This window comes from Dasypus novemcinctus, chromosome 18 (genome assembly GCF_030445035.2).
Source record: "Dasypus novemcinctus isolate mDasNov1 chromosome 18, mDasNov1.1.hap2, whole genome shotgun sequence".
NCBI classification, from domain to species: domain Eukaryota; kingdom Metazoa; phylum Chordata; class Mammalia; order Cingulata; family Dasypodidae; genus Dasypus; species Dasypus novemcinctus.
Genome location: NC_080690.1, coordinates 73839526 through 73983704, shown reverse-complemented (window position 1 = coordinate 73983704; position 144179 = coordinate 73839526). Strand labels below are relative to the sequence as shown.

The following is a 144179-nucleotide window of genomic DNA, read 5'->3' as shown; positions in this document are numbered from 1 at the left end:
ATCCCCAAGCATAGCCCTCCCCTATTCTGAGCTCTGAGACCCCAACCCTGAGCCATTGCCCCAGGGAGAAGAGGGGTCTTACTCTTTGTGAGGTCTCCCAGGAGAAAGCTTGTAGTCGTGAACTGGGGAGCATCTGGGGGGAGAGGATGTGGTGAGGGGCAGGTGGGGCTTTGCCCCTTGCCCCAGGAGTCACAGGAAAGGAAGGGAAGGGTTTGGGAACTTCTCTCCAGACTCCTCTGGGGATAGGGTCCCAGGACCTGCCCTCCTGCTGTCCTCCACTGCCCTCAGGGCTGGGTGGTCCCACCCAGCACTCACAGGAGACCTGGAGCTGGACAGTCCTCTCTGTGGCCCCCTGGGCTCCTTGGGGTCTCACCCAACAGGTGAGGTTGGTGCCGTGGTCCTGGAGCCTCGGGGTGAGGGCAAGCACCGGGGAGTGGTGGGTTTGAGGGTCCAGGGGGTCCAGGGCTGCCCCCATCCAGAAGAAGGTGGGGGAGCTGTCCCCCTCACAGGACCCTGGCAGGCTGCAGGTCAGGTTTGTGGGGTGACCGAATGCCAGAGGCTCCCGAAAGTGGATGTCCGGTTTCTCTGTCAGGGCTGAGGAGGAGAGAGGGGCCCGGGGGGAGGGGGGAAGAAGGGGGGGAGAGACCCAGAGTGTGACCCTGAGAGCAGCCAGCTCCCCAGGGCTGAGCTGGGCCCTGTCCTGCGTCTCCTCAGAGCTGCAGGCACAGGGGCTGCTCTGTGCCTGTGCTAAGGGGAGGGTCCCCATCCCCCAGGGCCCTCTTGGGGCCCTGCCAGTACCTGTCACCCGCAAGTCCAGCCTCTTGTCGCTCTGCTTAAGTCTTTCCTTCCATTTTCCCTCCACTCGGAGTCGGTAGGTGCCCGCGTCGCTCCTTCTGGCGTGCCTGACCTGCAGGGAGCAGGTGTTGGCCGAGGAGTCCTGGAGGAGGAACCGGCCCCGGGTCTCTGCCTTCACCAGCTGGTCTGGCTTGTTTGTGGCCACAGGAAGATCGTAGTAAGTGTTGTCCTTGTCCCAGAACCAGGAGACGTGCAGGGGGCCAGACCACGGGGTCCCGGGGAAGGAGAAGGAGCAGGGTACCAGCGCGCACTGGCCCTCCTGCAGCGACACCGACTCCTGCACGTGCAGCTGGATCTGGGGCGGGGGCTCTGCGGGGACACGGAGGCTCAGCGGCAGCTCCCGCCGCCGGCCCGCCCCCGCCCTCAGCCCTCGTCCCCCTCACCCGCCCACAGCAGGGGCAGCAGCAGGGCCAGCATGTTGGTGTCTGCGGGGCAGGGGCGGTCCAGGTCCCTGGCCAGGGCAGGAAACGCCCCAAGTGCGGGGGGAGGGGGCAGCAGGAAGCGGGTGGGGAGAGAGCTGCGGCCTCCCGGGGAAGGGGAACTTGGGGGCCTCGGGGCTGGGGGTGGGGAGGAGAGGCGCTGAGGCGGGGGTCCTCCTTGCTGGAGAGACGCAGAGTTAAGGAGATGCCGAGTCTCCTCTAGACGTGCTGGGGAGGAACGAGTCCCCTCCCCCGCAGCACTTTAGACACAAGGGGAAGGTCTGGAACTTGCTTCTGGAACTTGCTGTTGTCACCATTCAGGTGGTATTTAAAGTCAGGAGCCCAGAGGGCCAGCTCCGGGGGTTCAGAGCCCACCTTGCCACTGAAATACAGTAGAGGGGGGATATCATTTTAAATCTTCTTAAAGCCACTGAAGAACTGACAGGAAAAAGGATTTCCAGTCCTAAAACTAAGATGGCGAGGGACACCCAGAGAGGGGAATTTCCCACGTGGCAGACTTGAACTTGGGGCTTCAGGGACCTGATCCTCAGAGGGGGACTATACCCAGTAGGGGAGGCACAGAGTTCCAGGTGCCTGCCACCTGCACAGCCACAGGCCCTGTGCTCGTGATTAGAGGGACAGAATCTCACCCAGGAGGTCCCCCATTGCAGGGGCAGCCAAAGCATCTCTGGGTGGTAGGATCAAGGCCCTGCTGGGTGATAGCCTCATTCGCCAGTACCCATGCTCTGATTTTTCTTTCAAGTGGAAACACGGAAGGGGTGGGTCAGGGGAGAGGAAATTGCAGGCAGAAGCCACAAGATGTAGACATAATGACCCGGATTCAACAGAGAGGGAACTTTCCCCATCTCATCTCCCCACAGCAGGGAAGAGCTGGACTAGTAGACTAGCCCACTTCGGACAGCCAGTTGCCCTGCTGAAGTATCTGAGACAAGGCAGTTCTGGGGATTGGATCCACCAATCCAGCCCTGAGTCCAAGCCCCAAATCTTACAGCCCTTTGCAAACTTGCCTTCACCGCCCCCCGCCCCCATCTTGCTTCCCGAAGTTCTTGAGTTTCCCAGGATTGAGCATGGGTCCCTCATGGCTCTGTGTCCCTTGCTGTTATTTTTTGTTTGGTTGATTTTCTCACTGCCCAGAATCCATTTGTTCATCTGATAGCAGCACATTGATTTTCACTCTGGGGGTCTTACTGTCCCACCTTACCGTTAGCCCCACTCCTTGCTCCATGGGTGAGCCTGGGAAATAACACTGGCAGATTAGCATATTGCATCAGATGATCTATTGCTCCTAGATAAAGACCCATGGACAGTTTTCTCTAAAAAGTCCGGTTTCCAGGATTTTTGCACCACCATTGCTGGGGGTCGAATGGTGTCCCCCCAAAAGACACTGGTCCTGAATGCTGGTCCTGTGAATGGAAACTTATGTGGAAATAGGGTCTTTGAAGAAGTTATTAAGTTCAATTAAGATGCGACCCAACTGGATCAGGGAGGGCTCTAGTCTATTATGACAGAGAGGGGTGAAGGCCAGGTGATGACCAAGGCAGGGTCACGTGGATGGCTGGCAAGCCACAAGCAGAAGCCAGGAGAGAGGTGTGGACAGATTCTTTTGTACAGACTTGAGAGAGCCAGGGCACTGCTGACACCTTGACCTCAGACTTCCAGTCTTCTGAACTGGGAGACAGCACATTTCTGTTGCTTTGAGCCACCCACTGTGGCACTTTGTTACGGTAGCACTGGGAAGCTAAGACAACTGTCGAGAAAATAGCTTCTCTGCTTCTCCTGGAGTCCCTAAATGGTAAGCCTGAGCTGCCAGAACCCAATACTTGGCAAGAGCCTGCCTGAGAACAAAGCCAAAGGAGAAAAGCAGAGCTACAGGGTTAAAAATAATGAAGAAAAATAATTTTACTGCCATTGAACAAGCTCTGGAACCTGCTGTGCCTGAAGGTGGTGCCCTTTGGAATTTTAGCACTAAGTGAGCCGACACTTTGCTTTTTTTCCATTAGGCCAGTTTGTGCTACACCAGTGTGCTTGCACTCAAATGAGCTCTGTCCAACAAGCCTCTGTTCTAACTGCCATGATCACTCCCCCTCACCCACACTGCCTCAGCCTGCTTAGCTGCCCAAAACCTTTCCTGGAAGCCTGCCTTCAATTTCAGAGCCCAGAACCCTTCCAAGATATGGGAATCCTGCATTTTATGCATGATTGTTTGGCAAACCTATAACTTCTCTACTAAAACAACAAAACACTTCCAAGGACTTCCTGAGATGCTGACATATGTTTGTGTTTTTAACAAGTCCTTCTTGGAGGCCCAACCATATAAAATTAAATGACCAAAGCCAGTGCCATGGAGCAAAAGAAGTAACCATTTCCATACTTGAAAACACCTGCAAAATTTCTCAGGGAGACCTAAATACTTATTTTTCAAAACAAATTAATTATCTTTTCAGGTGTATAGACAGTCCAGGGTGAGTTTGGAAGTTGAACTAAAGAATAGGCAATAATTACTCTGCATACTAACATAAAGTGAATCCTATGACTGGGACTGAGCAGGTCTTCTCTTTGAGAGTTGGGGACCTAGTAGCACAGTGACTAGAAATACATAGCTAGTATGATACTCCCTGAGTTGTCCCCATACCTTCAGCACATTCCACACAATACTATTGGGTTAATGGATGGTGCTTAGGGAATGCAAGAAAGAGTCCTGAAGTTGGGTGCTATTTGTACTTATGAATCTGGGGTAATGTGTGGCCTTTGATAGCTCAGAGTCTAGTCTTGATCCCACCCCAGTAACAGCACCCTGTTCTTGGTCAATGTTGACCAAGGAATCCCAGGTGGTAAGAAAAAATACTGTGCCTGAGGTAAAAAATATCCCCTGCTCCATCACAGAGTCTGTGCTCACTTCCTGAAAGGAGAGAGACACCTGCACCATCAGGGCCAACTCCATTCTCCAAATGGGCCAGTTAAGGCATGGCGTAGGGTGAGTCTTAATCCTCTTACTGGAGTCCTTTATAAACGAGATGAATATGGAGAGAGAAGAGAAAGTCACAGAAGCAGGAAGCTGAAAAAGCTGAGGAGAAGAGGGAGACCAGTGGATACCACCATGTGCCTTGCCATGTGACCGAAGAGACCAGGATCACTGGCAGCCAGTCTTTGGGAAGAAAGCATTGCCTTCATGGTGCCTTGATTTGGACACTTTTTTCCCTCTTTATTTATTTATTTTTTAAATGCTACATTAAAAAAATATAAGGTCCCCATATACGCCCCTCCCACCCTACTCCTCCCACATCAACAACCTCTATCATCATCGTGGGACATTCATGGCATTTGGTGAATACATTTTGAAGCACTGCTTCACCACATGGATAGTGGTTTACATTGTAATTTACACTTTCCCCCAGTCCACCCTGTGTGCCATGGCAGGACATACAATGTCCAGCATTGGTTCCTGCAGTACCACCCAGGACAACTCCAAGTCCTGAAAATGCCCCCACGTCATATCTCTTCTTCCCTCTCCCTACCCTCAGCAGCTACTGTGTCCTCTTTCTCCACATAAATGCTACAATTTCTTCCATTACTAATCACAGTAGTTCCATAGAAGAATATCAGTAAGTCCACTCTAATCCATACTCTATTCCTCCATCCCATGGACTCTGGGATGGTTATGTCCACTCCACCTCTATATCAAGAGGGGGCTTAGATTCCATGTGGATGATGGATGCACTTCTCCTGCTTGCAGTTGTAGGCACTCTTGGCTCCCTGGTGTGGTAGTTGACCTTCACCTCCCTGTTAGCTGGCTGGGGTAAGTCCAGTAAACCAGAGGGTAGGACTTACAAGTCTGCTGAGGCTCAGGGCCTGGCTGTCACATGGGCAGTCCAGAGATTCAGGTCTCCTGAGTATATACAAACCCCAGCACCAACCACAGGTCCCATAAAAGTAACAGAAGAAGCACGTGTAGAAAGGTCACATCTGAGTCCCAGTCCATCACACTCAGGCACACAAACTCCAAAGAAGGGCCAGCTGACATGGCCCTGATCTCTGGAGTCATCTGCCATGACCATAGAACTTGTGGGTCTCTGTAGCCCTCAGGAGAACCAGTACCTGGCCTTCTATCTGCTTTGACTGTCTCTGGGACCCTGCTGAGGTGTGTGTAAACATGACACCTCTGATGACCTCCCGACTCTTTTTTGGTGACTCATAGCCATATAAATTCATTTGTCCTTTCCATTTCCCCCCTTTTATCCAAAGTCAAAAAGCAGTTTTTAACACCTGATATTATATGTAGGCTGAGATATTCTGCTGGTCTGAGTTGACCCCTTTATTCAAGGTCTTTTTCTAGTTCCATCATCAGCTGTACTTGCTGGTAATCCCTTGGCACCAGGGAGGCTTATCCCTGGGAGTCATGTCCCATGCTGGGGGAAATGTAATGCATTTATATGCTGAGTTTGGCTTAGAGAATGGCCACATTTGAGCAACATACAGGCACTCAGGAGGTAACTCTTAGGCATGTTGCAGCTCTAGGCCTAGTTCATATTTCAGGTGCACAGGCTCATAAGCATAGTCAACAGTATCAGGGAGTTGTTAGAATCCAATAATTGAGGGGAACAAACCTGGCACAGAAGAAATCAAACTCTAAAGGAGTAGGGGAAGAAGGAGGAGAAGGAAAAAGAGGAAGGGGAGAAGGAATAGGAATGGGATAGGGGAAGGAGGAAAGGTAGATTAATTTTTTTGTGATATTAAGTTCAGGAACCAGCTGGTCCTAAAGCCAGTGTATGTCTGAACTTTTCAGTTAAGTGAGCCAAGACATTGCTTTTTATAAAAAAACTTTTTATCCTGCCTCCTTGTGGCTTTTTTGCATGCTATCTGCTCTGTGTCCATTTGCTGTGAGTTCTTCTGTGTCTGTATTTATTTATTTTTATTTCCCCTCCCCCTTTGCAGCTTGCTTGCTGTCTACTCTCTAAGTCCATTCACCATGTGCTCCTCTGTATTCTTGCTTGTCTCCCTCTTTTTCTTTTTCTTTTTTTTTTTTTTTGCGTCACCTTGCTGAATTGGATCGCCACAGCACTTGTGGGCTGGGGGGTGCTCTGTGGTGTCTGCAGGCCAGGCAGTGCTCCACAGCATGCAGTTGAGCCTGCCTTCACAAGGAGGCCCTGGGATGCAAACCCAGGGCCTCTCATATGGTAGATGGAAGCCCAACTGATTGAGCCACAGCTGCTTCCCAAGATTTTGCTTTTTGAATCAGATTTTATTTGCTTGCACCCAAAAGAGTTTTGTCTAACACAACTTCTCCCTTACCATCCTCCCATCACCCACCCTCTCCCACTCTGGATTTACTGATCCCTTTCCCTAAAGCCCAGTTTCAATGTCATAGCTTCCATGGGATTCTAGGAAACACACTGGCACATGGCCATGTTTTTGTAAAAGATTTTTTTTCATGTCTTAATGTCACCCATCAAAATAAAATTGTAATGAGAAGTGGATGGGCTCAACAAGCTGGGCACCCACCTACCACATGGAAGTTCCCAGGTTTGGGTCCCAGTACCTCCTAAAGAAGATGAGCATACACTGAACCTGTTGCAACAAGCTAGATGGCCACACCCGCTGCAATGAGTTAGATGCCCAGCGAGTAGATGCCACAAATCAGCAGATGCTGCATTCCATGGGGAGTAGATGTGGCTCGGGCCATTGGGCACTCACCTCCCATGTGGGAGGTCCCAGGTTTGGTTCCCTATGCCTCTTGGAGAAGGTGAGCAAACAGTGAGCAGACAGACAAGAGAACCACCTGGGAGAGGGGGGATAAATAAAAAACAAAGTAAATAAGTCTTTTAAAAAAATAAAATTGTAATAACCAATACTGCTATGGTGGGGGTAAAGAAGAAAACATTTTCACATTCAAGACATTCAAGACCAACTATAGCATTTACCTCAGGGATAGAAATGTACATTTATTTTAAACAAACTGATGAAGTATAGAAATGGAGAGAAGATCAGTGCTTTCCATGGGCAGGATGGGGTAGGGGTAGATATGACTGCAAAAGTATAACCAAAGGGAGTTCTTTTGTGGTGATTAAGGTGGTAGTTACACAAATTGATGTATGTGATAAAATTGTATAAAGTTGCAACACAAACACACACACACACCTGGGTGCATGCTAAGAAATGGTGAACTCTGAATAAGATCTAAAGACAGTTAACTTTCACTTTCCTGGTTCTGAGATTGTACTACAGTTATACACCTGCCACCAATGGGGGAAGCTGGGCAAAGTGTACCCAGACCTCTTTGTACAGTTTATGGAAAATCCTGTGAGTCTATAATTATTTTCAAATTTTTAAAAATTTAATCATTGTTTGAGGTGTAGAAACAAGAAGTTTGGGACTTGTCTGGATTCTGAGATTTAAAAAAATAGACTACAATCACTTTACATTTTAAACTAATATGAGTATTAAGATTCACTTTTGTGACCAAGAGAGAAGAGATTGAGGGACAGGGACCGGGGCACTTCCAGTGGCAATGGGAGGGGCAGGGATCGGAGCAGGTTTTCAGTTAGAAGAGTTGTAGTTTCAGTAACATGGTGGCAGAAGACAAATGGCCATTAAAGACTCTCTGGGTTGGAAGTAAATGGTGAACTTTAGCAATAATGATGTCTAGTACTCAATTTTAAGTTGTTTCCTCTCTTGCGAAACTATTCTCCTCTGGTGTCTCCAAGCCTCCATAAAAGACTTTACACTCATTAGCCTTGTGGAAATAACATGAGGGAATTCAGAAAATGCAGCTTTGTTTCCATTTGGTGTGACAAGCAGAATGAACCGACCAACACAATTTCCTTAAATATTATGGGGGAGTGTGGCACTGGATTCATTGTACTTATGCACCATGGAAGCTCCAGTTATTTCCCCTGGATAATAAAATCCTGAAAAACTGCAAGCATTTGGAACTCCTGGTTTACCACCAAATTTCCATAGCTGATACTGAAATCTCAGAATACATCAACCTGGTAGAATGCAAATTGGACAGATTGAAAACTGGAGAGAAGGAGCTGGGAGGTTGTGTGATGGAGTAAGATTAGAAGTACTGGAAGGAAATTTTGAAGGACTCCAGTTTGGATAAAATAGAGTACATACCAAAAATTAAATTTTTTTTTTAAAGATTTATTTATTTTATTTAATTTCCCCCCCTCCCCTGGTTGTCTGTTCTTGGTGTCTATTTGTTGCGTCTTGTTTCTTTGTCTGCTTTTGTTTCTTTGTCCGCTTCTGTTGTCGTCAGCGGCACAGGAAGTGTGGGCGGCGCCATTCCTGGGCAGGCTGCACTTTCTTTTCACTCTGGGCGGCTTTCCTCAGGGGCGCACTCCTTGCGCGTGGGGGCTCCCCCACGCGGGGGACACCCTTGCGTGGCACGGCACTCCTTGCGCGCATCAGCACTGCGCATGGCCAGCTCCACACGGGTCGAGGAGGCCCGGGGTTTGAACCGCGGACCTCCCATATGGTAGACGGACGCCCTAACCACTGGGCCAAAGTCCGTTTCCCGCAAAAATTAAATTTAAAATAATTAAAATTTGAAAAACAAGAAACTGTAAGCAGGGAAGACAAGCTCAGGAATTTGGCACCCTGTCAGTGGGCCTTACTTAGGAATTTATGCTCCCAGTGTAATAAAGTTAGACTCATTCATAGATTCTCTACACATGGCTTTCTGCCCCTTTTTATTAGAACCCATAATTAGCACTATATTGATAAATATGTGTCCCACAGATTTAAATCTTTGGTCTATCCATATGCCAGTTGAGCCCTGAATTTCAGCAGAGTTGCAATACCTACTCTGCAGTTCATTGGATTTACCCAGGACAACTAAGAAGGAAATGATGATGGACAATGCCCATTCCAAGGAACAGAGAGTATCTGCAACTGCAAGCAAGATAGCTCCATCCATCTGCCTCATGGGATCTAAACCCCCTCTCAATTAGAAGCAGAGTGGGCATCACCATCCCAAATCCTTAAGATTGGGAAATGAACAATGGACTAAAGTAGACTTATTATTATTCTACTGTAGATTTATTATTCTAGCAATGGATGAACTATTATTATTATTATTTTTTTAAAGATTTATTTTATTTACTTCTCTCCCCTTCCCCCCCCCAGTTATCTGTTCTCTGTGTTCATTTGCTGCGTGTTCTTCTTTGTCTGCTTCTGTTGTTGTCAGCAGCATGGGAATCTGTGTTTCTTTTTGTTGTGTCATCTTGTTGTGTCAGCTCTCCATGTGTGCGGCACCATCCCTGGGCAGGCTGAACTTTCTCTCATGCTGGGCGGTTCTCCTTACGGGGTGCACTCTTAGCGTGTGGGGCTCCCCTACCCAGAGGGCACCCCTGTGTGGCATGGCAGTCCTTGCATGCATCAACACGCGCATGGGCCAGCTCCACACGGGTCAAGGAGGCCCGGGGTTTGAACCACAGACCTCCCACATGGTAGACGGATGTCCTATCCATTGGGCCAAGTCCGCTTCCCCTATGAACTATTATTATTGATGTAAATGCAGTAGCCACCAGAGGTTCTGAGGGAGGGCAGAGGAAAAATAGATGTAACATGGGGGCACGTTCAGGACATTGGATTTGTCCTGCATGACATTGCAGTGATGGATACAGGTCATTGTATATTTTGTCAAAACTTATAAAATTGTGCGGGACAAAGTGTAAACTATAATGTAAGCCATAGTCCATGGTTAGTGGCAATGCTTCAATATGGGTTAATCAATTGTAACAAAGGTACCACACTAATGAGGATGTTGTCAATATGGGAAAGTGTGGGAGGGAGAGGGAGTGGGGCATATGGGAACCCTTATATTTTTTATGTAACATGTATGTAATCTAAAGCGTATTTAAAAATAAAGAAAAATCAAGTACTGAAAAAATTTTTTTGAAAAACAAATGAAAGCATCAAAAGGAGTGCTTGTGTTTACTGTTTCCTCTTACTGGACTCACTTTCCCTAGACACCAGCAAGCCTCTTCTCTCACTTCTTTCATGTCTTTACATAAATGTCACCATCTCTGAGAGGTTCTCTGTGGCCATTCTGAAGAACTTCGACAGCCTTTAAAGTTTCCTACCCTCTGTACCTACTTTGCATTTTTCCTTAGTGTTTTTCACTTTCCAACATGCTATATTGCTATATAGTTTACTTCTTTTCCTTGTTTCTTATTTCTCTCTCCAATTATAATGTAATATCCAGGAGCACTAATTTTCAACTATTTTAGGTTATACTCTATCCCCACCCCCTAGGAACAAGGCTTGGCCCACAGTTGGTGTTTTATAAACATGAATGGGGAAGTGGATTTGGCTCAACTGATAGAGCATCTGCCTACCACATGGGAGGTCCAGGGTTCAAACCCAGGGCCTCCTGACCTGTGTAGTGAGCTGGCCCGCACGCAGTGCTGATGCACACAATGAGTGCCCTGCCATGAGGGGGTATCCCCACATAGAGGAGCCCCATGCTCAAGGAATGAAACCCATAAGGACAGACACCCAGTGTGAAAAAAGTGCAGCCTGCCCAGAAGTGGTGCCACACACATGGAGAGCCGGTGCAGCAAGATGATGCAACAAAAAGAGACAGAGATTCCTGGTGCCACTGACAAGAATACAAGCGGACCCAGAAGCACATACAGCAAATGGACACAGAGAGCATACAACTGCCGGGGGGGGGGGGGGGGTGAGGGGTGGGAAGGGGAGGGAAATAATAAAAAAATAAATCTTAAAAAAAAAACCGAATGGGTGAGTGTCATGTGCAAGGCACTATCCTAACAATTTCAAATGTGCAAATTCATTTAATCTTCCACGGCAGGTTTTTTATTGTCCCCATTTTTCCAATGAGCAAACAGAGGCACAGAGAGGTTAAATTGCTTTTGCAATATTGAGCAGCTTGCAGGTGAGGAGTCTGAGTCCCCACCCAGGCACTCCACATCCTCTCTTCTCAGGTTTGGCCTGGGCTTTGGCATCAGAGCCAGGGGCTGAAGCTCCCTGGGACAGAGATGGTGAGTTGAGAGTGTGGAGCCAACTCCACAGAGGCCCTAGAGTCACTGGAGGGGACCACATTTTTCTGCTGTGGCTGCCAGGCACATTTGTCTCTGAAGCCATGCTTTCCCTCCAGAGAGGAAGGTCACGCACCCACTAGGATCCTGGCCTGGGCTACTGTCAAAACAGCTCTGAACACGTAAAGATCAATTGGCTCATTGGTTTCCCCAGTGGTCCAGTTGCAGGGACCTGGCCAGATGGTGTTCTCTGCCTGTGTAGACAGTGGTACAGATGACGGAACCTGCCAATTCTTACCCGGGAGTTCAGACAAGCCTCTTCAGCATTTCGGTAACTCAGGGTCCCCCTGCAATGAGGGGGGGGTGACACTGGATGATGTCTGAGACCAGACAGAGCCATGGAAGAGCTTATACTCAGAAGTTGGAGCTCCCCTCCCTGGTTCTCTCTTTTCTGGGATTTTCCCCCTCATGCTTCAGTGTCCATACTTGCCCCAACTCTTCCCCTTGGTTCCTTATGCCAAAAAGGTGGCAGGAGTTCCAATAGAGTTTTTTTTAAAGATTTATTTTTATTTCTTTCCCCTTGCCACCCCCTGTGTTGTCTGCTCTCTGTGTCCATTTGCTGTGTGTTCTTCTGTGTCTACTTGCATTCTTATCAGCGGCACTGGGAATCTGTGTCTCTTTTTGTTGCGTCATCTTGCTGCGTCAGCTCTCTTGTGTGCAGCACCACTCCTTGTGTGGACTGCACTTTTCTCATGTGGGGCAGCTCTCCTTGTGGGGTGCACTCCTTGTGCGTGGCACTCCCCTACATGGGGGACACTCCTGCATGATATGGCACTCCTTGTGAGTGACAGCACTGTGCATGGGCCAGCTTACCATACAGGCCAGGAGGCCCTGGGTACTGAACCCTGGACCCTCCATATGGTAGGCGGATGCTCTGTCAGTTAAGCCACAGCTATTTCCTCCAGTAGAGTTTTAGCCACCCAGCTCTACCCTGAAGCTCTGGCTCTCAACTGGGACAAGACCATCACCCTTGGTTGGTCAATATCCCCACATTCTCAGTCACCTCCAAAATCAGTTTGCTTTTATCACCAGGGAGTTCCAAGGCTTGTAGCTTACAGTTGGTTTTATTTCTGGAGGTTCAGTCTTCTGGGAGCCTTGTCCTCCACTTCAGAAGCACAACTCCCTCTCCTTCATTTTGAAGGACAATATCCCAGAGAATAGAATTCTAGCTTTGCATTTTTTTCTTTTGACATTTTAGAGATGTTATTCCACCATTTGAGGGGGTCCCCAATTTGGTTATGTTTATTACTGTGATTCCACCTAAAATAAGTTGCCTTTTTATGTCTTGCTGCTTTTACAGTGTCTTCATTTTCTTCTTTTTTTGTGAGTTTTCATTGATGTACTTGAGTTTCTTTTCCCTTCAAATTCCTTAAATGCATGTAGCAACTAGGGTGTAATATTTGTCCAATCTAGTTGTCTAATAAACAATAAACATTGTATGGAACATATCTGCTCTCTATGCCTAAACTCTTGAAATCCCCTATTCATTTATCTTCTTCATTTTATGCTCTTTCCTTTCTTTATTATTTGTCTAAATTGTATTTGAGGAGGTGGGCTAGTCCATGCACAGGTATATTTTAGGAATGTTGTCTCCTTGATATGGATTGAACTGCATCCTCTAAAAAGACATGTTCAAGCCCTAAGCCCCAGTCCTCTGAGTGTGACCCTCTTTGGGAATAAGGTCATTGAGGATGTTAGGATGAGGTTAAAGTGGATTAGGGTGGGTTCTATTCCAATATGACTTGTGTTTTCATAAGAAGGGGAGGTTTGGATAGGGAGAGAGAAAAGGAGAGAGAGAGACAGAGAGAGAGAGAGATGAGACAATCATGGAATGGAAGCAGAGACTGAGTAATTCTACAAGCAAAAGAATGCTTGGGGTTATTGATGAGCCATCACCAGAACCTACAGATCCTACAGACTTCAGAGGAGGAATGGACGTTGCTGCCACCTTGATTTCAGACCTCTGGCCTCCAGATCTGTTACATTTATGTTACATTAAGTCACTTACTTTGTGGCATTTAGTTACAGCAGCTCTAGGAAACCAAGACACTCCTGAGGCTTAACATCTGAAATGTGTAAAAGCTTCTGATAACCACTGGTCCACCAAAGACGTCCTTTGGGCTTTGGCTTCCTCCCAGACTTCAAGTGAGCCAGAGCCCTGCTGAGAAGTTGAGTTAAACAGACACCCTTTGGCCAGTGTGATTTTTGTATGGTGCATCCATCTTTCCAGGATAGATGTTTTGGTTTTAGCAGGCAAATCCAAAAAAATCCATGGCGTGGGAAATAGGCATGTTAGGTCTCTAAAGAAAGCAATTGGGCAAGTATCCTGATAAACAGTCCCTGAGTGTTGTAGTATCAATGTAGAGGAGACACAGCTAAATCAAGGGGAGCAGTTTCTGCTCAGCTCTAGCTTTTGGTTGTCATGTAGGAATGCCAGATCTTCCAATTTTTTCAAGAAAAGCTGGGGTCCAGGAGCATTCCCAGTATTTAAATGGTGGAGACTAGTTAAAACATTTATAAATATAAGAGGGTGGGATGGTAAGTAGATGTGGCTCAAATTACTGGGCTCCTGTCTACCATATGGGAGGTCCAGGGTTCGATTACCAGGGCCTCCTGGTAAAGGCAAGCTGGCCTGCATGACAAGCTGGCCCGAGCAGTGAGCTGGCCCACATGGAGTGCTGGCCTGCATGGCAAGCTGGCCTGAGTGGAGAGCTGGTGCAGCAAGATGACACAACAAAAAGAGACACAGAGAAGAACCAACACAGATGCAGCAGACTAGGGAGATGAGGTGGCGTAAGAGATTGAGCATCTCTCTCCCACTCCAGGAGGTCCCAGGACTGCTCCCAGTGCCACCTAAAGAGAAGACAAGCAGACACAGAAGAACACACAACAACTGGACACAGAGAGCAGACAATGGGGGGGGGGCAGGAATAAATAAATAAATCTTAAAAAAAAAGGGCGGAATATGGGAATCCTGTATTTTATGCATGGCTGTTCAATACACCCACAACCTCTCTAATAAAAAAATAAATAATTTATAAACACTTGCAGTCAAACAAAATAGAAATGCAAACTAGATACAACCCACCCAATGGAAGCCATTTCTAAGTAGGAGAAACCCTTCTTTTATCCCTGGAGCAACTGCTGATCAACCTCCTCCTTCCTATCCCAGGCGGAGCCCTTTCTTTACAATCACCCCACTTATTTCCCGCCTTACTGGATCAATTATATCCTCAAACAGGAGTGGTAACTTTATTCCCAGTTCCTTATCTCCAGTTTCCATTTTGTCCAAATGGCAATATACAAGGTTGAGATCTTCCAAGTTTGCAGCATCAGATTTTTTGTATTTACCATACAAATCAGGGGTCCCCAGTTCCTGCAGCTTGCCCCCTCCTTTGTAATCATAGAGAATCCGAAGATTCCAGTCCAGCACAATATGCTGGAGGGCTCCTGGGGGCAATGGTGCTCTCCTGGTTGCCATTCGCAAGCTGATGCCCCTTCTGTAAGGTGAGCACAGAGATTTCTTTCCTGCATTTCCCCAGCACTATTACACAAGGGTATTTTGTCTAACACACTTCTCTGAGTGTACAGCAGACGAGAATGGCCCTACAGGACAGAAGCAGTGTAAACTGGATACTAGACATCATGCTGCCAATATTCAACATTCATCCCCACCATGCAAAGGCTTTTACTACTGTCTCTCTCCCTTCCTGTGTTGCTGGGGCTGCCATCTCCCAAATCCTCATCCCGTTGCCTTGTCACTGAGTCTAGGACTTTCAACAGTGCTTCTCTCTCCTCCACCAGAGGGAACCTTAGGATTCATGTTATTTTATTACCTAGAGTCATTTTAGCTTTTGCTTCATCTCATCCTCTAAATGTTGTACATTCAAAATTATCATTAGTAATTTTAGGTGAATTTGTTATACATATATAAATGTAGTATATACATACTCCTGTCTTTGAGATGAATTTGGTAGCCCTTCTTGAAGGTGGAAGGGTTGCTTCTTTCCCCCACTTGAGTCATTTTAGTTATTTCACTTTTTTAAAGATGAACTTCAGGCCCCTGTAGTGGGCCAGGCTGGTTTCTTCCCTGCACTTGGGGCCCTGCTTTCCTGGTAGAGGTTATGGGGACATTTCCTCTTCTGCCGTTCTGTCTATACCTTGTGGCTTCCAGTTGCAACTTCCTTTTCCCTCACCCACCCCATCTTTTTCTCACTCCTAACAAATGGGACAGAAGAGAGGGTTAGGACATGGGGTTGTCCCAGGGCAGGATCTGGACTCCCCACCTCGAGAGATGCCTCTTGAGTTGAGTGGGATGAGGGCCAGAGCAGGCCAGGTGGAAAGGAGCAAAGGAGGCTTTATTTATAAATGATATGACTATATAAATAGAAAATCCAAAAAATATCCAGATATATTTTTGTTCTTAATAATTATTTGGGCTGCTAGATGCAAAATCAAATTTAAAAAATCAGCTGAATTTGTATATCACAGAAAATAAACTTGGAATTCTATAAAAGATACTACTGACTATAGCATAAAACGTTATGATGTACATAGACTATTTTTTTAAAGACAAACCAGATTTAGTTTTAATTAATAATAATTTGTCATTAACAAAACATATATGCCACATCTAATGTTCAGTTACTTTTATCCTGTTCTATGACTTGGTCATAGAATTGGCATTTACTTTGATAATATCTAAAACATTTGGTTCCAAAGTAAAAGAAGGTGCATACAAATCTTTTCAAATAGAAGCAAGTGTCAGAAATATCTACAGCATGAATAATTTATACTCTGAGCATTTGAAAAAAAATGGAGATTTTGACTACATATGTATATATATATTTGTATAGTCAAGAGTTTATACTATACATATTTGAAAAAATGAGATGTTAGCTAAATATGTGTGTATATGCAATAGTTTATACTGTAAGTGTTTGAAAAAAACAGACTTTGGCAAAAACAGCATATTTATTTATTTATTTATTTTTTTTTTTTTTAAGTGTTCAGGGTTGATTTATTTATAATTGACCAAAAGTAGATAAGTTGATGAGAAGGTATTTTCAGGCATGTAAATATGTGACTTTTCCTTTTAACTCTATGAATAGTAATTTTTCTTTTTGCTGTTGTTTTTTTTTTTTTTTTAATTTTTTTATTTTTTATTGACTTTGTAATAATATTACATTAAAAATATATATGTGAGGTCCCATTCAACCCCACCCCCCCACCCCCCCTCTCCCCCCCCCCATTAACACTCGTTCCCATCATCATGACACATCCATTGGATTTGGTAAGTACATCTTTGGGCACCTCTGCACCTCATATACATTGGTTCACATCATGGCCCATACTCTCCTCTATTCCATCATGTAGGCCCTGTGAGGATTTACAATGTCCGGTGATTACCTCTGAAGCACCATCCAGGGCAGCTCCATGTCCCGAAGACGCCTCCACCTCTCATCTCTTCCTGCCTTTCCCCATACCCTTTGTCCATTATGTCCACTTTTCCCAATCCAATGCCACCTCTTCTATGTGGACACTGGATTGGTTGTGTCCATTGCACCTTTATGTCAAGAGGAGGCTCAGATTCCACCTGGATGCTGGATGCAATCCTCCCATTTTCAGTTGTAATCACTCTAGGCTCCATGGTGTGGTGGTTGTCCTTCTTCACCTCCATCTTAGCTGAGTGTGGTAAGTCCAATAAATCAGATTGTAGGTGCTGGAGTCTGTTGAGGCTCAGGATCTGGCTATCACATTGTCAGTCCAGAGATTCAAATCCCCTAAATATATCTTAAACCCCAACATTAACTGCACCTCCAGCACATTAGCATGAAAGTCTTATGAAGGGAGATCCCATCTGAGTCCAGATTCATCACACATAAACACCATTTCCAAAGAGGGGCCATCTGCCCTGGTAGTTAACCCCATCGGCCATGACCATAACTCCCATGGGTCTCTTTAGCCCTCAAAGGAACCAATATCTGGGGGTTGTATCTGCTTTATCTGTCTCTCTGACTCTGCTCAGTTGTGCATGAGGGCAAACAAAAACAGCATATTTAAACAATTCTGTAATAACACCTTTTTTGGTGACTCTAAAGGTACTTCAAATTTCCCAGTGTTTTAAGTCAATACTATATGAATTTGAATATATATCATTACTTTGATGTAATTATACTGACCTATCAGTTAATAAAATATATAATTGCTAAAATATCTGATAAGCAAGTTTTTAATGTACATTAATGTAAATATCATGTTTTTTTATTTTAAAATTTTATATCAATGTTACAATTACACCATTAACACAAAATATTAACTACAATAACAATAAATCTGCTTTGGTCTATGGTTATACTCCCCCTTAATTTTTTTTTTTAAGATTTATTTATTTTTTTCTCTCCCCTTCTCCCCCCGCCCCAGTTGTCTGTTCTCTGTGTCTATTTGCTGCATGTTCTTTGTCCACTTCTGTTGTTGTCAGTGGCACGGGAAATTGTGTTTCTTTTTGTTGTGTCATCTTGTTGTGTCAGCTCTTCGTGTGTGCGGCGCCATTCCTGGGCAGGCTGAACTTTCTTTCACACTGGGCGGCTCTCCTTACCAGGCACATGGGGCTCCCCTGCATGGGGACACTCCTGCGTGGAATGGCACTTCTTGCGCACATCAGCACTGCGCATGGGCCAGCTCCACACGGGCCAAGGAGGCCCAGGGTTTGAACCGCAGACCTCCCATGTGGTAGACAGAAGCCCTAACCACTGGGCCAAGTCCGCTTCCCACTCCCCCTTATTTCTGTTCATTCTTCAGTCTTGAGGAATTTGGGATGATTTCTGTTCTGTTTCAGGTTGAGAAGGGACTTAGATAATAAGGGGCCGAGGAGAGGAATTGTTTTGCTTGCAGTTGAAGATACTCCTTCTTTGGGGGATGGGACTTGTCCATTATTGTTGGTTAGTTAGTTCTCCAGGGCAAGCCTGAAGAACTGGAGAGGAAGAGTTGGCTGCAAATCTGCTGGGTTTCAGGGCAAAATTGACATATGAACATTCCAAAGATTTAAGTCTCTGGGAAATATATTTAACAGGTACATTGAAAATTATAGGTTCAAATGAAGTAGAGCCTAGACTATCTAACAATTTAGAGATATATCTAGCTAAAATATAATGTACACCACCTCTATGGAGGATTTTATGACTCTTTTGAAGTACGTTAAAGATGTAGGTAAATGGAATAACATGCCATGTTAATGGACTGGAAGACCATACTGTATAAATGTCAATTCTATCCAAAATAATCTACAGTGTAAAGGCATATCTCATGCAATCCTCCAGGTGATTTTTGTGGACTTGATAGCTCTGTTGTAAAATCCATATTGAAGGGGAAACTTCCAAGTATAGCCACGATGATCACAATGAAGAACAATGTTTGAGGAGTGGCTCTAAAGGTTACAATGTTGTGAAAAATAGTACAGTGTTGTATTGACACAGGGATAGACCAATAGAAAAAAGGAAAATAATAATAGAGAACCTAGACACACACCTTGACCATAGGAAACTTCGATGTGATAGCGGGGGGCAATACAGAAAAGTGGGAAATCAATAGACTATTCAATAAAATATGTGGAAGTGTGGGGGGATCTACATGAACCCAAAGGAAAGCAGATCCTTCACACATATCATACGTGAAAATTAAGAGCAGAGGGATTGAAGCCCCAACAATGAGAGGTAAAACAATAGTGGTTTTAGAAAATGATGAAGCAGGATATCAGCATGGTCTTGAAGAAAGGAGAAAAAGATTGAAAACTTGAGCTATATTAAAATTAAGAACTCTTCATATATGACACCATGGGGGTAGTGAAGTCATCAGCCACTTAGTACAAGAAGATATCTGAACATGTATAACTAACAAGGAAAGTACTAGGATCCAGAATAAATGAAGAATTTCTACAAATCCAAAAGAGATTGCTGTCTCATCAAAATATAATGTGAGCCACATAGTCAAGCAGCAGGGTAATTTAACATTTTCTAAGTGCCACATTAGGAAAATGTTTAAAAAACAACAAACATAAAAATGATGGAGGATAACCAGCAAGATGGCAGCAGAGCAAGGAGCTCCTAGAGTCAGCTCCCTCTACAGGGCAGTTAGTAATGACCCAAAGCTATCTAAAGCACCTGTATGGGGGCTCCTGGAGCCCAGAAGAGCATCCTGCAACATCCTTGAAAGAATGGAAGGAGGACACTATGCATCTGCAGAGAAGACTCATAAGTAGAGCACTCCAAGCCACAGAGGCCAGTGCCCATCCTCCATTGGAGGCACAAGCCATCTTGGGAGGTGTTCCATGACTGGAATTGGAAGCTCCACTTCCCAAAAAATGGGGGGAGAAAGAGATGGTTGGGCTCCAACTTCAGCAACTGATGAGTAAATTTGGCAGGCTAAAGTATAATCCTGAGAACAGCTGAAGTTTGAGCCTGTCCAAGTCAGAAAGGGGCCGGTAGCCACCATCTTAACTCTGCACCTGGCATGAGGGGAAGTGGGGTGGACTGAAAATCACAGTGCTGGTGGAGATCAGCTTCTTTCCATCAAGATCAGATTGCAGCTCTAGCCTAGGATTCAGCCCCACCTCTGGCAGGGAGGAAGCTGGGGTACCTGTGCCAGCCTTTCTGAGAAAATACAGGCCACACTGCAGAGGCTGGTGATCATCCTATCTGGTGGCACGAGCTGCCCGAGGAGCTATTCTGTGGCTGGAGTTGGAAGCTCCATTTCCCAAAAACAGGGGAGGAAGAGACGGTTGGGCACCGATTTCAGCTACTGATACGTAAATTTGGCTGGCTAAAGTATAACTCTAAGAAAAGTTGAGTTTGAACCTGTCCAGGTTGGAAAGAGACCAGTGGCCACCATTTTGACTCCACCCCCAGCAGGAGGGGAAGCCAGGCTGACTGAAAATCACAGTGACCAGCTTCTTTCACCCAGATCAGACTGCAACCTTAGCCTAGGCTTCAGCCCCACTTCCACCTGGGAGAAGACTGGCACCAGCCTCTCTGGGTAACTGCAGGTACAGTTGGCTGTCACAGACTGAAAAGTTGGAAACCTATCAGTGCAACTGCGATCATTTTAGACCCACAGGGTATAGATTGTTGCCCACACCTGCAGCTCCATCCCCTCCCCAGACAGGGGAGGAAGGGGTGTGAGGCTTCAGCAGTCTCTCTGGGCAACTACAGTCTAGGCCTGCACAACTTAGATTACTCCACACAGCTGTGACTCTGTTCCTACCCTTGGCAAAGGAGAAAGTTGGGAGAAGCTTCATTGGTCCCTGGGGAAATGAGGACAGCTTGAGCCTCCACAGCTTATGCTACCAACTACATCCTTGGCTCCTACTACACAACCAGCAAGGGAGAAAGGGCAGGAAGCCCTAAATAAAGAGAGAAACTGCACCCAGAATAAATATATCTGGTAAGCCAGATGCCAAGACACAAACAAAAAATTATGATCCGCACCAAGAAACAGGAAGATATGGCCCAGTTAAAGGAACAAGATAAGCCTCCAGATGACATAAAGGAGTTGAGATAACTATTCATAGATGTTCAAGCAAATCTCCTTAATAAATTCAGTGAGATGGCTAAAGAGATTAAGGATATTAAGAAGACATTGGATGAGCAAAAAGAATTTGAAAGCATACGGAGAAAAATAGCAGATCTTATGGGAATGAAAGGTGCAATCATGTAATAGCAGATTTGAGGAGGCAGAAGAAAGGATTGGTGAGCTTGAGGAAAAGGCCTCTGAAAACAAACATACGAAAGAACAGATGGAGAAAAGAATGGAAAAACCTGAACAAGGTCTTAGGGAACTAAATGACAGCAAGAGACATGCAAAAATACATGTCATGGGTGTCCCAGAAGGAGAAGAGAAGGGAAAGGGGCAGAAGGAATATTTGAAGAAATAACAATGGAAATTTTCCCACCCTTATTGAAGGACTTGGATATCCATGTCCAAGAAGCACGGTGACTCCATCCGAATAAATAAAAATAGACCAACTCCAAGATACATACTAATCAGAATGTCAAATGCCAAAGACAAAGAGAGAATTCTGAGAGCAGCAAGAGGAAGGCAATGCTCATGGATTGAAAGACTAAATATCATTAAAATGTCAATTTTACTCTATTTGATATAGAGATTCAATGCAATCTTGATAAAAATTCCACCAGGATTTTAAAAATAAATGGAAAACATGATTATCAAATTTATTTGGAAGAGTTAGGGCTCCTGAATAGCCAGAAACATCTTGAAAAGGAAAAGTGCAGTTGAAGGACTCTCACTACCGAACTTTAGATCATATTACCTAGCTACAGTGGTAAAAGCAACATGGTACTGGCATAAAGACCAACACATAGACCAATGGAACCAAACTGATGGTTCAGAAACAGACCCTCACATCTAGGGTCAAGTGATTTTTGATAAGCCTGTAAAAGCCACCCAAATCAGGCAGCACAGTCCATTCAACAAGTGGTGCTGAAAGAACTGGATATCCATAGCCAAAAGAAGGAAAGAGGACCCCTATCTCACACCTTATACAAAAATTAACTCAAAATGGAACAAAAACCTAAATACAAAAGCAAGAACCATGAAGCTTCAAGAAAAATATGTAGGAAAATATCTTCAAGACCTGGTGGTAGGTGGTGAATTCTTAAAGGAGATAAGAGGAGGACTGAGATGGACTACTCATGTTTAATATATGTAGAAATTTTAATTAACTTTACTGTGAAAGTGTGGAATTGTATAGAGTTGATGGTAACACATTATAGTGAGTAACAGCTAGTTTATAAATGGGGATGTGACTGAAAAGAGTAATCTAGGGATGTAAAAGCCAACTGACAGAAAGCTAGAGGATAATGTAGGGACTGAATAACACAGTAAGCCCAGAGGTGGATGAGAATTGTAGTGTATGGCACAGATGCAAGAGTGTCCTTTGTGAGTAGAACAGGTAGATGTACATCATTATAGCAGGATGGTGGGAATGTAGAGAAGCATGGGAAAAAATACAACTAGAGTGACCTATGGACTGTGGTTAACAGTAATAATGTAATATTCTTGCATCTATGCCAAAGATGTACTATGTTGATAAAGGGGGAGTATGGAAAATTGTGCCAAATGTACACTATGTACCTGGTAAAAATTTGATGATATTATCTCATAATCTGTAACAAAATTTCCACCACGGTGTGGTGTGTTGATAGAGGTGTGTTGTAAGGGAATTCTGCACAAGTCCATGATTGTTTTGTAAATTTACAACTTCTGTCATAAAAATATATTTTAAAAAATATATAGGGCAAGCAGGGGAAAATACACCAAATAATAGATAAGGACTATAGTTAGTAGTAAGATTTTGATGATATTCTCTCATAATTTGTAACAAATGTCTCACAGTAATGCAAAGTGTTGTTGGTGGTTTGATGTTTGAGACTTCTGTATGATATTATGTACACTTGCTTTGTAAGTTCACAACTTTTACTATACACTTATTGTTTATGTATGCTCACATATAAATGATATAAAACATAATAATGCAGTGGTTTGGGAGGAAAATATACCAAATGTAAGATACTTTGGTTTGTAATAATATTCTGAGGATGCTCTTTAACTATTAGTTAAAAATGTTTCACAGCAATGCAAGGTATTGGTGGTAGGGTGAGGTATGAGAGCCCTGCATGATGTTATGTATATTTGTTTTGTAAGGTCACAACTATTACTATACACTTACTGTTTATGTATATTTACGTATGAGTGATACACTTCAATAAATTTAAAAAATGAAATAAAAACCATTAGAACTCAGAGAAATTAACTTACAAGTGTTTAAGACTACTGTGAAATTATCTAAGCACATCCAAAATGTATCAATTATGTGAACTAGTAATGAGACCATTTATATTTCACCAGTCTATTTTCTGAGAATGTAGCTACATTGGAAACACAATTTTAAGTCTTCTTAAAATATGCTTTGCTTAATAAATAGAACAAGAATGATCAACTCAAAATGACATCATAGAAACAAACTACAAAATGTACAAAATTTTTAAAAAAGATTTTATTTTATTTCTCTCCCCTTCCCTGCCTCCCGCCTCCCCCCGTTGTCTGCTCTTTGTGTTCATTTGCTGTGTGTTCTTCTGTGTCTGCTTGCACTCTCAGCAGCACTGGGAATCTGTGCTTTTTTTTGTTGTGTCATCTTGCTGTGTCAGCTCTCCATGTGTGCGGCACCACTCCTGGGCAGACTGTGCTTTTTCTGAGTGGGGCAGCTCAATGCGGGGTATACTCCTGGCACGTGGGGTTCCCCTACATGGGGGACACCCCTGTGTGGCATGGCACTCCTTGCACATGGCAGTGCTGCACATGGGCCAGCTCACTACACGGGCCAGGAGACCCTGGGTTTGAACCCTGGACCTCTCATATGGTAGGCGGACACGCTATCAGTTGAGCCATATCCGCTTCCCTGAAATTTTTTAAAATAATAAGTTGATAGCAATAAGAGGTGGCTCCCTAAAAAAGTGAAGACAAAAACAAAATTCTGATAAATATAGCAGCTCTTAAGGCCCATAAAAAGCAATACATCTCTTGTTTTTACAAATGGGTAAAATTACAAAGACGTCACACTAACCATTGGCAAGGATGTAGAAGAACTGGAACTCTGCTGATGAAACTCTAAGTGAGTACAAACATTTTGGAAAATGTTTGACAGTATCTACTAATGCTAAACACTACCTACCCCATGACCCAGTTATTCCTGAAACTTCTAGGATTTACCCAAGGGAAGTGAGTGCACATGTCCACTAAAAAATGTTCTACTAACTTTATTCACAATGACCCTAAACTGGAATTAACCCAAATATCCAACTACATAAAACAAGATCAATAAATAGTGGTATATTCATTCAATGAAATAATGCATGGCAATAAAAAGTCAAACTTGGACAATGTGGATAAATTTTGTAGATGATAATGCTGGGGTCAAAAAGAGGGGTACAAAAGAGTTAGACATTGCATGATTTCATTTCTATGAAATTCTAGAACAGGCAAAACTAATCAAGATGATAAAAGTCAGAATAATGGTTTCTCTCTAAGGGTGGGTGATATAGACTCTGGGAAGGGGTACAGCCTATAACACATTCACAAACCATCTAGAAAATGAAAATACTCCAGGTGTATACCTTGAAACTCCTATGAAAATGAAAGGGACTGGTTTAAGATGGTCCTTGTGAGATGCCAGGGGTCAAATTGCCTTACCTTTGGTTCCCATGGAGACAGAATGATGGACTGCTTCTCAGAGTAGAGATTTGATAAACCACCCAGGCGAAAGCAGTTTGTGCTGTACACCCCCACGAAGCATGGCTTGTGACCACGACCACATTGTCTTTAGTCCCTGCCCTGCCTGGTCCAAGGCAATCTGCCCTGTAGTTTCTGGGGAATGGGAGACAAGGCAAGCTACCTCTTGTTCACCTGAACACTGAGGCAGGGGCTAACCCTAATATACAAATATTAGGATCACTCAGAAAAATAATACAAAATTTGGCACTTAGGTATTTTGGGGGGATGAGAAAACATCACATCAAATCGTAAAATCTAAAATGCTGAGGAAAACCAAAATACAAGACAATTCAGAAAATTTACTTATGTTTTTTAGTGACATAGCATACCTGTATGGCACATCTGTATAAAACATTTCCCCCATTTTTTTGATGGATACCCTTTGATTGCCTCTTTATAGGAAAACAGCTATGTAATTATATATATATATATATATATATATTTTTTTTTTTTTTTACAAAGAGAATAGAAAGAGAAGTCAGTGTTTCCTCTGCCTGGGTGGAATGTAATTTCTTTTATAAAGTTCAGAAACTTCCTTGGGGAGCAGATGTTGCTCAAATGGTTGAGCACCAGCTTCCCACATACAAGGTCCTAGGTTCAATCTCTGGCCCTTGTACCTCAAAATAAAAAATAAATAAATAAATAAATAACTTTCTTTTGAACACATTATTGGGAATGCCTTACATTTTTAAGATAACTGTCAAGTTTGGGAAAACAACTTATAGCAGTTTGATATTGTTTATGAATTCCAAAATAGATATTGGATTATGTTTGTAAACTGGTCTGCTCCTCTGGGCATATTAGATTATATTGGATTCAGAGGTTTCATTTTTACATGATTAAATAATGATTAAGGCTTTGATTGGGCCACAGAAGTAGGACATTGAGTCCACAGGGACTGACCGAGAAACCACACCACAGAGAAAGGAGGTTGGAGTTTTGAGCTGGATCCCAGGAAGTAAGCATGCAGAGGACCAGAGCAGCTGAGCCCGGAGAGAATCAGCCCCAGGGAGAGAGATGAGACTTATACCAAACTACTGCTGATATTGGAGAAGCTGGGGCCACAGAGACTTAAGAGGAAGAGGAAGGCTGAATGTTGGCAGTCATCTTGCTCTAACATGGGGAAACAGACTTTGATGAGGGAAGTAACTTATATTTTATGGCCTGGTAACTGTAAGCTTTTACCCCAAATAAATACCCCTTATAAAAGCCAACAGATTGCTGGTATGTTGCATCAGCACCCCTTTGGCTGACTAATATGCCCCTGTTCAGTTTCTTTCATAAAAGAGCTTGAAGAATTCTGCCAGGTATTTGAAAAGGCCTGAGCAAGTTAGAAGCCCTGTAAACAGAGCTTCGTTAGCTTCCCTGCGGCAGGTCTGCTTCTGCCCTGAGGTTCACCTTCGGGGGTGTCCTCATGAAGAGGCGAGCTTCTCCATTAGACATCCATCTTGGGTGGGCCTGTGTTTCAGCTCTGTCCCACCAGACCTAGGCCCAAGAACTGGATTTTCCCGTGTCAGCAAGCCTACAGGGGCCAAGGATGTGCTCAGTTTCCCTCTACCCTGGTTTTCTGCCCTCCACTGGATTTGGAGCTGAAAATCCCTTCTATGCTTGCTGGTTCTTCGATGGTTATAGGAAAATATTATTTTCCAGACCATTTAGTGGTTTTCAGTGAGAGGATGACCAAATGACCACAAGGAGCCCTGGCTTGTCTTCTCTATCTGGCCTCTCACTCTAACTCCTGATATAACAAGCATCATTTGTTATATGTATGGTGGCTATCCCCAGATTTTCCACTAGACAAGCATCTCACCCTCTCAGGACTTCAAGGAGGACATGTGGTCTCGGAGGGCCTCTCCTCCCCACCCGCAGCCCCGAGGCCCCCAAGTTCCCCTTCCCCGGGAGGCCGCAGCTCTCTCCCCACCCGCTTCCTGCTGCCCCCTCCCCCCGCACTTGGGGCGTTTCCTGCCCTGGCCAGGGACCTGGACCGCCCCTGCCCTGCAGACACCAACATGCTGGCCCTGCTGCTGCTGCCCCTGCTGTGGGCGGGTGAGGGGGACGAGGGCTGAGGGCGGGGGCGGGCGGGGGCGGGCGGGGGCGGGCCGGCGGCGGGAGCTGCCGCTGAGCCTCCGTGTCCCCGCAGAGCCCCCGCCCCAGATCCAGCTGCACGTGCAGGAGTCGGTGTCGCTGCAGGAGGGCCAGTGCGCGCTGGTACCCTGCTCCTTCTCCTTCCCCGGGACCCCGTGGTCTGGCCCCCTGCACGTCTCCTGGTTCTGGGACAAGGACAACACTTACTACGATCTTCCTGTGGCCACAAACAAGCCAGACCAGCTGGTGAAGGCAGAGACCCGGGGCCGGTTCCTCCTCCAGGACTCCTCGGCCAACACCTGCTCCCTGCAGGTCAGGCACGCCAGAAGGAGCGACGCGGGCACCTACCGACTCCGAGTGGAGGGAAAATGGAAGGAAAGACTTAAGCAGAGCGACAAGAGGCTGGACTTGTGGGTGACAGGTACTGGCAGGGCCCCAAGAGGGTCCTGGGGGGAGGGGACCCTCCCCTTAGCACAGGCACAGAGCAGCCCCTGTGCCTGCAGCTCGGAGGAGACGCAGGACAGGGCCCAGCTCAGCCCTGGGGTGCTGGCCGCTCTCAGGGTCACACTCTGGGTCTCTCCCCCCCTTCTTCCCCCCTCCCCCCGGGCCCCTCTCTCCTCCTCAGCCCTGACAGAGAAACCGGACATCCACTTTTGGGAGCTTCTGGCATCCGGTCACCCCACAAACCTGACCTGCAGCCTGCCAGGGTCCTGTGAGGGGGACAGCTCCCCCACCTTCTTCTGGACGGGGGCTGCCCTGGACCCCCTGGACCCCCAAACCCACTACTCCCCGGTGCTTACCCTCACCCCGAGGCTCCAGGACCACGGCACCAACCTCACCTGTTGGGTGCGACCCCAAGGAGCCCAGGGGGCCACGGAGAGGACCTTGCAGCTCCAGGTCTCCTGTGAGTGCCGGGCGGGACCACCCAGCCCTGAGGGCAGTGCGGGTGTGTGGAGAAAGACAATCCCAGGCCCAGGGAGAGCCCCCTAAGGGTACAGGTACCCAGAGAGATGGAGGAAGGACTGGGGAGAAACTAACCTGACCTTACCTGAGCCTGGGGCGTCTCGGCGGAGGGGGGGGGGGGTGTGGGCAAGAAGGGCCCCAGGGCCCCTTGTGCACAGGACCACGCACCCCCCTCCTCCCCACTGAGGCGGGCGCGGATCCTTCTCCCCCAGACTCCCCGCAGAACCTCACCATCAGCATCTGCGGAAACGACACAGGTAGGAAAGGCCCCCCTCTCCCGGGCTGGGCCCCTCGGATGGAGACCACCCCTGTGATGGGACCAGATGCGGGAGGAGCAAGCACGGGCCGCCCCCGCCCCACACAGGGTTCAAGGCCGTGAGCAGACTGCAGGCTTTCCGACGGCCTCTGTGTCTCCGGTCCGGTTCTTACCGGTCACGACGGACCTCTTTGCTCCTCATGCAAGCACGCCCGTCTCCCCACCCAGGGCACAGCTCTGGGGTCCCCCCTCTCCTCCCGCTCCCCGTTGCATTCGCTGAGTCCACCCCCCGAAGCCCCCTGGGGCCCTGCTCTCTTTCTGCCCGACAGCCCAGGCAGGTCCCAGGGAGCCCTGGGGCTGGACGCTTAGGGTCAGCCTCCTTGGGTGACAAGGCCCCGGCCTTCGAGCCCAGCCTGGGCCACGACCACATCGGCCAGGGGAGCTGGCAGGGGGTTGCCGCAGGACCCTGGGAAGGAGAGGGGTGTGGGGATGGCCAGCCCCGCACGGTGCCCTCTCTTCCCCTTTCTTTGGGTCTTTGCATTCTTTGCTCACTCTGCATCTTTGCATCTCCCTCCCTCCCTCTGTGCATCCTCCTACCTCTCCCTCCCTCCCAAGCTCTGAAGAGCCAGAGAAACGGCTCGTCCCTTTCCATCCTGGAGGGCCAGGCTCTCCACCTCTTCTGTGAGGCTGATGGCAACCCCCCTGCGCAGCTGAGCTGGTTCCGGGGGTCACCAGCTCCGAACGCCTCCTGCATCTCCAACTCCAGTCACCTGGAGCTGCCTCCAGTGCGTGTGGAGGATGGAGGCGAGCTCACCTGCCGGGCTGAGAACGCGCTGGGCTCTGCCCTCGTCTCCCTGAACCTCTCGGTGCTCTGTGAGTGTGGGGTCCCCGGGGGCGGGAGCCCGGGTCCTGGGGAGGGGGCGCCTGCCGACCACCCTGCGCCCCCCACAGATCCCCCCCAGCTGCTGGGCCCCTCCTGCTCCTGGGAGGCCGACGGTCTGCGCTGCAGCTGCTCCGCCCGCGCCCACCCGGCCCCCTCCCTCCGCTGGCGGCTGGGGGAGGGGAACAGCAGCGACGCCTACTTCACGGCCACGGCCGAGGGGCCCTGGGCCTCCAGCAACCTGAGTCTCCGCGGGGAGCTCAACTCCGACCTCAGACTCAGCTGCGAGGCCCGGAACGCGCTCGGGGCCCAGAGCATCGCCGTGGTCCTGCTGCCTGGTCAGGGGCCGGTTCCAGGAACTAGGCTGGGGTGGAGAGGTGGTTGCTGGCGCGGACGGCGTGCGCCCTCTCGTGGCTGGGGAGCGTTCGGGAGCAAGTTCCTCCGGGAGACAAGAGCCTGAGTCCTCACAGCCCTTTTCCCCGCAGAAAAACTGGAGTCCAGGGCAGGAGAGTTTCTGGGGGCCCTGGGAGGCGCTGGTACGGTGGTCCTGGTGGTCCTGTGTCTGTGCTGCATCTTCCTTTGCATGTAAGCCTCGGCCCAGGTCAGGGGGAATGCGGGAGGCAGTGGGGGTGAGATCACTGAACCCCAGAAACACAGAGTGGAGCAGATCTAGCAAGGGCTTTTTTAAAAAAGTTTCATTTTATTTTATTGATTTATTCCCCCTCGTTGTTTGTGCCCTCTGGGTCCATTTGCTGTGTGCTGTGTCTGCTTGTCTTCTCTTTAGGAGGCACCAGGAATTGAACCTGGGACCTCTCATGTGGGAGAGTGGCTCTCAATTACTTGAGCCACCTCCACTCCCAGCTTTGTTGTCTCTCATTGTGTTTCCTCTTGGTGTCTCCTTGACGCATCCTCTTGTTGCATCAGCTCACTTTGCCAGCCTATCACACCAGCTTGCTGCCTTGCTCGCCTTCTCCAGGAGGCACCAGGAACCGAACCTGGGCCTTCCATGTGATAGGCAGGAGCTCAATTACTTGAGCCACATCTGCTTCCCCAGAAGGGTCTTGAGTGATGGAAGCTCAGGCTTAGGCGGCCTTGGCCAAGCGTGTGGTCTCTCCCAGCCCCCGGTTGTCCAGGAGGAGCACTGATGCCCTCATCAGGAGGGGCTCCAAATCCAGCTCTAGGGATGCCTCAGTCATCAGTTAAGCATCCTCTCTGGGAGCAGGGGGCAGTCTGCCCCCTTGTGCCTACAGCTGTCTAACCTTAAAGTCCTGGTTTCTTTCCTTAGAATGAATGTCTGTAAAAAGTCAGCAGCTGGGAAAGCAGAGAGTGTGGACGACGAAGACCCTGTCAGGGGTACAGGCACCTGGGTGAGTGGCTTGGACGTTTTCTGGGCACTGGGCATGTCCACTCGGCAAGTCCAGACTGAGCTCCTCAGACATTTCCCAAACCTGCCTTGCCCTGCTCACCTGAGCAGACACATCTGGGAGTTGTCCCCCCTTCTCTTCTCCCCCTTTACCTCCCAGAGCTAAGAAACCATTAAGTCCCATCCAGTGTTCCTCTGAAGTCAAGCTGACACCGGCCTCTGTTCGACCTGCTGGCCACCAAGCCCGTCTCACCTTGCCTGCATGCCCGCCCTCAACACGGGCTGCCAGAACAATCTCCCCCAAATGATGACATTTTAGCTAAGCTAAAGTTCCAGTGCTGGCCTTTGTACCCATGGAGTGAAGACTCCAGCCTACATGCTTTGGCCCGACATTTGGGGTCTTGTTGGGGTCTCGCCCTGGGTTGCTCTGGCCCAGTTCCTGCCCACCCTGCAGGAGCTTGCTCTTTTTCCTGTTGCCTTTTGACTCTGAGCCTTTACATATGCAGTTCCTTCTTCTATCTGAAATGCCCTTCCTTCCCTCATTTTCCCCAGACCACCCTGTCTCATCTCCTCCAGCTCCAAATTCAGTATCCCCTGCAAGACCATTGTCCTCTCCTTCCCCCTCGACTCCCTCCCTCTTCTCTGTCCCCATAGCCCCATGTTGTCCCCGACCATAGGCACTTGGCCTCATAACACAGCTTCACTGCGTTTACCTGTCTCCCCCAGTTTTGCTTGTGGGATCCTCAAGGGACAGGACCAATTCTGCTCCAGCCCCTACAATTGTTTCTCCCTCCATTCCTGTCCAATAACTCGCCTTTCCCCATTCATGATATAGGGCTGTGTTGCCCTGAATGGAATTATCCAAAAATTTTGGTTCATAACCAAGCTGTTCTCCCAGAACAAGCATGGTTCACTTTTATTTTACTTAATTTTTTTTATTCCTAATATGATAAGCACCTGTGAGCATACCACCTAACCTTAAGACTGAGAACACTGAGGATAAGTTGCATATGCCAAGGTCAGGGTGGTGGGTAAGAGCCTGGCCTGGGAGAAGCTTCCTGAGTTCAGGCCTCGGCCCCACCAAGCAGTAGAACCATGAGGAAGTTGCTCCCATGTGCTGCTCCCCAGCAACCACTGTTCTACACCTTGTGTTCCAGGGTTACCGCATGTATGCATATCTGAAATATGCATGGCTTAGTTTAAATTGCTTCTGATCTTACAGTGTCCTGCTCCATGCATTCTCTTTGGACTTGCTTTCTTAGACCTAACCTTTTATGCTGTGAAGATTCATTCATGTTGCTGCACAAAGCGATAGCTCATTCATTTTTCCTACTGTATAATATTTCATTCTATGATGACATCACAATGTGTTTAAACTCTTGTTGATGGGCCTTCTTTGTTGTTTCCGGGAGTTGCTATGGTGAAGATTCTTATTCATGTCTCGTATCCAGACACAGGAGTTTCTCTTGAGCATTTATCTAAGAATCTAATCACTGGGTCACAGGTTTCATGAATGTTCATCTTCATCAGATCATGACAAGTGGTTTTCCATTTACACATCCATCACCTATGTCTATAAGATTCTGTTGGTCCACAATCTCTCCAGCACTTGGTTTTTTCAATTTTTGGTCCACAATCTCTCCAGCACTTGGTTTTCTCAATTTTTTGCCACTCAGTGGGTATAAAATGGCATCTCAATATGGCAGTTACTTGCATTTCCTTGGTTACCAGTGAGGATGAGACTCTTTAGATAACTAATCATTGGCATAAATACTGTCCCCTGGCAATTAGCTTGTCTTTTCATTTTTCTTAAATAACATTTGATGAATATAAGTTCTTGATCTTAATACAATCATGTTAATCTTCTCTTTTCTATTGTGTTCCTTTTGTGTCTTATTTAAGAAAATATTTCCCCCTTTAAGTGCAGAAAGATATTCATGTTCAGTTTCTGCTAAAAGTTTTGTGTTGGGGAGCGGATGCAGCTCAAGTGGTTCAGCATCTGCTTCCCAGGTTTGATCCCCAGTACCTCCTAAAAACAAAAACAAAAGGAAAAAAATCCACCCAACTCTCATTGGGGAATGGATGTAGGTCAGTGATTGAGAGCCTGTTTCTCATGCATGATGTCCTGGGTTTGATCCCAGGTATCTCCTAAAATAAAAAAGTAATGTGTTCTCCTTTTGTTATTTCAGAACTTAATCTTACCTGCAATTGATTTTTGTGTGCGATGTGCAGTGTTGAGCCATATATGTTCCTCTTTCATTTGTAAAATATAGTCCCTCCCTCCCACCCCCACTGATCTGCCATGCCACTTCTGTCAGATATCAAAATTCTGTGTATGTGTGTGTCTGTTTCTGTGGCTGTTATTCCATTCCTATGGCCAAATATACTGTCCCTGTGTCAGAACCACACTATCTATAGCCAGTAGAGTCTATGGATTCAAAAGCAAGTCATGATATTTGATAGAGCAAGACCTCTGACTTAATCTTAAGTACTACCTTGGCTGTTCATAGAACTTTATTCATCCATTTGTATGTCAGAAGCAGATTGTCAAATCCCAGGAAAATCCCTGTTGGTGTTTTGATTGACATCACATTGAATCCGTAGATCAATTTGGGAATAATTTACTTGTTTATGAATTCAAGCCATCCTATCCATGAAAGTAGATATCTTCTCTACTTATCTCTTTTTTTTAAATGTTTTCAAGAAAGGTGTAGAATTTCTGCACACCAGTCTTGCACATGTTGTTATTTTTCTTCCTAGGTTGTAGTTCTTTTTGCTACTGTAAACATTATCTTTGAAAAAGTGCATTTTCTGATTTCTTATCACCAGGGCGGAAATATATATTTTAATATATGGGGTTGCTTTTTACAATTAAAGAATGTAAAAATTCATCTTGGGTGTCATCTGGAATCTTGTTTTGGCAGCTGGAGAATTCTGCAACTCATTCATAATCCTGCTAAACTATTCTTTCTCAGAGACAAAGATGTTTTCTGAAAATTGTGTGAAATCCGTGATTTCAACTGTCCTGTCTTTGTCCAATCAAAAAGGCTAAGTTTGATGCAGATTTAATGCATTTCCTTCAAGAATTAACTCATCTTTTTGGACTTCATGTACTGAACAAGAAGCACCTGGCCTCATGCAAACTCTGCAGATACATTTTTCTTCTAAGAGATTTCAGATTTCAACCAACGACCCGCCCTCCTGAATAATCACTTTGATGGGGAAGTAAGCATATGCTGACCTCATCTTGTAACAGAAGTCCATGAAACACCTTTGTTGCGTGTGGAATATGGATTGTCTGAACTGTACCCAGGCCCTGTGTATCCACCATATGCCAAACCATAGCTTAGCTTTTCTTTTCTTTTTTCTGCATTGATGGGGTTGAATTCTTCTGCTGGAATCATCTTGGGCCTTTACAGTAACTGTGCACTTGCCTCTTCTGAGATGTCAAGGCCTAGGTGCCAGGAACAGTCTTCATTCTCTCACTGGATGCAGCAAAGAGTGAAATGCAATTACACTTAAAATATTTTTTATTTTTTATCTATTTTATTTTATTTTTTAAAAAGATTTAATTATTTATTTATTTCACTCCCCTCCCCCCCCCGCCCCAGTTGTCTGTTCTCTGTGTCTATTCACTGCGTGTTCTTCTTTGTCTGCTTCTGTTGTTGTCAGCGGCATGGGACTCTGTGTTTCTTTTTGTTGCGTCATCTTGTTGTATCAGCTCTTCATGTGTGCGGCACCATTCCTGGGCAGGCTGCACTTTCTTTTGTGCTGGATGGCTCTCCTTACGGGGTACACTCCTTGCGCGTGGGGCTCCCCTACATGGGGACACCCCTGCATGGCATGGCACTCTTTGTGCGCATCAACACTGCACATGGGCCAGCAGCACACAGGTCAAGAGGCCCAGGGTTTGAACCATGGATCTCCCATGTGGTAGATGGATGCCCTTGACACTGGGCCAAGTCTGCTTCCCCACATTTAAAATAGATAAGACATCCTTCCAATCTGCTAATCTCATCTATTAGTCCTAACAATTTGTTCTTAGTATCTTTTGGGATTTGAAATTAGATGGCCATATCATCTGTAAAATAATAACAGTTTATTACCTCCTTTTGTATTATAAGCACTTAATTCCAATTTCTTGTCTTAATCTATTGGCTAACATTCTAGTCAAAGTCTAATACAAATGTTTATGGGCATACTTTATTACTCCTGGTTGGAAGGAAATGTACCCCAAATCTGGCCATTTAAGTGATTTTTATTGTAGGTGTTTTTGGTAGAGGACTTTCATCAGGTTAAGGAAGTTCCTTTCTAATACCAATTAGCCTAAAATTTTTACCATGAATTTCTCTTGACCTTTTCATATGCATCTACTGAAATAATTATATTACTTTTCCCTTTAATCTTGTTACCATGGTGAATGACAGTTAAAGATTTTCTAGTAGGAAAACACTCTAGCATTCCTGAGGAAAAAGCAAATAACTCATTCATATTTTTATGCCCTGCTAGATTCACTTTGCCATTATTTTGTTTAGCACTTTCACATTTATATTCATGGATGAAATGGGCCTATCATTTTGCCTTCACCTCCTATCTTTCTCTGATTTGTGTATTAAGATGATATTCAAGAATTGGGAAATATTCCCTGTTTTTCTATTACCTAGAAGAAAGTATTTGAAATGGGAATTATCTGTTTCTTGCATGTTTGGTAGATGTTAACCCGTAAAGCCATCTGGGCCTGGTGTTATCTCTGTGTGCAATTTTTATGTTTTCTCTAGTAAACTTTATTCTAGGAATCTATTCATCTAAGTTCTATAATTTACTGGCCAAAGGTCTTATTTTTATACTATTGATTTTAATTGAGATTGCTTCTCCTTTTCTATTCCTGATGTTGGGTATTTGTAACTTCTCTCTCTCTCTTTTTTCTACCTAAATCTTGCCAATTGTTTTACCATTCTAGTATTAGTTTTGAAGAACTAACTTTTGGGATTGTTGTTCTTCTCACTATATCTTTGTTTTCTGTTATATTTATTTTTACTCTCATTTTCTTAGCACCTCCTTCCGCTTAGTTTGGTTTATTCTGATGTTCTTTGATTAACTTTTAAAGCTGAATACTGAGCTTATTAACTTACAGCACTCTTCTTTCTTTATAAAAATACCTATGAATAAATTTCTCTCAAACCACCACTTTCACTTCAACCCACAAGTTTTAATGTGTGTCTTTTTAATATCACTCAGCTCTAAAAATTGTTATATCCCTAATGTGATTTCTTTTGCTAATTATTTGGGAGTCTAACAACTTTTCCAAATATATAGGTTTTTTTTATACATCTTTCCATAATGAAATTCTAACAATTGTATTTTGGTCAGAATACACATTTTTGTTTTTTTCTGACACCTATTTTTGAAATTTGTTGAAACTTCATCTGATCCTGGCCTATAATGAATTTTCATAAACATTTCCTGAGTGCTAAAGAAGGTATATTTTAGGGAGCAGTTGAGCACCCACCTCCCACATGGGAGGTCCCAGGTTGGGTTCCTGGTGCCTCATGAAAAAAAAGGAAGTGTGGGCGGCGCCATTCCTCGGCAGGCTGCTCCCTCCTTCGCGCTGGGCGACTCTCCTTATGGGTGCACTCCTTGCGCGTGGGGCTCCCCTACGCGAGGGACACCCCTGTGTAGCACAGCACTCCTTGCGTGCATCAGCGCTGCGCATGGCCAGCTCCACACGGGTCAAGGAGGCCCGGGGTTTGAACCGCGGACCTCCCATGTGGTAGACGGACGCCCTAACCACTGGGCCAAAGTCCGTTTCCCAAGGTCCTGGTTTCAATCCCGAGTCCTCATTAACAACAACAACAAAAAAGAATGTATATTTTATATTCCTTAAATGCTTTGTAAAACAGGCCACAGTTTGTCAACTGTCTTGTTCAAATCTAAATCTTTACTGATAAGTCTTTCTGACCTATCCATACTTGAGGCAGGCGTGTTGACATCTTCTACTATGATGCCATGCTTGTCAGTTTCTTCCTAGAGTTTTATCAAATGTATTCCTTATATTCAATGTGCTTTAAAACTGAAAGAATCTGTAGGGATAGACAAGACCATTATGTGTGACAAAATGTTCAACTTGCTGAGAAGATATAATTCTTCTAAAAGATATAGATTCAATTTTAAAGTTTATTTGGCTAGATCCTAATATAGCCCCACCAGTTATCAGTAAATACCTGATATTTTCCATCCTTTTTGTGTTTCTTCAACTTTTTGTGTCTTTATTCTTTAGCAGTGATTTTTATCAACAGTATATATATATAACCAGGTTTTTAAAAAATCCAATTTGACAATCTCTGTCTAACACCTGTTAAGTTTGCTCTATCTGTGATTGTTGTGTTTATTGCTAAATGTGGATTCATTCCTTTTTCAATTTTTCATTTTACCTTTCACTTTCATTTGGTTCCACTTTTTCAGTATTACATTTTTCACCTTTCTTACTTAAAAAAAGTTAAAATCTCTACATTACACTTCATAAAAACAAGACCGTTAGCCTGCTTTTATCTTTCTAGCTTTCCCCTCTCCTCCTCCCCCATCTACAAGACTGCCACTACCTATGGATTGACAGTTTCTTTCTGGATTATTAAGAACATACTTAATATTTTTCTATTCTTTGGTCTTGCTTTCTTTACAGATAACTACACATTTTACCAAGGTATGTTCTCACCTTTATGTCACAAAATTATTGCAGCATTTCCTGGCATTATTTCTCTTTTAATTTGAATTCTTCCTCCAAATGTGTTTTCAGTAGTCCTTGTGTAGTAAGACTTCTGAGGTCTTGTATGTCTGAAAATATTTTTATGGCCTTACATTTGAATTTCATTTTGGCAGGATATGAATTCTAGGATCAAAGCGATTGTCCTTTAATGGACACTTTAGGCCATTGTTTCTTGCATTCAGAACAATTGTTAAGAAATCTTCTGTCAGTCTAATTCTCACACATTTGTAGGCAGTCTGCTAATTCCTCCTGGAAACTTTTGAAATTTTCTCTTTGGTTTTGATAGTTTTAAGATTCACTATACTGTGCCTGGGTGGGGTTCTTCTTTGCCTTTTTCTTTGCATTTGCAAGGAAAAAGGTTGTTCATCTTTCTTTAATTCTTGGAATTTGATCTCCTTTATATTTCCCAAATATTTCTTTTTTATCTCATTCAGTGACTACTATTATCTGAACGTTAATATTTTCTATTCTATCTGCCATGTGTCTAACTTTATTTCATATGTTCTATTCTTCATTCTTCCCTATTCCCTTTTATGGAGAGACTTCAAACTGCCCTCCCAGCTCATTTTATTTGCTTTCAAATGTATCCATTCTACCCATCATCTCATTCATAAGGTTCTTTACTTCTCTTATAATATTTTTCAAACATAATATTTCCACGTGGTCCTTCCAAGAATTATTCATGAAGAATAATTATTTTTAAACAAGATTAAGAATAATTTCTCACCTTTGCTCCCATGTTACTAGTATCACTGCTTAACTCTCAGAGCACTGTTTAGTTTAAATTCCAGATCAGGTGCTCTAACACTTTTGCTCTGGATAGCATATGGGGTTCCATTGGTTTGTTTTCCTTCTAGGACACTTCTACTCTTCACCTACCCACTGTCCTACCTGTGAACTCATCCTTCTCAGGGTCACCTGCTTTCTACTTGGGGAGGGTGAAGGGCAAACTTCTGGGCTGTGTTAGGCCCACTGAGCACAAAGGAATGTCCCTGACACCTAAACAATAGCCAATCATTCAGCCTCCTGTCACTCCAGGAAAGCAGCTCAGGTCACACCTTCACCTTCAGACCCTTAAAGAGAAGCAGCATTGGGTGGGGGCTGTTCCAGGCTGGGAACCATCAGCCTGGGAAGTTTGGAGAAGAGACAAAAGAGGCAGACCCTGCCGGTTTCTCCTCTTCACCCCAACTTTTGCGCTGTTCTCACATTTGCCTCGGGGACCAGCATCTCACTGACCTGTCCCTGCTCCATGAATTCTGTGAGGGGGAAGTAATGATTGTCCCAAGGCAAAGGTAGAGGGGAGGCGGAGTGGAATCCAAATATTCTGGGGATAACGCATTCTCTCATTGATGAGCCAGCTGCGCCCCACTCTAGGACTGCCTCCTCCATCCTCAAATTAGCCTTTCATTTTCCTCAGAAGTTTAGGTGTATTTCATTTATTCATTCATTCATCCATTCAGTTTTTGTTTTGTTATTTCTTTTCATCCATCCATTTTGTTGTTCTGTAGTTCTGTCCCTAGATCCTCCATGTTTGGATCTTGGGGAACAGAGCCAGTATGAACTCACTATCTTGACAGGAACTGTTGTAGAGCTTTGTTTGTCCTTTTCTTTTATCTTCACCTTTTGTACTGTTGGTAGAAAATAAAGTGGTTAACAACACAGACCCTGGAGTTCAACTTTCTGTGTTCTCATCCTAGATTCACCCACTTCCAAGTTGTGTGACCTTGGACAATTCAGTTAACCTCTCTGTCTTTGCCTGCTAGAAATGGGACAATTGACATGACAACGCTGTTCCATTTCTGGGGGTGAATGCTTATAACAGGGCCTAGCTTACTGAGAGCTCACTGACAATAGTTCTCTCGTATCAGTAACCTCTCTTAGGGGTAAAGTCATGAGGGCAGATATGTTGGACAGTTTCAGTTTATCATATCCTCTTTCGTTAGAACAGCACCGAACTTGTAGCAGGCATTCAGGAAATAGCTCGAGTGAAAGATAACATTGCATAATCCTGATTATTACTCTAATCCTAGTCTCATCTTATAATTGGTGTATTTAGCCCTTTTTCATTTATTGTAAAGTAATTAATGGACACATGCCCATATTCCTTCTTTGGCTATAGTAGGTTCAGTGGATAAAGTTGCTTTGTTATTTCATTTAATCTTTTATTTTATTTTGTACATTTAATAATTGAAAATATAAACAATAATTTAAAAATAAAAAGAAAATACAGCTGAATAAAAACATACATTTCTCAATTAAATATAATGGATACATACACATTTTTTTAAATCATACAATATGTTACACAATATATTTGGTTCATAGTAATGCAATCATACAGTATTTGTCCTTTTGTGTCTGACTTGCTTTGCTCAACATAATGTTCTTTATTCATGTTGTCATATGCTTTACAGCTTCATTTCTTCTTACAACTGCCTAATATGCCATCATGTGACTACACCATAGTTTGTTTATCTGTTCATCGTTGATGGACACTTGGGTTGTTTCCAACTTTTGGCAAAATCATGAATAATGCTGCTGTGAACATAGGGGTGCAGATGTCTGTTAGTGTCACTGCTCTCAGGTTTTCTGGGTATATACACAGTAGTGGTATTGTAGGGTCATGTGGAAGGTCTATATTAAGCTTCTTTAGGAACTGCCAAACAGCCCTCCACAGTGGTTCTACCATTCTGCATTCCCATCAACAGTGAATAAGTGTTCCTATCTCTCCATATCCTCTCCAACACTTGTAGTTCTCTGTCTTTTTAATAGTAACCATCTGATAGGTGTGAAATGATGTCTCACTGTAGTTTTAATTTGCACATCCCTAATCATTAGTGATGTTGAGCATTTTTTCATTTTTTTTTTCCATTTGTATTTCTCTTTGGACTAATGTCTATTTCAAGTCTTTTGCCCATTTTTAAATTCGTTCATTTGTCTTTTTATTGTTGAGTTGTAACTTCTTTTTATATATCCTGGATATTAAACCCTTATCAGACATGTAATTTCCAAGTATTTTCTCCCACCGAGTTGGCTGCCTTTTCACCCTTTTGACACAGTCCTGTGAGGTGCAAAAGTGTTTAATTTTGAAGAGGTTCCATTTACCTGTTTCTTCCTTTGTTGCACATGCTTTAGGTTTAAGGTCCAAGAAACCACCACCTACTAAAAGATCTTGAAGATGTTTCCCTACATTTTTTCTACTAGTTTTATGGTCTTAGCCTTTATATTTAGCTCTTTGATCCATTTTGAGTTGATTCTTGTATAGGGAGTGAGAAAGGGGTCCTTTTTCATTCTAATGGTTAGATTAATAGATATCCAGTTCTCCTAGCTCCATTAGTTGAAGAGACTATTTTGTCCCATTACTATGGACTTGGTAGGTTTGCCAAAACCAGTTGACTGAGTAGGTAAGGGTTTTTTTCTGGATTCTCAATTCTACTCTACTGATCAATGTGTCTATCTTTATGCCAGTACCATGCTATTTTAACCACCGTACCTTTGTAATATGTTTCAAGGTCAGGCAGTGAAATTCCTCCCATGTCACTCTTCTTTTTTAGCATGCTTTTGGCTATTCAGGTACACTTTCCTTTCCAAATGAATTTGGTAATTACTTTTTCTAATTCTGTAAAGTAGGCTGTTGGAATTTTGATTGATATTGCATTGAGTCTATAAATCAGTTTGGGGGGTGGTGGACTTGGCCCAGCGGTTAGGGCATCCATCTACCACATGGGAGGTCCGCGGTTCAAACCCCGGGCCTCCTTGACCTGTGTGGAGCTGGCCCATGCACAGTGCTGATGCATGCAAGGAGTGCCCTGCCATGCAGGGGTGTCCCCCATGTAGGGGAGCCCCATGCGCAAGGAGTGCGTTCTGTAAGGAGAGCCGCCCAGCGCGAAAGAAAGTGCAGCCTGCCCAGGAATGGTGCCGCACACACAGAGAGCTGACACAACAAGATGATGCAGCAGAAAGAAACACAGATTCCCGTGCTGCTGACAACAACAGAAGTGGACAAAGAAGAAGCAGCAAATAGACCCAGAGAACAGACAACTGGGGTGGGGGGGGAGGGGAGAGAAATAAATAAATAAATAAATCTTTAAAAAAAGTAAATCAGTTGGGTAGGATTGACATCTACATGATATTTAGTCTTCCAATCCATGAACACAGGATGTCTTCCCATTTGTTTAGGTCTTCACTGATTTCTTTTAGCATTGTTCTGTAGTTTTCTGCATACAGGTCCTGTACTTCTTTGGTTAAATTAATTCCTAGGTATTTGAGTCTTTTTGCTGCTATTATAAATGAAATTTCCCCCCTAATTTCCTCCTCAGACTGTTAAGTACTAGTGTGCAAAAACATTACTGATTTTTGTGTGTAGATCTTGTATCTTGCCACTTTGCTGAATTCATTTATTAGCTCAAGTAGTTTTGTTGTGGGTACTTCAGAATTTTCTAAATACAGGATCATGTCATGCACAAATAGTGAGAGTTTTACTTCCTATTTAGCTATTTGGATGCCTTTAATTTTTTTTTCTTGTCTAATTGCCCTAGCTAGAACTTCTAGTTCAAATATTAATAACAATGGTGACAGTGGGCATCCTTGTCTTGTTCCCAATCTTAGAGGGAAAGCTTTCAACCTTTGCCCATTGAGTAGATGTTGGTTATGGGTTTTTCGTATATGCCTTTTATCAGATGGAGGAATTTTCCTTCTATTCCTATCCTTTGAAGTGTTATCAAAAAAGGATGCTGGGAAATGGACTTGGCCCAGTGGTTAGGGCATCCGTCTACCACATGGGAGGTCCGTGGTTCAAACCCTGGGCCTCCTTGACCCGTGTGCAGCTGGCCCATGCGCAGTGCTGATGTGCGCAAGGAGTGCCCTGCCATGCAAGGGTGTCCCCCGCGTAGGGGAGCCCCACACGCAAGGAGTGCGCCCCGTAACGAGAGCTGCCAAGCACGAAAAGAAAGTGCAGCCTGCCCAGGAATGGCGCCGCCCACCCTTCCCATGACGCTGATGACAACAGAAGCGGACAAAGAAACAAGACGCAGCAAATAGACACAGAGAACAGACAACCGGGGGGGGGGGGGAATTAAATAAATAAATAAATCTTTAAAAAAAAAAAGGATGCTGGCAGCAAATGGAAACAGAGCAGACAATGGGCAGGGGGCATATGTGGATAAATAAATAAATCTTTTAAAAAAGGAGGCTGGATTTTGTCAAATGCCTTTTCTGTGTCAATTGAGGTGATCATGTGTTGTTTTTTTCCTTCAATTTGTTAGTGTGATATGTAAGTCTTTTGATATGATGTTGGATTTGATTTATAAGTATTTTGTTGAGGATTTTTGTATGTATGTTCATCAGAGAGATTGTTCTGTAATTCTTTTCCTGTAGTATCTTTTTTTTCAAGTTTTTATTTATTTCTCCCCGCCCCCCCCATTGTCTGCTCTCTTGTGTCCATTCCCTGTGTGTTCTTCTGTGTCTGCTTGCATTCTCAGTGACACTTGGAATCTGTGTCTCTTTTTGTTGCATCATTTTGCTGCATCAGTTCTCCATGTATGCAGTGCCACTCCTCAGTGGGCTGCGCTTTTTACACATGGGGCACCTCTCCATGTGGGGCACACTCCTTTTGCGTGGGGCTCCCCTACATGTGGGACATCCCTGCATGGCATGGCACTCCTTGCATGAGGCAGCACTGCACATGGGCCAGCTCATACATGGGTCAGGAGGCCTTGGATTCGAACCCTGGATCTCCTATATGGTAGGCAGATGCTCTATCAGTTGAGCTACATTCACTTTCCTTCTTATAGTATCTTTATCTGGCTTTGGTATTAGGGTGATGTTGGCCTCATAAAATGTGTTGGGAATTGTCCCTCTTCAATTTTTTGGAAGAGTTTAAACAGGATTGGTGTTCATTTTTTTAAAAATACTTAGTAGAATTCACCTGTGAAACCATCTGGTCCTGGACTTTTCTTTGCTGGGAGATTTCTGATGACAGATTCAATCTCTTTAAATGTGATTGGTTTATTAAGCTCTTGTATTTCTTGTAGCATCAGTGTAGGTTGTGCATTTCTAGGAATTTGTCCATTTCACCTAGGTTGTCTAGTTTGTTGGCATACAGTTTCTCATTATATCCTCTTATGATCTTTTTGTTTCTGTGGGATAAGTCATAACTTCCCCCCTTTCATTTCTGATTGCATTTATTTGTATCTCCTCTCTCTTTTTCTTTGTTAGTCTAGTTAGGAGTTTGCCAATTTTCTTGATATTCTCCAAGGACCAGCTTTTGGTTTTGCTGATTTTTCTGTATTGTTTTTTTGTTCCCAATTTCATTTATTTCTGCTCTAATCTTTATTATTTCTTTCCTTCTGTTTGCTTTGGGATTGTTTTTGCTGTTCTTTTTCTAGTTTCTAGAGTTCAGTTAAATCTTTAAGTTTAGCTCTTTCTTCTTTTTAAATATAGGTGTTTAAGATTATAGCTTTCTCTCTCAAGGCTGCCTTCATTGTATCCCATAAATTTTTTTAATGATTTTTTAAAAATGTATTTCCCTCCCCTTCCTTGCTGCCCGCCCCCCCCAGTTGTCTGCTTTGTGTTCATTCACTGTGTGTTCTTCTGTGTCTGCTTGTATTCTTGTCAGCGGCACCTGGAATCTGTGTATCTTTTTGTTGTGCCATCTTGCTGCATTAGTTCTCGGTGTGTACAGCACCATTCCTGGGCAGGCTGCACTTTTTTTTGCACTGGGCAGCTCTCCTTACAGGGTGTACTCCTTGCATGTGGGGCTCTCCTACACAGGGGACACCCCTGCGTGGTATGGCACTCCTCACGCTCATTAACACTGCACATGGGCCAGCTCATCATATGGGTCAGGAGGCCCTGGGTTTGAACTTGGACCTCCCATGTGGTAGTTGGATACCCTATCCATTGGGCCAAATCTGCTTCCCTCCCATAAGTTTTGATAAGTTGTGTTCTCATTTTTTTTAAAAATTTATTTAATTTCCCCCCTCCCCTGGTTGTCTGTTCTTGGTGTCTATTTGTTGCGTCTTGTTTCTTTGTCTGCTTTTGTTTCTTTGTCCGCTTCTGTTGTCGTCAGCGGCACAGGAAGTGTGGGCGGCGCCATTCCTGGGCAGGCTGCACTTTTCTTTTCACACTGGGCGGCTTTCCTCACGGGCGCACTCCTTGTGCGTGGGGCTCCCCCACGCGGGGGACACCCTTGCGTGGCACGGCACTCCTTGCGTGCATCAGCACTGCGCATGGCCAGCTCCACACGGGTCGAGGAGGCCCGGGGTTTGAACCGCGGACCTCCCATATGGTAGACGGACGCCCTAACCACTGGGCCAAAGTCCGTTTCCCCTCATTTTCATTTGTCTCAATATATTTACTGATTTCACTTGCAATCTCTTCTTTGACTCACTGTTTCTTTAGGAGTGTGTTGTTCAGCCCCACACATTTGCAATTTTACTTTTTCCCTTTCTGTTATTGATTTCCAGTTTTATTCGAGAAAGCACTTCGTATAATTTCAGTCTTTTTAAAATTATTGAGGGAAGCGGATTTGACCCAATGGATAGGGCATCCACCTACCACATGGGAGGTCCAAGTTCAAACCCAGGGCCTCCTGACCCATATGATGAGCTGGCCTACATGCAGTGCCGATGAGCATGAGGAGTGCCATACCACGCAGGGATGTCCCCCACATGCAAGGAGTGCAGCCCATAAGAAGAGCCGCCCTGTGCAAAAAAAAGTGCAGCCTGCCCAGGAATGGTGCCGCACACATGGAGAGCTGATGCAGCAAGATGATGCAACAACAAAAAAAGACATGGATTCCCAGTGCCACTGACAAGAATACAGGTGGACACAAAAAAGAACACACAGCGAATGGACACAGAGAGCAGACAACTTGGGGGGGGTGGGCAAGGGGAGAGAAATTTTAAAAAAATTATTGAGAGCTGCATTGTGCCCTAACATGTGGTCTATCCTGGAGAAAGATCCATGGGCACTTGATAAGAATGTATAAACCAATGAGTTTGGATGCAGAGTTCTGTATATGTCTGTTAGGTCTAACTCAATTATCATATTGTTCAAGTTCTCTGTTTCCTTGTTGATCTTCTGTCTAGTTGTCCTATCTAATGATGAGAGTGGGGTGTTGAACTCTCCAATGATTATTGAAGAGATGTCTATTTCTCCCTTAATTTTGCCAGAGTTTGTCTCACGTATTTTTGGGCACACTGGTTAGGTGCATAGATATTTATGAATGTTATATCTTCCTGGTGGATTGTCCCTTTAATCAGTATATAACAGCCTTCTGTATCTCTTATAACTTTTTTGCATTTAAAGTCTGTTCTGTCCAATATTGGTATAGCTACCCCTGCTCTTTTTTTGGTTACTTTATGTGTGGTATATCTTTTTCCAACCTTTCACTTTCAGCTGGTTTGTATCCTTGGGTCTAAAGTGAGTTTCTTGTAGGCAGCTGTATTAGTCAGCCAAAGGGGTGCTGATGCAAAATACCAGAAGTCTGTTGGCTCTTACAAAGGGTATTTATTTGGGGTAGGAGCTTACAGATACCAGGCCATAAAACATAAGTTACTTCTCTCACCAAAGTCTATTCCACATGTTGGAACAAGATGGCTGCCAACATCTGCCAGGGTTCAGGCTTCCTGGGTTCCTCCCTTGCCAGATCTTGCTTCTCTCTGGGCTCAGGTCCTCTATTTACTCCACAGGGTCAGCTGTAGACTATGAGGCTTTGCCTCTCTCCACAGGGAAGCTGTAGACTATCAGGTGAATGGCTCTCTCTCCCTGGGGTTTCTGCTGTGTCTAAGGAGCCATCTCTATTCCTCTGTGTTCTTCTCCTGGCTCAGGTCCTCTCTTCCTGGGGCTTGCTTCTCTTTCCTCTGTGTGCTTACTTCCCAGGGCTCCGGATCAAGACTCCATCATTAAACTCCAAATCAAAACTCCGACATCAAAATCCACAGCATCAAAAAGGTCCAACTCTGTCCTTTGCCATATGCCTATTATCTGTGAGTCCCCACTCACCAAGGGGAGGGGACACAACATCCTACTGACATGGCCCAATCAAAGCCTTACTCATAATTTTATCATGCTCAGGTACAGACCAGTTTACAAACATAATCCAGTATCTATTTTTGGAATTCATAACTATATCAAACTACTACAGCAGTGTATGGATGGCTCATGGTTATTTTTTCCCTCCCCCCTGCTTCCCCCTTACTGTTTTTGCTGTGTCCATTCGCTGTGTGATCTTCTATTACTCTTTTTGTCTTCTCTTCTCATTTTTCTCCTCTAGGATTCACTGGGATTCGATCCAGGGACCTCTGATGTGGAGAGAGGTTCCCTGTCACTTGTGCCACCTCAGTTCCTGGTTTCTGTTGCATCTCGCCTTGACTCTCTCCTTTGTCTCTCTTTTTTGTTGTGTCATCACCTTGCTTCATGGCTTGCTGTGCGGGCACTGACTTGCCACACAGGCACTTGGCTCATCCCGTGGGTTCCTGCGTGGGCACTGGCTTGCCGTGTGGGCACACCTTTACCAGGAGGTCCTGGGGATTGAACTTGGGTCCTCCCATATGTTAGACAGAAGCCCAATAACTTGAGCCACATCTGCTTCCCTCATGTTTTGTTTCTTTTTTCCATTCTGTCAGCCAGCATATTTTGATTGGGGAGTTTAATCCATTCACATTCAATAAAACTGTAAAGGTATTATTTACTTCCACCATTTTATTTTTTTTTTTCATATGTCATATCATATTTTTGTCTGTCTTTTTATTCTTTTGGTTACCCTTTCTGCTCTTCTTTCTTCTATACTCTCCTCCAGGCTTCTCTCTCCTGTCTTTTCTTTCAAGTTTTAAGCATTCTTTTAATATTTCCTGCAAAGGTGGATTCCTTTTGAATTCTCTTAGTTTCTGGTTGTGAATATTTTATACTCACCTTCATATTTGAAGAACCAATTTGCTGGATAAAGAATTCTTGGCTAGCAGTTTTTCTATTTCAGTATACTAATTGTATCATACCACTGTCTTCTCATCTCCATGGTTTCTGATGAGAAATATGCACTAAGTTTTATTGGATGTCCCTTGTATGTGATGGTTTGCTTCTCCCTTGCTGCTCTGAGAATCTTCTCTTTGTCTTTCTTCTTCTTCTTTTATAGTCCTTTTTTTAAAGGTGCACAGATCATACAAAATGTTACATTAAAAATTATAAGAGATTCCCATATGCCCCACTCCCCACCCCCCCACTCCTCCCACATCAACAACCTCTTTTATCAGTGTGGCACATTCATTGCATTTGATGAATACATTTTGGAGCACTGCTACACCATATGGATTGTAATTTACATTGTAGTTTATACTCTCTCCCAGTCCATTCAGTGGGTTATGGCAGGATACATATAATATCCTGCATCGGCCCTGCAATATCATTCAGGACAACTTCAAGTCCTGAAAATGCCCCCATATTGCACCTCTTCTTCCCTCTCCCTGCCCTCAGCAACTTCTCTTTGTCTTTGATATTTGACATTCTGAGTAGTTTGTGTCTTGGAGTAGGTTATTCAGATTTATTCTGATTGGGGTTTGATGCACTTCTTGGACATGTAAGTTAATTTCTTTCATGAGAGATGGGAAATTTTCCGCTATTATTTCCTCAAATACCCTTTCTGCCCCTTTTGCCTTCTCTTCTCCCTCTGGAACTCCCATGACATGTATGTTGTTGCATTTTGTGTTGTCATTCAGCTCTCTGAGCCCCTACTCAATTTTTTCCCTGTTCTTTTCTTCCTTCAAATTTCAGCTGTTCTTTCTTCTGTATCACGCATTCTTTCTTCCATCATTTCTAGTCTGATGTTGTATGCCTCTAATGTGTGTTTTTTGTTGTTGTATAATCTTCATTTTCTCTTATATTGTAGTTTTTACATTTCGTAATTTTAATAATTTACATTTTATAAAACTTACAATTATCTAAATGAAATTTGTTTTCCTTACATCTAGTTTACCCCAATAGAATTTAATCTTTTTTTTGTCTTTATTTATTTTTTTATCTAATGTTTTTGATCTCATCTATTGTGTCTGTCATTACTGTGAGCTTTGTTACTTTCCTATTCAGAATTTCAAATTCTTCTTTGTGCTTGCTCTATGTCTTCTTTTTTTACTTTAATATTTTTGTCTGTTTCAATATCTTCTTGATATCATTTGTCTCTTTAGCCATATTGTCTTTCAACTCATTGATTTGATTTTGGCAATTTTTGTACCTCTTGATATATTCCTTTTTTTGGGCCATGTCTTCCATTTTCTAGCATAGCTTGTAATTTTTTGCTGGTGTCTACGCATCTGATTAGGATATAGTTTACTCAGATGTTCGATTTCTCTCTCTTTTATGGTACTTTAGTGATGGGAGGCTGTGTGTTACTGCTGCTCTTTGATTTTTTTTTTTTTAAGATTTATTTTATTTCTCTGGGACTAGGGAGTTACTTTTTCTCTTTGTCTATAGTCCGTTCCTCCTAGTGGACTGTCGGCTGCCTGAGGTTGGGGTTCTTCTGTCTGCTGTATAACACTGCACACCTGACTCCTAGTCTAGGACCTGGCTCAGGAGAGACTGCCAATAACAAGGCAGGCGACCCTCGCCATGTTCCTTACCCTCTCCCCACCTCACTTCTCCTGTCTGTAAAGTGGGAATAATAACAGTATCTTCTCTACTGGGTTTTTGTGAAGACTAAATGTACTTAGTCAGGCCTCAAGAGGGTCTAATCAACTCTAGTGTTACCTGTTTTGAAACGAATGAGTGAAGAATTGAGCCCACATGACGTGTGTGGGACAGAAGGATGAATGAATTTAATGTGCCATTAGTCCAGCCTCCCCCTGGGGACCACGATGCCTTATCCCTTTTCTGACTCTTCTCTCTCCTTTACTCAGGGTTTCACACAGGAGCCCTGGCCAGCGAGCTCATCGGACCAAGAGTCCCCAACTGGCGACATCCTCATCTTCCAAGGGATGGAGTCACAGGAGCCTGAGGACCTGATGAACAACAGCGCTGAAGTGTACTCGGAGATCATGACAAGCAATTGAGTACTTGCCCAGAGCTCAGCCCATGCCCGAGGGGAAGGAGATGCCAGGGCCTCACTGATGAGCCCTCACCACAATAGTCCTGCTGTGCAAGCAGAAAGCTTACAGGTAATGGAGGCAGAGCCATCTGGGCTCAGAGCCAGGCTCCATCACTTTCTCCGGCTGTTCCTTGATTGTACCTCAGTTCCTGTTCTGTAAACCAGAGATAGTGTGTCCCACCTCAGAAGCTGCTGTGAGGATTAAAGAAATTAACAGAGGCCCTATTGCAGGGTGCATGTCCAGTGCTTCCTACTTGAACAGAAAGCTGCAGAGGCTGGGGGTGGCCAGGCACACCGGGGACAGGGCAGCATCATGTTGGTGCTGCCTGCCTTCTCAGAGCTCCACAAAGGCTTCCCAGGTGCAGCCCAACCCCTCAGCCTGGCAGTCAATTCATGATGTGGTGCCTTATAACCTCTCTGGGGCTGTCTCCTTGACCCATTTTTAACTGCCAATCCTTCCAGCATATTCTATCACTTCCTGGCCTCGAGTACCTTCCCCATCTCACACGTGTGCTCTAAAGGGATCTTTCCAATAGCCAGAGAGCTCACTCTGGCGTTCTCCTTCCCCAAACTCAGGAAAGTGTACGCAGACATTTTCATGGGACAAGTGACACTCCAGAGCAGGAAATGGTAGTCTCTGCTTAATAAATGGTGTGGACAATCAGATACCCATGTGCAATACATACATACATAAAAATGCACTCAATCTCACACCATACACAAACATCAATTTCAACTGAATTAATGCTTTGAATTAGAAAGCCGAATATATAATTATTTTAGAAGGTAGTATTCTAAAAATATCCTCATGACCTCAGGAGAAAGACACAAAACTCTAAGTATAAAGGAAAGAATTGGTAAATTAAAATTTATTTTATGTGATCTATGTATCTTTAAAAAAAGATAATAAAACAATAAAATTTAGAAAACTACTTTATCAAAACACATCATAAAGGGGGAAAGATACATCAGTGAGCAGCAGAAGAGATGTGCAACAAACACAACTGTCAAAGATTAATTTACAAACTATATGATGATCTCTGTAAAATCAACAGAAAAGAGGAAATGCAAGTAGTCAATACATACATGAAAAGTTATAAAGTTCAAAGGCAATCAGAGAATTGCACATTAAAATCACAATTAAGTATTTCCCAGATTGGCCAAAGGAAAAAAAAAATTAGAAGGTCTAACAGTAAATGTGGGTGAGATTGAAACAACCAGAAATTTTATCCACAGCTAGGAGCATAGTTTTAATTATCTTGAAAAGTGGTTGGCATTTTCCAGTAAAATTGAAGAGACACCAATCGATTGCTGATCTGCAATTCCACTACTAGGTATAGACTAGAAATGTTTGTACGCATGTGCCGCAATGCAGGATATCATGATGTTTACACTGGCAAACATGGAAATAACTCAAGCACTTATATACAGTAGAAAGTTAAAAAAAATAGAAGGATAGTCATACAATACAAGGGACTCCTAAGCAAAGAAAACCTATAAACAACATGTACATGCTGCCACATTGATGAATCCTATGAACACAAATTTGAGCTAAATATGTAAGAAACAAAATAAGCCCTGCTGTTTTCTTCCATTTACATGAAGCTCTATAGCAGCTACCCTGTTGGAAGATAGAAACACAGGTATTATGTTTATATGCAAAGGTGGGAAAAAAGACGACTGCGTAAGTTGGAGGCAGGGAAATAGACAGGATGGGAAAGAAAGGGGGGACTAGGGGTTTTCTGGAGGTGGGGGAAGCTCATGTTCTATTTCTGGGCCTCAAACGTGATTAGGCAAAGTCTGCTTCATCATCATTTGTTAAATTGTACATATTTTCATAACCAAAATATCTAAAAACATTGCAAGCAAAGAAATATTCTTGTGGCTATTTTTTATTGTTGAAAATTGTAAAGAAAGAATAATATTCCTAAAAGAGATAATGGACAAAAAATTAATAAAAACTCAGTATTTCCACCAGAAAAAAAAGATGACTTTGGCTACAACAAAACTGATGATTTTGGGGGCAAAGGGCACTGCAGACAATGCTAGTGGAGGATAGACTTGAAGGAGATATTTGCAAGGTACAAAACTAGCTAGGGGTTAGACTGTGGAAAGGGAGAGAAAGGGCATGCTGGTCAGAATGAAATACCTCAGTAAGGGCCGCGGGCTGGGCAGGGCCTGTCTTGTCCTGAAAATGTAAGGGGAGGTATGGCCTAAGTTGGCTAGTTAACTGAAGGGAAGTTAGTCCTGGCAGATGTGGGGAAGCCCAGGACCCCCAAACCCCTCCTCACAATAGCCCCAAGGGCTCTTCAAGGCAATGGTTCCAGGTTCCATTTTACAGATGAGGAAACTGAGGCTCCACGCAGTTCCCTGTGTTCACTGTGAAATCAGTATCGAGTCTGCTTTGCTTGATCTTGAATCTCCAGCACCTATCACTGGTCCTAGTTTATTTCATAAGGTTAATTCCTATGTCGCTCATTCTAATGAGAAAGTACGCAACATGCACAGCTAACACAGCTGCCAGCCCAAGGTGGGAAGTAAACAACTTTTACTAGTATGTTTTACATCGTTAATCCCTCCTCATTCTCCCTTATGTCTAGCTTTTTTCCCCCAAGCCCCTGCTTCTCCTTGGCTAGCCTAATGTTCTCCAAAATTGACTGTCTCTGCAGGTAATCAATGAAATCTTAATTCTCAGTGGCGGCCTGTCTGGCTTGCTGGCGCCCCTGACTCAAGGCTATTCCTTGGGGACCTCCCACCTTCATTTCAGAGGCAGGGGCTAAGTGGAATCCACTCCCTAATACTCAGCATGTTGAATGTCCACTAGTCTCCTGGAGTAACTTGGAGATGGTGCTGGGGGTTGGGCCCTTGAGCCTGTGGGGGGAGGGGGGTGTCTCTCCTGCTCTCTGCTGTGAACACCAGTCCCGGGCTCCAAAGATGATGGTCCACCCCTTGAAAGTAGAAAACCTTCCCATCATGTATGCCCCTGCTCCTGTTTTCTTTTGGGAGTGAAGATAGAGGTGATACAGCACTGTCTACGGGGTTACAATTCCGTCCCAAATGTGCATTGGTTAGGCGGAGGGCATCTACCACCTCGAGTCTTGGTTTCCCACTCTGGCAGATGAGGATAACAGACCCTCTCCGAGTGGCTGTGAGGATTAAAGGGGGGCAATGTGTACAAAGGCACAGCCCTGAGTTTGGCACGTGGGAGCTCTGGCCAACACCATCTCTTCCTATTCCCTTATTCAAGGAGAGACCCATGCATGGACTTGCTAGTTCAAGGCATAACCCAGAGCCTCAGCAAACACCTTGACCTTCCCTGTCCCTCAATCACCGCAAGGAATGTGCCTTAGGGCAGCAAGAGAGATGGGGCGCAAGCACTGCGGTGAGCCTAGCCTCTCCCATCCCAACTCCTAATCCCTCCTTCCCAAGAGGGACCTGGTCTTTCCACAGCCCCTCGGGACCTTGTGCCTGAGGAGGCAGTTTCCTGAAGGCATGGCCCAGCCATACTCCAGCACCATAGACAGCGCCCTGCAGACGGTGCGGCCCAGGTCTGGCCTGGTGGATGGAGCGCCCCCTGGGGGCAGATCCCGGACCTGTCTCCGATGCAGAGATAAGAAGGCTGGTACCTGGGCTGTAAGGACAGAGGTGCTGTTCAGGCGGCATCTAGATCTTCTTCAGGCTCCCCCTGCAACTCCCCCCTCATCCTAGGGAAAAGGGGACGTAGCTCCTGACAGACAAGGCATTTCTCACAGGCCACTGGGTTCCTTGCCTCTCAAGGCTAATTCCACCCTCAACACAGCCAGAAATCCTGTGTGGGTCAGGTTCTTTCCCTCCCTTCCTCCCCTCCCAGTATGTTGATATTTCGATCTTGCTTTTAATCCCTCCCTCGCACAGCTAGGGAGCTCTGGGCGACATCTGTGGTCCTTTTCTGTGCCAGACTCTATGCCAAGTTCTGATTCAGCTCAAATGAAGGAATGAAGTATCAGGAGGCTGGTTGAGGAGTTAGCTTTGGAACACAGAAATAAATTTTACGTTTACTTCCAAATGAAGGATGGGTAGTCAGATTAGGGGAAGGATCCCGTGGCCTCAGTGGACCACAGAATGGAGAAAATTGGTATAAGGGGCAGAGCATGCCAGGCAAGGTCAGGGGAAGTGGTGGTTATGTAAAAAGAGGGTGATTATATGGGTGCCCTAAAGACAGGAGGAACTGTCCAGGAGTTAAGGGAACTAATTTTCAAGGTGAGCATGTAGGGATCATGGGAAACTTGAGAAGGGGCTGAGAACCACACACGTCCTTTCCCTCTTGAACCAAAATTGATACCAGAAACCCGTAAACAACATGCCCGTGTCTGGGGTTGAAGCCAGGGTCCCAGTTGTCAGTTCCAGCCTCTGGACTAGAAGGGCTGCCTTGCAGATGAGTTCAGCCACCCCTTCTCCAGGATTCTTGTGTGACCAGGACAGGGATGGGGGCAGGAATAGTTCGGTCTCAGGAAGGTCCTGGATCAAGAGAGGCCCCTCCCCAAGTGAGATGCTCCAGGGCTTCTAAGTGCACATAGATAGACTACAACTCTGTTCTTTCCTGGGGTGCAGGGAGTGGGCAGTAGGGCAGAAGAGGTATGGGGTAAGAGCTCTGCTTTCACTTCCCTGGCAGTTGTTTGAGGGACTGGAGGGATTTGGGACAGTGCAATTCAAAAAGCCTCTAGGTTTCTGCTCCTCTTCTGGCTGCCCCAGATGTCAAGACACAAGGGGCTCATCATCAGGGACACAGAGCCACTAAAGAACTATGGGATTGACTTATTAGAGGACCTAGACCTTTCAGATATGGGAGGAGCTAGAAGTGACATCCAAGAGTGGGCAGAAGAAAGAGCATTACAGAGCAGTCTACTTGAAGCACGGGTATGGACATATAAGGTTCAGCTTGCAAAATCTTAAGAGCCAAGTATATCCAGGGGCCAATGTGGGATCCTAAAGTGGGAGTTCACAGAAAGTTCTATGGGAAGCTATTATCTCTGTAGCTAATGTCTCTGTGGGCACACAGCCGAGTGGCTGGTGGTAGGCCTGAGGCTGGGGTTGGTTGGCAGGGCCAGCAGCTAGGAAGACGAACTGAATGTGAGCAAAGCAGAAGGAATGCTTCACGTATTTTATGACAGTTGCTTACAGCAGGAAGGTAAATCAATTACCTGCGACTCCATCCTTGCTGGAAGCCCATTTAGTTCTTCACGCATTCCAAATCTACAGTGAAATTAGTGCTAGGAGCACTAATTTTCTTGAACATGTTGAAATCTGTACCTAAAACTCCCATATCTGGATCACCAGTGATTGTCTATCATCTGTTTCCTCTTGAGGTTCAGTCATTTTTTCCCTACCTCTTGCCAACCTGTAATATGATTTAGACGTTTAGTCTGAAAAACTGTAGACACCTTCTGAACTCTGTTGATACCTTCTTCCTCTGGACTCTAGAACAGTCTAGAACATCACTGCACAATGACACCTTCTGTGATGATGGGAATTAATTCAATATGGTAGCCACCAGTCATGCATGGCTATGGAGTACTTGAAATGTGGCTATTGTGACTATGTAACTGATTTTAAATTTTACTCAATTTTCGTTCATTTAAATAGCCCCAATTAGACAGCACAGCTCTAGAGGGCATTTATTTTTGCTTTCTGGCACACAGATAGAGTAGGGACAGAGCCTCTTAATCCAGTCTGGGATTGGAAGAGTTTGAAGCTGGATTTTGGTCTTTTGTGAATGGGTCTATTTCCACTTCACCCTTCTATTTTGTAACCTTTCTTGGCTCCTGAGGTCAGGGATGTTTACCTAGGCTCCTCCTCCTCAACAGACCCTGAACATCAAATTTCATTTACCCAGTCCCCTGAGACTGCTGAGGGGAAAATCTGAGCACAGTGTTGGGTTGACCTCAATGCCCTTTCCTTCTCTCCAGGATTTTGGCTCCTCAAGTTCCTGCCTGTCTTGGTAGCTTTGGACTCCATGCATTCAGTCTCTAACTGAAGCTCAGCTCAGGTTCCCAGCCTCTTAAATTATGTGTTCTGGGAGCAGATATAGCTCAAGTGGTTGAGCACGTGCTTCCCATGTACAAAGTCCTGGGTTCGATCCCTGGTACCTCTTAAACACACACACACAAAACTATGCATTCTAATTGTATTCTTGACCTTTTGGCCCCTCCAGAAGAATGAGCTTCTCTATTCTCTGGGATCCTGTCCCCCTCCCCATTCCTAGCTGCCTCAGTTGCTCTTAGAAGTCTTCAGATTGTTTTGTATTATATATATTTTGTTTTTCTAGTGTGTCTCAGTGAAAGTGTTCCAAAATGAGCTAATTCATCACAGTTAGAAACCTCCATTGCTGTTTTGTTCTCTGCCAAGTCACCTTCTCGATCAAGCCGACCTCCCAACTAAAAGAGCACTTTCACATCCTTTTCCCTTAAGATTGCTTTCTTATTCATAGCACTCAACATTATATCACATTGTATTATATATTTACTTGTCTGTTTTCTCCCACAAGATGGTAAGTTCCACGAGTGAGGGCTTTTTCTGTCCCCACCGTTCACCCCCCTTGCCTAAAATATCCCCTGTACATGTTAGGTTCTTAATAAATGTTTATTATCCAGGGAGGAGGGTTATCTGGTCTCTGCCCTCAAAGCTCAGTACATTTAGGAAGAACAAGTACCAAAAGGGTTGGATGGCTCATGAGTGAGGGCAGGACTGAGAAACTGAGATTTGGGATTGGATAGGAGGGGTGAAGAGAAGCAGTGAAGGATTCTAGGTGGACCCTGGAGGATTTGAGTAGGAAGAGGCAAAGGGGAGGGAATTCCTGACAAGGAGCCAGCCCAGCAAAAGTCTGCAGGTGGAACTGAGAAACCCAAGTCTCCCCAGGGGTCAGGGAGGAAACTTCTGGGCCCCACACCTCCCTGGCAGAGCCCCCTGTGGCCAAACCTTCTTAGGTACAACCAAGGAAGCCACCGCGTATTGAGCACATTTACACCAAGGCTTTGATGGAGGAGGGTGGGGTGGGGATTAATTCCGTTTTCAGAGGAGGAAAGGGTAGACCAGAGAGGTGGAGTCACTGTCCCAGACTCAACCCAGCCCTGCTCCAGAGCCCATTCAGCCACTTCTCACCCACCACGTGGGGACACCAGCAGATTCAGTGGGGGAGGGTAGGGGCGGGGGGGGGGCAACCCCGCAGTCTCAGAGAGCTTCAGCCCACTCAAGCCGGGTGGCCTCGGGTCAGTCACCACACCTGTTTACCAGCAATGGTGAAGGCCAACACGGTCGTGGTGGGGATGGAATGAGACAATGCAAGGAAAGAGCTCACAAGAAGTACCTGAGGAGGTGTCAGGATGATCACTGCAAACGACCAAGGCCATCACCTCACAGGATCCTGTTCCTCCCACCCGAGGCCAACGGGAAACAGCAGGCAAACAGTAGGTGCTCAAAAGGGTCAGGGCATCCTGAGCACAGCAGAGGGGCCAAGCAAGCAACCCCTTCACCAGGCTGGCTCAGGAATCTCAGGCTGTTGGCCCCCTCCCCGCTCAGCTCCCCGTGCCTGGGACTGGACCCTCCTCCCTCAGACCCAGACACCTAGACCCCGTCTCCTCTCTCAGACTCAGACATTGGGACCCTGCCTCCTCCCTCAGACCCAGGAGCCCAGGCCCCCAGTCCCTCTGACCCAGATGCCAGCTGCCTTCTACCTGGCCCTCATCCCTCGGACCCAGGAGTCCAGGTCCCCGGCCCTGCTCCTCGGAAACAGGAGTCCAGGTCCCCATCCCTTCCTCCCTCAGACCCAGGAGTCCAGGTCCCCATCCCCTCGTCCCTTGGACCCAGGAGTCCAGGTCCCCGCCCCTGCTCTCTCAGACCCAGACATCTGGACCCGGCCCCCTCTCTCCTCCAACCCGGGTATCAGCCCGGCCTCCTGCCTCTAGGTACCCGGGCCGTCCCCGTGGTCTCCTGGCCGAGCCGGTGGCCCTAGACGGCGAGGCCGGCCCCGCGCGCGCCCGGCGGACCCTCCTCGGCCAGCCCACGGCGGCCCTTGCCGATGGCCAGGCGCGGGCGGCCGCGGTGGAGGCCGTCCAGGAGCGCGCAGGCCTGGCAGAGCGCGCGGCTGGCGAGCGCCCCGCAGCGGGAGCAGGCGCCGGGGGCCGGGGGCAGCGCGGCCGGGGCCAGCGCCAGGCACTCGGCCGAGTGCACGAGGTCCAGCGCCACCGACGGCCGCGCCGCCTCCAAGCGCTTGAGCAGGTCGCGCGCGTGGCCGCGGAAGGCCTCGGGCGCGTAGACGCACTCCTCGGAGAAGTAGTCGAGGCGGCGGAAGTGTGCGTACAGCACCACCTCCTTCTGCGAGGCCAGCTGCAGCGGGCGGCAGCGCGGCAGGGCGCCCCCCTCGCCCCGCGAGCCCAGGCCCCCGCCCCGGGCCAGGCGCGCCGTGTCGCCCCGCAGGAAGTTCATGAGCACCGTCTCCGCCATGTCGTCCGCGTTGTGGCCTGGCGGGGAGAGCAGACGGGGAGCAGGTGAGGGGGCGGCAGGGCCCAGGGAGACGGGAGGGTGGGCCTGGGCGGTGACTGGGGTAGGGAGACCCCGGGCACAGGGAGAGAGAAGGGAGGGTGGGGGCGGGGGTAGGGAGACCCCGGACACAGGGAGAGAGAAGGGAGGGTGGGGGCGGGGGCGGGGGTAGGGAGACCCCGGACACAGGGAGAGAAAAGGAACGGTGGGGGTGTGAGCGCGGGCGGGGGCTGGGGCTGGGCTAGGGAAACCCCGGGCACAGGGAGAGAGAAGGGAGGGTGGGGGTGTGGGCGTGGGCATGGGCGGGGGCTGGGGTAAGGGAGACCCCGGACACCGCGGGGCAGCCTGGTGGAGGCTGGAGGTGGGCACTGCGAGAAAAGCCATGGGAATATACACACTCACGCCTCAATTGGGGGGGGGGGGGGCCTCATTTGAAACCCCCCCCCCCACTACTACCTGGCCCTGAGCTAGCTGACCTTCCAGGTAAAGTGAAGGTGCTTTCCCTTGCAAATACCATTTCAGCCCCAGTTAAACTGTAATTCACAGAGATTCTCCAGAGGGCTGTTGTGGTAGGCAGAATCATACTGCCCCCAACCCAAGAACAAAAAGATGGCCACTCCTCATCCCTGCAGCCTGTTTAGGGGGCAAAGGGGAATTTAGGTTGCTAAGCAGCTGACTTTAGACAGGGAGAGTATTCTGTATGATCCAGGTGGGCCCAATATGACCACAGGGTCTGCAGAGTGGAAGAGGGAGGCAGAAGAGTCAGAAGCTGGGACGTGACCAGGAAAGCAAGGTCAGAGGGATGTGACATGAGAGGGACTCAACCCACCACTGCTGGCTCTGAAAACAAGGGGCCGTGAGCCAAGGAATGCAGGCAACGTCTAGAAGCTGGAAAAGGCAGGGGGACAGATTCTCCCCTAAAGCCCTCAGAAAGAAGCACAGCCCTTCCCATATCTTGATTGTAGCCCAGTGAGACCCACATCAGATTCTAACCTACAGAGCTGTAAGATAAATATGCCTTATTTTAACCCACTAGGTTTGGGGTAGTTTGTTAGAGCAGCAATAAGAACCTAATACAGTTGTTGACAAAGTTCCTCTGAGAATGCAGATCACAGTGTTTGCACTGTCTTTCTTTAGAAAGACCATGGCGAAAGTTAGCAAATATTGACACACCAGTCACCATAAACCTGAAGCTAAATCTATATTCTGTATCTTATCAACTTGTACTGGAGTCTAGATCAGTGGTTCTCAACCACAGGTGATTTTGCAATCCAGTTGTCAGAACTGGAGAGGGTGCTACTGCCATCTAGTGGGGAGAAGCCAGGGACACGCTAAACGTTCTAAAATGCACAGGAAAGCCTCCTCAAGGAAGTATCTGGCCCCAATGCCAATAACGTTGGAGTTGAGAATCCCTGGTCTAGATGGTAGAACAGGTGGAAAACTTTGCTTTAATTTCATTTTTCTTAATAGTTCTGCTGCCTGTGACCTTGTGACCAGGTATGCTTGCTCCTGGACACTACATCTGTTTAAATAGTTAATGCATTGATTCTCTCCTTCCTCCACCCATCATGTCCCCTAGACAGCAGAAGCTGCCTCCTCCTAACTGGTCTCCTAGGCTCTATCCTTGCCCCCTCCAATCCATTCTCCTCATCACAGCCAGAGTGAGCTTGTCTAAGCAAAACTGTCTTCATGTCACGGACCTAAATGAGTCCTCTGTGGATTTCCCAATTGTCCAAAGGATGAGGTCTAAACTCACCACAGCCACAAGAGCCCATGTGAGGGGAATGTGGTTCAAAGCACACTGGTCATGCTATGGTTTCTCAAACTGGCCATACTGTCCTTTCCCTTGTAGAGGCTGTTTGCTCTGTCCCCAGTCCTTAGCCCTTCACCTTTCACCTTGGGCCTTTGGATGGCAAAAGACTTTCTTGACCGCCTCTCCACCTCATGTCACAAGATATTTACACACATATAGTCTGTGTACTTTTCTTCAGTAACATTTGAAATGGTTTGTAATGTTATATTTGAGACCTGTGCAGTGGGAGGGACTAGGTCTGCACTTGAGCAAAGTTCTATTGTCAGCCTCAGCTCCATGTTGATAATAGTGTATGTGTATTTTCTATGGTATACTCCTAACTCATCTAATTGCTCTAAGTTTATTAATATCGCATTATAAAGAGCAAGCAGAGCTGCAAAGAGGTTAAGCAATTTGCTTTGACCACACAGTTAGTTGGATCTGGCTCAGAGTGGAAGCTCAGTAATTGATGAGGTAATGGATGAAAGAAAGTATGAAAGAGTTACGGGACCTGTTTTTCTTGTTGGCCTCTCCGCACTTCCATAACTCTTTCATACTCTATCATCCATTACTTAGACATGGATTCCGAAGGGAAACGACTGGGTATCTGAGACCAAAAATGTCAGACAATTTTAAAATGTAAAGTAATAAGGACCGCCCCTCACCTACCCCTTCTACTTAGCAATCTGCATAGAACAAGATGGTGGCCAAGACCAAAAGCCTTGGTGATGCCCGGCCTGGCTCCTCCAAGCCTGTGCACTGGAGCATGCGCATATCCCCTTCCCCTTATCAGGCTCCTCCCTCTAGGGAACATGCCCAGGGCCTCCACCTTTTGGGAATGCGCTCAACTCCCCGCCAATCACCTTCCTTCTAGTTCCGCCCCGCGCACGCGTCCTGTTCCCTCCAACTAGCCGAGCCGCGTGCGCACGCGCTCACCGGTCACGATGTGCGTGGCGCCCACGAGGCGCGCCCCTTCCTCCAGCGCGCGGCGCCGCAGCACCCCGCAGAAGGTGCAGCAGTTGCGGCTGCGGCCGGAGCCGGCCGTGCTGCGGGCCACGGCGTCCATCGTCCAGCCGCCGAAGAGGTCTGCGTAGGCCACGATGGTGAGCGGCAGGTCCCAGCGCGCCGCCTGGCGCCGCACGGCCGCCAGCGCCACGTCCCGGTAGCCGCCGATGCCCTCGTCGACCGCCACGAGGCGCAGCGAGATGCGCAGGCGCGGGGCGAGCTCGCGGAGCACGTGCGCGAGCACCGTGGAGTCCTTGCCCCCCGAGGCGCCCACGGCCACGACGGCGCCGGGCGGCAGCAGGCGGCCCGCGAGCACCGTGTGCAGCACCTCGGCCTCGAAGGCGGCGCAGAAGCAGGCGCCGCACAGCGCGCGTCCGGAGCGGGGGCGGCGGAGGGCGGCGCGGGCCGTGTGGCAGGAGGCGCAGGGCGGGGCCGGCATCGCGGTGGTCCCGGGCAGGAGCGGGCGGCTTCAGGGGGGTAAGAGAGAGATAGCGGGTTATGCCCAGGATGAGGCCAGCGGTTGCCACTTCCGGAACCTGCTTGGATTTTACCCATCCTCGGGGATGGGGATGCTTCTTAGGGGCTGGTGTCACCACTTGGGTCAAGGTCACCCCTATTAACAGCCCGGATCAGAGGGACTGGGGTGCATAGTGCCTTCTCATGGGAGGTTGGCTCAATCCCTAGTGAAAGAGGGCCTTGGACAGAGGGAGGCCCCAGGGCTGTGCAGAGCTTTGGATGGTCCAGCGACTCTGAAGGACAGAGGGAGGCCGCTCAGAGAAAGGGGATAAGCTGGAAAGGGCAATTGGATTGCACTGTTTGGGGTGGGAGTGAGGCACTAACTCCAGGAATGGGTGAGAAATGCGTCCTCCAAAAGGCAGGGTGATGCCTCTCCCTCAGAAACTCAGAGGCGGCCTGGGTCACACCTGCAAGGAGGCGGGCCAGGGTGGTTCCCTGTTTTGGGGTGTGGGTGGGCAGACCTCCAGGATTGAACTCAACCCTGCTCTGGTGTCAGAATCTCCCACCCTGGGTCTGTGGCCTCATGACCTGAATCGATCCTTCCTTATGTCTCCTCACCCCTTCCAGTCCTGCACAGTCCTCACTCTTCAATCCTGCCTGCCAAGCCAACTCATAAAGTTCCCCCAGGCTCAGCTCTCCCCCTTCCCAGGCCCAGCCACCACTGTCACCAGCTGGGACTGCTCTGCTAGTCTCCAAACCAGTCAGAGCAGGTCACACTGCTTCTAGAATTTTCCACAACGTGGGGGAATTATTTTATATGACTGTATAAGGGAAGGAACCAGTTCCACTCAGACGTCAACCAGGCATCTTAAAACCCTAATTCCTGATTTCTTCCCCTAAATGGGCCTCTCCTACAGTAAAGGGCAGCTCCATCCTTGCAGCTGCTCAGGCGAGAAGCCCTAGACTCAGGATCCTGGGCTGCTCCTTCTCACCACTCTTCTCACTCTTTATGTGGGCGACTAAATCATCATGTCCAGCCTGATCTTGCCCCCAAGTACCCAAGCAGAAGGCAGCACATCCCTTTGACTTGAGCTTCAAGAAGTTCAGAATCACTGTCTCCATGATTGCCACCATGGTCTGAGCACTGCCTCCCTCCTGGGCTATTGCAGCAGGCTCCTCAGTGCTATCCCTCCTTTCCCTGGTCCCATGCCGTAGACACACACTATTCTCCACAGAACCAGCAAGATCCTGCCAAGTACCTTCTCAAAATCTCCCCATGCATCTCATCTTGCTGTAATGAATGACCTATGAGGCCCCAACATGCTTGGTTTCTTCTTTCCTCTGACCTCATCCTCTACCCCATTCTCCTTCGCCCACCCAGACCTCTACTCTCAAACCCCTCAGGAACACTCCTGCCTGGAGGGCTTTGCACTGGCTGGTCCCTCTGCCCAGCAAGAGCAGTTCTCAGGACCCATCTACCATGACCCTTGGCCACATCTTCACAGCTGAGCAGAGCCTGTGTAAAACCTTTTCTCCCTTTGGCTTTTAACACCATCCTCTTGGCTCTCCCGGGTTTTCTTCTGCCACTCAGTCTCTTTTGGGGAGCCTCTTCCTCTACCTGCCTCCACATGGTCAACACCTCCCCTTCTCATTCTCCTCGTGGGTAATTCTGAAACACAACATCTACCCAGGCTGGTCCCGCGAATGCCCCACTGTGGATCCCTGCTGGGGTGTCTCTCAGACCCTGAATGTCCAGATTGAGCATGTCCCCCCTCCTCCCAGGCTGAAACCTATTGCCAAGCTGTTCCCTGTCCTGAGAGAACCATCACCAACCACCCAGCTCCTCTGCAGGACAGGACGTAAAGTCACCCTGGACTCACCTCTCCTCACCCCCTAAATCTACAGTCACCTAGTCTTGCTGAAAACTGGCCTTTGTTCCCTATCCTGAGCTCTTGGGAGTTTGAGGCCCTCCAGTCTGTCCCCGCCCTCCCCCCCCCCAGGTTGCAGCAGGTCTCCCACCTCCCCACACCTTTGGCCAGTCTCTTTCCATTGCCTGGAACACTCTTCCCCCAACATTGTGCATGCCTAACTCTTACCTTCAGGCCTCAGCTTGAACTTTCATTCATTCTTTCATTTATTCATTCATTCTGCAAATAGCCACTGAGTGCTTCCTTTGTGCCCGACATGCTCCTGGCACTGAGGACACAGCAGTGAACAAGAAAACATGGCACCAGCATTCTAGTGGAGCCAACCCCTGGATAAGCAAGTAAATAACCAAAATGCCTTCCAAATACAAGAAGTAACATGAAGGGATTACCCTCAGCGATGTGCTTGTGAGGGAACAGGGATTATGTTACTTTTGTTCGAGATCGAGTTCATAGCAAACACAAAAGACTTGAAGAGCAAGGCCTGTCTGTATTCACTTGGTAAGTGCATTGCGGCCAAAGACCAGAGAGGGACAGAGGATGCTTGGATGGCAGGGTGAGGAGCTTGGATTTCATTCTGGAGGTGATGGGAACCACTAGAAAGTTGTAAGCTACGGAATGGCAGGATCTGATACATATTTGAACAGGACCGCTCCGGCGTGTGTGAATAGACTGCAGGGGGCGGGAGTAGCAAGGGCAGAAACAGTCAGAAAACTCCTGCTAATCCATGTGCGTAATAAGGGTGGCTCAAACCAAAGTGGAAGCAGTAGAGATGGAGAGAAGTGTTCAGCTTTAGAATATATTCTGTGGGCGATGGCGCTCACACAAGACTCGGTTTAGGAAACAGGACTCGGATAACGTCAAGGTTGTGTCCTGAGCACCTGGAATGATAGTGGGGCCACCGGGAGGGAGATAAGGAAGGGACAGAAGGGGAAAAACTGTAAGAGGGGTAGAGTGAGCGCAGAGACGTTTGGACGTGTTAGATTTGAGGTCCTGTGCTCTGGAAAGTCTAAGTCCTGGACTGGGTCTGGCGCTACCTCTGGGCTCCCACTGTCTTGAGCTCACCTCAGCCCCAGACAGAGGAAGGGGCGTTCCCGCCGCACCCAGATTGGGCAGCGGGAGCAACGCGGAGTCGGGCGACAGCGCAGTCTCCGCAACGTGTCGGCAGGGCCAACAGCTGCCCTGGAGGCCGCTGGGCGTTGAGGGGTCGCGGGGAGGAGTGCCATCGCTCCAGGGACGTCTACCGGGCTCCGTGGGAGAGCAACCCGGAGACCCGCAGCCCCTACGCAGCACCGCGACCGAGGCCCGTGATCGGGAGGGGACGCTCACCTGCGCGGAAGCTCACCTGCGCGGAAGGCGATGCTGGCAGGTCCTGGCAGTAGGGAAAAGCGGAAGTGAGTGGAAGGACTACGGCTCCCAGGAGGCCCTGGGGCCGCCCGCCTACAGCTCCCAGGAATCTGTGCGGCGGCTCGGCCCACTGCGTTAGCTGCTCTCGGAGCGGCAGGGCAGGCCCAGACCAGCGGTCCTCGCGGCGACCGCAGGCCCCCCACCGCAGCTCCCAGAATGCTCTCGGCCGGCGCGTCTGGGCCCTCCACCGCTGTGCGCCGGCACGTGAGGCTTCGTGCGGCCTATTCCGGAGAGGAAATGGTTGCGGCCGCCTCTTATGTTGTGGGAGCGTGATGGGGTTTTGTGGTGCGGATGGGAAGACTGCGGAGGGTGTGGACGTTGGGCGGAGCCCAAGGTTGGGGTGCCGGGTGGGTTGCCCGCAAAGTGCGTGCCCACCCCGAGAGGGCCTTGCGGGCTGGGGTCTCTGCGCAAGCGCGGACCTAGCGTCGCGGCCGGGCGCTCTTGACTGCCGCGGTCAGTTACTGTCCAGGCGACTACGCCGCCTGCTAGATGCACTTGAGGACCGAGCGCAGGTGAGACCCTGAGACGCCGGGCTCCCCAAGGAGGGCGTAAGCTTCAGGAGCAAGGAACGGAGCCCCGCCCTCCGACATCCCAACCCTCAACCTCCGGGCCTCCCTGCTCCCTCTACTGCTTAATGTAGTCTGAGATCCTCTTGTTTTTACCCTTGTGAGGCCCTTGATAAGGGAGGGTTGAGGGTGAAAGAGGGTGTGTGAGTCTATCCTGAGGGTTGAACCCTTGGGGCGCATTCATTTAACTGTTACTTCTGGAGGCGTTTTGTGTGCCAGACCCGAGTGTGTCGGGCTTAGCCGGGGAGATAGGGATGATAAAGCTTATTTTTTATGTTTTTTTAATGTAACATTACTTGTGATGTATTAACTTTAATTAAAAAATTTTGGTTGGTCTCCCGAGCCTGATTGGTACCAGGTGCTACTTGCGGGGGCGGGGATGGGAGTAACAGCACTTGAGAAGCAGGGAACTTGTGCCAGGCGTTGCCTTTCACTCTCCATGCACGATCTGTTTTCTTATCTGTAAATAGGAGGTAATGTCTGCTTCTGTAATATGGAAAGTGTTAATGTTTAGTGTTTTCATTTCATTTAATCCTCTTAATCAGGAGGGACTTCCTTTTCTGGCACTGGCATAAATTTTCGTTGTGTTTTTTTTGTTGTTGTTATTTACAGTTTTCTTTGTAAGCAAGCAGGTAAGATGGGAGTTTCAGGAGCTCAGGCAACGTACAGTCTTAAGTCAGTGGTTCTCAAGGCTGAAGTGGGGTGGAATTTTGCCCCCCACCCCCGGCAGCATGTCTAAGATCTTTTTGGCTGCCACAAGGCTGGGCGGTGGGGGAGGGTGGTATTGGCATCTAGTAGGTAGAGGCCAGGGATGCTCCTAAACATACAATGCACTGGATGGCCCCTACCCCTACTACAGAGAATTATATCTGGCCCAAAATGGCAACAGTGCTGCAGTTAAAAACCTGGCGGAAGAGAATCTTTTGTCCTCTGGTGTTCCACCCCAAAACTATAGCAACAACGTTCAGTTTATGTTGATTTTAGTACACTACTTTGGAAGTTTTGTCATTTAAATAATGTAAGCAGATCTGAATGCCACTTGCATATTTTTTTTTTGGTGGAAAATTAGTAAAAAGAGGTTTTGCCCCAAACCGGACATCAGTGAAGAATATGCTCAAGCCAGCCTATCTGGGCGAATCCCTCCTTCACTTTATTAGTTGTGTGACTATGAGGAAGTGGCTTATCTTTCTGTGTTTCAGTGTCCTCATCTATTAAATGGGAATGATAACAGCAGGCCCCTAGAAAGTGCTCTAAAAAGGATGTGTTCTGGCTCTTTACGACACCTCCCTTGGGCAACACTGATTACAGTATTGAGATCCAGTCATGGCCTGAGGCAAGTACCCTGGGCAGATCCTTCTAGTACTCAGGGACTACATTCACTAGTGAGCCAGCACTGTTTGGGTAGAGGTTTCTCCATGGAACTTCTCTGCAAATACTTTCATTTTTTGCAACATGTTAATACTCTGGGGAAATGACCAGCTAGGTGTTAGAGGCCCTCTGGAGACGGCATATGACTTGTTCTCTTCACTTACAGCGGAAAGGTCAAGTCCTTAAGCCTGGTGTTTGTGACCTGAGACCTGCCTGTTTTTCAGCCTCATCTCCCACCACCAAAACACTGGCAGGTGCCCAAATTTGCCAGCGAAATAACTTTTTCTGCCAAGTGTTTGCAGATTCTGTCCCCTCTCCCTGGAAGATGCCTCACACTCACCTGTATTTTTCTTTTCTTTTTCTTTTATTATTTTTTTTTAAGGAGATACCAAGGATTGAACCCAGGTTCTCATTATGTGGGAAGCGGGAGCTCCACCACTGAGCTATATCCGCTCCCTGACACCCACCTATATTGATTTCAATTTTTCAGCCTGATAGCCACTTGGACATGTTCCTCTAGGAAGCCTACAGGACCTCCCTACCCTGGGCTAGCAGGCCTTTTCTGGGGTCCCAAAGCTCTATCACCTCAGGCTGTGACTGTGTCTGTTTCAGTGTCTCTCTTCCCTTCAGGTTTTTTTTTTTTTCCTGAGATACCAGGCATTCAACCTCAGACCTCATACATGGGAAGCTGGCACTCAACCATTGAGCTATACCTGCTCCCTTTTTTTTCTCCTTTCCTTGAGGTTTTCAGCTCCTTGAGGGAGGGATTGGGTTGGATTCTAATTTGCATCCCCAGCATCACTGGGGAGAAGGCCTGGTACAGAGCAGGCAATGTGTTCAAGGTCCTTTCTGATGTGCTCCTAGTTTGCTTCTTTTCTGTCTCTTACTGTTACCACTACCTCCAATAAACACAAAGCTCAAGTAGAGGAAAGTACTGCGGTGAGATGTGATGACAGAGGCTCTGGAGCCGCAATGCCTGGGTCAGATTGGGGGGCTCCCATCTCCTTCCTTTTTGACCGTAGATTAGTCACCTTTCAGACTGAGACCTTATTACCTCAGCTCTAGGTAGAGGTAATAGCACAATCCTCATAAGTTTAAAGCAATGGCTCTCAACTGGGTGATGTTGCCCCACCCCTGGAGACGTTTGGCAATGTCGGAGAGCATTTTTGGTTGTCAACTTTGGGAGATTGTGCAAGTACTGGCATCCAGTGCATAGAGGCCAGAAATGTTACCAAATCTACAATATATAGACCAGCCCCCACAACAAAGAATTACTTGGCCCCAAATGTCAAAAGTGCTGAGGTTGAAAAACCCTGGGTTAGAGAATGAGAAAAGGTTTCGTTGAGTGCTTACCTCTGCCCAGAATGCCCTTCCTTTTGGCATGAGCTGAACACCTCTTATTCATCAGGACCTCCTCGGAAGGCTGCCTCTGCAGGGAAGCCTTCCCTGACCACTACTCTTCTCATCCCCCATTACACACTTACCCAGGTAGTGAAAAGAACTTTGTTGTCAGACTCAGAGGGCTGGACCTAAATTCAGGGTCTTGTCTTAGACTGGAGTGACTTTAGGTAAAGTGGTTTCTCTCTGTCTCAGTGTCCTTATTTATGAAATCAAAGGGTGACTTTGAGGATGAAATGGGCCAGCACTGGGTACATTTTTGCTTAATATCGGTCCTCTCTTTGTGGAATATATTAGTCAATACAACCTAACAGTTTAGCCTTTTAGAAATCAGTCTGTTAATAAGATCTGTTGTGGAAAGAATAGGAAATAGCAAAATTGTCTATTACCAGGAGAATGAAAAAGAAAAAAGGTGTTAATGTGTTATTTACAAGAGGCCTACATCTAATGCATAAGGACACAAAAAGTTTGAAAATAAAAGGAAAATAATCCAAAGAAATCCAAGTGTAGATACATTAACCACCAGACAAAACAGAATTTGAGTCAGAAAGCACTATTAGTAACAAAGAGTATTATCTCAAATGAAAAGAAATAACTAGGATGATAAAACAGTCCTAAACTTGGATGCACCTGACAACATAGCCTCAAAATAAATGAAACCAAAATTAACAGGATGACAAGAGATTGACACACAAGTAGTATGTGATTTTTTTTTGAAGTTTTTTTATTTTTTATTTCTCTCCCCTCCCCCCCCCCACCAGTTGTCTGCTTTCTGTGTCCATTCGCTGTGTTTTCTTCTGTGTCCACTTGTATTCTTGTCAGCAGCACTGGGAATCTGTGTCTCTTTGTTGTGTTATCCTGCTGTGTCAGCTCTCTGTGTGTGTGACCATTCCTGGGCAGGCTGCACTTTTTTTTGCACTGGGCAGCTCTCCTTAAGGGGCACATTCCTTGCGCTTGGGGCTTCCCTATGCAGGGGACACCACTACGCAGGGGACACCCCTGTGCGGCACGACACTCCTTGCACGCATCAGCACTTCGTGTGGACTGGCTCATCACACGGGTCAGGAGGCCCTGGGTTTGAACCTTGGACCTCCCATGTGGTAGGCAGAAGCCCTATCTGTTGGGCCAAATCCGCTTCCCCAGTGTGATATTTTAACATCTCAAGCAGACAGAACATTGTAAAACTATGGGAAATTTTAATACTACTAACAAGTTGAACTAATGGACATAAATGGAAACCTACCCCCATTAATTAGAGAATACACATTTTTCCAGGCACACATGAAATGTTTATAGATGTTCTAGATGTGGCTTTCTGTTATGGTAGCCATTGGCCACACTTGGCTGTTGAGCACTTGAATTGTGGTTTATCTGAATTGAAATGTGTGGGAAACAAAGGCATGTTTCCTTAAAGTAAGTTACTTCTTTGCCTACTAAAATATGCTGTTTCCGTGGCTACGCGTGCAGGTCACAGTTTATCAGGAGGCAGTGTACTTTCAGGTGGAACGGAGCAACTTGGGCAACAAGATTTTAAGCATGTTTCTTGACAATATAATAGAACAGTGAGATTATGTACTTTAAGTTATAACCCTGTAGTTCCAGTACACCAAAAATATATTTATTAATTATTATAGGAGGTAATGGGTATAGCTAACTAGGATAATTGCTTGCTCTCTTGATCGCTTCAGGTATAAAGGAAAGCCCCTGAGACCAATAAACTTGTCTGATGAGTCTGTGCTCTCAGACTCCCTGATCCCATCTTTCTTTTTGTCTTTCATTCCCAATACCCTTCGGGTCGACGATTCTGACAGAAATGTGCTTCAAGTGTAAAATACAACCAGACTCAAAGCCTTAACATTAAATACATATATAAGAAATATCTCACTAAAATTTTATGTTGGAGTTTTTTTAAAAAAGAAGCTTTAAATTACATAAACGTTATATTGAAAGTGTTGAAATTTTAATAATTTTGATATTTGGGTTACATGAAGTACTAAATTGCACCTTCTTGATGGTAGACATTGTAAATGTAATTAATGTCACTGAATTTTAAATGTGGTTAAAATGGCAAGTTCTACATTACATCCATGTTACCACAATTTAAAAATATTAACTGCACCTGTTTATTTTTACCTTTTTAATATGGCTACTAGAAAAGTTAAAATTACATATGTGGTATGCATTATATTTCTATTGAACTGCAGTTCTGTCCATAACCAAGTCTCAACAAAGCGAAATTGCCCTGTTCCCCTAGGCCAAGACCGTAAAAAGAAGCTTAACAATGGAAGAAATTGTATCATTGATGTGGAGACAGTGGCCACGGGATTGCTGAGGGCAGAGAGAGGGAGGAAGAGGTGTGATATGGGGCTTTTTTGGGACTTGGAGTTGTCCTCAGTGATTTGCAGGGACAGATGCAGGACGCTGTTTATTCTGCTGTAACCCATTGGATGGACTGGGGGAGAGTGTGAACTACAATGTATGCTATGGTCCGTGTGGTGTGGCACTGCTCTAGGGTGTATCATCAAATGCAATGAATGTGCCTCACTGATGAAAGGGCGTTTGTTGTGGGAAGAGCAGGGGTGGGGACCTCATGTCTTTTAAAGTGACATTTTGTGTGATTTATTTATCTTTTTAAAAAAATAGACAACAAAAACAAAGCTTAATAAAGTTTACTTCTAATCCAATCTATGAATATTCCTACTGGTCACTGTTCTGTGTTTTAAGACAGGATATAAAATAGGGTGTCACAAATCTTGACAGTAGCAAAGACATAAATTTTGTGGATGTTGGGAGGGAAATGTTGACATATATTATAATCATCTTAAAACGTTTTGCCTTTGAAACCCCAAAACAATTTTGAAAAACTTAGTGCTCACTCATTTCAAGTTGAATCTGAAACTTCATCATAAAGTTTGGTTGTCATTACTAGGAAATATGTAACATCTATTTTTTAAGGTGACGTGAGGATTCATTGTAAATGGACTATTCCATGACAACTTGATTAAATCTGCTTAAATACATCAATTCCAACAAATCATTTAAATCTTTACTTGGGTATTTTATTCAGTGTAACTTGAAAAATCTGACCCCAAAACACTTATATTTTTAAAAAGTAGGCACACCAACCCACGTTTCTTGGGTTGTTCTGAATACAGAACATGTCACCATGAGCCCAGGTTCACCTTCAACTGAAATGTATAAATAGAAATATGGGAATCCATGCCGGGAGTCTTGAGGTACTTGTGCACATTGCCCTCTCTGAACACCTCTGCCTTGTTAGCGCAGGTCCTGTGTACCAGAAGACGATGAACGTCTTGGATGTGGGACATCTCGGAGTGGGAGAGGTCAGCTACCTTAGAGCAAAAACCCAGTCTGCTTTGGGGCGTGTGTTTCTGAGCCTAACCAGCAAGACATATTTTCCTGGCAGGGGGACGGGCAGCCTCTTGTCTCCTCTGTTTTCTGCCAGTGTATGATGTGACTGCAAGGTGCCCCCTGTCTCAGCCTCCCCCTATTCATTATGGCCACATCCACCAGTGGGGGTGGGGGGACGGAAGAAAAGAGGATCCTGATGAGCCTGGGTTGGGGCAGAGAGAGTCCTGCTTCCCTCAGCCAGCAGATCCGGTTCGGGGTGCAGATGTGTTGGCACCCTGCTAAGGAGGAGGGGCCGCTGTTTTGAAGGGGAGCTGGGGGGTCCCAATGTGGTTCCCTTGGGGAGACTGTCCTGGATCTAAGGGGTAGAACAGCACATTGCAGCAGCCAGGATACCTTTCACCCCACCAACAAAAATAAAATTGAAAATACCAAGCAAAATAACACCAGTGTCTCTAGGAAAAAGTGGACATTCCATCTACTGATCTGAATCATGTAGCATGCGTGAGAGTTGCTGCTGCTTTAAGACAGCAAATATCTTGAAATCTTAAGTAACAGGAAACAACAAGAAGATGCAGGTGTTTTTTTACCATACTTGGTTCACTTTTCCACATAAGCAGAACCGTTCTTTTGGTTTTTGTTTTCCTTTTTTGAGGAAGTAACAAACACACACCCCTGTGCCGCCATACCTGCAGCCAACTGATAATCCTGCCATCATTTTTCATCGTTCCTAGTTATATTTCACCACCAAGAGCCCCATGCACAGCAGCACTGTGTCTGAAGTCACAATGCCTGTGACTGCAACAGGGTGTGCAGAATGAGGGCTAAGAAAACCATCATTTGACAAAGGCTACAAAACTCTTGGGCTGTGAAATGCCTCCCATATGTTGCCAGTGGCTTGGAGGAGTCTGCTTCCCCAGGCCCTCCAGCAGACAAGCCACACTTTTGATAGCCAGAGCCTTCCCTGTCCCAGCGCCAGGAGGAAGTCTGGGCATCCATCCCCCTGCTGGATGAGGTATAACCAGCACCCTGGCTCTCAGCTATTAGCTCGGCAGAAACTACCAGAAACTTCTACCCTTCTGCATGAGGAGTCATGCTCCAGAGAGCGCAGGCTATCTGTGAATCATCATTCCTGCAACCTTATAATCTCCCTGCCTGGGAAAGGGAGCTAGAGACACCATCAAGGCTGTGTGGGCACTTCCCACTTCTAGAGCCAGGTGTGGGTCACACCTGCAATGTTCACAGCTGGACACTAGAGAGAGTCATGAGCCTTACTCTTCTCAGCTCAGCCTCCACACTCCGAAGTGCTGCTGAGCCAACTCAACCCACCAGGAGATTCCAAGGACAGCACCAAGTCTTGTCTGGTGTCTCATTTCTTCTTGCTTTATTTAAAGGGGAGAAGGAGGGTGTCTGAATCTAAGAATGTCACCTGGAAACCTGGGTGGTATTCTGTGAAACAATGCTCCTTTGCAAGCTGCTTTTTCCAACTGAAAAGCTGCAAGAGATTCCACCAGTAGGGAGTGCTCCTTAGCGTCCATCGTGTGACAGAGTTTTAAGTTTAAGTATTTTCTATCCATGATTACATTCTGTCTAGCTCCACATTTGAGGTCCAATTCCAACTGTGCATCTGTGATGAGAGCATTTTCTAGTTCATCTAAAAATATAGTCACTACATCAGTTACAAGGACACCAGCCTATAACTTTTCAGTTGCCCTTTGACAAGCTTATTTATGCATCTCTTCATAGTCTGCAGCCGTGGCTCCAGAATGTTCATTGGAATCAGTGGGGACTAGCACAAATCCTACGCATTTGTGTTCCTGGGACCTATTTACTGCTAGTTCAACGGTGTCCCTTGGGGGAGCAGAACTTCTCCTCAACCTGCCCCATTCTCCACCATCTTTCTGTAAGTTTCCCATTTTCCACTGTAAATAAAGAACCCTTCTCTCCAAGTGTAAATTCAAAACAGGAATCATCACGCATGAGCTAGGAGAAGCATGGGGGAATATCCCAGGATACTGTCTTCACCTGCAGCTGACCTGGGGGCGGGGGACAAATACCTTCAAGGTCCAGGAGCTGGTCCTGGCCTTCCATGAGTCTTTGGAAGAGTGGGCATGCAGAACTCTTCCCTTGTCCCTCTTAGTCCAGCTCAGCAATATTGACTCTGCTCCAAGCCTCGAGCCTTATGAGTTTCTTTGGTAGGGGGAGGGAGGGCATTCTTCCCCTCCTGGTCTCCCTGCATCAGTGAGAAAACTCTCATTGCCTCTAGAGCAGGGCTTCTCATTCTCTGCACTGTTGACATTTGGGGCCAGGTCGTTGTGAGAGCTGTGCTGTGCCTTGTAGGGTGTTTATTGGTGTCCCTGGATTCTACCCACTAGATGACAGTAGCTTCCCCTCCTCCACCTCATTCTCAGTCATGACAACCAAAAATGTCTCCAGACATTTCCCAATGTCCCCCAGGGACAACTTGCCCTATGGTTGAGCCCACCCTCCAGAACCATCTTTTAAATGTGTAGCTCCAGTCACATCACTCCCTCATTCCCACTCTGTAACCCAGAAGGTCCTTCATGATCTGACCCTGGTGGGCATTCTGCCCTCAGGCCCCACCTCTGCCCCTCAGGGCACTGTGCCCACTGCTGGAAGCGCTTCCCCACTCCACTCCCCGTGGCCGACTCCTTCTCATTCTCCAGGTCTCCTGTAAATGTCGCTTCCCTAAACACCCTAGCAGAGACTGCCTCCCACCTTTACTCCACTGCCCGTTTTATTTTTAGATTTTTATTGCTTTCTGAAATTCTGTTTTCTTGTCTGTTCTCCCCATCAGAATATAGGTTTCATGGGGGCAGGAGTTCTTGCTGATTTTGTTTGTGACTATATCCGTGGTTCCTACATGCCTTGATTCATAAGTACAGAAGGATAAATAAAGGAATGCCCAGCCCTTGTGCTAGGTGATGCTGGTGACTTGGTGATGAGCCACACCCAGGCTCTGCCCTCAAGGGGCTCCAGGCTGTGGGTGAAAGAGCCCTGGACACAGGTATTCCAGCGCTGATGACCAGAGCTGTGACAGCAGAGACCCCAGGGGCCAGCAGAGTCCAGACTGACCCCCGGCAGAGACTACAGGTCTTAGAAAACCCCTGGATGAAGAGCTTGCAGTGGCCCTCGAAGGATGAGTAGGGGCTTACCAGGTTGAGAGGGAATCTGTCTGCCACCCTGTCATCCATTCAGGTACTAGTTCACTTATTCATCATCCATTTCCTGGGGCTTCCTGTGTACTGGACTCTGCTGGCAAATGCTGTATAAGTCAACTTTGGGCCCTGCCTGCAGTTAGCTCCCACTCTGATGGGGGAGGTTAGCATGGGTAGTTACAATCCAAGATGATCAAACTGTGGCAGAGGAAGCATCCAGGGACTACTTGGTGCTTGGAGTTAGGGGACAGTCCCTGCCAGATGGGGAGAACCTAGCCCAGTCCAAGGACAATGCTAAGATGGTATCACACACTGAGCTGTGCACATTGCATGTCTTTGCCCAACAATCCCATGAGGCTGATTTGGTTTTCAGCCCCATTTTACAAAGGATATAGAGGCTTAGAGAGATTGAGTCACTGTCCCAGAGGATGAGGCCAGCTAGTAATTGGGGTGAGCAGAGGTTTTGAGGGGGCCAGACTGGAAGTGATGAGACTGGAGGCATGCACATGGCAGCTGCTTCACACGAGTGGAGTGGCCTGAGGCCAGTCTCTCATCCTGGTCTCCATCCTGTGGAGTCTGCAAAGCCAGTCAGAGAGATAGATGCAGGACTGGAGCAGAGCCACGTGGGGCTGTGGGTACAAGTGAGGATTTTGCAGAATGGAAGGTATGAACATGTTTCCTTTCCTAGAATGGTACAGCAGAAGGGGATCCTGCTATTATTTCTAGGGGTGCAACTGCTGCTCCTGGGGGGTGTTGCTCTACTGAAACCACCACCACCATGGCTTCACCTCCTTGCACTATGTAATACAAGACAGGCCAGAGGTGGGAGAAGGAATGCCCTTTTTCATTCAGGTCTCCTCTCCAGGAATCCCCGACCAGGATGTCTACACCAACCTCAGCCAGATCCACCCTGTGAACATCAGTGAGGAAGATCTGCCCAACTGCCCCATCATCTCACCCTACATCAGTAAACTCGGGGATAGGCTCCTCCCACCTCAGGCCCTGAGGAGCTGGCAAGGTGTATTAGTCAGCCAAAGGGATGCTGATGCAAAATACCAGAAATTGGTTGGTTTTTATAAAGGGTATTTATTTGGGGTAGGAACTTAATAGATACCAGGCCATAAAGCATAAGTTACTCCCCTCACCAAAGTCTATTTCCATGTGTTGGAGCAAGATGGCTGCTGACATATGTGAGGGTTCAGGCTTCCTGGGTTCCTTTGACCTCAGCATCTCTGTTTTCCCCACAAAGTCAGCTGTAGGCTATCAGGCGAGCAGCTCTGTCTCTCCCTGGGGTTTCTGGTGTATCTGAGGAGCCATCTCTATTCCTCTGTATTCTTCTACTGGCTCAGGTCCTCTTTTCCCAGGGCTTGCTTTTCTTTCCCCTGTGTACTGACTTCCTGGGGCTCCAGCTTATGATTTCAGCATCAAAGTCCAACATCAAAACTCCGATATCAGAAGCCCCCAACTCTGCCCTTTGCCATGTCTTTTATCTGTGAGTTCCCACCCGCCAAGGGGTGGGGACTCAGTAACCTAAATGTCATGGCACAATCAGAATCCTAATCATAACTTAATCATGCCCAGGTTCAGACCAGATTACAAACATAATCCAATATCTATTTTTGGAATTCATAACCATATCAAACTGCTACACAAGGCTTCCCAAGCAGGACAGAATCTGGAGGCAGGGGGATGGGGACCTGGTGACTGAGGGTGATGAGGAGTGTTCTGGTTACCAATCACTGCTTTGTAACAAATCTCCCCAACAGCTAGTAGCTTAAAACAAACCATCGGGGTCCATGAGTAAGAAACATGGGGGCCAGGCCCCAGGGATCATTTACATTCGGGGGGAGAGGAGATGAGGCAAGAGTCAGAGGAGTTATTGGGAAGTGGAGGGAAAACCAGGAGGGAAGGGCATACTTCAAAGTCAGTGCGAGCCCTCCGTTTTCCTAGGGCTGCCATAACAAGGTATCAGAAACAGGAGGTCAGAAATCCCAAATCGAGGTATCAGTAGGATTGGTTTCTTCTGGAGCTTCTAAGGAAGAAACTATCCCTTGCATCTCTCCCTACTTCTAGTGATTGCCATCAATCCTTGGCATTTCATGGCCTGTAGACCCATCAGGCCAACCTCCGCCTCCATTTTCATATGACCTTCTTATAAAGATACCAGTCATTCTATCCTAATACAGTATGACCTCATCTTGACTAGCTGTATCTGCAAAGACACTAATTTCCAAAATAGATTACATTCTGAGGTTTTGGCTAGACATGAATTTTTTGGGGGGGAAGGGAACTATTCAACCCAGTAAAACCAAATTGTGAGGTTGCCAGGGTAGGCCCCTGACCAACCCTGGCCCCTGTCTCTCTCAGATGGGTCCTTGAAGGTGATGATGCCAGAGAATCTGACAATTGGGAAGGTGGTAAAGAAGAAACCACTGGTGAAGCTGGAAGGCCAATCCTGGCCACCTGACTCCTGGACACAACATCACACAGCAGTAGTGGTGCCCTACTATGGGCAAGCCCAGCATGTGCAGCACCTGCTTTTCTACTTGCACCCTTTTCTGCAGAGCCAGCAACTGCACTATGCCATCTATGTGGTTAACCAGCTTTGGCAGGAAGAGGGGCAGAGACAGGGGTCTGAGCAGACCCTGGAGAATTGAAGTCTGTGACTCTCAGAGATGAAAAGTCAAGCATTTGAATTGGGCTAGAGGTTTGGTCTGGACTGACTTGAGTCTGGGATCAGCTGGAATGGCTACAGAGATCATAGTCCAGTTGAGTCTAGGACTCTCAGAGACTGGGGCTAGCCAGGTTGAGCAGTAAAGTTAAGGGGTAGATTAAAGCATTGGGGTTGGGGTCAGATGTCAGTTTGAATCCCAGCCTCATACTAGCTGGGTCATCTGGGAGTTACCTGGTATAAATTGTGTCTGGCCTTGAGGATATGTCCTCTGTGCCATAGTTTTCTCATTTGTGAGACAGGAATATAATAGCACCTGCATCACTGGCTTGTGGGAAGGATCCATTGAGTTAATGAATGTTAGTGAAGCCAGTGCCTGTCACATAGTAGGTGCTCAATGAGTTACAGTGATGATGATGACAGTTATGGTATGATGGTATTGGGGATGATGATGATTTTGGTGATGAAGATGATGTAGATATATTGATGGTAATGGTGACAGTGGTGATGATTGCAATGATAGTGGTGATGATTGCAATGATAGTGCTGATGATGGTGATATGGAAATGCTAGTGAAGGTGGTGGTGGTAATGATGGTGATGGTGAAATGGTAGTGATGAAGATTTGTGGTGGTGATGGTGATGATCAAGATATAATGATGAAGATGATAGTAATTAAAAGATTTTGGTGATGAAGATGATGGTTTTGATAGCATAGGTGATGTTGGTGTACCACATGGCCATGATGGAGGTGAGGTGGTGATGTTAATGGTGTTAAAGATGGTGAAGATAGTAATGGTGGTGATGCTGCTGCTGAAGATGATGATGAAAAAGATGAAGCAGAGGAGGACCAGACCCTGTGCTGCTCCTTAGGCATCAGAGCTAGTCTCCATCCTGTTGCAGCAGTCAGAGATGCAGGCAATCCCTGATGGTCCCTAACCTCTACCTCCCTCATATGGACTCTAGAAGGTGATGATCCTTGAGAACCTGAAGGTGGCCAGAGGAGGAAGAAACCAGAGGAGGGAGCTACTGGCTCTATCTGGGATGAGAATGGGGTCCAAGAATAGTTTCCCAGGGGAGGTAAACTATGAACTACATCTTCCCTGACAAGTATGAATTTGTCAGCCCCACATTGGTAATGACGTGTTGAAGATGGGGACAATGACATTTGAAAAGATGAACCAGTCTGGCAGGTGAGGGGAGACCACTGCTCCTTGGAGGCGGCAGCACTGAATGCTTCTGTCCACCCCTGGTGAACAACACTGCCTTCAACTGGGGCAAGCTGCCCAATGTGGGGTTCTGGGGGGCCATGGAGGAGGAGGACTGGGACTGCATCTTCTTCCATGACATGGACCTACTCTCTAAGGATGACTGCAACCTCTACGTCTGCAACACCTTCCCTGCCTATGTGTCCATGGCCATCAAAAAGTTCAACTACAAGTAGGCAGTGGGAGAGGGACCTCTTGTGGGGGTACTGTTGACCTGACCCTGCAGTTTCCTGGACCTTGCCCTGCCCATCTGTATGGCAGGATCAAGGGCCCAGGCCCTGATCATCAGGGCTGAGGCAGGGACAGGACAACAGGGCATGGGGAAAGTCTTTAGGTCAGTGAAAACCGTTCTTCTTGGGGAGGGTGCCAGTTGGGGGTGGGGGAACCAAAGGATGTGCTTAATAAAGTGGTGGACGAAGGGGTTGTTTATAAAAGTCAAAGAAGGCCAAAGATCAGAGAAAGGGAACATATTAGAGGAAGGGGCTGAGTAGGGGTCAGGGATGGGGGAAAAGAAGCTGTCAATGGGGTCACATGAAGGTTTGCTAGATGATTCAGAGGAAGGTGTGTCCCAAAGGCCAGGTGTGTTCATTAGCCAGCACTATGGTAACGGAGTACCATAGGCAAGTTGGTTTAAACAGCAGAAGTGTATTCTGTGTTCTGGAGGGTTAAAGTATGAAATCAAGGTGCCAGTGGGGCCATGCTTCTTAAAGGGGAGAAGCCATTCTGCTTTTCCTGACTTCCATGGACACTCCCTGGTGTGTGGTGGCCTAACTCAGTCTCTGCCTCATAGACTTCTTTTACTGGGTCCCAATCTCTCCTTATAAGGACACCAGTCAGATTAGATTACGGTCCAGTTTGGTCTCAGCTATTAACATCCTCAAAGATCCTGTGTACAAATATGTTCATATTCACAAGGCCAGAGATTAGGACTTGAGCATATCTTTTTTCAAGGGGAAAAGTCAAATCCATGAGTCAGGTGAGGGGCCACCCCAAGGGCGAGGAAAGGCTAGCCAGGGATCAGGCAAGGAAGAGCTATCACAGGGTTGAGTGGAGAAGGGCTAACCTGGAAATGGACCTTGGAGATCCCAGTCAGGGAGGGGCCAGGGCATCTGTTGCCTGAAATTCCTTCTGCTTCCACCTCTTACCCTGCCTTGGCTACCCTACAGAGGCTACCACGGAAGGATGTTTGCCCTGCATCATTCACTACCTGAGGATAAATGGCTTCCCCAATACCTACTGGGGCTGAGATGGTGACATCACTTCCAGGTGGGGCGAGCCCCCTCGAGGGAGTCTAGCCTGAGGGGCTGCAAGTCTGGCCCGGGAATGGGAGTCATGGGCTACCCTGGCCTGGGGGAAACACAGACCATCCTGGTCTGAGGTGCTGGTTCCGGTGCCCTCCTCCCTCTCCCTGTAGTGTGAGATGAAGCGGGATGCTCCTCTCACAGCCCCACCTATCTTTGGTCACTACCACATGCTGAGCAGGGGCAGGGTTCTGCCCCCAGGGGGGCCCCTGGAGGTGAGTAGGGCTAGAGGTGGGTGGTTGTTGGAGATTTGGGCCCAAAGGGTATCGAGGAGTCAAAGAAAGAGAGAGCTGGGAACAGGGGGCCTGCAAGTAGAGACTCATCAGACAACTTTATTGTTCACAAGGGGCTCTATATATACCCCCGTGTATGTGAGAACGTGAGAACATGAGAACAAGCTGGAAGTTAATGATTAGCATTACTAAGGAACTCAAAAGATCTCATCTCAAGATACAAAATCTAAGTGTTCTATTTACTACAAAAGGTATGTGCTTATAGTTTCTTTCAGCTTTTAACAGCTTCATCCTGTTTGCAGGGAACTCTTACATTCCTTAGGGTGCAAGCATAGCCATGGAAATAGCACATCTCTCCTTGTGAGACCACTGTGCCTCAGTTTCCAACATTTCCCTTTTTTTTTATCTTTTAATTTTTTAAAATTCATTTTGTAAAAATATTACATTCAAAAAATATGAGGTCCCATTCAACCGCACCACTCCCCCCCCCAGCAACACTCTCTCCCATCATCATGACATATCCATTGCATTTGGTAAGAAAATATATCTCTGGGCATCGCTGCACCTCATGGTCAATGGTCCACATCGTAGCCCATTCTCTCCCACGTTCCATCCAGTGGGCCCTGGGAGGATCTACAATGTCTGATAATTGTACCTGAAGCACCACCCAGGACAACTCCAAGTCTTGAAAACGCCTCCACATCTCATCTCTTCCTCCCATTCCCTGCACCCATCAGCTACCATGGCCACTTTTCCCGCACCAATGCCACATTTTCTCTGTGGACATTGGATTGGTTGTGTCCATTGCTCATCTATGTCAAGAGGAGGCTTAGATTCCACATGGATACTGGATGCAATCCTCCTGCTTTCAGTTGTAGGTACTCTAAGCTCCATGGTGTGGTGGTTGACATTCTTCAACTCCATGTTAGCTGAGTGGGGCAAGTCCAATAAATCAGAGTGTAGGAGTTGAAGTCTGTTGAGGCTCAGGGCCTGGCTATCATATTGTCAGTCCAGAGATTCAAATCCCCTAGATATATCTTAAACTCCAGCACCAACTACAATTCCAGTAAAGTAGCATGAAAGCCTTGTGAAAAGAGATCCCATCTGTGTCCAGCTCCATCACGCAGAAACACCAGCTCCAAAGAAGGGCCAACTGACATGGCAATGAACCCCATCTGCCATGACCATAGAACCTGTGGGTTTCCCTAGCCCTCAAAAGAACCAATACCTGGGGTTGTATCTACTTTATCTCTGAGACTCTGCTCAGGTGTGCATAAGGGCAATCCTTCTGACATCCTCCAGACTCTTTTTAGAGACTCATAGCCATATAAACTCATTTGTCCTTTCCATTTCCCCCTTAATTTAGGTCAAACAGCATTTTTAACTCCTATTATATGTAGACAGGGATATTCTGCTGGTCTGCGTTGAACCTTTAATTCAAGGTCATTTTCTCGTTGCATCATCAGTTGGTACTTGGTAGTGATCCCTCGGTGCCAGGGAGGCTCATCCCCGGGTGTCATGTCCCACACTGGGGGGGAAGGCATTGCATTTACATGCTTAGTTTGGCTTTGAGACTGGCCACATTTGAGTAACATGAAGGCTGTCAGGAAGAAACTCCTAGGCACAGTGCTGCTCTAGGCCTTGTTCTTATTTCAGGCATATAGGCTCACAAGCATAGTCATTAGTATCAGGGGCTCACTGTTGGACCCTCATTCCTTCCTGGTCCTTACCGTTGCACCTGGGGGACTGCCGCTGCTCCCCTAGGGACCACAACAGAGCACCCTCGTCCAGGAACCCAGTACCCCCCCAGCTGTTTTTAATTGCTTCCACTATGAGTATATCCAAACATTACCATGCACCCTGGACATATGCCCTGTATAACTCCCTGTCAACCATATATCACCTGTCAATAACATCCTATACCAGTATTCCTCTGCTGCCATTGTTGAACCACTCTATGATCCAAAACTTCCTGAAAAGTGAAGCCCAATATATGTCAGGATCCCTTACTAGTAAAATGGAATATAGTGATGGGTTTAAAGGTTTGATATAGAATACGTATTGATTTGGAAAAATTCTACATCCTTCTTTTTCTTTTCTTTTTTCCTAATTATTGAGCTTCTCTTCACAAGAGCCCTAGATCACAGTAATTCATATATACCCCTTTTTGTTTTAATCAAGGTGACTGTTCCTGTCTTAGGTTGCCCTCCTCTCGAGAGTCACTGACTACCAGCCAAGCACTTCGACTTGGGGAAATTCTTCAAGTGCTTTTGCTGGCACCAGATTATTTGCATGTCCCATGGCTGTTACACTTTGCAATTTTCTTCAAAAGCACTGTCCTGCACAGGTGAGAATCATGAGCAACAGAACAAATATGATTAGCCCTATTCCTAAAGCTGACAGGAAATGCTGTGATTTCCACCAATTAACTGGGTTAAATTTTGTAATATGTGAAATCATTATCTGAAAAAAAATCCTTATCATTGGCTACATTAATTTGATTATGAGACTTTTCTAATATTTTCCATTGTAACAATTACTTCCAGAGAGGTAATACTTTTATGGCCTAGCAAATAATTGTTTTCCATTCTATATCAGGTGAATTATAGGCAAGAGGAGTAATACAAACAGATGAATTATAGGCAAGAGGAGTAATACAAACAGGTGAATTATAGGCAAAGAGGAATAATACAAAAGTTGCTTTCATTCCAATCACATTTCAATTGCCTTAACAAATTTAAATTATACGATTGATCTCCAATATGCAAAACAGCCAATTCTAAATCATTAACCTGATTATTTAACTGTTCATCAATGTGTTCTTGGTTATGCCACAAATCACTACCATTTTTATGCCAATCATGCACATATTGTTGAGTCTGAACAGTCTCATGCAAAGCTATAGCAGTGATTGCAGCAGCTGTGATGATTCCAATTAGTCCCATTATACTAATTATTAGGAGTCCAACAAATCTTTTTGTTCATTTCAGGATTTCTTGTGCCATGTGAAGCAATAGCGGACTTTCAGATGATGACTGCCATATTGGGTTCATTTGGATGGGAATCCATATACCTCTCATCTTCTGGCCATTGTGACGGCATCTCCATCCTGCAACACACTTTCTTACAGACATGTATACAAGGCACCATTTTTATAAAACAAGGCATCATCTTTTAGTTATTTTTCTAGTAATGAATACAAAAGGATCCCTGACACATGCTTTCAATTGATAGGTTTGATTTAATTGTAGATATTGATCCATTTGACTGTAATTACCAATCTATTCATAAGTAGGGGCAATTCCAAGAAATACTTTCCATAAGTTTTTATGTATATTAAGATTATAGGTGTCATTATTCCAAGGGGTTGGTAACCATTTTCCTTTACATTTCCAAATAGTAAAATTTTTAGTATATACCACTTGTTCACCCAAGAATAGAGATTCTGAAAAAGGATATTGCATATTACTAACTCATTGACCCTTGTTGTTAAGTCCATACCTTATATATCTGCTGTTATATTCTTTGGGAGTCCCATAGGACCACTTTCCCACACTACTCCATAGGAATCATTAAAAATGACAGATCCTCTTCCTATATGACATTCCTGCCATCCCTCTTTCTCTTCAGGTTCTTGGGGTGGACAACTATAAGTTTGCTTTTTAGTTCCAAAAGAATTATCTGAGGGAAACAAAGTTATTAATAATTTGGTACCATTACTTTTCATGATAACCATAGTCCGATTTTTTGTTTGCATACAAGGACTTTTTCCAATACATAATAGTCTATAATCAAAAGGAAGGGTAAGGTTATATATATTTCCTTCCCTTCTTCACCAGGTTTTAAGGGTAGTCTGTCATCTATAGGCCTAGGAAACATATGTTTTATTCAAAAATATAGGAAATGATGGGTCTCCCCATGTTAGAGCATGTACTAAAGGTGGGTTAGGAATATATGCCAAATAAGTATGATTTTCACCTGCATGACCCAGAGTTACCATTAATATGATCAGGAGAGGAGAAATCATCGTCAAAATTCTTTCTTCTCCTCTATCTGCGGTTTAATCCATCAAGCTGGCAGCCAGATTTGTTCCCTGTCTTCTGTAGTGAAAAGAGCACATCCTCTCCCCCATACTTTAACCTTTCCCTTTTGCCAAGTGTTAATTAGTACATCTTTCCAATATATTGGCTGATATTCAGCTGACTCACACAATACCTTTTCTTTATTCTTATTCAATACACAATGCCATTCAGCAGGCATTATTGAATCATATACATTAAGGAAATTTAAAGTAAATAAAGCTTTTGCCGATTGGTCCTTTGTTACTATAATGCCATCATCTCCTCCTTTTTGTTTTAGTAACATTTGCTTAAGGGTATAATGCAACCATTCAACTATGGCTTGACCTGTAGGATTAGAAGGAATTCCTGTGACATAAACATTGGAATATTTAGAGCAAAATGTTGCAAACTGTTTGCCAGAATAAGCTGGACCGTTATCAGTTTTGATTTCTGCAGGGCATCCCATAACTGCAGAGGCAGACCACAAATGTGAACGAACATGACAAAATCTTTCCCCACTATGCACTGTAGCCCAGAGAAAGTCAGAATAAGTATCAATACAAACACGAACATATTGCAGTTTACCAAAAGTTGGAACATGTGTGACATCCATCTGCCAGATCTGATTTGGAGCCAGCCCTCGGAGATTAGTGCCTTTATCAAATGGTGCTGACACAAGAGGGCCACAGGTAGAACAGTGTTTTATAATATCCTGTGCTTGTAATTTTGTTAAAGATGGAAATTTATGTCACAATCCCTTAGTATTGATAGGAGTTAGAGCATAATATTTGGCAGCAGCCTCTATAGACCCTACTAGAATATCAGCTCATGCATTATGTGCAGACAAGGGGCCAGGTAAAGCAGAATGTGATTGAATATGGGTAATGTACAGAGAATTTACTCATTGATGAATGAGTGCCTGCAATTGTAGGAACATTTGAGAAAGCTCATCAGTTACAGAGATATTATCAGTTTCAATTTGAGCAATGGTTAAGTAAACATATTCAGAATCAGAAATAACATTGAGAGACTCCTTAAAAGTTTGCAGGACTATGAGAACAGCTGATTCTGTACGTTGTGCAGAAGTATATGGTGTTTGCCAAACCTTTTCTGGTAAAGGAGTGACATAAGCCACTTTACCATTGCTACTACCATCTGTAAAAATGGTTTAAGTGCAATTGGAAATGACTTAACTATTTTTGGTAAAATCCAAGTTGTTCTCCATAAGAATGTTAACAGCTTAGAAGTGGGGTAATGGTTACCAATAATTCCCTGAAAATTACTAATAGCAACTTGCCATTGTGTATTTGTAGCATAAAGATGTTTAATTTCATCATTAGAGAGACTACATATTATTTGATTAGGATCAGTCCCTTTAAGTTGCATGAGCCATAATCGACCTTTAGCAATAATAGAAATAAGTTTTTGTAAATATGTTTGCAATCTTCTTTGTATATTGTTAGGGATAAATATCCATTCTAATATGCCATCTTGCCAGAACGGGGCCGTAGGAAATTGTGGGGTAGAAAAAAATCACCAAGCCTATGGTTTTGTCAGGATCTATTTGAGTCAATTGTCCCTGTGAAATTCATTCTTCAATGAGATTTAATTCTTTTTCTGCCTCTGAGGATAATTTCTTCAGACTCAAGAGGACAGGGCAGGATTTCTTTCTGAAGTTTGAAATAGGTGCTGCAACATGTAGTTAGGAATACCTAGAATAGGACAAATCCAATTAATATCCCCTAGAAGTTTTTGAAAGTCATTTAAGGTTTTTAATTTATCACATCTCAATTGTATTTTCTGTGGGTGTATGTGTCCGTTTGCCAATTGCACACCTAGATAACAATAGGGGGCATTCCGCTGAACTTTCTCAAGGGCAATCTGTAACCCATACTCAGGAAATACCTTGTCGGCATACTGAAACAACTGCTGTAACTTGTCCGTCTGAAGAATGTGCAAATAATATATCATCCGTATAATGAATAATCATGGCCTTTGGAAATCATGGCACCTGTAGAGGTTGATGAATGAATAATTGATACATGGTAGGACTGTTTATCATGCTCTGAGGTAACACACACCACTGATATCTCTGCATAGGGGATCAATTATTTATAGCAGGAACAGAAAAGGTGAATTTCTCTTTATTAGAAGGATGCAAAGGAATAGTAAGGAAACAATGTTTCAAATCTATAATAATCAAAGAGCAATTCTTAGGAATCATAGAGGGCTGTGGAACCCCTGGTTGTAGTGCCCCCATAGGGCTCATAACCTTATTAACACCTCTTAGATCGGTTAGCATTAGCCATTTTCCAGATTTCTTTTTTATTACAAACACTGGAGAATTCCAAGGACTAATTGAGGGCTCAATGTTTCTGAGATAATTGATCCTTTACTAAACTATGAAGGGCAATGAGTTTTTCCACAGGCAGGGGCCATTGATCAACCCACACTCATGCTTCTGTAAGCCAGGTTATGGGAATAGTAATGCCCTTTATTGCAATGGCCCCTATGTTAAATTTTGTATCTCTCTCTTTTTTTTTTTTTTAAAGATTTATTTTTATTTACTCCCCCCCCCCAGGTTGTCTGTTCTCTGTGTCTATTTGCTGCATCTTGTTTCTTTGTCTGCTTCTGTTGTTGTCAGCGGCACAGGAATCGGTTGTTGTCAGGTTGTTGTCAGTGGCACGGGAAGTGTGGGTGGCGCCATTCCTGGGCAGGGTGCACTTTCTTTCGCGCTGGGCGGCTCTCCTCACGGGCGCACTCCTTGCGTGTGGGGCTCCCCTATGCGGGGGACATCCCTGCGTGGCAGGGCACTCCTTGCGCGCATCAGCACTGCGCATGGGCCAGCTCCACACGGAGCAAGGAGGCCTGGGGTTTGAACCGCACACCTCCCATGTGGTAGACGGGTACCCTAACCACTGGGCCAAGTCCGTTTCCCAAATTTTGTATCTCTGAATCCTGTCTCAGTGTAACAGAACCAAGTCCCCTATGATCCCCTTTTTTACCATGTTAGGCAAATACTGCATATCCATATATAAAGCTTTTGCCTGCTCAGATAATGTAGGAATGTGAACAAAGTCTCCCCACTGACTAAGTATATCATGGCCCCATAAATTAAGTCCAACATCAGCCACATAAGGTTGTAGCATAGACTTTTGCCCATCAGGTCCTAATCATCAAAAGTAGAGGTACTCTGATAAATATCTGTGATAGTGCCAATGCCAGTAAAGACTGTTGTGACTTTTTGTAATGTCCATGATTAAAGCCAATATCATTTAGCAATGATGGACACATCAGCTCCTGTGTGTATTAATCCCAAAAACACTTTTCCATTAATAGTAACAGTAACTTCAGGCTGATCATCACCTACAAAAGTTTGCCAATAAATTTCATTCCTGTAGACCCCAACCCCCCATTTCTATCAAAAGGAAGAGTGCAAGGTTTGTGATAGGGCAGGAGTAACAATTGAGCTATACAGTGCCTCAAACTAACTTATACTGGACTAACAGTTTGCACCATAACCTTAATTTCTTCCTTATAATCACTATCTATAATGCCAATTTGTACTAGCAGTCCTTTCATAGTTAAACTACTCCTACCTACAATTAAGCCTACAGTTTCAGGAGGTAATGCGCCTTTTACGCCCGTAAGTATAGTTTGCATACCCATAGCAGGAGTAATAAGTTTAGTTTCCGTAGAAGGTAAATCAACAGCAGCACTCCCTTGAGTAGCTGCCCTTAACTCAGAAACTGGGATGCATGCTGCTGGCCATTGAAACTGGGTATCTTTTCCGTGGCTCATATTGTTTGTCTGAGGGCCTTGAGCTAGGCCTGCAAAGCAGTTTCCTGATGGTGAAATGGGAGAGCCGTTTTTATGAAATCTAGGTTTACATTCGTTAGCCCAATGAAAGCCCTTTTGATAAATAGGGCACAGTTTAGAAAGGGTTTTTCCTCCCCCATTATTTTGTGGCTGAGCAAAATTTGCTCTGTAATCCTTTTGAAAATGACCAGATTTTCCACATTTAAAACAACTTCCTCTTTTAGTCTGGGGTCTTTGATCACCCCTTATTGCTGCAGCTAATATTGCCATCTGGTGGGTGGTGGAATCTATGTCCTGGCAAGCTTTAATATAGTCTTGTATTGACCCTCCCGCTGCCTTAACGGGTCTGACAGGCGTTTTGCATTCACTATTTGCTTGATTGAATGCAAGAGTTAATAAAATCAAGTCTCTAGCATCTGGAATTTCTATAGTTTTTTAAATAATATCCAATAGCCTAGTTACAAACTCTACCTATGGCTCACTTACTCCTTGTATAAGTTTAGCAAAGGATTGTATAGTTTCCCAGGGGCTGAAATTTTTCTCCAAGCTGCTAAGCTGGACATTCTAATTTGAACTATTGCTACATGATCATACTGCATTTGCCTGCCAACTCCTGCCCAAGCTCCTATTCCCAATAGTTGTTCTGCTGAGATAAGCACCAGAGGGTCTTGATTAGCATTTTGCCGGGCAGTCATATTAGCCTCATCGGTCCACCAAGTTTTAAATTGAAGAAATTCAGCAGGGCTAAGAACAGTATGGGCTAACATTTCCCAGTCCCAAGGAATCAATCTATCTACCTGAGCCATGACCTGAACTAAGCCAAATGTATATGGAGAATTAACCCCATATTGCATGCAAGCCTGTTTTAAATCTTTCAATAGTTTAAAAGGTATTGGTTCATGATGGAACTCAGAACCTCCCTCAGGATTATTAGCATTTGATGGGATTGGTTGTGATATAACCGGAAAAGCTGATAAGAATTGCACAGCCTCCAGATCCCCTTGTTGAGATCATTGCAATAAATAGTGCATCAAGGGTGTTTGAGGCGTGGGGTTGGAAACAACTATCTTTTTAACATAGGGTAAAGCATCTGCCATATCTGCTGAGGTTGGGGCAGCCATAAACCGTGGCTCATCAGGCGCAGTAGGTTGAACTGGATATAAGCTGGAATAAGCACCTGGATGAGATATATGGAGATTGGATATTTCATTAGAGCAGACAGTTGTCTTCTTATCTATAAAAGGATTAGTACTAGAATTAGGCATAAAGCCAGGAGATTCTCCACCTTTTGGCTCAGAATTTACTTCTTTCAAATGCCCCCCCCCCCATTTTCTGTTTGTCTATGGGTTTTGAAAATATAGTAATTTCTTCTTTGTCATCTTCCTCTGATTGTAAAGGATCTAAGGCGGCAGCAATTTGCTGGCACAAAGCCCACACAGATAAAGGAATGCATTCCCCTCTCCAATATGCTCTTCGTAAAGTTTTCATTACACGTTTCCATAGTTTCAAATTTAAGATATTATTATGCCCCTGATGCCGAAACCAATCACAATGATTTTGTATTAAAGCAAACAGTTCTTTTAACTCACAACTTTTTACAGGCACCCCACTAGCTTTCAACAAGGTTTTTAACACTTGTGAATGTTTTTCCACACGTCCAGTTCAATTACCCATTACCCTGATGACTTCGCGGAAATGTTACTTACCTAAAAGAAGACTCAAGTCACACTGCTTTGGACATCACACATTACCCTCCTCGATGAGGTCTTTTCCATGGTTCCAGATACTGATTTGGAAGACTCACTTCTTCGGGTCCTATGTTGGGCACCAGATGTTGGAGATTTGGGCCCGAAGGGTATCGGGAATGAAAGAGAGAAAAAGGAGAGTGAAAGAAAGAGAAAGAAAGAGAGAGAGCTGGGATCAGTGGGTCTGCAAGTAGAGACTCATCAGACAACTTTATTGTTCACAAGGGGCTCTCTATATACCCCAGTCTATGTGAGCACAAGCTTGCAGTTAATGATTAGCATTACTAAGGAACTCAAAAAACCTTATCTCAAGGTACAAAGTCTAAGTGTTCTATTTACTACAAAAGGTATGTGCTCATCTTTTCTTTCAACCTTTAACAGCTTCATCCAGTTTGCCGTGAACTCTTAATTACCACATTCCTTAGGGTGCAAGCGTAGCCATGGAAACAGCACGTCTCTCCTTGCGAGACCACTGTGCCTCAGTTTCCAATAGGTGGCCAGTCCTGGATCCTTCCTGAGGCCCAGGATCACTCGGGTCCCCACGTCCTTCCCCGGGCCTCGCTTTCTGTCCAGGATCCAGGCACATGGCAGCATGACGGCGTAGACTTGCTGGTCTACAGACTTCTTGCCAAGGAACGGCAGCCCCTTTACATCAACCTCACCGTGGATCTCAGCCTCCCAGCCCCAGGAGCCTGTGTGCCAAGCTGAGGGAGTATCTGGAGTCCAGGAGGGAGGCCCTAAGCCCAGGCTGCCAGGCAGCCCTCCCACCCATCCCCCCAGTCTCTTATTAAATAAATGTTTATTTTATATATTTCTCCTCTCTGCTATCCTGAATTCCCATCCATTGGCTTTCATTCATTCATTCCCTCATTCACCCATTCATTCATTTATTCATTCAGCTGCTCTGTCTGGGAGGTCCTCCATCACAGATATCAATCAGCCCCTTCAATTTCAAGAAAATGCACTTAAAATGGGGACCAAAACTGCTGAGACCAGCTCAGCAATAGGTTTGCATGAAGGGAAGGTGACACAGAGCTAAAGAAATAAAAGGACAGAAAGAAAGACATGAGAGGGAAATTAAAGATGGGACCAGGGGACTCAACGGCTTCTGGAACTGAGAGCCTTGACCATAGTTTCCACACTGTATTTATTAGAAATTACAAAGCAGGAGTTATCTATGTTTACTTTTAAGGCTGCTTGTTATTAAAGCTGCAACACCTGCAATACTAGGGAACAGGCCATACAAAGTTCAAATGCCTACTCACACAAACAATTTTCATGCTGACCAGACAGCATTCCATCTAGTCAAGGCTGGTGTTCCTAAGCCCATACTTTTTATCTGTGTTATGGAAACATTTCAACCTCAAGCCAGGTTCCCACGTTCAAATTCAAGCTATTTTCCTACACAAAACTTTGCGGTAAGTAGTGTGTGGGAAGGAAGTTTTGATTAAGACTTCACCATGAATAACAAAATTAAAATTCTACGGCTATTTTTTAAAGCATTTTGTAAATATGCATCATAATTTTACAAATAATGATTCAGTTTCTGCTTCTAGGAATCTCTTACATAGAAAAAAATAAGAAGTTACATTTTTACACATCACACTTGTACTAGAAATCAGATATAGAGAGAGTGTTTACACTGAGGAAATAGGAACATATTACCAAATCAGTGCATGATTTATCATTTTGTTGATTGTGCTTAATAGTGATGCAAAATGTTACTAATACAGATTAAACTTAAAGGTGGTTTATGTCTAGTCATGACATTATAAGTAGCACAAAAAAATTGGAGGAATATTCTTCCAGTATTTGAAACCTATTATCTGATTCAACAAAGATTTTGATCTTGTCATTGACAAATGAAGTTTTGACATATATCTTAATTGTTTCAGTTTTATCTTACTCCTTAACATAAATGAAAATTGAAATATCACCCAGCACTCATATCAGAACTGCCACTTGTTCATCTGTTGTAACCATAGATTAGCTAAAGATACAAGAGTTCAGCAAACATAAACTAAGGCATCAACCCAGTTAAAAAATGGGCAAAAGACTTGAATAGACATTTTTCCAAAGAGGAAGAAACACAAGTAGCCAGAAAGCACATGAAAAGATGTTCAGCATCATTAACTATTAGGGAAATGCAGATCAAAGCTGCAATGAGATATCACTTCCTACCTTACAGAAGGGCCATGATTAAAAAAACAGAAAACTACAAGTGCTGGAGAGGATGTGGAGAAACAGAAATAATCACTGTTGGTGGGAATGTAAAAATGATGCAAACTCTGTGGAAGACAGTTTGGCAGTTCCTCAGGAAGCTAAATATAGAACTGCTGTATGATCCAGCAATCCCACCACTAGGAATATGTTCAGAAGATCTGAAAAAAGCAAGGATGTGAGCAGATACATGCACGCTCAAGTTCATAGCAGCATTATTCACAATTGCTAAAAGATGAAAACAGCTTAAATGCCCATCAGCCAATGACTGGATAAACAAAATGTGGTATGTACATACAATGGAATACTATTCAGCAGTAAGAAGAAATGAACTTGGGATGCTTATGACAACATGGATGAACCTGGGGGATATTATATTCAGTGAAATAAGCCAGATACAAAAGGATGAATATTGTACGGTCTCACTGATATGAAATAAACATGATGAGCAAACTTAAAGAAGTTAACCTATAGAATATAAATTAGTAGGAGACAGAGTGTAGGTTGAAAAGAGGGAGCTGATGTTGAATGAATGTTTAATAAGATTGATTGCAAATATGTGGAAATAGAATTGATGGTAACACATATAATGAGTATAACTAGCACTACTGATTTATAAATGTGTCGTGACTGAAAGGGGTAGTCTAGGAAGGTTAATGTTAATTGAAAGACAGCTAGAGGATAATCTAGGGACCATATAATATTGTGACTTTGGTGGTAGATGAGGATTATGGTTAATAGAACCAATACAAGAATGTTCCTCTATTACAAGGTATTATGAAGGTGGCAATACATGGGAAAATACAACTAATGTAGTTTATAGACTATAGTTAACAGTATTATTGTAACATTTTTGTATCAAAGGCAAAGAAGATATATCAATGCTAAAGGTAAAAAAAAGAATGGGATTTAGTTTTATGAGATGTGAATATGATCAAGCATTTTTTTTAATTAACAAAGGGAATTTGATCATGTCATTTGATCAATCTGTGTTCATTTGTTCAACTTTCAGGAACACTGGAGAAACAGCTGAGTTTGTTTTGGGAAGGATAAATGTGCCTGGACAGGATTTTTAAAGGTGATGCTTCCATGGTTTGTTGAGCTGCTTTTTGTCTGTTATTTTATGTTTTGAAATAGAAATAAAGTTTATATAAAAGGGACAACTAAAGTATTCTGTGAGAACTGATTGTGGAATTTACAATAGAGTGTCATATATTTTATCATAATTTGAAAATTGTGTACCACATATAATTTATACTGAAATTTTTATAATAATAAATTGCCATTTTGATCAAAGAAGGTGAAAACAAGTTGGTGGGCTGAATTGCATGCTCTTTGTCTCCAAATTTGGATTTTTACTAACTCATGGGTGGTGGCCAATGACATGGCCATATGGTTAGGCAGAAAGGCAATGGAAATCCGGCCTATGAAGGCAATGCCTGCTGGGGCACAGCCTCTTGGAAATCACTATGGGGTGCATCAAAATAGGACATGTCAATGCCCATCAGAAGAACCCTCTTCCAGGATCAGAAGGTGATCAAAACCAGCAAGTGGATATCCTGGCATGCTCACTTGAGATGGCCAACTTCAGTCATGAAATGAATAGATATTGAGGGCTGCAGCAATGCAGAGATGGGCTGAATGTAGGCATATTCTTCTTGCACACTTTGAGGCACAAGATGCCAATAAGAACTGCTCTATTTGCCAACAAGAAAGATAGAACTGCAGGTGGCTATGGGGCATATTCTTGGGCTTGCTGGCATTGTCCTGAGTCATTGTGTTTTTCCCTTTAACTTGACTGTATTTTCTTCATTCTCCTCCCTTCTATCGAAAAGTCCTATTTTCTCTCCTTAGGGTTGTTTCTTAATTGTTAACTTCATCAAGGGATTCATCCAGGCTTAGGGATCAACTGTGCAAGGATCGTGACGATAAAATTTCTCAAGATAAAATGTCAAAAGCTCTATTAGAGATAGTGAATTCTTTAGTTCAGAAAAAAGGAAGTTTATGATAAGTGTGAAAATATAGTAAAAAAGGTATTTTTCAGAATCTGCAATGACAGTCTCTCTTAGAAAGAACTGAATACGCGTACTGAACAGGTCCCCCGACAATGTGGAATAGTCCCAAGGCTTTGCTTTGCGAGACTGGATGCTCCTCCCTAACCTGTACGGAATGGCAGTTGTTCCAAGATGGCGACCTCCAGTTAATAACTAATTGCGAGCGGCCATGACGTTCCCTCGAGAAAGCCACGGAAGAAAATCGACAACGGAAACAGAAAAAATTCCGTAAGGCGCCATGCTAGGTATGGGCAGATTGTAGCCTAGTGCTAGTGAGCATGCGCAAAGTTCCACCAGCGCCAAGGAAACTTTGCCAGAAATAGGACCCAAACAGAAGAGGCCCAGAAAGACCATTTCGCTGATGTTGACAGTGCTTTGTAACTCACGGCAATTGAAGAACTCTGAGGTGATTTGCGGATACTGTGGGGTCGTTGGGAGATCGGCTTGGTATACGTGATAGAGTTCTGTAGGGCGAGTGTAATTAAGGTTGGGTGATTGACTCCGTAATCTCTCGCTTTCCTTGTGCATTTTATATTTATATATCACTGTTTTTGTGATTATTAGATTCCAAGTGTACTTTAATATCAATTTTTATTTTGTTGGTTCATGGAACTGCCCATTTGAGGTCAGAGAATGTGCATCTTAAGAGGGCCTTCGTGGACTGTACTGGAGGACATCTGGGGAAGCCATTCCCTGCTCAGAGGACAGGAGGGAACTCTGATTGGGAGCCGGGGGCTTCAGGGATTGGAGGACGTCGATGATCATGTTGTAAAACCCTCCCGGGGTGGGGGAGGGAAGGGACACAGATTGGTGACAAGGAGTCAGTAGTTTGGGGTGCTGAGAACAGCCATAATTGTGAGCATATGGGAGATAGTCAAGTGGAAGCCTGGGGAGTCGGTGACTGCATTGGTTTCTTGGCCTTGAGTGTTGGCTTCTCTGTGGGTCTCTGTGGGACATGGTGAAGGTCAGTGATTGGCAATTGAGCAGATCAACGATGGATTTCCTGTAGGGTGTATTATTTGGATCCCTGTATGGGGGATTATTTGGGATCCTGTGGAAGCAGCTCCAGGCCTCCATGGAACACAGTTGCTGGCAGCTGGCTGGTTTTCTGAAGAGTGCCCTAACAAAAGGGAGGGATGGTGTCTTTTCCCCTCTTTGCACCAGGGAACATTACTTTTTCCCCTTTCAATTTGTGTTTATCTCTTCACTAGCACAGGAAATTCGCATGGCATGAATGGTGAATGCCCTTCCAGGACCTCTGGGTGACTCTGCACAGCCTCTGGGTCCCATCATTGAGGAGGTGGCCGAGGGTCCTTCCTGCTCACCGGCCTCACCCCTGGTTGGAGCCTCTAGCTGCTGGCCCAGCTTCAGCTTCCTGGGAGCAGTGGACTCGTCAGCAGGAGGAACGGAAGGTGGAAGCCCAGAGGAGACATGCCCGCTGATGTGATTCTGTCCCAAAGACCCCAAGTCTTGTGTCCTGAAGAGCGGGAGGGGTCCTGTGAGGTAAGTGGGAACAGCCCCAGGGACAGTGCTCCAGAACCAGAAGCAGCAGTTTCTGGATTCCCTGCCCCCAAGGTGATCTTTTTTTTTTTTTTTTTAAATTTATTCATTTATTTTATTGACTTTGTAATAATATTACATTAAAAATATATATGTGAGGTCCCATTCAACCCCACCCCCCCACCCCACCTCTCCCCCCCCCAGCAACACTCATTCCCGTCATCATGACACATCCATTGGATCCCCAAGGTGATCTTGATGCTGGATTGCGGATCACAGGGGGCTGATGTCCCCATACCCAGAGTTTGACTTTTACCGAGCAAACCATGAACTGGCTGAGGACGGAGGGAGGGTAAGGTGGGGGGCGGGGTATAAGGTGGGAGGAGGGTGGCTCTTGGGCAAAAGAAGAAGAAAAGGACAGCATTGCCTGCACTGGGGCCTGATGGTCCCAAACTGGAAACTATCCAAATACCCACCAGCAGTCGAATGGGCAAATAACATGATGGCATTTTCTCCGTTGGATATTATACAGCAGGGAAAATGAATGACCTTTAATTGTTCAATAATATGGAAGAATCATGGTAAACAATGTTGACTGAAAGAATCCGTGTTAACGTGGTTCTTATATGAATTTCAAGAACAAGGGAAACAAAATATAATGATGGGGGGGTGCATTCCTAAGTGGTAAAGTGTTGGAATGTCATCCCGAAGGGTATTGGGAATGAAAGAAAGAGGAAAAGGAGAATGAAACAAAGAGAAAGAAAGAGAGAGAGCTGGGATCAGGGGGTCTGCGAGCAGAGACTCATCAGACAACTTTACTGTTTACAAGGGGCTCTCTATATACCCCAGTCTACCTGAGAACAAGCAGCAACATGCAGTTATCTAGTAGCATTACTCATGATCTAAGGAATTAAAAAAATCTTATTTCAAGGTGCAAAGTATAAGTGTTCTATTTACTATAAAATATTTGTGCTCATTTTTATCTCTGCCTGTGGCATCATCCTGATAGCCTTCAGCACACAATCATTGCATTCCTTACTTTGCAAGCGTAGCCATGGAGACAGCAGGTCTCTCCTTGCGAGACCACTGTGCCTCAGTTTCCAGCAGTAAAGCTATGAAGATGGCACAGGTGTACTTATAGTGGCTTCAGGAGGAGTGGAGGGGATTGTGATTAGAAAGGGCACACAGTGGAGTAGGGGCAATTCTGGGGCGCTGTTGATCTGGGTGGTGGATTAAACTATTTATTTATGTTTCACTTATTTTCTGCCCATGTTTCATATTCCATAAAAGGTTTGAAAGGGAAAATGAAATATTTCCCCAGATCTCATTCCATTTCCCCAAAGGCAGCCAGGGAGACAGTTTATTTTTGAACATTTCACAGCTGCTTTTTCTGAGTATGAGTCTTGGCAGTGTGGGGGGTAGTGGTGGGCTTTGCTTTGCTCTGTTAGCAATGAACCTGAGAGATAATCTAACCTAAGTACAAATGAGTTCCTTTTTTTTTTTTTTTTTAAATAAAGGCATCTTATTCCATTATATTTATATATCAAATCATAACCAACTGTTCCTTTAATGATTGACATTTAAAATGTTTCCAGTCATTTCCTTTTAGAGACAGTGCAGCACTGAGTATCTTTGAATAAATCTCATTTAGCACTAAGGGAAAAGGGTGTAGCTAAAGACAAATTTCCACAATTGGAATTTCTAGGGCTAAGGATACTTGTACTTTCTTTTTGGATAGATAAGACAGAATTGCCTTCCTGTGGGCTGTGTTGCGTAAGACGGTGTGCTTCACCTGCCCAAGAGAGCAGGTCCTTTTCCCATTGGTTGTTGCCAATCTGATAAGTGAAAACATAGCATCTCATTGCAGGTTTATTTTGCATTTCTCTTATGGCTGAGGGTGAGATAGGGGATTGTGTTTGTGAAGCATCTGTATCCTTTTAATTTTTTTGAGCTGTCTATTCATTTTCTTTGTCTGTTTTTCTATTAGGTTAGTAGTATTTTTTAAGGACTTTGGTCCTTTGATTCTCCTTTGTGTTCCAAATATTTTTTCTCCAATTGTCTTTTCAATTTCTTCGGTTGTTTTTCCATGCATTAAAAAAAAAAGTATAGTTGAATTTATCATTCTTTTATTTTGAGTTTTATGTCAACTGAGAAAGTTCTTCCCCATTCCTCAGTTATGTTAAAAAAATAATAAACCTCATAATACATTTTCTCCTGGTTTTTCTATGGCTTTTTACATTTTTTACTCTTATGCCTGTGATTCATTTGGAATTTATTTTTGTATAGACCTTTAGGTAGGGACCCAGCTTCATTTTCACCAAGATACCTACCTACTCAGAGGTTTTCATACCATATATTGTAAACTATTTTCCATTTCAATTTTTTGAGGGAGAAGAGAGGCCCAGAATAATATATATCTACTATTACATCAATCAGATGGATGCATTGTTTGGTTATTTCTCTTTTTTTGATGTTAAGATTGGTCATCATTGCTTTGTATCTCTTATCAGTTTAATATCTGATATGTCCTCTATCCAAGGACAATATATTAAATGGATTTTTGTATCAGGGAAATGAAATAGGGCTTATTCTATCCACTTCATGCATCGACCTGGTATTGCAGTATCTCCAGGAATGGTGAGCCCCCCCCCCCGCAAAAAGATTGATGATCAAGTTCAGATGTTGTCAGCCTAATCCTCTTTTAGAAAGAGCCCTTCAGCCCTTCCACAATATAATTTTAGAAGCCGTGGATGATCATTAAAAGTAGTAATGTTCTGGGAAGTGTGGCTCAACTGATAAAGCGTCTGCCTACCATATGGAGGATCCAGGTTTCAGTACCTAGGGCCTCCTGACCTGTGTGGTGAGCTGGCCCACGCGCAGTGCTGCCATGCTCAAGGAGTGCCGTGCCACGCAGGGTCTCCTCCGTGTAGGGGAGCCCCACACACAAGGAGTGCACCCTGCAAGGAAAGCTACCCTGTGTGAAAAAAGTGCAGCCTGCTCAGGAGTAGCGCCGGACACATGGAGAGCTGACGCAGCAAGATGATACAACAACAACAAAAAAGCAACACAATTTCCCGGTCCTACATGACAAGAATACAAGTGGACACAGAAGAACACACATCGAATGTACACAAAGAACAGACAATAGGGGGTGGGGGGAGGAGAAATAAATAAAATAAATCTTTAAAAAAATAAAATAAAAGTAGTGATATTCTATATGTAGACTTTGTTTGACATCTGCAATACTTCTGTAATGAAGAGCTTTCCATCATCAACTCTTTAGTTTCCCTAAAATTGATCCTTAAAAATATAATCCTGATCATATGTTTTTCCAAAATTCAGTGGCAGTCCATTTGTTACAGTAAACAAATCTGTACTTGTTACATGATCAGACTAGAAAGCTGACTTTGACTATCTCCCCACACATCACCCAGACACCTCTCCTCTTATGCAGAGGTATCAGCTGTTCCCAGAGTTTCCTGTTTTCCCATCTTTACTCCTGCTCTTTTCTGGAAATGGTTTTCCTCGTGCATCCTGCATCAACTTCTCCCTTCCAATTTAAACTTCACCAAATTTCAGGAGCATGAATAAACTTCCCCTCCCAGGTAGACTTTGCTTTCCCCTAATTTGGATGCTCAGTGTGCTCTCCACATATTTCTACCATGTCCATGTTTGAACCTTGCAGTTGGACTTGTATTTACTTTGCTTCCCAAGTGTTCGAGTTGCTGGATGGGTAGAAGCTTACCTAGCAAAATGCCTGGTACATAGTTGCTTAATGAAAGTAATGCAGGTCATGCCCAGGTTTGATGGAGGACTTAGAAGTAACCTATTTCAATCCTCATTTTGAAAAAAGTTTTTGACTGAGTGAATGTAGTACACAATGAATGGCAGGATATTCCTACAAGTTTTTTTGAATCCTGCCAAAATGAAACATTTAGTAGGAAAGCTATATGATATACCAGGTGAGAAATTAAGAACAAGTCCCTCTATGTAACTTTCCTATCCGCCCATGAGTCTGGATGTGTTGTTACAGGGATTGGTGTCATTCAAGGATGTGGCTGTGCATTTGAGCAGGGAGGAGTGGCAGCAGCTGGACCCTGCCCAGAGGTGCTTGTACCGGGACGTGATGCTGGAGACCTATCGCCACCTCCTGTCAGTGGGTAAGCACAGCTGAGCTGGAAATCTCTGCACAGGTTTCCTTCCTCACCTGGGGAATGCAGTGGTATAGCTGAAGCATGTAGTGTTTTGTCCTTGCTTTGTCCCAGACTGTTCATCTATTTGGGCACCTTTAAATATTACTTTGTCTTCAGTGCAAGATGTTGACTTTTCTGGTGAGCAAATGGAGAGCTCCATTGAGTGGCCTCTAGAACCCAAAGTGGAATCCTTTCTTGTTAACAGGGTGTCACATTCCCAGCCCAGAGGTCATCTTCAGGTTGGAAAGAGGAAAGGAGCCATGGGTGGTGGAGGTGGAACTCCCACATCAGAACTGTCCAGGTGAGTGACAATTCCCTGTGCTGGGAGAAGCTGATGCCTTTGAAATTATCTTAAGAAAATAGTTCTGGGAGGTAAAGGACGTTAGGAACTGCTCTAAGGAGACCTGACGTTGGCTCCTCAGCTATCTAAATGCCATATCAGCTGCCACCTTTGCTTGGTGCTTTGGCAAGAGAGTGACCCTTTTTTATCTCTATTCCAAGTAGTAGCCAATCAGCCTGATCATTTCTTCCATCTCTCTACCCTAGCATTTTTATTCCACCTACTACCCCATGGCCTCTGGGTCTTTCCCTGGATGTATTCATGCACCTGCCTTCCAGAATCCCTGTGTGCCACCCTCTTGCTCCTGCAGTTCCGCTTCACTTTGGGATGCTCAGCCTGTCCTCGGCAGCCAGTGCACTCAGTGTTCTGTCTGACTCACCTCCACCCTTGCATCCCACCACCTCTTCTCCCCAGGCCAGGCCCCCTTCTGTCGACTTTGGGCTCACTCTGATTTTGGGGTACTGTTTTGTTGTCTTTGACATGATCAATCACTCTTTCTGACATTTCCTTCCAATGCGGCTTGAGCGAACCACACTGTGAGGGACATTCTCTGCCTAAGGAATTTATTTCTTTGATCACTTTTCATGGCTCATGTGACGAGAGTTGAGCTGATGGTAGAGTTCAGGGCAGACTGGCATCCTCACTCTGGATGGGGCCTCTCTCCAAATGGTGAAACTTCTTGATTTATTTCCTTTTATCTTCCTGCCCCACGCCCATTTTCCTCCTCACCATGACATCTGTTCTAAAAGGCTTTGCTATGTTTGATGTGGTAATCTTGTGAAAACTCAAGTGAATTTGTGTTTGTATTTTCAGTATTGTGTATAAATTACTCTTTAAGTTTTCACTTGGTACTTAGCCCTGTCTATGTAGAATATTAATATTCTCTCCAACTGCTGTGTTGTATTCCAGGGTGTGAATATGCAGCATTTTATGTATGCGTTCTCCCAGGGAAGGAGGTCCCTTCGAATGCCTCTTACTCCAAGTTACTAGGACTAATACTATAATACATTACCTTATAAATGTTCCTTAGGGGTCAGTGTGATATCCTATAGGCTCTGCCTTAAAGGGCCCCCCATGCTGAACTCTTAGTGCTTATATTTGTATTCTGATGATTCCTATGTCAACACTGTAAGACTCTGTGTTTAAACTGTATTCCATTATCTTATTTAACTGCATGGAGGACAATTCCCAGGGGAAACTGTCCTTTGTTTTTTGTCACTTCCTTTGTTTTTTGTTTTTAAAGCAAATCAATTTTATTAATATATATTAATAAAGCGTAATTACTTAAAGTATACTATCAGTGGTATTTGGTATAACCACATAGTTGTGCATTCATTATTTCAATCATTATTAAAGCATTTTCATTATTTCAACAACAATGATAATAAAAAACAAACACACAAACAAGGAAATTCCTTCCGTCTTCATCTCTGTTTCCCCTCCTGTATATAGCTGCTACTTTTGGCTATTCTTGCACAATTGTTTGTTTGTTTATTAAGCAGTTTTATTGAGATAAATTCACATACCATATGATCTATCCAAAGTGTATAATCAGTGGCTTTTTTTTTAGCTGTTAAAAAGAACTTTATTGTTAAATTGTAAAATAAAATAGAAAAATAGATTGAAAGAAATTACAAATTTTAAGAGTGTAAGGCCAGGTTAGATTTACTATAATAAATTATAAGTAATAGTATAACAACAAACATTTTAAATGTAAATAATAATTGTAATAGAAATTAATCCTAAATTTTATATTACAGCTCTAATTGTTGGACATAATAATCTCTAAGAATGAAATAAATGATCATTTATGTAATTTCCATTAAGGGTATAATTCTTTCTGTATAATCAAATTCCTGTTTGGGAATTCTTCACATCTTATTGGAATGAATTACCACAAATAACAATAACTTTTTTTTTTTAGGATTTATTTATTTAATTTATTTATTTCTCCCCAACCCCTTGTTGTTTGCATTTTCTGTGTCTAGTTGTGTCCTGGTCTTCTGTTTAGGAGGCACTGGGAACCTAACCTGGGGGCCTAGCATGTGGGAGGGAGACGCCCAATCACCTGAGCCACCTCTGTCCCTGCCCTATTGTGTCTCTTATTGTGCCTCCTTGCTATGTCTCTGAATTGCGTCACCTCACTGTGTCATCTTGTTGCATCAGCTCGCTGTGCCAGCCTGTTGTGCCAGCTCATTGCTTCAGCCTGTCAGTGAGCTCACTGTCTTGCATGTCTTCTCTAGGAGGCAGTGGAAACTGAACCCGGACCTCCCCTGTGGTAGGCAGGAGCTCAGTTGCCTGAGCCACTTCCACTTCCCCAACTCATAATTTTATGAGACAGAAAAACTCAAAATCTTTTTCAACAGTAGTCATGCTAAATCATTATTGATCCAGATAGATTATTTTAATTAAGGAGTATGCATAAGAAAGGGCTAAAGAAAAATATAGTATCCAAAAATATATCGCTTCTCCATTCCTCCTCAATTAAAAGCAAGGGTTTATTTTGTATGAAGAAACTTACAGAATACTAATAATAGGAACAATTTGCAAATTGCACTGAATAATTATTGTTCATATACTATAATATTGTTATTTTACATTTATCTGGCCTATTCCAGCTCTTTTTTGGCTGCTATTTGCATGGAATACCTTTTTCCAACCTTTTCTTTTTAGCTTGGTTGTGTCCTTAAATCTGAGGTGGGTCTCTTTTAGACAACATACAGACAGCTCATATTCTTTTATCCATTCTATCAATCTATGTCTTTTGATTGGGGACTTCAGTCCATTAACATTCAGTGTTATTACTGTAAAGACATTACTTACTCATCCATTTTGTCCTTTGGTGCTCTGTTGTCATACCTTTAATATTGTCTGTCTTTTTATCCTTCAGTTTACCCTTCCTAATAATCTTCATTTATAAACTCTTCTCCAAATCTCTCATCCTTGTTTTTTCCTTTCAGCCTGCAATACCCTCTTTAGATCTCTTGTATATCTGTCTTTTGGTAACTTATTTGATCAGTTTTTGTTTGTCTTTGAAGACTTTAAATTCTCACCCTCATTTTTGAAGGACAGCTTTGGTGGTACAGAATTCTTGGCTGGCAGTTTTTCTCTTTCAGTACCTTAAATATATCATACCACTTTCTTCTCTCCTGTATGGTTTCTGATGAGAGGTCTGCACTTAATCTTCTTGAGTTTACCTTGTATGTGATGCTTTGTTTTTCTCTTGGTGCTTTCAGAATCCTCTCTTTATCTCTTGTATTTGTCATTCTGAATTGTAGGTGTCTTGGGGTAGGTCTATTCGGATTTATTCTGTTTGGGGTGTGTTGTCCTTCTTGGATGTTGATATTTATGTCTTACGTAAGGGTTGGGAAGTTTTGAGACATTATCTCCTCAAATATTATTTCTGCCCCTTTTCAATTCTCTTCTCCTTCTGGGATACCAATAAGGTGAACATTTTTGCTTTTTGCACTGTCATTCAGTTCCCTGAGACTCTGTCCCACTTTTTCCATTCTCTTCTCTTTCTGTTCTCCTGTCTTTTCCAGTTCAGATGTTCTGCCTTTGAAATCACTAATTCTGTCTTCAAGCAATTCAAATCTGCTTCTATGTGCCTCTAGTGTATTTTTTTTTTTTTTTTAAGATTTATTTATTTATTTAATTTCCCCCCCTCCCCCGGTTGTCTGTTCTCGGTGTCTGTTTGCTGCATCCTGTTTCTTTGTCTGCTTCTGTTGTCGTCAGCCGCACGGGAAGTGTGGGCGGCGCCATTCCTGGGCAGGCTGCTCTTTCTTTCACGCTGGGCGGCTCTCCTTACGGGGCGCACTCCTTGCGCGTGGGGCTCCCCTACGTGGGGGACACCCCTGTGTGGCATGGCACTCCTTGCGCGCATCAGCACTGCGCATGGGCCAGCTCCACACGGGTCAAGGAGGCCCGGGGTTTGAACCGCGGACCTCCCATGTGGTAGACGGACGCCCTAACCACTGGGCCAAGTCCGTTTCCCTCTAGTGTATTTTTAATCTCATCCATTGTGTCTTTCACTCCCATAAAGTCTGTTATTTTTCTTTGCAGGCTTTCAAATTGTTCTTTATGCTTTCCCAATGTCGTCTTAATATCCTTCATTTCTTTAGTTATATTTTCTATAAATTCTTTGAAGTGATTGAGGAAAGTTATATGATTATCACTGATTAATTATCTTAAATCCTGTATCTCTTCAGGATATTTGGTTTGTTCTTTGGCTGGGCCATCTCTTTCTGTTTCCTAGTATAGCTTATAATTTTTTGTTGATGCCTAGGCATCTGAATATGTTGGTGAATTTACTCTGATGGCCAATTTCTCTCTCTTGCCTATTGGTTTTTTAATTTTTTCGATTTTTTTTATAGCTTTTCTTTAATATTTGGTTCATCTTATTCTCAGTCTCTAAAATTGCCCTGCTTAAGTTTTCAAAATTGGACCAGGGACTCACTAGTGGGGTGCAGATTTTCTCCCAGGAGTTGGAAACAGAGAACACGAACAGTTTTTGTCCATACAATTTCCAGACTGGCCAGCAGATGGTGCTAGCTATCACAACTTTACACTGAGGTGTTTCGGTCTTGGCTTTCCTGTGTTCCTGTGTTGAATCTCCAGATTGGAGATTCGGAGTGGGCCCTACTGGCTGAATTCACTGAAGAAAAGCTCCCTGACCTCCCCTCCCTTTTCCATTGAAACAGCTGAAAGGAAGGAAGATGTTTGTTCCCCTCAGTTGGCTGCAGCAAGCCAGGGGTTTTACCCCAGTGTAATATCTTAGGGGTAGGGGAGGGGAGCCCTTCCTTCCATGGGGGCTTGGTAAGTCATATTTATTGTTTCAGCTTCTTCACCTCTCTGTCCCTCATCCTCCTGGGAGTTGGTAGCACTGTCCTGGTCTGCTGATCCCCAAAGCAGGTCCCTCAGACAGCTTATTTTTAAAATAAAATAAAAAAAAAATTTCTCCCCACTCCCTGCATTGTCTGCTCTCAGTGTCCATTTGCTGTGTGTTCTTCTGTGTCTGCTTGTATTCTCATTAGGCAACTCCGGGAGCTGATCCTGGGACTTTCCAGAGTGAGAGAGAGGCAATCTTTTTCTTGTGCCACCTCAGCTCCCTGGTCTGCTGTATCTCTTATTATCTCTCCTTGCTATGTCATCTTGCTGTCTGCATGGGCCAGCAGTCCTGCACAGGGCAGCACTCTTGCGTGGGGCAGCACTCTGCATGGGCCAGCTCGCTGCACGGGCCAGCTTACCTTCACCAGGAGGCCCTGGGCATGGAAGCTGGACCTCCTGTATGGTATGTGGGAGCCCAACTGCTTGAACCATATCTGCTTCCCCCTCAGATAGATTTTGGTTCTTTTCCTGTTGTTTTTGTGAGGTATTCAGCTCTGCCTATTAGTCTGTTGCCATCTTCCAACAAGTTCCCTTTGTTTTTGAGAGATTAGAAATTGGAGTTAATCATCGCCCAAATCAGAAATTCTTCATACTTCACAAATTTTGTCAGTTCTCTGCATTTCTTCCCTCTGAACCTCAAATTTTATTTATCCCTTTGTAATTCCTACCATTTTTTTCTTTTTTAACATGTAATTTAGATGCTCTTTATTCTTCATATCAGTGGAATTACTCCAGTCTAGGTACCTCTTTTTTTTTCTTTTTGTATTTATTTATTTAATGTTACCTTAAAAAAATATGAGGTCCCCATATACCCCACACCCCCTTCACTCCACTCCTCCCCCCATAACAACAACCTCCTCAATCATCACGAGACATTCATTGCATTTGGTGAATACATCTTTGAGCACCCCTGCACCTCATGGTCAATTAGGTACCTCTTTTCAATCCTACTTAGATTACTTTGTTCCTAATGGGGTTTGTGGATTCTAGCCTTTTATGACTTCATCCTAGGTGCTATTGACATATTTCATTACCCAAAATAAGTAGATTTTTGAGGAATATAAGCAGTCATTTCCTATTATGTAGGATATAGCAATTAAACTCTTCTTAATCATCATCATGACTCCATATTTCTAATTTAAAATTATACCTTAATTGTTCTCATAACTTACACTTTACATTATTTTTTAAATGTATATTATAAGGATAGTCCTCTCTGTATCCAAGCTATAGTTTATTTTATGCACTGTCTTCTTACTCTTCGTTATATGAATGTTAAGCATGAGGATAGTAAATTATTGAAAAGATACAGATGGGCAGAAGAGACTATTTTATTATCTTTTAGAAGGTTCTATTAAATATCTGCTGAGATAAATTCAAAGGAACAGAGATTATAATTGGATGGAGAAGACAATGGCAGGAGTTGCTAAAAACATTAACTTTCATGTATTACTCATATCTATTTAATGGAAGCATGTTTTGAAAATAAGTACCAGAATGGAGTGACTGCTTTTGAAGTTCAGGAAAATGGTGCCACTCTAGAGATATGTGAGGTTGAGAGTTAATTTTAAGGGCACTAGGAATCAATTTTGACATGGGACAAGGGAGCAGAAGAAGAAAGCTTAAATGGGAATAGAGAATGCGAGTGCATGCTTTGATTTGATTTAATAAACTGGACTTGTTTTGAGACAACGTTGTTAATTTGTATGTGAGGGTTATGGTTAAGCTTTTCAGCACAAGCAAGAAGGTTTTATTAATACATTGAACATTGATCACAGTTATATTATTAGGTTCAGCAAGGTTTTATAAGCTAAATGGAATGAAACATTTAAAATATTCCAAATCTGTCCTGTGCATATGATCCTTAGGGTAAATGAAAGTCAGGGTTATGTACCATATATAGAGTTCTGTTTTGAAGAGTAAAAGACAAATGAGGTTTTTGGACAGAAAAAGGGTCTAGAGTACAATTTATCAAACTGACTGAAAAAGAAAAGAACCTAGATGTGAGTCATGTCCTGCTTAATGTTAAATCTCTGGTAAAATGAAATAATGGTCTAATGTAGTCAGTCTCGGTCCATCATTTTTTTTTTTTTTTTTTAAAGATTTATTTATTTATTTAATTTCCCCCCCTCCCCTGGTTGTCTGTTCTTGGTGTCTATTTGCTGCGTCTTGTTTCTTTGTCCGCTTCTGTTGTCTTCAGCGGTACGGGAAGTGTGGGCGGCGCCATTCCTGGGCAGGCTGTTCTTTCTTTTCACGCTGGGCGGCTTTCCTCACGGGCGCACTCCTTGCGCGTGGGGCTCCCCTACGCAGGGGACACCCTTGCGTGGCAGGGCACTCATTGCGCGCATCAGCACTGTGCATGGCCAGCTCCACACGGGTCAAGGAGGCCCGGGGTTTGAACCGCGGACCTCCCATATGGTAGACGGATGCCCTAACCACTGGGCCAAAGTCCGTTTCCCGGTCCATCATTTTAATTGAGAATCTGCTGTCTTTTGCACTGTACTAGTAAACTGGATGATTATTGATTTCAGTTCTTGGCCAAAAATGGTATATTATGTAGTGTAAAACTGAAAGCTCTGACAAAGAAATCAAGATCCTATAGCTCAGATATTCTCGAATAATTTCTAGTAAAACAGTTCTACAAACAGTTTGTCAGGGAGTCTTGCTTCTTGTACTCATTCAGGTGTCTTAAGTATTTCCCAAGTCATTGCTCCACCCTCCCACTGATATGTTGAGCTGCATGATTCACTCTGGATTGCTTCCAAAGCCATGTTCTACTAAGCAGAAAAAAGGAGGAGGTCATTGAGAAGCTGTGCCAGCCATCCTACCACCTTGGCCCAGAAGTGGTGCAATTTATATGCACATTCCATCAGTAAAATATGTCTTACAGTCACATCTCATTGCAAAGGAAATTGGGAATGGTTATGTGGCTGGCAGCAATTATATTTCTATGGAAGAAGGGTAAAGCAGATACTAGGGGTGCTTGCTTGTCCGTCTGGTATATCTGCCAGTATACCTTTCTTGGCATATACATATATTCTTAGATTCAAGGGGGAAAAATAAGATTCATGGAGAGTTGGAGAGATGGGGCATAGGCATACTTTTACTGCTTAGCCATGTCAAGATAGGTGAAGCTTTAATAGTTTTCCAAAGGACAGGTAGGGCTGATGAATTTGGCATTTTTCCCAACAAGTAAGAGGAAGCAGAAAGATTGGTGAGGGTTAGAACTGAAAGCCAATTAAGAAGACTTATACTCTGAGCCAACTTCTTCAAGCCTTGGCTATCCACAGATGTTGCTCTGTAACACCCTTTTGTTTTATTTTCTAGTCTTCCCACTAAGTGTGACATTTAGGCCACTTACATAAATGGAGCCAGGTTGCTTTTGCTCAAATCTAATCTTCCACATGATTTAGCAAATTCATCTTAGCCAATGATTTAACTAACTATTCTGTGTTTCATTTTCTTCATCTGTAAAGGAGACATAATTGAAGCCACCTGATGGGATAGTTGCGAGGTTTAAATGAATTTTCATGTGCAAAGCACAGAACTTTGCCTGCATATCCTAAGTGCTATATAGATAAGGATTTGGCATTTACTAAAGGCTGGGTGACTATTTCTTCTCGTTGTTACCATCACCCTTTTTATTACATGACTCAGTTATTTCCCTCTGTTCAATCTCAGTCAGCTCAATCTCCATGCAATTTCTATTAACCGTTCATATTGTCTCTTTTGTCTTCTCTTTATCCTTTTTAGAAGAAGAGTTTGAGCTTGAAATCCCACAACAGGAGATTTTAGATAAAGCTTCACTTCACAATGATATGGTGGGTGAAGTCTCAAGAAATGGTTCATGGTGTTCCTTTATAGAAGAACTGTGGCAGGAAGCTGACAAGAGAAAGAGAGATCAGGATAATCAAAATCAACCTTCACATGATGGTGCTTTCCACAGCAAGAAAACGTTTAATACAGAGAGGGATTGTGAAGATGAGGACACTGGGAGAGTCCTTTATGTGAGATGCTGCCTTAATTCTTCACAAAAAAGACCTCATAAATGTGGCTCATTTGCAAAACATTTGACTCATAACCTAGAAGTAAATAGTCAAAATAAAAACAATGCCACAAAACACCTTGTTAAGGATACTGGTTCTGGTCAGTTTTTCACCCATAGCTCTTCCAGTGCTACCGGCAGGAATATTTGTGCAGGAGAGAACTTTTGTGAAGGTAGTCAATGTAGAAAAGTCCTCAGCCATAAACAGGTACTTATGCAGCATCAGATTCATACTGGGGAGAAACCTGATAAATGTACTGAATGTGGGAAGGCTTTTACCGAGAAATCACCCTTCCCCACCCAACAGAGAATTCATAGTGTAGAAAACCTCAATGACTGCAGCAAATGTGGAAAAACCTTTATTTCAAAGTTGCAACGTGGTATATATCTGTCAGTTCAAACAGGTGAAGTTCCTTTTATATGTACTGAATGTGGGAAAGTCTTCAATCAGAGGTCAGATTTTATTACACACAAGAAAACTCACACTAGAAAGAAGCTCTATAAATGCCATGAATGTGGAAAAGCCTTTGTCCAGATGTTATCTCTCTTCAGGCATAAGAGAACTCATACTACAGAAAAACTCTATGAATGCAGAGAATGTGGGAAAGGCTTCTCTCAGAACTCAGACCTCAATGTACATCAGAAAATTCATACTGGAGAGAGACAATATGCATGTATTGAATGTGGGAAAGCGTTCATCCAGAAGTCAACGCTCAGCCTGCACCAGAAAATCCATTCAGGAGAGAAGTCTTATGTGTGTATTGAATGTGGACATGCCTTCATTCAGAAGGCACACTTGATTGTACATCAAAGAATTCACACTGGAGAGAAACCATATCAGTGCAGCAACTGTGGGAAATCCTTCATTTCCAAGTCACAACTCAGCATGCATCATCGAATTCACACAGGGGAGAAGCCTTATGAATGTACTGACTGTGGAAAAGCCTTCAATCAAAAGTCACACCTCAATATACATCAGAAAATTCATACTGGAGAAAGACACTATGAATGCAGTGAATGTGGGAAAGCCTTCAACCAGAAATCCATACTCAGCATGCATCAAAGAATTCACAGTGGAGAGAAGCCATTCAAATGCAGTGACTGTGGGAAAGCCTTCACTGCTAAGTCACAACTCAGAGAGCATCAGCGAATTCATACAGGAGAGAAGCCCTATATATGCAGTAAATGTGGGAAGGCCTTTGCCAACAGGTCAAATTTCAATAGACATAAAATAACTCACACTGGAAAGGGACCTATACCTATACTGACTGTGGGAAGGCTGTCATCCAGAAGTCAGAGTTGATTACAAATCATACTAGAGAGGCGGCTTATGAATGTTTTGACTGTGGGAAATCCTTTGATAAGAAACCACAACTGAACATTTATCAGCGAATTCACATTTTGAGAGACTGTATATTCTGAGTGCAGAAAGACCTTCACCAACAAGTCAAATTTCGGTAAACCTCAGACAACTCATACTGATGATACATCTTACAAATGTAATGAGTCTGGGAAAAGCTTAGCACAGAAATAAATCTCAGTATGCATCAGAATTTTCATACGTGAGATAAACTCTCTGTTACGTGAAAATGAGACAATCTTTTCATGACAATCAAATTTAATTGTACATTATAGAATTCATGCTGGAGAATACTAGGAATATATTTCATATGTAAACAAATCACAAAGTCAAATATTATGTATTTGGAGGAAATTGCTTAGAAAAGAACTTTTAAGAGTTCAGCAATGAAGGGAATTGTCCATATTTGTACTAGCCTTATTAAGGTTTATAGAATTCATCTGGGGAAGAAACCTTGACAAATGCATTGGGAAAAACCTAAAGAAAGTATTTCAAGACCAGTTGTTTCCAGATTATTTATATTAATGATAATTATGAAATATTAAACATTTTAAATGTCAGTGAAATAAGATAAATTATATATATATATATATATGATTTTAAAAGAGAATCTAATGTATTGGGCTTATCCAATTGTCATCTTGAGTATTTTATCCTTATTATTGCACAGACAATAATTAGTGATTTCATTATGAACCATAGACACATGAATGTACACTTTCAGGTAAATGGAGTGTACATTCCATGTTATATATGCCAGTTTTCACATTGTAGTTTTTCTTTTCCTTTAGGATTTGCTCAAGTCTCCCCTCCCATTTTCTTTCCACCGCCACTGTCTCTGACCAGCCTCTCCCTAGATAGCCAGTGATAACTGTTTAGTATGTATGCTTTCCTATTTTTATACTGGTTCCTAATAATATATACCAGGAGTTGGCAAACTGTGGCTTATAGACCAAATATGATCCACCACCTGTTTTTTTTTTTTTTTAAAGATTTATTTCTCTCCCCTACCCCCGCCCCAGTTGTCTGTTCTCTGTGTCTATTTGCTGTGTCTTCTTTGTCCGCTTCTGTTGTTGTCAGCGGCACTGGGAATCTGTGTTTCTTTTTGTTGCGTCATCTTTTTTTTAAAGATTTGTTTTTATTTATTTAATTCCCCTCCCCTCCCCCGGTTGTCTGTCTTCTGTGTCTTTTTGCTGCGTCTTGTTTCTTTGTCCGCTTCTGTTGTCATCAGCAGCACGGGAAGTGTGGGCGGCGCCATTCCTCGGCAGGCTGCTCCCTCCTTCACGCTGGGCGGCTCTCCTTACGGGGTGCACTCCCTGCGTGTGGGGCTCCCCTATGCGGGGGACACCCCTGTGTGGCAGGGCACTCCTGCGCATGGGCCAGCTCCACACGGGTCAAGGAGGCCCGGGGCTTGATCCGCGGGCCTCCCATGTGGTAGACGGACGCCCTAACCACTGGGCCAAAGTCCGTTTCCCTTGTTGCGTCATCTTGTGTCAGCTCTCTGTGTGTGTGGCACCATTCCTGGGCGGGCTGCACTTTCTTTCACGCTGGGCGGCTCTCCTCACGGGGCGCATTCCTTGCACGTGGGGCTTCCCTACGCAGGGGACACCCCTGCATGGCACAGTATGCCTTGCGCGCATCAGCACTGTGCATGGGCCAGCTTCACACGGGTCAAGGAGGCCTGGGGTTTGAATTGTGTACCTCCCATGTGGTAGACGGACTCCCTAACCACTGGGCCAAGTCCACCACCACCTGTTTTTTAAAATAAAGTTTTATTGGGACATAGCCATGTTTGTTTCCATATTACTTGTGGCTGCTTTGGCACTACAGTGACAGAAGTTAGTACTTGTGGCAGAGACCACATGGCCTGCAAACCAAAAATATTTACTATCTGACCCTTTGCAGAAGTTTGCTCATCCCTGATATCGACACACTCATATATTTCTATGCTCATAAGTATATACCTATATAAGAACTCTTCTTTGTTTTATAAAAATAGGATCATATTATATACATGAGTGTGCATCTTATTTTTTTTTTTTAAACTCTGCAGTATCTCTTGAATGACTGCATGAAATTCCATGGGGTTGCCATGCCATAATTTATTTTTATTCACACATTTCCACATCAGTGATTATTCCTTCCTCCCCCCCCCTTTTTTTTTTCTATCAATAAAAAAGGCTGTTATAAATACCTCTGAGAAGCATCATCTTTAAGTGGATGGGCTCAGGTTCCAGGTGGCTGGATTTGATTCCTGGCTTCACACTCTATTTGCTGCATTGGTTGGGCAAGTTACTTAACTTGCCTAGCCTGCTTTTCTCGCCTATGAAAGAATATAATAGTACCTTTCTCCATTTGGTATGACAATGCCAAATGTATATTAAGCCTTGAGAACTGTACATGGAAAAATAAGTGCTTGATGAATTTGAGTTGGACTCTGTGTCTCTGAGACTGCTTCCTCTGGGGGTGGAACTTAGGTGTGAGGTTTTAGTCCATTGAAGGACTGTAGGTGGGCACAAACAAACCTAGTCTCAGGACAGTTCACAAATGATGAGGGGCCCATACAAATGTTTAGGAGCATGGACAGGTCTAAGGATGTGTCTTGGAATGTGACTTCTCCTGCAGAGACATGTGTTAGGCCTTGGACATAAGTCTGTGCTTCATTTGTCTCTTCCTGTCTAAAGAGTAGGATCAATGGCTGTGTCCCACCTCCAGAGGAAGGGTGCTGCTGATCTGTTGGGCTGGGATTCCTCAGAAAGAAGTGAGAGTTGGGATGCCAAACAGTGAGAGGAGTCCAAGGTGGGTTAGTAATGCTGAGACCAAGGTAACTTCCTCATTAGCCCCAACAAAAGGTGAGTGCATCTGTGGGAAACAATGAGGAGCTGGGTCCCACCCACAAGCCTTAGCTCCTACTGAACCCACACCATAATGAGACAACTCTAAATTGTACTAAAATTTGGGGCTGGGACCTCATCCTCTGTTCTAGAGGAGTTCAAGCACTCAGCTAACATTTTCTAGGGTCTACTCTGCCAGAATGAGCTGGGGGTAGAAATGGAGGATTCATGCAAAGGTGGGCCCAGTTACCCCTGCTCCAACCCTGTGTGACAGGCCCCAGGGAACTCATGGAAAGAGAGGCCCTAACTCTCTATTTTCTTAGTGATGTGGGCTATGGGTGGGAGACTCTTTGTCTCTTCCGAGATAACCTTAACCTAAACTGTCTGTCCTAATTTGTGGGTGTGGAATGGTAAGAGGCTGCAGTCCTGCCCTTCGTGACCATGGCAATGACTCCAGTCCCAGGGAACAGTTTAACAATGCAAAGTCTATAAACTTTAAATATTCAGGGAAATTGCAAACCAAATGTGCTAAAAGCTTATCTAGAATGTATGAAGTCCATGCTAAAAGCTTACCTAGGATGTGGAAGATATATGCTAATTCAAGCCTATTGAGAACTGAAACAAAAGGACCATTTGGCCTTTCCTCTCTGTATAAAAGGGACTCAAATCTTGTTCGGGGCTCAGATTTGAAACAGAAAGCTCCTGAGTCTGGCTGGCCATCAATAAATCATTTTTCCTTCTCAAAATAATTCCTGAGTCCTGGCCTTTCTATATGAAAATAATTGAGCCTCTCTCAAAGTCTACAACATTTTTGGGGGCTCTCCCAGGATTGCAAACAAAGACCAGAGACAGTAGCAATTTGCTACCCCTTCCAAATCCCTGAGGAAAATGGGAGGACTCAGGTGAACCCCAAATCTGGGCATCCCTGGATTAAATTTAATCCAGAAAAGATGTGAGCTCCACCAGAATCTTCCCGACAAAAATCGAGGGCAATGGAAAGTCTGAAGAGAAAGATTCTGGAAACGAAAAAGAACTCCAAACATGGAAGAAGGTAAAACTCCCCAGGTGAGCACAGTCTGGAGAACCCTAGCTTTAATTGCTAGGAAGGGAGGCTGATCACCTCCCGAGAGAACCCTAGTAGCCCCAGAAAATTGGGGGGAAGCTGTTCTCTCTAGGTCTGGAAAAAAGGAGAAAAACTGGGAAAAAGTCTGGTATTTTGGGTTTGTCTAACTGCATGTTAGAATCTGGTACTGGTCTTATACCCACTGAAGGAGTGGAGGCTTGATTTTAATAGGAAGGGCTGTTTATAGGTTCGAGTCCTAATGTCCTGGAAATTGGTCTGGATTTTTAAAAAACTTAGTTACAAGAAAATAGATCGGCTTTTCTAGTGAAGCTTGGTCTGGGTGTAAAGTTAAACAGTGAAAAAGGTCTAGCTGGAATCTTTTGTTATGGTGCTGAATTGCAAATGAATTGTCTTTATACCAGATGTTAATGTTAAGTGTTCTCACTAAGATTTGTGATGGCTGTGGGGGCAGCCATGCTGGAAAAAAAAAATATAGAATTTATGGGTCAGATTAGTGACCTTTGTGCTTCCGTCTGTGTCAACTCAATGCTGGTGTTGGAGTTGTGTGGTTATGAAAAGTGGTGGAATTTTGTTGAGCTGGAACCCTCCCTTGCCATCGGCAAGGGGGTGAATTGATTATGGGGCAAAACTGTGGAGTCTGGATATTTGTGGAGTCTGGATGTTTGCACATGCTCTGCTGCCTCATCTCTGGTCTGCACCTTTGCCAGGGCTTGGAGGCCATCTGTGTCTGTGCCATGCATCTGGGTCTGTTGGGGCTGCCCCAGTCAGGGTGGCTGGGTCCCCAGGAAGGGTGCTGAATTTGAGTAAGTTCTGTTTGCCCAATTTTGGCAAAAAGCTGGAAAGGGGGGAGTGGCTTGCCCCTTTCCAGTGAGTCCACACCTTCTATTCATAAGCCACATTCCTATTTGATTGTTGTGCCCCCAATTGCCTAGGAAGGGGAAGGTGAAGGGGATGAAAAGCAGAATCAAAATAAATGCAGTAAAGTTCCCTCCCTAGGGTGTCAAGGATAAAATACCTTTGCATTCTGCCTAGGTTCTTTACTTTTCCAAATCTCTTTCTGTAATACTGTGGAAATACTTTGGAATGTTTTAGAACTGTAAACTTGTCTGAAGAAAGGAGGCTATCACTTAAAACAATAGACCTCTAATCACTTGATAGCCTTTTCAATAGTCTGGCTGGAAATTTCAGGGTTGTGAGACTACTGAGGAAAAAGAAAAAAAAGGAATGAAATGCCACTTTGAAATCTTATGTTTGGCTTTTGTCAGTCACTGGCACCTAAGAATTCACAGTAAAAAGGTAAAAATGTAGTTTAAAATGAATCTTTAAATGCCAATACTTTCTTGCTGGTGAATTAAGTGAATAACTTGCAGATGAGAATTTGTTCCATCACTAAGAAAAGGCAGGACTTCACAGAATTGTTACTAATAAAATTCTTGTAGCTTAATTAATAAAGGTATCCAATTCATCTTTAGGTTAAAAAATTAATAAAAACTGTAACTAAGAGTTAAGATCATTTATAGATGTATTTATATTATAAAACAGCAAAAGATAATAACTAAAATTATAACTGGGTGAATTTAGCCTGAAACTATTATTGTAAGTGTAAATTCTAAACTAACCTTACCTTCGTTTATGGTTACTTCAAGCCTAGCCTCACCCCTTGCCTTTGCCTGTGGTTATTTCATAACAGCTCCTGTCCTACTGGTATTCATAGCCATGCTTTCTCTCATGAATCCAAGTGTAAACAAAATTGCTGCCTGGTGGAATTTAGTCCTTGGGTTTGAACAACCACTGAAGTTTTATTATCTCCCAAAGACTGGGGAAAAAGGAAGTCTCCTGCCTTGACTGTCCGTGTTCCTAAAAGTGGCAATTCATGAGAGAAACCAGTCTCCCTGAGGCTTCAAATAGCCTCGGTAAATATACATAGAATTAATCTTGTTGCTTATCAAAATTCTGCTAAATTCAAGGTAAAATATAAGGTTCTAAAACAAAAGAAAATGGTGCTAAAGCATTGGGAACATTTTGGTTATACAGGCCATTAGTTAAAAAAAAAAATTCTTGTGCAAAACTGCACAGTCATAGTGCAAATTAAGAAAAGTTTCAGGAGTCTTTGAAATGTTTTGCAGTCACACTTATTTTGTAAAAAAAAATGGAAGTTTTAAGTAACTAAAGTTATGTTTTTTTGTCAAACTATTCATGTCTGCCTATTTGCTCAAATTGTTGAGGTTAAATATGCAGTTATGTAAGTAATATATATTTCTAGAAACCAAATTAAGCTAAACAGTATATAAAATAATGCCAATTATAAGTAACATCAATGAGTTGTGTTTCTGTGTCTAACTCTATTTGTGTCTGCCCATTTGCTCAGTGTATGTCTTCATACATCAGGATGATAATATCAAATTAACAAGTGAAAATTCCCAAAAGCTCTATTCAAATTGTTAAAAATTAAATATGCAGTTATATGTGAATAAATATTCTTGGAGCCCAAATTAGACTAAGCAGGATGAAAAAGTCATATAGAAATCTGATTATAGGAACTATTGGGAAAGGCCCTCTTCTTTGCAAGAGCTTTGAAGGCAAGACTAGGTGTGGCAGATTAAACCTATCTACTAGGCCAGGGAAATAAGAATCAGTTTGCCCTGATTTCCCAGTTTAAACCTTTTGTCAGCCATAAGATAAGGGTAGTTAGTGGGTCTGTTGACAAATTTCAGTAAGTAAGGAAAAGTCCATAAAAACTATGGAGAGATCTTTCTGGGATTATAATTAAACAAATTAAGTAATTGTGTAATGTGTTTTGAAACCTGGTAGTCAATGTGCTTTTAAAAAAATTATTCACTTTCATAACTTAAACAAAGAAAAATTTTCAGCTTCCTATAAAGAAAAAAAAACATTCCTTGCATAAACTATAATGGTTTCAATTTTATTTAACTTTGGTGTAATCTCCCTTAGTTTATAAAATACCCATTAGATAAAATAACATGCACAAAATCTTTAGAATAAAAAAAATTGTAAGTTCACATTAATGACATTAAGATAAAGATGAAAAATTGTAGATATGCTCTCTTAAAGTAAATTTCTTTAGTTAGTAATTATAATTTAATAAGTTTGTTTAAATGTAAGGTAACTAGTCAATGTGGTTGTCGTCAACTGTAAAAAGTTTGTAAAACATCTTCCAAACTGAAAATGTTTAAATAGTTCTAGTTCTAGAAGTCATTGTTAACTAAAAACTTGAATTGGTATTGGTTGCAAAAAAATAACCTTGTGGTAATAAAACCTGTCTGAAGGCCACCACAAGGTGCATATTTAAGTAAATGGTAATAAAAAGTTATCTTGATTCTATTGGGAATCTTCTGTTTTCATTTTAATAATGAAAAATAATTTTTTCCCTCTATTACTAAAGTAAAATACCTACTATTATCTTCATGGTAAATTGTATAAGTAAACAGTCATTTGATATATGATGTGTTGCATTAAATTGTTTAAAAAATATATAAAAACAAGGAAAAACTTTAACATTGTCAAACTCTTTTGTGCATTCAAACCAGGCCTTGAATACATTACAAGTTGCCTCTCCTTGTGAGTTATTGGCTAGGCTAGTCACTGACCCCTCAATTAGAAATATTTGCTATATCAGCCTCTGGTTCTGCTCCTGAAGTCAATGGAAACTACGCTGTAGTTCCAAGCTCCTGCAGTAGCCAATGATGACTCAGTACAGCCATGTGTACAATGGATATCGCCTCCAGACTGGCACTGTTCCATGGTGCCAGAGAGCACTATGCACCAGCCTGGTAAAATACTGGAAACTCTCTAGAATCAATGATGCTGTGACTTGCTCACTGTGAAGAACATGCTAAGTGGAGCCATGATACCAGGATACTGTAAGTAAAACTTAAACACAATTGGCATTATGGCCTGCTCCCATGGAGAGATAACATGTAAAGTATTACAAACCTGAAACTTAAACCTATTAATTGCAACTCTGAATCCTTTGCATTAAGTAATACATTAATTAATATTAAAGTGCTGTACTTTTATCCTGTACTAAATATATGCCTAATAATTATAACATCTTTTCTATTTTGGATCAAGTGCAAAAGTATATTAGACATGTTATATCCTAGTAAATTCATTTTCTAAACAGTTAATAAACATGTCTATAAAATAAGGTGGCAGTCTCAGCCAGGTTCAGTCAACTTACTATATTCTACTGTACTCTACTGTGTAGCAAAAATGAGGCTTCCTTGCTAATAGTGAGTCACCTATTGAACAAGTCAAAATTACCAGAAATTGTATAATTAAAACCAAAATGTAAAAAAAAACCTTTATTCTGTAGTTCTGATCACTCCCACAGCTAAAAACTAAGAAAATTTCCAACTTGGTGTACTAATCCTGAATGAAACCAATTGCCCAAAGGGTGCCAGTTCACCAGGAGCATCTGACAGAGCACATGAATACCAATCATTAAACAGCTTTAAATGTGTCTTCAAACAAAGCTAAGTATCTATTGCAATTTCTCTCTAAAAATAAATAACTTAGAAAAAAATATATATATATACTGTTCCCACCAGCTTTTAAAAAGAGTGCCATCTTTATAAGCACCTAACCTTGTCTACCTCTGTAATCCAATGTCCTCTTTTAAAAAAGTGTATTCCAAATTTTTAATTAAGTTTGTTTCTTTCAGAGTGAACATCTTATTAACCATACGAAAACTTCTTTCAACTTCATACAGAAAGCCAGATCCATCTTCCTCCAGTTAAAATAAAATAGAGTTTTACACCTTGTTAGGCAATGACTACAGCTCATGGCCCGCAGGAAGCAGTTACAGAAAAGAGATCATCTCCCTTCAGAACCCCTTTAAGATTAAAGGTATAAACTCTTTAAGGGTAAAACAAAATTAATAGATGGATCTGGAGCCTGACTGAAAATCTACTTGGGCACTGGTGGCCCCAGGATGACTGCAGGGGGCCCCTGCCCCAGAATTCTACTATCCGGAGTGAAAACTTATAAACTTCTGGGAACAGGCTCCTGGATACTACACTGAAAATTGATAAGTAAAGTAATCAATCAAAACAACAAACAGCCATCCACCTCATAGCTCCAACAAAAATTATGCCAAAGCTTAGCAAGTTAAACTTTGGCATAAGGGGGGAAATGATGTGGCCTATGGGTGGGAGGCTGTCTCTTCAGAGATAACCTTAACCTAAACTGTCTCTCCTAACTTGTGGGTGTGAAATGGTAAGAGGCTGCAGTCTTGCCCTTGGTGACCATGGCAACGACTCCAGTCCCAGGAAACAGTTTAACAATGCAAAGTCTATAAACTTTAAATATTCAGGGAAAATGCAAACCAAATGTGCTAAAAGCTTATCTAGAATGTATGAAGTCCATGCTAAAAGCTTATCTAGGATGTGGAAGGTATATGCTAATTCAAGCCTATTGAGAACTGAAACAAAAGGACCATTTGGCCTTTCCTCTCTGTATAAAAGGGACTCAAAAATCTTGTTCCGGGCTCAGATTTGAAACAGAAAGCTCCCAAGTCTGACCAGCCATCAAGAAATCATTTTTCCTTCTCAAAATCATTCCTGAGTCCTGGCCTTTCTATACGCAAATAATTGAACCTCTCTCAAATTCTACATTAGGAGGGAGGTTTCAAAGGGCCAAGGGGTCAGGTCTTAGTGGTGATAGAGAAGGAAAGGACTGTCCTATGGTTCTTTGGACTGGAGATGGATAATCAACTTTAACTCCCCTGGCAGTGGGTTGGAGTTCCTCATGGAAGGAGTGGTTTGGGGCAGAAACCTAGCAGGTCCAAAAAAGTACTCAGTGGGTAGTGGTGAATGGGTCAGGGCAGAGGGGTTACAAAAAGAAGACTGGCTCTGAATGTGAAAAGAAGAGTAGTGGTCTGAGGAGAGGATCACCACTAAAAGTCAACCCATTTTGCTCATTTGGAGGTTGGGTGTGTGGGGAAGGAGTGAAGCTAATAGAGCCCTTGATTTGAAAGGAGGGGGGCTAGCTCAGAGGCTGGTGCTGAAGCCACACCCAAGATCACAACTTAGGTGCCCTCTAGGCCTGAGTCTTCTTCCCTCCTGCCTAGATCCAACACCTACAGACTCTGGAGTCCGGCTCTCAGAGGAATCTTCCCTGCAGTATTCTTGGAAGCTATAAGTGGAAAATTTCCTCACTTTTTCCTAGAAATGGGCAGTCATTTCTTTCCTTCGTCTTGGATATCTCACTTCTTGAAGTTTAGCCTCATCCTGCAGCCATGCAAGACCATGGCACCAACTTTACCTATCAGTGACCTATAGATGTGGTGTGATAACAAGAGTAACTGAGTGTTGAGCCATGACACTTGGGCTACTAGTCAGGCCATTAAGGGGGAAGTAATTTATGCCTGGGCCCTGGAGTCCTGGCTGAAAGGGCTCAGTCCTATTTCCATGACTCCGTGGGAGATGTGAAGGGCAGCCCCACAACCACCATGGAGAATGGAAAAATTGACTTCCCCTCCCAGATGTGCCATGGAACTGGCCATCTGCTGTTCGAGGAAACTTCCCAGGCAGTAGAGAACCTCTTCATTCAGGTCTAGGGCTGGAATAAGAGTGAAGTCTCTGCTTACACAGTGTGAGCTGGGGTCTCAGAGCTCAAATATTGGGGGGCCACGGTCAGCCATGAGAAACCCCATCAGTCCTCAGTCCTCAAAGTCATTTCGTCCAATAACACTTCCTGCTCATACCATACATAACTCGTGGCCAAAGGCTGCTTTTCATTCTTACCTCATGAAACCTCTCTGAAGGACTTTTTTGCTGTTGACCAGCTTTGACATCTGTATTATCCAGCCAAAGGGGTGCTGATAGAACCAGAAATCAGTTGGCTTTTATAAATGGTATTTATTTGGAGTAGAAGCTTACAGAAACCAGGTCATAAAGTGTAAGTTATTTCCCTCACCAAAGTCTGTTGCCACTGTTGGAGCAAGATGGTTGCTGATGTCTGCCAGGGTCCAGTCTTCCCCTTCCTCTTAAGATTCTGTCATCCCGGCTTCTTCCAATATCAGCTGTAGGCTGGGGTAAGTGTCTCTCTCCCAGGGCTTGTTTCTTTCCAGGCTCAGCTGTATGTAGACTACCAGGCAAATAGCTTGTTTATCTTCCCAGGCTCCAGGATCAAAACTCCAACTTCTGCTCTGTTGTGTGAATATCCTACAGATGTGGCCCAATCAAAGCCTTAATCATAATTTAATCAAGTAAAAGTGAAACCTCTGAATCCATATAATCTAATATGCTCAGAGGGACAGACCAGTTCACAAACATAATCTAATATCTATTTTTGGAATTCATAAACAATATCAAACTGCTACAACATCTTTCCCCAATGTCCTCATCTATGGAGTCTTCATTCCTACCTCTAGTTAGTTCACTCTGTGAAGATGGATTGGGTGTCATTTGGTTCCCATGGTAGCATTCGGGAAAACTTGATAATAGAATGGGTTCCAAATCTCCATCCCTAACCCAAATTTAACTGACTCCTAGGGAGGTCCAGGAGTCAAGTGAATTGTAGTGGATCTCTGAAGTTCAGAGGTCCCGTCTCTCCCAGCTGTCCACCTTAGTGCATTGAAACCTGGTCTGGGAGCTAGAGTGGTGAATCCAGTGAAGGCAGGAGGAGAGACAGGTCCTTTCAGTTTCCCACAGTTAATTTGCACTCTGGACTCCGGGGTACTACAAAATTTAGGGGCCAGGCAGATGAGGAGAACCCAGCATAGGAGGCTGAGAGGAAACTTTTGGGAATTATGGGTGTGTTTGCCACCTTGGCTGATCATGTCTTTACAGGTGTATACTGTGGGAAACTGAACTTAATCTGACCTTATTAAGTGTCTTGGTTTTCTAAGGCTGCTGTAACAAAGCCCCACACACAAAGAGGCTTAGACCCACAGAAATTCATTGTCTCACTGTTCTGGAGGCTGGAAGTCTGATATCAAGGTGCTAACAGGGCCATGCTCCCTCTGAAACCTGAAGGCGAGACTCCTCCCTTGCCTTTCCTAGCTTCTGGGAGTGTGCCGGCCATCTTGGTCTTCCTTGCCTTGCAGCTGCAGCACTTCAGTCTCTGTATCTTCTTATGCTGTTCTTCCCTGTGTCCACCCTAATCCAGTTTGGCCTCATCTTAACTAGTAGCATCTTCAAGGACTCTATTTCAAGTAAGATCTCATTCACAAGCTGGGAGTTAGAACTTGAACATGTCTTTTTGGGGGACACAATTCAACCCAAAACACCCAGGGATACTGAGGAATATGACTAAGCATATGTATTTTCAATAGGTGCACAGTCAGGGGCAATGGTAGCAGGTACTGTTAGAGAATCCTAAGAAACAACACATCAGAGTAAGCTTACTGTGATTATAATAACTGCTGACTATTTACCAAAAGCCAGATGATGGATAGCAACTGTAGTTTTGATTCCAAATGAACAGAGCTTGAAATTCGCAAAAGCATTGTATTCACTTGTGGCTAGCTGCAATCTGAAATTTTGCTCAATAATAAACTTAGCTTATTCTATATTTATGAATTGACATGTCCTTTGGTTCTCTAGTTCTTGTTTTCCTAAAATACATATGTCAAATTTTATCAAATTGTGAACTTTAAGTGTGTGCAATAATGCCAAATTATAACTCCATAAACCTAAAAAAAACTTTTTACAAATCTAAAAAATGAAAAAGAGTACCATCTAAAGAAAAAACCACACAAAACATACTTACCCTATGACCCAACAATTTCTTAGTTATTAGATCAAGAGAAATGAAAATACAGATCCTCAAAAGACTTGTACAAGAATGGTCAAGGCAACTTCATAATAGTCAAACACTGGAAGCAACCCAACCTCTATTAACATCTGAATGGAAAAAAATTGTGGTACTGTACATTCATACATGGAATATGATTTGTCAATAAAATGGAACAAATCACTGGAACATATAATAGCACTATGACGCTCAAGAAAGAAGCCAGACACAAAAGATTGCACACTATAATTCCATTTTTATGATGTTCTGGTGCAGTCAAAACAAAATGTTGATGATAAAAGTCAGCACAAAGGTTGCTTTAGAGAGAAGGTGTTATTGAATGGAAATGGATATGAGAGAACTGTGTGCAGTGATGAAAATGTTCTACACTTGATTGGGATGTTGGCTCTCCCAATGTGTATATTTATCAAAATTCATCAGGGAAATGGATATGTCTCAAGGGATTGGGCTCCTGTCTACCAAATGGAAGGTTCAGGGTTTGATTCCCAGGGCCTCCTGGTGAAGGCAAGCTGGACTCTGCAGTGAGCTGGCTCACATGGAGTGCTGGCCCATGTGGAGTGTGGCCCACACAGCAAGCTGGCCTGAGTGGAGAGCTGGCCCACGTGGAGTGCTGACCCACTCAGGAGTACTGGCCCACACACCAAGCTGGCCCAAGGGGAGAACTGGTGCAGCAAGATGATGCAACAGAAAGAGACACAGAGGAGAGAAAACAGACTGGGGAACTGAGGTGGCACGAGAGATTGAGCACCTCTCTCTCACTCTGGGGGATCCCGGGCTTGGTTCTCAGTGCTGCCTAGTGAGAAGACAAGCAGACACAGAAGAACACACAGAGAAAGGACACAGAGAACAGACAATGGGGGGTGGGAGGGGAATAAATAAATAAATCTTAAAAAAAACCCTCATCAAGCTATATACTTAAAACTCATCCATTATGTAGAAATATACAAAATTCATTCATTATATGCAAGTCCATTATAATAAATGCACATATATGTATATATAAATATGTATTCATTATACATAAACTATACCTTAATATAAATGAGGCAGGATCCAGGGGATACATATAGCATGGATTACATTCATAAAAAAAAGTAAAAAAATAGGTATATTTGAACTATAATTTTTAGGGATTCATAGATAAGTGGTAAAAATATAAAGAAAACATGGAAATGGTTAATGTAAAAATTCAGAATGTGGTTATTTTATTTTTAGGGGTTATAGAGATGTTCTGATCAGAAAGACACATAAAAAGGATGTCTGGGGAGGCTGCTGTCTTCAATGTTCATTATTTTGTCTTTGCTGTGTTTACACTACTTTTTCTTTTTTGCCTTCTGACCATTTGATATGGCTATATTCTTCTGTATGTCTGTTATATATCACAATAAACAAAAATTTGACAAGATAGAAGTTTGGTGCTGACACTCATCATTTGTTGAAAATTTCTATTGCTCCTCTTTTCCAGAGAACAATATACATGAATGAGAGAATAATTTTTTAATGTTCAAGAAATACTGTCAGGTGGGGCAAGATGGCATCTGAGTGAGTGCACCTCATAATCTCTCCTGCAAAGAAGTGGCTGAGTAGGGTTGGAGTCTTGCCGGAACAGGCTGTTTGGCAGGAGGTGTATGGATGTCGATTTGGAGAGACTGTGACAGAAGTAATGCTTGCTAAAGATAGAATTGTGGGTTTCTAGCACAGAGGACAGAAGTTGTGGGGAGGCGGGACCCCTTCACCTAGGGCTGCTGGCTGTAGCATTCCCCAAAAACTGCTGGTTGTGCAGTGCCATTCCCAAGCCCTGTGTTCCCCAGATGTGTGGTCCCCAGGTCTGTGTCCCCTAAGTCCCCATAGCCCATGTTCCAAAGACCCACAAATCTTGAGTCCACAATATGACAGTCTTCCCTTTCCCAAATCCAGTGCTCCCTGAGGTCCAGGATTACCCTAGTCCTCTGGTTTTGGACTGACTCTGTGAGTGAGAGGGATTCGGTGGGAGGTGCAGAGGGGCCAAACTAATGCGGGTTCAATTTTCTGGTCCCAGCCCCCCCCTTTTTTTTTTAGCTTGGAGGAGCATACCAGCAGGCTTGGGGAGAGCCTGGGAAGAAAGGAGAGGTGAATCTGCTAAGAAAGCCCAATTTAACTAAACACGCTGGGATAGGAAACTTGGTTTGGGAGAAGGTGGAGCCAGAAAATTAACTAACCCTCCTGTAGCACACCTAAGGGAGAGGGACTGTAGGATGTGCTTTCCAAGCTTCCAATAACATATTTGGGGTTCCTGATGAGGTGTGGGTGCTCTCTCTCTGGAAATTAAGAGTCAGTGTTTTCTGTGCAGAGGTGGTTCAACAAGAATCTACTTGAATCTCCTACTGGATCTCTCAGGCAGCTTTTCTGCTGCCCTGGGAGAGAGGGAACTGAGGAAGGGAGAAAGGGGGAACATCAGATTCCTAAGCATTTTATTTAACTGCAAAGAGGATTCCTTGCTTGAAACGTTGTCTGGTCTTTTTTGTTGGTGTGTCATCTTGTTTTTCCTTCCTCTTTATCCCCCCAAGGCCCTTTTTTCTTTCTTTCTTTCTTTCTCTTCTTTTTTATATTAGGTATTGCAGGGAGTGCTTCACATTTGTTGTGTTTCCTCATCCTCCATTTCCTCTTTTCTGTGTTCATTGATTTTGGTCACCAACACTATCCCCCTTCCTTTACATCTTTCTATCCTCCAACATTTATTGTTTCTCTTACATTCCACTTCTCTTTGTTTGGCCCCCAATTTTTCTAACTTTTTATTTCTAATACCTTTGTTCTGTTTTCTGTCTTTTATTCATTCTTTATATTATTGTCTTTCTTTTCTCTTTCCCTCTCTCCTGAACACACTGGCATTTTAATTCATACTATATTCCTCCCCATATTCAGTTTACTGTCTCATTATAGGTACTATACTTTTCTTACTGTTGTAACTCTACACAGCTTACATGAGTCTAATATCCATTCTCTTAGATCTCACATGGTTCCTCTGTGAACATTTACTATCAATACAACTATTATACATTTTCTTTTCTTACTACTTTTGCTTTCTCTTGTCCTAATGTTTTCCTTCAAGTAACTTAGACAACAGCAAGGAAATAGAATAAGAAGAACAAAGTGACAAAGAGAAGACTTAACACACATGCAAAAAGAACAACTAATTAAACCCCAAGACTAGACAAAGAAACTAAGGAACTGATTAAACCCATCAAAATAAAATGATGACCAGACAGCAACAAAAAACTACACACCAAAACAATAATCAGGAAAATATGGCCCAATGCAATGAACAAACTAAAAACCAGGAAGAGGAGCAGAACATTGAAAAGTAATTAATGCTCTCAAAATATATGTTAGGGACCAATTTGATGAAGTGAAGGAAGAGATTAAGAATATGAAGAAAACACTTGGAGAGAATACAGAAGAAATTGCAATCATACACAAAAAAGATAATGGATATGATGGTGATGAACAGCACAGTTCAAGAAATCAAAAATACACTTTCAACAAACAACAGCAGATTTGAAAAGGCAGAGGAAAGAATTAGTGAAGGGGAAGACAGTACATCTGAAATCAAACAGTTAGTAGAACTGATTGATAAGAAGATAGAAAAAATCCAGCAGGGACTTAGCGACCTGAATGATAATGCAAAATGCACAAACATATGCATTATAGGTGTCTCAGAAGGAGAAGAGAAGGGAAAGGGGACAGAAGGGGTGTTGGAGGAAATAATGGCTGAAAACTTCCCAAGCTTATTAAGGGAGATGCATGCACATGTCCAGGAAGCACAATGCACCCCAAACAGCATAAATCCCAAAAGGCCTACCCCAAGACATATACTTGCCAAATTATCCAATGCTCCAGACAAAGAGAAAATACTAAAAGCCACAAGAGAAAAAAGAACCATCACTTACAAAGGAGGCTCCATAAGATTAAGTGCTGATTTCTCATCTGAAACCATGGAGGCAAGAAGGCAGTGGTATGACATAATCAAGGTACTAAAAGAAAAAAGTTTCCAACCAAGAATACTCTATCCTGCTAAGCTGGCATTCAGAAATGATGGAGAGTTCAAAATACTCACAGATAAACAGAAACTAAGAAGAGTATGCCAACAAGAATCCTGCCCTTCAAGAAATACTAAAGGGAGTTCTGCAGGAAGAAAGAAAGAAAAAAAAAATCAGAGAGACAGAGGTGGAGGAGAGTGTAAGAGCAACTAAAAAGACAAAAAGAGAAAAAAATATGAAAAACACAAATTCAAAGAAAATATAGCTAATATAAATAATTCCTTTAATCAATGGATTAAACTCACCTGTCAAGAGACTCAGACTGGAAGATTGGATAAGAAATATGTCCCATCTCTATGTTGTCTACAAGAAACACGTCTTAGACCCAGAGATTCAAGGACGTTGAAGGTGAATGGCTGGAAAACAATCTTACAAGCAAACAATAACCAAAAAGGGCAGGAGTAGCTATATTAATATCAGACAAAATAGACTTTAAATGCAAAACAATTGTGAGAGACAAAGATGAACACTACATATTAGTGAAAGGATAATCTTTCAAGAAGAAAGAACAACCATAAATATTTATGCTACTAACAAGGGCGCCTCCAAATACATGAGGTAAACACTGGAAAAATTAAGTGAAGGAATAGATGCCTCTACAATTATAGTGAGGGCTTTAATACAACAGTATTAACTTTGGACAGAACATCTCAAAAGATAATAAAGAAACAAGGACTTTGAACAATACATTAGAGGAGCTGGACCTAATAGACATATACAGAACATTACACCGAAATACATCAGAATATACATTCTTCTCAAGTGCACATGGATCATTCTCCAAGATGGACCACATGCTAGGCCACAGAAAAAGTCTCAATGAATTCAGAAAGATAGAAATCATACAAAATAATTGATTTGACCACAGTGGAATGAAGCTGAAAATCTACAAGGGCCAGAGACACAGATTTGGCAACAAGATTTTGGCAACAACACCCTCTTAGAGAAACAGTGGGTCAAGGAGGAAATCTCAAAAGAAATCAATAACTACCTTGAAACTAATGAAAATGATAACACAACATATCCAAACTTATGGGATCCAACAAAAGCAGTAGTGAGAGGGAAATTTAAAGCCATAAATTCATATAGCAAAAAAGAAGAAAGAGCTAAAATTGTAGAACTAAATGCACACTTGGAGGAATTAGTTAAAAAATAACAAACTAACCCAAAAGGAAGAAGAAAGAAAGAAATAACAAAGGTCAGAGCAGAACTAAATGAAATAGAAAATAAGAAAGCAATTGAAAAAATAAACAAAATGAAGAGCTGGTTCTTTGAGAAGATCAATAAAACCGACAAACCCTTAGCTAGACTAATAAAGAAAAAAAGAGAGAAGATGCAAATACACAAAATAAGAAATGAGAAAGGAGATATCACCACTGACCCCACAGAAATAAATACTATCATAAGGGGATCTTTGGAAAACTGTATTCCAACAAGAAGGACAATTTAGAGGAAACGGAAAATTTCCTAGAACACATAAGCAGCCTACTTTGATGAAAGAAGAAATTGATGATCTCAACAAACCAATCACAAGTAAAGAGATAGAATCAGTCATTAAAACCTCTCAACTAAGAAGAACCCTGGGCCAGATGTCTTCACAGCTGAGTTCTACCAAACATTATGGAAAGAACAAACACCAATCTTGCTTAAATTCTTACAAAAAATAGAAACAGAGAGAACATTGCCTAACTCATTCTCTGAAGCCAACATTACCGTAGTACCAAAGCCAAACAAAGACACTACAAGAAAGGAAAATTATAGACTAATTTCTCTAATGAACCTAGATGGAAAAATCCTCAACAAAATACTTGCTAATCATATTCAACAACACATTATATGAATTATACACCATGACCAATTGGGATTCATTGCTGGTATGCAAGGATGGTTCAACATAAGAATATCAATTAATGTAATATACCATATAAACAGATTGAAGGAAAAAAATCACATGATTATATCTATAGATGCAGAAAAAGCATTTGACAAAATACAGCACCCTTTCTTGATAAAAACACTGCAAAAGATTGGAATAGAAGGAAACTTTCTGAACATGATAAAGGGTATATATGAAAAAATCACAGCTAACATCATTTACAATGGTCAAATCCTATAATCTTTCCCTCTACAATCAGGAACAAGGCAAGAATGCCCACTATCACCCCTTCTATTTAACATTGTGTTAGAAGCACTTGCTCAAGCACTGAGGCAAGAATGAGACATAAAAGGCATCCAAATTGGAAAGGAAGAAGTCAAAATTTCACTATTTGCAGATGACATGATCCTATACATAGAAAACCCTGAGAAGTCTACAACAAAGCTTCTAGAACTCATAAATGAGTTCGGTAAAGTTGCAGGTTATAAGATCAATGCACAAAAACCAGCAGCATTTCTGTACACCAATAATGAGCAATCTGAGGAGGTAATCAAGAAACAAATACCATTTACAATAGTCAATAAAAAAATCAAATACCTAGGAATAAATTTAAAGATGTAAAAGACTTATACACGTAATACTACAAAACACTGTTCAAGGAAATAGAAGAACCTATATAAATGGAAGAACATTCCCTGTTCATGGATAGGAAGACTAAATATTATTAAGATGTCTATCTTACCAAAACTGAATTCAATGTAATTCCAATAAAAATCAACACAGCACTCTTCAATGAACTAGAAAAACTAACTATGAAATTTATTTGGAAAGGAAAGAGGCCCCAAATAGCCAAAGACATATTGAAAAAGAAAAACAAAATTGGAGGAATCACACTACCTGACTTCAAAACATACTACAGGGAAGCAGACTTTGCCCAGTGGTTAGAGCGTCCATCTACCACATGGGAGGTCCACGGTTCAAACCCCGGGCCTCCTTGACCCATGTAGAACTGGCCCACGTGCAGTGCTGATGTGCACAAGGAGTGCTGGGCCACGCAGGGGTGTCCCTACGTAGGAGAGCCCCACACGTAAGGAGTGCGCCCCATAAGGAGAGCCACCCAGCAAGAAAGAAAGTTCAGCCTCTCCAGGAATGGTGCGGCACACACGGAGAGCTGACACAACAAGATGACACAACAAAAAGAAGCACAGATTCCTGTGCCGCTGACAACAACAGAAGCGGACAAAGAAGAACACACAGCAAATAGACACAGAGAACAGACAACTGGGACAGGGGGGAAGAGGAGAGAAATAAATAAATCTTTAAAAAAACATACTACAAAGCTGCAGTGGTGAAAATGACATAGTATTGGCACTATGGATAGACACACTGACCAATGGAACTGAATTGAGAGCTATGATATAGATCCTCATATATACAGTCATATGATATTTGACAAGGCCACCAAACCCACTAAACTGGGAGAGAATGGCCCCTTCAACAAATGGTGCCTGGAGAACTGGATATCCATATGTAAGAGAATGAAGGAGGATTACCAACTCATACATTATACAAAAATCAACTCAAGATGGATCAAAGACCTAAATATAAGAGCCAAGACCACAAAGGTCTTGGAAAGCAATGTAGGGATGCATCTACAGGACTGTGTAATAAGAAATGGCCTCATGAAATTCATACCAAAAGCACGAGCAGCAAAAGAACAAATAGATAAATGGAACTTCCTCAAAATTAAAGCCTTCTGCACCTCAAAGGGGTTTGTAAAGAAAGTGAAAAGAAAGCCTACACAATGGGAGAAAATATTTGGTAACCATATACTGATAGGAGACTTATATCCTGCATATATAAAGAACTTTTATATCTCAAAAATAAAAAGACAAACAACCCAGTTAAAAAATGGGAAAAGATTTGAACAGATGCTTCTCCAAAGAAGAAATACAAATGGCTAAAAAGCACATGAAAAAATGCTCAAAATCACTAGGTATTAGGGAAATGCAAATCAAAACTACAATGAGATACCATCTTACTCCCACAAGACTGGCAGCTATCAAAATATCAGAAGACTGCAATTGCTGGGAGGATGTGGAGGAATGGGAACACTCATCCACTGCTGGTGGGAATGCAGAGGGATCCAGCCATTCTGGAGGACATTTTGGCAGTTTCTCAAATACTAGCTATAGATTTGGCATATGACCCAGCAAATTCCACTGCTGGGTATATACGCAGGGGAAGTGAAAATAAGGACACAAACCAATATATGCACACCAATATTCATAGCAGCACTATTTACTATTGCTAACAGTTGGAATCGACCCAAATGCCCATCAACAGATGAATGGATAAGTAAAATGTGGTATGTACAAACAATGGAATACTACTCAGGTATAAGAACAAATACAGTACAAACACATGTGATAACATGGATAAATCTTGAGAACCTTATGTTGAGTGAAGCAACCCAGGCATTGAAGGACAAATGCTACATGACCTTTCTGATATGAAATAAGTAAACCAAGCTGTATCAGAGAGCTAGAGACTGGATGATAGGCTTAAAGGAAGTTGGGGGGTGGAGGAAGTCTGTGAGCTGACACCTACATGGGTGAAATCTATGATAAGCTGGAGGTAAGTATTTATACAGGGAAAGGATAAAATGGAGGCATGGGGATACCTTTGGGTGGGGCTTTGCAGGCTTGAAGGGGACTAGGGATGGGAGGGTGGGTCAGATGGCCCAAGAAATTGGGGAAGTGTGGGGTGAACATTTGAACATAGGAGAATGTCAGGTATGTGGTTGAAAGTATAATGTTGAGAAAACTCTTTAGAAAATATAGTAAGGATGGTAACCTGTTTAAGATGCTTAAGGGGGAGGGCATGTGACACAGGGCAGGCTTCTAGGGAATGTGTGAGTGCTCATTTTGTCATAGTGGGTTAATATCATTGGGTGGAGATCCATAAAATGAGAGTGAAGGTATCCTGGGGAGGCCTGATGTTCTCAAACAGAGGCAATTGTATCTCTCAAGGGAATTGGTGGCTCCCAATGGGTTAGGGCAGTCAAGTATGTCAAGTACTCAACATTGTTGCAAGCATCTCTGAATATGGTCCTTCAAGTAATGAAGACTGATTGTAACTGTGGGCCCTGAGGCAAGGTGGAAAGAGGTATTGAATAGATGGAATCAGTGTAACTGTGGGGCAATGGAAGTTTCCACAAGATCATGCAATGGTGTATATAGGACATGTTAAATCACACCAAAAATGTATAATAGTCTATAGGCTAAAATGTAAACCACAATGTAAAACATAAGGTAACTAAAAATTTAGAAAATTGTATAGTCTAAAATATAAACCATAATGTAAACCCAAATGGAACCATGTTTGAAAGCTATTGTTTCAATATCTGTACATCAGGTGCAGCAAATATAATATAAACATGTAAAAAGATCATTGATTAAAAAAAAGATCATTGCTGGGGAAGGGACAAAGTGTTTTATGTTGGATATGTGGGACTACCACATATTGTATATGTGAATTACTGTGATATAAAACTTTTGTGAAGACAAACTTAATAATTAGAAAAAAAAGAAAGGATGTGGACACTGAGGAAGAAATGGAAGGAATTGCCTTGCCACTGTACACACAGGGCAACACCTATAGCAGTGATGGAAGGCAAAACATCAAAAACAATGCCTTTTCATTTTTTGATACCCAATTTATTTTTACTCTTTTTAATTTTTCTAAATTAGTATTTATTCTACATCTAACCTTTAAACCCATCACTATATTCCATTTTATTATTAATGGAACCTGGCAATATATTAGGCTTCATTTTTGAAGAAGTTTTGGACCACAGAGAGGTTCAACTATGGCAGGGGAGGAACACTGGTGTGGGGTGTTATTGATAGGGGGCACATGGTTGGAAGGGAGCTCTCCAGGACACGTACAGGGTGCATAAAAATTTTTGGATATTTTCACAGTGATTACAGTTAAAAACGACAACTGAGGAAGTGCTGAGTTCCTAGCCAGGGGAGCTCTGTCACATTCCCCAATGGAACAGCAACAATCCCCCAAGTGCAATGGCAAAGACTAATAAAGAATGATGGTCCAACAATGAGCCCCTGATACTGTTGACTATGCTTATGAGCCTGTGCACCTGAAATACGAACTAGGCCTAGAGCTGCAACATGCCTAAGAGTTACCTCCTGAGTGCCTGTATGTTGCTCAAATGTGGCCACTCTCTAAGCCAAACTCAGCATGTAAATGCATTACATTTCCCCCAGCGTGGGACATGACTCTCAGTGATGAGCCTCCCTGGCACCAAGGGAATACTACCAAGAACTAGCTGATGATGTAACTAGAAAAAGACCTTGAATGAAAGGGTCAACTCAGACCAGCAGAATATCTCAGCCTACATATAATATCAGGTGTCAAAAACTGATTTTTGACCTTGAATAAAAGGGGGAAATGGAAAGGACATATTAGTTTATATGGCTATGATTCTCCAAAAAAGAGTCAGGAGGTCATCAGAGGGGTTGCACTTATGCACACCTCAGCAGGGTGCCAGAGACAGCCAAAGTAGATAGAAGCCCAGATACTGGTTCTCCTGAGGGCTACAGAGACCCACAGGTTCTATGGTCATGGCAGATGGCCCCGGAGTCAGTGCCATGTCAGTTGGCACTTCTTTGGAGTTTGTGTTCCTGAGTGTGATGGAGTTGGACTCAGATGTAACCTTTGTACACATGTCTCTTCTGTTACTTTTACTGGACCTGTGGTTGCTGCTGGAGTTGGTGTATACTGAGGAGACCTGACTCTCTGGACTGTCCATGTGACTCCCAGGCCCTGAACTCAGCAGACTTGCAACTCTTACCTTCTGGTTTATTGGACTTACCCCAGCCAGCTAACAGGGAGGTATAGAGGGTCCACCACCACACCAGGGAGCCAAGAATGCCTAAAACTGCAAGCAGGAGAAAGGCATCCACCATCCATGTGGAATCTAAACCCCCTCATTACATAGAGCTGGAGTGGACATAACCATCCCTGGTCCACAGGAGGGAGGAAGAGAGTATAGTTTAGAGTGGTCTTACTAATATTCTACTATAGAACTATTGTGATCAGTAATGGAAGAAATTGTAGCATTGATGTGGAGAAAGTGGCCATGGTAGCTGCTGAGGGTAGGGAGAGGGAAAAAGAGATATGATGTGGGGGGATTTTCAGGACTTGGAGTTGTCTTGGGTGGTACTGCAGGAACAGATGTTGGACATTGTATGTCCTGCCATGGCCCACTGGATGGACTGGGGGAGAGTGTAAACTACAATGTAAACCATTATCCATGTGGTGCAGCAGTGCTCCAAATTGTATTCACCAAATATAATGAATGTCCCATGATGATGAAAGTTTGTTGATGTGGGAGGAATGGGGTGAGGAGGGTGGGGGGTACACGTGGACCTCATATTTTTTGAATGTACCATTTAAAAAAATAAAGAGAAAATTTACAATAAAAAATAAGAAAACAAAGACTGTAACATGGCCTTAATACTTTTATATTGTTAAATGTTTGATCATATTTTAATGAGTTGGGTTACAATATATGATAAAAATTATTTGCACCCATATTTTTTTACCTTTTTTAATGTTCACACTAAATAAGTTAAATTATATATGTGCTTTGTATTACATCCCACTTAATAAAGCTGCCCTTGACAAAAAAAAAAAAAAGATATACTGTTTGCCAGAAAAATAAAAAGACTTATTTGTATGATATATTTCACTGAATCAATAGCAAAGCTTTATATTCAATACAGGATAACCCAGACAAGCTTCATAGAGATATAGACTGGGAGAAACCATTTGCTTCTTTTAAAGCACACAAGGTATTAATAACTAGATGTACAAGAAACTCCCACAAATAAGAAAAAGAAAAAGAAGCTGATTTAAAAATAAGCAAAGGATATGGAGTATGGAAACATGAATGGAAAAACAAGTCCATATTTAGATGCATGACTTCACTGGTAGGTGAAAAATATTAAAAAATAAACAGAAAGTGAGTAGATATTACATTCCACCCATTGGGAAAATCAAGAAGGCAAATAATAATGAATGTGGCAAAACCAGGAGGAAACAGGAACCCTCATTTTCTAATGGTCAGACCATAGACTGTTGTCGCATTTTGGAGCTGGCAATATTTTATTTCATGAACTATTTGCTTTGTGATAAATCATTAAGCTGCACACTTGATTATTTGTATCTTCTGCTTGATACACACTTCACAATAAGAAAGTTTAAAAGCTAATATTTAGTGAAAGTAGCCAGAAAAAAATTATGGTATGATTCCATTTACATAAAGTTCAAAATTAGTAAAATCTAAACTTTGGAATTCAGGAACACATATTTTGTTGGCAAAGTATATTATTGTGGGGAACAGATGTAGCTCAGTGGTTGAGTGCCTGCTTCCCATGTACAAGGTTCCAGGTTCAATCCCCGGTGATTCCTATAAAACAAAGTATATTATTTTGTAGATAAATAATATATATGAGATTAATATATTTATAGGGAGATTAGAGTAGTTGATAAGGAAGACCCCCAGGTTCCTCTGTGTAAACCCTGTGAACAGACAGTTCACAGAGACATTATAGTTAATAAATAAATAAATGGGAATATTGTTTTTAATCACAGCTACACAAATTAAAGCATAACATTATTTCTCTAATACTGAATAGACAAAGTTAAAAAGTAAATTATATCAGGCACTCTCATTCATTATTGGGAGATTTAAATGAACTTGCCACTTTTGGAAAATGTGTTGACTTCAAATGGAATTGGAGGAATCTTCCCCTCTCCCTACTTATTGCACCAATTAGAAATGCATTTAACTGTAAGGGTGACTTTTGAGGACTTTGACATAAGATTTTGTTTCTTCAAGTAAGAAATCTCTGGAGATGGGCTGATGCTGACTTTGTTTTTTAAAAAATTTTTTGTCTTTATTTATTTTTTAATGTTACATTAAAAAAATATGAGGTCCCCATATACCCCTCACCCCACTCCTCCCCCCATAACAACAACCTCCTCCATCATCATGAGACATTCATTGAATTTGGTGAATACATCTCTGAGCACCACTGCACCTCATGGTCAATGGTCCACATCATAGCCCACACTCTCCCACAGTTCACCCAATGGGCCATGGGAGAAAATATAATGTCTGGTAACTGTCCCTGCAGCACCACTCAGGACAACTCCAAGACCCGAAACCGTCCCCACATCACATCTCTTCCTCCCACTCCCTACTCCCAGCAGTCACCATGGCCACTTTCTCCATACCAATGCCACATTTTCTTCGATTACTAATCACAATAGTTCATGAATAGAATATCAGTAAGTCCACTCTAATCCATACTCTATTCCTCCATCCTGTGGACCTTAGAATGGTTGTGTTCACTCCACATCTATATCAAGAGGGGGCTTAGATTCCATATAGATGCTGGATGCAATATTCCTGCTTTCAGTTGTAGACACTCTTGGCTCCCTGGTGTGATGGTTGACATTCTTCACCTCCTCGTTAGCTGAGTAGGGTAAGTCCAATAAACCAGAGTGTAGGAGTTGCAAGTTTGTTGAGGTTCAGGGCCTGGCTATCACATAGTCAGTCCAGAGATTCAGGTCCCCTGGGTATACATTAAACCCCAGCACCAACTACAGTTCTGGTAAAAGTAACAGGAGAGACTTGTGGACAAAGATCACATCTGAGTCCAGCTTCATCACACAGAAACACAAACTCCAAAGTAGGGCCAACTGACATGGCACTGAACTCCATCTGCCATGACCATAGAACCTGTGGGTCTCTATAGCCCTCAGAAGAACCAATACCTGGGGTTGTATCTACTTTATCTGTCTCTGGGACTCTGCTGAGGTGTGCATAAGGGCAACCCCTCCGATAACCTCCCAGCTCTTTTTGGAGACTCATAGTCATATAAACTTCATATTCAGTGGTTTGACAAGCTGTAGGGCATTCCCGAAGTTAAAGAAGGAGGCGGGAGGACAGGCCCAGAGGGAGCCCAGCCCCCTCCCCATCGCCCCCTCCCAAGCGGGCCTGGCGTTCTGACTCAGCTGCTCTTCCCGCCTGAGTCTTAGGCTCAATTCCTTCTTCAGCACGTCGGACAGCGCCATCCCGGATGGGCTCGCAAGGACCAGAATGTATCCTGGCAGGAAGGAGCGCCTCCTGATGGGAGACTAGGGAGAGGCTTGGGGAGTCTGTGTGGAAATCCCTCCCATTCAGGACCTGCCCTTCTCAGGCTCCCCTTGCCTCCCCGCCCCCCAATCCCAGGAGAAGGGACTTTTCACAAACCTTTGGCTCCTTGCCTCTTAGGGCAGAATGAACCCTTCAGGAATCCCTCCTAGTAAACCCCACCCCCTCACCTCCTCCACACTGGGGAACTCTCCACCATGCTGACAGCTCCCTCTTGCTCTCTCGCCTTGTCGCCGGCTCTTTCCCTCTCTTTCTCCATCTGTCTCTGGCTGGTACCCAGCTCTGCCAGAGAACATGACTCGTGGTCCTTTTTTGTCCCAAGCTCTGTGCTAAATCCTGAAAGCTTAAAAATACAGCCAAAAAAAAAAAAAAAAAAAGTAAAGAAAAAATAAACATACACACGCGCACATATCCCTCAGCACCTATTGAATAAATGAAAGCATGAAATCACAGAAGGCTGACTGCAGCATTATCTTTGGAAGTGATGGGAGACATTCAAAGTGTTAAAGCATAAAGGAATATCACATAGATTGGGAAAAAAGTTTTGTGGCCTCAGAGGGTGGCAGCTGTCAGAGACCAAGCAGGCTATCAACTAATGAGAAGGAGGTTGGGAAAGGAGAGGGAAATTAGATGGTCGCTCCACAGATGAGAGGCGTTGTGGAGAATGGATTAACTTTGAAGCCACCTCCCTCAGCAGTCAAACAGCTTTCCCCAGTCTGAGCCTAAAGTCTAGGCTGTAGGCTCAGTCCCAGACTCTGCCCCACGGTCTCTCCTCACAGATGAGTTCTGGAGGCTTCCCGAAGCCTTCTGTGTGCCCAGGCTTGAGCTGGATCCAAAACAGACTGGATTCAGTCCCAGGAGGGGTATTTCTGTTAGAGGGGGCGATCCAAAATGGTAAATTTCAGACCAGAAAGGTGTCCTCAGCTCTTGTCACTCAACAGTTGCACCCGTTTCCCATCCAGGACAGGCTAGTCAGATGGCATAGGGGAGTCTCCTATGACCTTGGGATATTTTGAATTGTGCAACCCATCAAAGGCATGTTCTTAATTGTGATCTGCATTGTGGATGTGAACTCATTATAAATGGTCAGAGGAGACAACACAGAAGGAAGCAAGAAGCAAGAAGCCAAAGAGCAGGCACAAATAGACAGCCCCGTGTGGCAGGAGGCAGCGATGTAAGCCATGGAGCACCAGGGACTGTCAAGCCAGCATCCAAATGCCATGGACCCTTGTCTCCACCTACGTTTGCTCCTTACCTCCTGGACAATCACAACAGCATTCTCTCTGGCCTCTTGGCATCCAGTCTCTCCCTTCCAGTCCTTCTCTACACTGACACCTGTGTATGACCCTCCCCCTTTTCTGCTCAAGAACCTTCCATGGCTCCCCATTGCCCTTAGATCAAGCTGAAACCCACCAGCAAGTCTGTCTCCCCCAACCCTATGTGACTTGCCGGAAGGTTCAATCTGCCATTTTTATGAATGAATGCACACATGCCTGAAAGGAGTGAGGGGTGCTTCTGTTGCCTTCCCTGAGCCCTCTCTCTTCCGGATGCCCCTGACACCCACACAGGCCACCTGAGTCCCATCCCTGGCAGGCTGTCCACCACAAAGGTCTGGAGCCTGTGACTCCCAGGGGCCAATTGGTACTGCCTCCACAGTCCAGGCAATTGTGCATGAGACCAGGGGACAGGACTTGGGGGTCTTTTGTCCTTCCTTAGAGCAAGACCCCTTTCTTTCTCAGAGCCACGGGTTCATCTGCGATGTGCAGCAACAGGATCGGGTGATAGACTCCATTGCAGCTCGATGCTTCCTGGGTCTCAGGTTCCTCTTCCAGCTTCCTGCACTGTGTTCTGAGCGCCAGCTTCCTGTCTGGGCTTCCTCTGCCCTCCCATATCTGCAGCTTTCCTTTCTGAGAGACCTCAGAAGGCGGCACAAACGAGAGGTGCTGTCGATGCTGCTGCCCCTGCTGTGGGGAGGTGAGGGGACTAAGGGGAGGGGGCCAGGGGGCAGAGGGTGTTAAGGGGGAGCGGGGGCGAACAGGGAGCAGGGACCCGCCCAGGGCAGGCCAGGAGTTGGCGCCGAGTCTCCCCAGTGTTCCTGGTGGTGGCTCCAGGCTTCCGGCTGGAGGTGGAGGAAGCTGGAACTGGCAGGAGTGCCTGCGCATTCTTGTGCCAGGTAAATTTTTCTACCCCTGAGTCTCCTATGGGACTCTCTACATGTTCTGGTTCTGGAAAGGGGCAGCTACAGACAATGATCCTCCAGTGGCCACAAACAAACTAGGACAAAAGCTGCAGCTTCCACCTCCTCGGAGACCCCAGGACCAACAACTGTTCGCTGAGCATCCCAGATGCAGCAGGGGCAACAGTGGGACCTACTTCCTTCTCAAAGAGAACTCCTTTCTTGGAAACACTCATATGAAGATAAGATGCTCTCTCTGACGGCAACAGGTAGGGCGCTGGCCACCAGAAGTAGAAAAAAGAGTTCATTTCCTCCTGGGAGTGGGGTGGGGAAGGCCATAGACCTGGGCAGCTGCTGACAACATGCTAAGGAACCCTGACCGCCCCAGCCCTGACGCACATGCCCAACGTCCACTGGGGATCCTGGGGATCGACTGCCTCAGCACCCTGACCTGCTCTGTGCCCTGGGCCTGTGAGCAGGGGACGCCCCCCACCTTCTCCTGGACTCCAGCTGCCCTCACCGCACTGGGACCCAGGACCCGCCTCTCCTCTGTGCTCACCCTCACCCCACGGCCCCAGGACCACGGCGCCAGCCTCACTTGCCAGGTGGCCTTCCCTGGAACTGGGGTGACCATGTAGAGGACCAACCAGTTCCATGTCTGTGAGTACTGGGCCAGGACGCTGGGTCCCTGTGGGCAGAGGGAGCAGAGGGTCAGGGCCTGGACACTGGGCGCTGGTCTTGGGATCTGGGCTGGAGGATGAGGGGTCACCTGCCCCCGCCCTGCTCCCCTCGCTGGCCCTGGGGTGGGGGCGCTGTCTCCCAGCCCTCCCACTGATGCGGGTCTGCCCGGCTCTGCCCAGACGCCCTCCAGAACCTGACCTTGGCCGTCGTCCAGGGAAACGGCACAGGTAGGACAGGCCTCCCCTCTGGGGGCTCGGGGTGGGGGCTCTGCCGGCTCAGGCCCCTCGTCGGGGAGCCCAGGGTCCCTCCACCGGCAGACCCCATGGCGCTGGGACCCTGCCCCTCGAGCCTCCCCCGTGGATCCCCCCTCGGCTCAGGAGGACAGGGCAGCGCTGGCTCCCGCGGCCCCTCGTCACCTGCCTCGGGACCCCTCGGCCTCCTCTGTGACCCCTCCCCACACAGCGTTTACTCAGGAGCTTTTGGAGACCTGGATGCTCCCAGGGTCACACTCAGATGCTCTGCGGAGTCTCCCTCCAGCCCCGCCCCAGGAGCCCCGAGGTCCCCGGGTCCCCTGAGGCCCCGCCAGGGGGGCGCCTGCTCGGCCCCGCCACGCACGGGCTCCAGCTCCGCTCGGGCCGAGGCGGCACGTTCCCGCCGGCACAGAGGCCGCCCCGAGTCCCCGTGACCTGCCCGCGCGGGTCTGTGGGGTCCTGCCTGAGGAGGGGTCAGGTCCTTGCAGTGAGGGCGGCGGCCAAGCTGGGCCCAGCGAGCTGCGCACGTGTCCACCAGCAGGGGGCGCCGCGGGGCTGCCTGGGCCTCAGCGCAGCAGGAGCAGAGGCTTCCCCCTGCTGGTCTGGGCGCAAGGTCCCTGAGCAGGAAGAGAGGAGCTCCTTCCCGTCGTCCAGGGCCTGCGTGTCCTTCACCCCGGAACTCTGTCCCTCCTGGGCCTGGTTTTCTGCTCAGTGACTTGACTTTCATCGTTCACGTCGGGAGCTCCTCCCAAGTTAGAGGAATTGGTCTGTGGTGGGAGGAGCAGGGACTTTTCCCAGCAGCCCACGCGGCTTCCTTCCTGGATAATGTGGTTTTTATGGCTACTAAGCTTCTTTTATGGCTCCTGATTTCGTCTGCTCTGAATTTATGAAATATGGCCTCGCCACTCCCCTCCCATGGCCTCGTCTCTGACCACACGCCCTGATCCCCCCCAACCCTCCCAGTCCCCCTCGCTCCAGGCCTGCAGGGTGGTTTGCTTTTCCCTGACTGTGCCCAGGTCTTGGGCCTCTCTTCCTGTTCTCTTCCTCCTCCACACCCTAGCCCCCACCAGTGGCATCTGCTTGCCTGTTTACTCTCTCCTTCACATGCTCCTCCTCCAGGAAGCCCTCCTAGACCAGCCAGTTGCTCCCACATTTCCACGCAGTCCAAGCAACTGTTCCTGGAAGCCTGTCCCACCAACTGGGATTTTCTAAGACAATTTCTCAGAGCCCCCTCTCAGAGGCACCTCATTAAATCAGGAAACTGAGGTCTGATGAAGCCGTGAAGAGAGGTCAAGGCCCTTCAGGGACAATCTGGGTTCTGAGTCATCAGCAGGACCAGCTGGGGGGCCCGGCAAGGCAGGACTCGGGTGGGCTCTGTCAGGGCATCCTGGGAAGCCCGAGGCCCACCCTCCCTGTTGGACTTCTGGGGCAAATCCAGCCTGAGGGGCTGCACAGAGAAGAATCCAGGTCACCTGTGTGGGGAGAAGGGGCCTGATGAGCTCACCTCCCTGCTCTGGTTTCCATTTTTCTGTCTCCACCTGTGTGTCTGCCTTCGTCCTCCTGAACCCTCTTTGTCCTCTCCTTCCTCCCTCTCTTTCTCTCTCTCACTCCCCAACTCTTTTCTCTCCTGTGCTCCAGCATCCACGTTCCTAGGAAATGGCTCATCACTGCCTGTCCAGGAGGACTAGTCCCTGTGTCTCGTCTGTGTTGCCCCCACCAACCCCCCTGCCAGGCTTAGCAGGTCCTGGTGGGGTTAACCCTGAGCCCCTCCCAGCCCTCAGATCCTGGGGTCCTGGTGCTGCCTCAAGTGGAAGTCAAGGATGGAGGAGGATTCACCTGCCAAGCTGAGAACACACTGGGTGCCCAGCACGCCTCCATGAGCCTCTCCCAGCAGAGTGAGTGTCAGGGGTGCACACTTGACCCCATGCCCCCAAGGACCTTGAGCTCCCCTGGTCACGAGCACGCAGCCCTCAGCTTCAAGGCCAGCATCCCAGAGCCCTCTGGCCAAATGCTGGATGGTCAGAGAGTGGGGTGGGGTGAGGCCTGGGGGCATGTTTGGTTTCTTGTTGGGTTGTAAAAGCTCTTTAAATATGCTGAAAACTATACCTTTGTCCAATATATGATTTACAAACATTTTCTCCCATTCTGTGTGTTTTCTTTTCACTGTCTTGATAGAAAGTTGTGAGGAATACAAGCTTTTAATTTTGATGAAGTCCAAGCTGTCCATCTTCTCTCTGTCCCACAGCTGGGCAGGCAGGGCATGTGTAGGGTGAAGTCTGGGTGGATGTGATCCCACATCCAGTGATACAGGGAAGGAGGGTGGGGGCAGCAGAACAAACCACAGGGTCCTGTAGGGAGAGGAAGTGCTGAGACCAGCTCAGCAATGAGTTTGCCCAAAGGGAAGGTAACACAGAACTGAAGAAATAAAAGGACAGAAAGAAAGACATAAGAGAAGAAATAAAGATGGGACCAGGGGACTCACAGCTTCTGAAACTGAGAGCCTCAACCCTAGTTTCCACATCGTATTTATTTAGGAACTAACAAGCAGCTGTTTTTTATTTACTATAATAATGGACAGGTGCAACATTTATGATAATAAGGTACAGGTCATATAAAGTTCAAATGCCTCCTCACGCAAACATTTATTCGTGCTGACCAGAAGGTATTTCATCTTGTCAAGGCCTGGTGTTCCTAAGCCTGCAATTTTTGTCTGCATTATGGAAACATTTCAACTTCAAACCATGTTCCTGAATGTTTTCCCACAACAATTCCCCCTTTTGGTTTTTGCAAAGCAGTGATGACATATTTGGCGATTTCTTCCTGCTTCATACCCCAAACAGTTTGTTGCATGCAACTGAGGAGGTTGCTGTTACTATGGCGAGCATAGCTAACAGCAAATTAGGTGCAGTAACTGGCAATTTCTTCTTTTCTAACCGTTGTTTGGCTTCTTGACTCAGACGTTTAATTTGCCCCCATGTGGGGATGAAGGTGCTTGGCTCTTCAGAGTGGGGCTCAGCCGTGTAGTTTCCAGCATCAATCTCTCCATCTGCATGACCAGAGGTTCTGGGTTCCACAGGAACTTCCATCGTCTTTTGGCGTTCATGATATGGTTTTATTCAATGAGCTAGTACCCACACAGGATATTCTCCATCTCCTAGGAAACAGAAGCATATTCTTATCCCCAAGTTAACAGCTTCCCTGTTGACCATTCATTAGTCAGTGGATCATTCCACCAAATAAAAGGTTTCAAACAGACTTTGGGTTTGAGTTTTCAAATTACTTTGGATATACCTTTCAGCTGCTGTACCTTCCAGGATGGTTCCACAGTTAAGAAAATTAAGAGTGAATAGCACTTTATGTAACTGCACCTGCGGTGTTTCCTTGTTTCCCCCTTTTTGTTTTTGTAACATAAGTTTAAGGGTTTGATTTGCTCGCTCCACAATAGCTTGCCCTTGTGGGTTATATGGAAGTCCTGTAATAGGTGAAATACTCCAAGTATCTAGAAAAATTTTAAGGGAAACACTGGTGTAGGGAGGAGCATCATCTGTTTTTAGAGACTGGGAAAGTCCCACTACATCAAAGCAAGCTAACAAATGCTGTCTTATGTGTTGAACAGGATCTGAGCTGTAGCCCAAATGAATCCTGAACAAGTATCTACAGAGATATGAACATAACATAATTTTCCAAAGGTGGAAATATGAGGTACATCCATTTGCCACAGTGAGGTAGCAGTTAAACCACAGGGATTTACTCCAGGTTCCAGTTGTTTTGGGTTATTAAGACTTTGATAGGATGGAAAAGTCTGAGCAATGTCCCTAGCTTGTGTCCATGTTAAAAGAAAATGAGCTTTGCAGCTGGCTGCATTTATATGGCTTAGAGTATGAAAATGAGTAGCTTTTTGTAAAATAGGAGTGACTAATTTATCAGCGGCATTATTGCTTTGTAATAATTGTCCAGGTAAATTTGAATGAGATTGAATGTGAGTGATAAAAAATGGACTTTTTCTATTTCTATCTGTTGAAGTTTGTGAAAAAGGTTATAAAGAAACTGATTTATGTTAGGTTTAATAAGAGCTGTTTCAATCAATTGAGTAACCTGGATGACATATGCTGAGTCTGAAAGGATGTTTATGGACTCTGGTATATCTTGCAAAGCAGTAAGTACTGCTATTCAGCTTGCTGAGGTGAAAATCCAGGAGTAGGAATTTTCTTAGTTTTATACATAGCACACCCATCTGTGCCATTTCCAGACCTGTCAGTAAAGATTGTAGGGGTGTCAAGTATTGGTTGAAACTTAAGTTATGCTAGGTAAAATCAATTGAGTGCTTTTAATGAATTGTAATATGTGATTTTTAGGATAATGATTATCTATCCAATAAAATCAGCAAAGGCTATTTGCCATTGTAAGTGAT

General features: G+C 44.3%; 4 protein-coding genes, 3 long non-coding RNA genes and 1 other non-coding gene across 9 annotated transcripts in view; 4 read left to right on the top strand and 4 right to left on the bottom strand.

Annotated features, from left to right (window-relative positions):
- LOC101413158 (sialic acid-binding Ig-like lectin 14) overlaps positions 1-1283 on the bottom strand; it is a 2851-nt gene extending 1568 nt beyond the window's left edge. The window contains exons 1-4 of the mRNA XM_004453010.4: positions 1239-1283; positions 799-1164; positions 316-594; positions 83-133 (exon numbers count right to left, since the gene is read on the bottom strand). Coding sequence (XP_004453067.2) covers positions 83-133; positions 316-594; positions 799-1164; positions 1239-1272 — 730 coding nt within the window. The 5' untranslated portion in view covers positions 1273-1283. The remainder of the gene's footprint in view (positions 1-82; positions 134-315; positions 595-798; positions 1165-1238) is intronic.
- Positions 1284-23407: 22124 nt separating this feature from the next.
- Positions 23408-25093, bottom strand: LOC131274218 (uncharacterized). Its single transcript, XR_009181415.2, has 2 exons — positions 24623-25093; positions 23408-23878 (listed from the first exon to the last, which is right to left on the bottom strand). It is a non-coding gene; the product is annotated as an uncharacterized lncRNA (long non-coding RNA).
- Positions 25094-26675: 1582 nt separating this feature from the next.
- LOC101413588 (sialic acid-binding Ig-like lectin 5) lies at positions 26676-51837 on the top strand. The gene is made up of 8 exons (XM_071209620.1): positions 26676-26749; positions 26844-27209; positions 27414-27692; positions 27964-28008; positions 28623-28880; positions 28959-29472; positions 30173-30254; positions 48902-51837. Exons 1-6 carry the CDS (start codon positions 26713-26715, stop codon positions 29345-29347), a joined length of 1374 nt encoding a protein of 457 aa, XP_071065721.1. The 5' UTR covers positions 26676-26712; the 3' UTR covers positions 29348-29472; positions 30173-30254; positions 48902-51837.
- Positions 49932-69790, bottom strand: LOC101411098 (cytoplasmic tRNA 2-thiolation protein 1-like). 2 transcript variants are annotated; one of them, XM_058279410.1, is made up of 3 exons: positions 63847-69790; positions 60332-60867; positions 49932-57584 (listed from the first exon to the last, which is right to left on the bottom strand). In XM_058279410.1, the coding sequence occupies exons 1-3, from the start codon at positions 64005-64007 to the stop codon at positions 57073-57075; spliced, it is 1209 nt and encodes a 402-aa protein (XP_058135393.1). In that variant the 5' UTR covers positions 64008-69790; the 3' UTR covers positions 49932-57072. The 2 variants fall into 2 exon arrangements, with proteins under 2 accessions (XP_058135393.1, XP_058135394.1); XM_058279411.1 differs by having other exon boundaries at positions 64111-64170.
- Positions 64446-70204, top strand: LOC131274217 (uncharacterized). The gene is made up of 2 exons (XR_009181414.1): positions 64446-64700; positions 69775-70204. It is a non-coding gene; the product is annotated as an uncharacterized lncRNA (long non-coding RNA).
- Positions 70205-75134: 4930 nt separating this feature from the next.
- Positions 75135-89393, bottom strand: LOC101411546 (uncharacterized). Its single transcript, XR_009181412.1, has 2 exons — positions 89127-89393; positions 75135-85313 (listed from the first exon to the last, which is right to left on the bottom strand). It is a non-coding gene; the product is annotated as an uncharacterized lncRNA (long non-coding RNA).
- Positions 89394-93686: 4293 nt separating this feature from the next.
- Positions 93687-113345, top strand: ZNF175 (zinc finger protein 175). Its single transcript, XM_023587242.3, is given in 7 exon segments — positions 93687-93845; positions 94651-94942; positions 98973-99099; positions 99338-99433; positions 108113-109666; positions 109669-109810; positions 109812-113345. Coding segments are annotated over 6 exon segments (2118 nt in total). The 5' UTR covers positions 93687-93845; positions 94651-94870; the 3' UTR covers positions 109939-113345.
- Positions 97402-97587, top strand: LOC111762865 (U2 spliceosomal RNA). The gene has a single exon (XR_002795871.1). It is a non-coding gene; the product is annotated as a U2 spliceosomal RNA (small nuclear RNA).
- Positions 113346-144179: the final 30834 nt, after the last annotated feature.

Coding starts and splice junctions, on each gene's coding strand:
- LOC101413588 (XM_071209620.1), top strand. CDS start 26,713: ATGCTGGCCCTGCTGCTGCTGCCCCTGCTGTGGGCGG. Junction 27,210..27,413: donor GCTGGACTTGTGGGTGACAG/GTACTGGCAGGG, acceptor TCTCCTCCTCAG/CCCTGACAGAGAAACCGGAC. Junction 28,009..28,622: donor CATCTGCGGAAACGACACAG/GTAGGAAAGGCC, acceptor CTCCCTCCCAAG/CTCTGAAGAGCCAGAGAAAC.
- LOC101411098 (XM_058279410.1), bottom strand. CDS start 64,007: ATGGCACTCCTCCCCGCGACCCCTCAACGCCCAGCGGCCTCCAGGGCA. Junction 60,868..63,846: donor TTCCTCTGTCTGGGGCTGAG/GTGAGCTCAAGA, acceptor ACCCCCCTGAAG/CCGCCCGCTCCTGCCCGGGA. Junction 57,585..60,331: donor CGCCACGCACATCGTGACCG/GTGAGCGCGTGC, acceptor TCTCCCCGCCAG/GCCACAACGCGGACGACATG.